General features: G+C 49.7%; 8 protein-coding genes and 1 long non-coding RNA gene across 31 annotated transcripts; 6 read left to right on the plus strand and 3 right to left on the minus strand.

The window, feature by feature from the left end:
- The first annotated feature begins 933 nt into the window (after positions 1-933).
- Positions 934-23,423, plus strand: esyt2a (extended synaptotagmin-like protein 2a). Of its 6 annotated transcripts, none has more exons than XM_057057369.1 (25): positions 934-1,266; positions 1,886-2,335; positions 7,271-7,312; positions 8,161-8,295; positions 8,524-8,600; positions 9,966-10,038; positions 11,172-11,261; positions 13,287-13,342; positions 14,989-15,109; positions 15,235-15,411; positions 15,623-15,705; positions 15,796-15,844; positions 15,948-16,037; positions 16,127-16,222; positions 16,621-16,722; positions 18,244-18,306; positions 19,114-19,188; positions 19,387-19,473; positions 19,550-19,699; positions 19,976-20,373; positions 20,453-20,551; positions 20,630-20,761; positions 20,837-20,942; positions 21,015-21,064; positions 22,493-23,423. In XM_057057369.1, the coding sequence occupies exons 2-25, from the start codon at positions 1,976-1,978 to the stop codon at positions 22,530-22,532; spliced, it is 2,751 nt and encodes a 916-aa protein (XP_056913349.1). In that variant the 5' UTR covers positions 934-1,266; positions 1,886-1,975; the 3' UTR covers positions 22,533-23,423. The 6 variants fall into 6 exon arrangements, with proteins under 6 accessions (XP_056913349.1, XP_056913348.1, XP_056913351.1 ...); XM_057057368.1 differs by having other exon boundaries at positions 934-1,204; XM_057057370.1 differs by lacking the exon at positions 934-1,266 and adding an exon at positions 1,333-1,508.
- Positions 23,424-23,846: 423 nt separating this feature from the next.
- On the plus strand, positions 23,847-34,065 carry zmynd11 (zinc finger, MYND-type containing 11). The gene is given in 17 exon segments (XM_057057375.1): positions 23,847-24,037; positions 25,636-25,771; positions 26,119-26,159; positions 26,162-26,277; positions 26,610-26,633; positions 28,143-28,304; positions 28,497-28,574; positions 28,653-28,745; positions 28,820-28,907; positions 29,116-29,171; positions 29,261-29,338; positions 29,446-29,564; positions 29,644-29,932; positions 30,156-30,230; positions 30,309-30,587; positions 30,658-30,843; positions 30,965-34,065. Coding segments are annotated over 16 exon segments (1,938 nt in total). The 5' UTR covers positions 23,847-24,037; positions 25,636-25,640; the 3' UTR covers positions 31,088-34,065.
- Positions 34,066-35,609: 1,544 nt separating this feature from the next.
- LOC130539183 (disco-interacting protein 2 homolog C) lies at positions 35,610-95,083 on the minus strand. Of its 7 annotated transcripts, none has more exons than XM_057057361.1 (39): positions 94,838-95,083; positions 88,441-88,518; positions 64,147-64,218; positions 63,062-63,172; positions 62,854-62,979; positions 61,763-62,098; positions 50,031-50,204; positions 48,995-49,114; positions 48,723-48,920; positions 46,858-46,949; positions 45,362-45,472; positions 45,126-45,249; positions 44,548-44,657; positions 44,353-44,455; positions 44,202-44,266; positions 44,028-44,121; positions 43,779-43,898; positions 43,525-43,639; positions 43,194-43,333; positions 42,985-43,121; positions 42,701-42,909; positions 42,509-42,623; positions 42,239-42,440; positions 42,047-42,147; positions 41,858-41,938; positions 41,468-41,591; positions 41,273-41,394; positions 40,990-41,101; positions 40,756-40,865; positions 40,556-40,686; positions 40,291-40,459; positions 40,050-40,220; positions 39,221-39,250; positions 38,333-38,394; positions 38,198-38,255; positions 38,037-38,111; positions 37,565-37,739; positions 37,326-37,449; positions 35,610-36,578 (listed from the first exon to the last, which is right to left on the minus strand). In XM_057057361.1, exons 1-39 carry the CDS (start codon positions 94,914-94,916, stop codon positions 36,326-36,328), a joined length of 4,929 nt encoding a protein of 1,642 aa, XP_056913341.1. In that variant the 5' UTR covers positions 94,917-95,083; the 3' UTR covers positions 35,610-36,325. The 7 variants fall into 7 exon arrangements, with proteins under 7 accessions (XP_056913341.1, XP_056913340.1, XP_056913345.1 ...); XM_057057360.1 differs by having other exon boundaries at positions 42,038-42,147; XM_057057365.1 differs by having other exon boundaries at positions 42,038-42,147; positions 88,441-88,547; positions 94,838-94,952.
- Positions 95,084-98,978: 3,895 nt separating this feature from the next.
- Positions 98,979-110,077, minus strand: larp4b (La ribonucleoprotein 4B). 3 transcript variants are annotated; one of them, XM_057057868.1, is made up of 17 exons: positions 109,493-110,077; positions 107,973-108,105; positions 106,523-106,673; positions 106,245-106,418; positions 105,952-106,030; positions 105,048-105,184; positions 103,968-104,071; positions 103,239-103,349; positions 103,109-103,162; positions 102,831-103,037; positions 102,633-102,736; positions 102,281-102,535; positions 102,153-102,177; positions 101,888-102,058; positions 100,966-101,144; positions 100,654-100,765; positions 98,979-100,547 (listed from the first exon to the last, which is right to left on the minus strand). In XM_057057868.1, exons 2-17 carry the CDS (start codon positions 108,051-108,053, stop codon positions 100,218-100,220), a joined length of 2,274 nt encoding a protein of 757 aa, XP_056913848.1. In that variant the 5' UTR covers positions 108,054-108,105; positions 109,493-110,077; the 3' UTR covers positions 98,979-100,217. The 3 variants fall into 3 exon arrangements, 1 of the variants encoding a protein (XP_056913848.1); XR_008954153.1 differs by lacking the exons at positions 98,979-100,547; positions 100,654-100,765 and having other exon boundaries at positions 100,966-101,147; positions 101,888-102,060; positions 109,493-110,076; XR_008954154.1 differs by lacking the exons at positions 98,979-100,547; positions 100,654-100,765 and having other exon boundaries at positions 100,983-101,144; positions 101,888-102,060; positions 109,493-110,076.
- A 1,807-nt stretch (positions 110,078-111,884) lies between these two features.
- Positions 111,885-117,308, plus strand: gtpbp4 (GTP binding protein 4). Its single transcript, XM_057057867.1, has 17 exons — positions 111,885-112,042; positions 112,639-112,809; positions 112,902-113,005; positions 113,097-113,233; positions 113,319-113,419; positions 113,562-113,654; positions 113,921-114,112; positions 114,198-114,263; positions 114,583-114,672; positions 114,738-114,848; positions 114,996-115,073; positions 115,682-115,733; positions 115,808-115,908; positions 115,998-116,195; positions 116,300-116,365; positions 116,481-116,624; positions 116,703-117,308. The coding sequence occupies exons 1-17, from the start codon at positions 111,995-111,997 to the stop codon at positions 116,853-116,855; spliced, it is 1,905 nt and encodes a 634-aa protein (XP_056913847.1). The 5' UTR covers positions 111,885-111,994; the 3' UTR covers positions 116,856-117,308.
- Positions 117,309-117,477: 169 nt separating this feature from the next.
- On the plus strand, positions 117,478-124,913 carry LOC130539503 (WD repeat-containing protein 37). 6 transcript variants are annotated; one of them, XR_008954155.1, is made up of 16 exons: positions 117,478-117,632; positions 117,850-117,911; positions 118,415-118,589; positions 119,697-119,793; positions 120,206-120,301; positions 120,527-120,591; positions 122,000-122,135; positions 122,274-122,345; positions 122,415-122,459; positions 122,525-122,601; positions 122,680-122,920; positions 123,058-123,199; positions 123,295-123,429; positions 123,589-123,703; positions 123,787-124,430; positions 124,466-124,913. XR_008954155.1 is itself a non-coding variant. In XM_057057872.1 (15 exons), exons 3-15 carry the CDS (start codon positions 118,452-118,454, stop codon positions 123,916-123,918), a joined length of 1,491 nt encoding a protein of 496 aa, XP_056913852.1. In that variant the 5' UTR covers positions 117,478-117,632; positions 117,850-117,915; positions 118,415-118,451; the 3' UTR covers positions 123,919-124,913. The 6 variants fall into 6 exon arrangements, 5 of the variants coding, with proteins under 5 accessions (XP_056913852.1, XP_056913851.1, XP_056913854.1 ...); XM_057057872.1 differs by having other exon boundaries at positions 117,850-117,915; positions 123,787-124,913; XM_057057871.1 differs by having other exon boundaries at positions 123,787-124,913.
- A 46-nt stretch (positions 124,914-124,959) lies between these two features.
- On the minus strand, positions 124,960-133,275 carry LOC130539499 (double-stranded RNA-specific editase B2-like). Of its 4 annotated transcripts, none has more exons than XM_057057866.1 (12): positions 133,135-133,275; positions 132,320-132,476; positions 131,640-131,868; positions 129,746-129,832; positions 128,851-129,665; positions 128,099-128,216; positions 127,712-127,880; positions 127,486-127,637; positions 126,781-126,934; positions 126,511-126,692; positions 126,132-126,313; positions 124,960-125,873 (listed from the first exon to the last, which is right to left on the minus strand). In XM_057057866.1, exons 3-12 carry the CDS (start codon positions 131,725-131,727, stop codon positions 125,706-125,708), a joined length of 2,115 nt encoding a protein of 704 aa, XP_056913846.1. In that variant the 5' UTR covers positions 131,728-131,868; positions 132,320-132,476; positions 133,135-133,275; the 3' UTR covers positions 124,960-125,705. The 4 variants fall into 4 exon arrangements, with proteins under 4 accessions (XP_056913846.1, XP_056913845.1, XP_056913844.1 ...); XM_057057865.1 differs by having other exon boundaries at positions 133,126-133,263; XM_057057864.1 differs by lacking the exons at positions 132,320-132,476; positions 133,135-133,275 and adding an exon at positions 132,013-132,096 and having other exon boundaries at positions 131,640-131,951.
- Positions 131,921-132,859, plus strand: LOC130539505 (uncharacterized). The gene is made up of 2 exons (XR_008954157.1): positions 131,921-132,035; positions 132,243-132,859. It is a non-coding gene; the product is annotated as an uncharacterized LOC130539505 (long non-coding RNA).
- On the plus strand, positions 133,169-137,502 carry stard3nl (STARD3 N-terminal like). Of its 2 annotated transcripts, XR_008954156.1 has the most exons (9): positions 133,169-133,335; positions 133,939-134,233; positions 135,381-135,458; positions 135,556-135,633; positions 135,753-135,806; positions 135,945-136,062; positions 136,326-136,424; positions 136,492-136,639; positions 136,672-137,502. XR_008954156.1 is itself a non-coding variant. In XM_057057876.1 (8 exons), the coding sequence occupies exons 2-8, from the start codon at positions 134,036-134,038 to the stop codon at positions 136,554-136,556; spliced, it is 690 nt and encodes a 229-aa protein (XP_056913856.1). In that variant the 5' UTR covers positions 133,169-133,335; positions 133,939-134,035; the 3' UTR covers positions 136,557-137,502. The 2 variants fall into 2 exon arrangements, 1 of the variants encoding a protein (XP_056913856.1); XM_057057876.1 differs by having other exon boundaries at positions 136,492-137,502.
- Positions 137,503-137,664: the final 162 nt, after the last annotated feature.

Here is a 137,664-nt window from a genome sequence, read left to right on the forward strand (position 1 = left end):
GACGTGAAAGCAAATGTTTGAGGGAGCAGTAAAGGTCAATAATCTGTTGAATGAAAAATGTATCCTGCTCTTTTAAAGCCTTCGATTGGGATTGTGTGTGGATCAGCCACTCAGAAACAACCACCCCACATCACAAGTGTCCACACTCTCAGACGTGCACATGGTTTCTGTCTCATCCTGTAAACTCCCAGAGGTTGGGATAAAGTGGCACATTTACAGAAACTGAGCATTAGTCGCCCTGCTGTGTCAACACGTGCAGATAGAAAATGTAAAGCTCCCTCCGGCTCCTTCGAGTGCTTTATGACTTGTTTATAGAGCAGAAATTAAACACTGAAAAGGTCTGAGACAAAACACCGTGAGCCCCCACATGACAGAATAACTTCTCAGGGAATGACTAACAAATTTAGGATGGATGCGATTCTTGAAAGGAATGAACCATTAACGGTGGACGTGACTGAAACAGACACAATGAGTTTGAGTAAGAAAGTTGGCTACCAACAATGTTCACCTCTGATGTACCTGAGCTGAGAAAGACAAAGACTATTCTGAATGGAAAAGGTCCGTTATTGATGAAACACTTTATTGCAGCCGGATAAGAAATGTTAAAAAGCAGCTGAAACATCCAACTGAGTCTAGAGCGCCACCTAGTGGAGCCAAAACCCAAACATTGAACAGAATAACGAAAAATAAACAGAAACGTTTTCAGGGGTCCGACATAATTCCGAATATATTCTCCGGGATATGCACCAAGACAACAATATAATATTTGTAAAACCCCAGAAAAATTAGACTGTCGATTCTGTGGTTGTAGCCAAATAAATTTATGACTGTCATATTTTATAAAGTAAGAATTTATTGCAAATATGCTCAAAATCTTCCAATAAATAAAAGCGTGTGTACCACGTGATCTTGGCGTTTTTGAGACGAGCTCAACGAACATGTTCGTTCTCCCCATAAGATGGCGCCTGGTCCCGCTGGCGTGGCCGGGTTTTGAAGCTCCCTCCCCGTCAGAGGCTGACCTTCTTCCCCCGATGACGGTTTCCTGGAGGCTGGCAGAGCCGGAGCGGACGCGTCTCTGCAGCGGGATGAGCTGAGAGGCAGTCGGGTGGTGAGACTCGTTCCGGTCGTCATGCTGTGGTCCGGGCTGGTCCACTGAGTTCTCGTCTGATTTCCGCGGAAGACCGGGCGGCGCCGGCGGAGACTGGTGAGCGTGTGCGCGGGCAGCTGGGCTCTGGGCCGGGAGGAAGAAGTTGTGCTTTGCTGCTGGTGGGTGACGCAGTACTGCTGCTCAAGTCCTGCCTCATACGTGTCACTCCGCGGGGGGAAACGTCACGGCGGAGTCCGCAGCGAAAACAGGAAAGTTCAGAGTCTCCGCGCTCGCTGCTTCTGTGCGTCACAACGATTCACCGACTAAACCCAAATTTACACCATGTTGTCAGTGTTTTGCACGTCGGCGTGTCCATATTTCCATCAACGAGCGAGTTTTCTACAGAAAACTTGTCTTTCAGGTGCTCCTCACGTCAGGCTGCGTTTATGTGCTGTGGGAATTTGGACGACTTAAAAATACACAGTAGATGTTTTGATGTCGAATTAAATACTGCGTCATTCCGTAGTTTAAGTCCCGGGCTCTTTATGCTACCGATACCTGTAGATTAAACACAAACAGAAAGAAAAAACATTTTTTCCACGGGAGGTTTTTTGGGTTGGGATTTAGACTGTTGCTCTGACTCACCAGTATCACAGTCACCTACCAGTTTGGGACTTTATGCTTCCTGTATTTATTCTTTTATGAGTAAATATAAAGCAAAACATAACAGAAATCTGTGATCTAAGAGAAATCAAAATATATATAGACACATATATAGAGTTATAATTGTTGTTGCAGGTCCGTGGCACCACTGTTTGATGTTTGACCCATGAAGGAAATCCTCCGTTGCTGAATCGGTGGCAGGATTGTGACAGGACAAGTCAGAAGATGGAGGGTCCAGGTGTCGGCACCAACGGACCCCTGCCTGCACCCAGGAAATCCGTGAGCTCCACCACTGGACCACCTCTGCCTCCAGATCAGCTGCATGAAGAGCCGCAGTCCTCGCTGACAGATCTCATCCACATGTGGATTAAATTCGGAAAGACTTTTGCCATCATTTTTCCGATATATGTGTTGGGCTACCTTGAGTTCAGCTTCAGTTGGGTTCTGGTCGGACTTGCCATGTTGTTCTATTGGAGAAAAAACCATGGCAACAAGGACTACAGGATCAACCGTGCCTTAGCATTCCTGGAACACGAGGAGAAAGCCGTGAAGCAAAGCGTGCCCACCACGGATCTTCCACCATGGGTAAGTTATGTTGCTGATGACCTTGTCACGACTGTGTGACACATTTGTTTCAAACGCCTTTTTTCCTGTGCCTTCACTTCCTGTCAAATAGTCAACATTTGAGGGGTGCCCTTCTTATCTATAAAGACAAACACTGAGACATATCTAATGAAAATAAACACTCCAAAAAGACCTTCATCAAACGGCACAGTGGTAAAATGGAGCTAATGTTGTTTGATTTTATGCTAAAAAGACGCAACCTGTTCTTTTTGCCTGTGAGGCAGGAGGCCACACACCTTCCTCATAGCTGCCATTCCCTCTCGGCCGACTTGCTCTCTGCTCTTGGATAGTTTATCCAGCCTAAACTGCTTGTCGCCAGATATTTATGGAATTCTGGGCACAATTGGGTGTGTGCACATGAGCTGGATTTGTGTCTGTGAGCCACTTGTAGAGGGAAAGTTTACTTTAGCTACGATCAACAGCAAAAGATTTAACGAGAAAGAAAATGAGAATAATCATTTGTGATTAGTGACGATTCTGCTCAGGATTTTCCATAATCATGGCATGGTGGTGGATCGTTTGTTTGGCCGCTGGTATTGTTGCTAGGTTGACTTTTAGAGGCTCTGAATGCAAACCTGAGGCACTTTAACGCCCAGCGTGACGGTGCGTACGTCCTGTTCATGTGGAAGGGTAAGGTTCTGTCTGGAGGGTAATGTCAGCAGAAACTGCCCCTCCTGCCTTGATGGCGAGTGTCACATCAACATGTCTGTTATCACAGACCTCGAGAAGCCCAGCGCTCAGCAACAATGACGAGAAGCTGCAGCCCATAAAACAGACACAGCTTGTCGGGGTTTCAGTCGGCGAGCTTTAATGCTACCCAAGTCCCAACACTGTGACGGTTCCACCTCGATGGGACAAACCTTACGGTGCTGATGGATTTTTCATCGTGTCCTCTGGTAGTCCACGTTTACAGCTGATAGTCTGTCCTCGTCCTTCGTGGAAGACGTTATCTGCTTCACCTTTGTCACGCTAACCTCAAAACGGCGTGATTAGTTGCCGGTATAGTCCAGGAGATGTAAGCAGTTTTGCAGATGAATTAATTAATTGGTAGCTTTCTCTTGTTCCCTTTGACAGAGTTGAAGTTGTTGCTTAAGCCTAACTTTTGTCAAATATCCATTTTTTGGGAGACACTTTATTTTGCTCCAGTACACTAATACGAGTGCGTTAACATAAAGACTACTTATTTATACGCTTCTGCCATCATTTAAAGTGGTAGCAGCTCTTGATGGTGACAGCTGGTCGAGCATCCTTTGAAACATGAACATAAAAACCCCCCTGAAGGAAAACATTAAAATATTTAGCGCATGTTTTAAGTAGGCAGAAGGTGAGCGAGCCAGTGTCAAAAATTGTTCTTTGACAAAATTTGAGAAAATATTTTATATGAAATCTAAAGTGAGGAACATTTGGAAGGAATGGTGCGTGGATTTCATTTTTCTGGACCAGTTTTTGTAAGGAACCCAATGACTCAACTTACTCTACCAGAAAATATGCATTGAATGAGGCCAAGAACGCCTCAGGTAACACTGCTTCAGCTCAATGAAATGGCTGTACAGAGAAATGCTACGGTCCCTTTAAATTCATTGAAATCAAATTCTAATTTTTATGCATATCCTGCTAAATATGGTCAGACTGGGGTTTGCCAAAAGTGTCTGCAGTTTTACGTGACAGAAAAGGACTGAGGGGTATCCGTGTAGCTTTGGTTATTGAGTGATTCACTCAGGTAATATGTGTGTCTGTGTTGCACAGCTCATGATGAAGGTATCAAGGTGAATATGAAACTGGGTGTTCCCAACTTAAGCTAAACCTTTTCTCCAGACAAGGGCATGCAAATACGATTGTGTCATACGCCTTTCAGCCAACTGGTGTCCTTTATACTCTGGGTGCTCCTGTAACACGGGGAGGTTGGCCTCACTGATGGTCCAAAGGGTGAATAAAAGGGGAAGGGGCATATAAAGGTTTTCGGGCTTTTGTCTGTGAAACCAGTTCCCATATTTATCCCCTTAAGTCTTGGCTTTGATGGATACTGTGTAAGGCACTGAATGGCTTTCAAGTGTACAAAGCTTTGAAGAATACCAGAAAGAGTTGGTGCTTGGATAAATCAGCCGAAAACCCAAATAATAACATAAAGCAAACCAATATTACAACACATTTGAAACACAACTGAGGACTTATTGTTAGCCAACTAAACAAGCACTCCAACAAATATGAGCAAAATGCCACACGTAAGGGAATTTGTCCTGGACAACATTTATCCACTCATTCAGTCATTCCTGGAAAGAACAACCGTAGAACAGTGGGAGTCCTTTGTTCTTGGTCGTCCTGACGATGCCACAACAATCTTAGTGGCAGAGTTGGTTCTAGAAATCATCGCAGCTCTGTCCACCTCCGTTTTAACAACTTTGAGGTCGAGGACACATACGTCTGAGGAGCGCGTCCTGTCTAAGCTGAAAAAGACTCTTCCTGGGGTATTATCAGAAGCTTTGGGAATTCAAGAGGAAGAAGACAATGATGGATTAAAGATCTTGACGGACACAATTCAGAAGGAGGTCAGAGAAAACTTGAGCTCTTCACGCGCCAGCAGTGAAAAAGGTACCCCCAACCAGAGAATCACCCCGACCTCCAGAATCAATGTCATGATTGTCCAATTTGTGGAGCTTTTCAAACGTTTTTCAGAAAAGATCACGACTTTTATTGGCCCTCGTCCACATAAAACCAATATTGAGCGTATTCCAAGTTCAGGAGAAGGCTTCCTTCTCAAGAACATAAAATCACCCATTGCAGCGGGGATCAAGGAGGAAATGGACTATGAGTTTAAGGACATCTTCAGGCCTCTGATGGCAGATCTTCCAGAAGCTGAATGTAAGGAGTTACATCATGAAATATCGGGGGAGATTGAGATCGTGGCCGTAGAAATAAGCACCTTGTCTAAGAAGAGCCCAGAAACATTAGCCGTCAAACCAGCTGGGAAAAAAATCAAATCGTTTTTCGCCAAGTGTTTTGCCAAAGTTTGCTTAATGCGAATATTTGACAAGCTAGAGAAGAAACATCCCACGCAGACTGAAGACAAGAGTGAGTCAGTGGAGACGATACTGGAGAAACTTTCAACCCAGTTTCTGGATAAGGAAGATGACAAGGCTCAACGTGAGGATGCCTTAGTCCAGGTGTTCACGGACTTGTCTGGGAACAAGGTCTTGGAATTCAACCAAGAACTGAGTAATGAAATTTACCGCCACTCGGTACCAGAAGCTGCTCCTCCCTCAGTTGAGAGGGAGGTTCAGAGTGAAGTCCATGCAGACATTAGGAGCAAAGCTTGGGTCTTTATGTCTTTAATGAACTGGTACCTGAAGACTCAGGTAAACTGGGTCATTGACAGGGTGACGGTGCCTTATGTGGACCAATCTGGGATGAACATGTTGCCAGCACCAGTCAGAAGCGATGAAGACATACCTCGCCAGGAGGCACAGCGAGCTAAAAACAGATCGTACGTAAAGTTTCTCATTGAGAAGGTCGTTTACACGGTGTGCTCGGATGTGAAGATGCTGCCAGCAACAATCTCTGATTTAATCAGCAACCTGGTAGAAATCATCTGGGATAAAGTCAAAGATAAGCAGTTTTACACAGACTCTGACGTCTTTAAGAATCTGGAGAGGAGCATTAAGAAGCTGCTCTACAAAGTGTTGGGCTGCCCTGAAAAGGTTGTGTTTTTAATCATATGTGAAGATCCAGTTATTGTTGAACAAATCATGTTGATCATCAACAAACGGTTGTTAATGCCAAAGAAAAGGAAAAATGTGATCGTTCAGTTCTTCCTCTCACTGGGCAATGCCCTTTCCAAAGGATTCAGGACCGCTAACGACACCTTCGTGTTATATGCAAAGCATCACTGACAAAAGGACGTGGCTCCCTTTAAATCAGCAGCTGGAGAAACCATCAGAAGCCATATGGACACAAAAAAGTCATGAATATCAGTCTACTGCAGTTTTCCAGGTTGGAACACTGGTTGGCTGTTTACTAAGAGTCTACAAAAGCATCACAATACCTCGTTCATCATGAAGCTGATGTTATTTTCTAAAAAAGAAATAAAATGACACCAAAAAGATCCAGTTTTATTTCAAGGATTCTTCTTTTCGCTGCAGTTTTGTATCAGGTTTGACCTGAAATATAAGAATATATGTCTTCTGATGCCTTTACTTATTAAATACAAAGCATTTTGAATTGAACTTGCAGCATTTTATTTGTTGTCATCTTGCTTCATTCATGACCAAAACTTGTGGAGGGATTTGCCTATTTAGAGATGTTTAAATATAGAATGTTAAATGTTTGGATGCATAAATTTGCATTCATGCGGATTTTAGGAGAGTCAATTAGCCAAATCACGGAAATATAAAGATCATATAAAAAACAACACTTATAGATTAACATTTTCCTTTATAATGCTTAAAAACAGGAAGTAGAAAAATCCCTAAAATCCCACATCTTCAGTCTTTAGGTAGTTTTTCAAAAGAAAATCCATGGGGGGAAATGGACTACAGGCTGATGCAGCCTAATCAAATTTCATAGCACATAACGCAGTTCAGTAGCGTCACATTCATCCATCTTCCTAAACACATTCCCCTTCTGGACAGTGGGGTTACTCCCTGGATGAGTGGTCAGATCATCATAGGGCCGATGACTGGTCAGATCATCATAGGGCCAACCATTCACAGCCAGTTAAACTGTGGGAAGGACATGCAAACCCCACACAGAACCCCCCCCCCCCCCCCCCCCCCCTCCCCTTCAGGGTCCGGAAGACAACCTTTTGCTTGCTTTCTGATTTAATGGTTCATCCATAAAAATGGTAAACGGATCTCGGAATGGTGCTGTCTAATTGTTGTCTTCTTGTCTCCTGGACCCCAGGTCCATTATCCAGATGTGGAGAGGACGGAGTGGCTCAACAAGGTACACACACTCATTCTTTCCATCTCTCTCTCTCCTGCACACACAAACAAGCCCATCTCGCACTCATTTGTTCTACATTAGCTGTTACCTTGTTAACTAGCAGAGCCAAGCAGTGTAAAAATAGCATAAATCTGGAGCTCTGCTAGACTGTGACCCAGTGGTTCCACCTCCTCAGAGACTGAGGAAGAGTGGAAAGGAGCTATATAGAAATATAAGGACATGGAGGGAGGGAGAGAGGATGTTTACGAGGATCGCCGTTTGGAAAAGTTGACAGGACATAGTGAGAAAGCTCTACACAGATAGTGAAATGGTACTGGTGCCGAAGCTTACTGAGCAGTTTAGGGAATCACGTTCATCCACTTGTTCTGGCTAAAGAAGAATGATATCACTGCTTTTATCACAAAAAAGACACGGCACAATTTGCACAATGCCAGCAATATCATTCACTATACATCATTTTGCCTGTATTTCTGGAAGAAGCCATTTTAAAATGTTTTTTTTATAGGCCTAATAGAGGCAAATGCTGCTACATTTTTATATCGTAATATATATCGGTAGGAATGATACAAGGTTACATAACGTAGTAGGTGGTTTTGCATTATGACGAAAGCTCCATAGGTTTGATCTTTGGAAGATCAGTGTCCCTCCAGCATCTGTAACATCACCAAATCAGAATGAGCTCTTGCTTGACCTGTCACCATTTTCTGACTATGACATCGAAATCTGTTCAAAAATGTTTTTTTCTCCTTACAATCGCTGGTTGTCGCCTGGCCTCCTTGGCTGGGGTAAAAAGGCTTCTCTTGAGCTGTGTAATTGCTACTGAAGTGAATGTTTCTGTCCGCCCCCAGACGGTGAAACAGATGTGGCCTTTTATCTGTCAGTTCGTGGACAAACTGTTCAGAGAGACGATCGAGCCGGCGGTGAAAGGCGCCAACCCTCACCTCAGCTCCTTCTGCTTCACCAAGATCGACATGGGTCAAAAGGTAATGACACCGAGGCAGCAAAAGATTCATGTAACGACTACGTTCTCCCAACTACCTTCTTTACCAAGTTGTCTCCTTGGTAACAAGTTACTGTGCATATGTTACACTAAAGTTGTTTATTTCTACATGATCAAAAATGCCCAAGCTCCATGAAAAGCTGTAAATATTACAGATGTGAAAGCGTGTTGATGTGAACTGCCAGGCTGGTGCTGTTCTGTGTGTCTGCAGCCGCTGAGAGTGAACGGGGTGAAGGTTTACACAGAGAATGTGGACAAGAGGCAGATCATCATGGACCTGCAGATCAGGTAGGCTTTAGCCCAGAGCATAGGTGTCAAACTTTGGCCCGCAATGTATTTATATTTGGCCCGCTAAGCCATATTAATTGACTATTAGAGCGGGCATGCCAGTATTATTAAAGCGCATGTGCTAATACTACAAGTACCAGAATGCTCTACTGGTGTTTTGGTGTGAAAATCAACACTCCACATCAGTTGGTGGTGGTAATGCACCAATTTGTGGCTTGCCAACCACCACGAAAGAGGAAGTAGTCATAGCGACCTTATATGCTAATGCTAATTCTGGCACTACCCCTCTGAAAAATGATTTAAGGAAAGGCAGAAAATAGGACCTTTCTGAACAGGTAGGAGGCAGAATATCTGTTTAGATATGTAAAAGACAGACCTGCCTGTCTTGTATGTGGAGCCAATGTGCATTACAAGGAGAACAACAGATGACGCTATAAAACACAACACCAAGACAAGCACAAACACCTGGAAATGACTCAAAGGTGCCAGAAAGTAGAAGAGATGAAAAGGCATGACATTTACATTACATGAACTTACAATGGGAAAAGATTACTGTTGAAATTCAAAAGAGAAGAACTGAATGCCAGTGATGTGTTTTTTTTCATTTGAATTTCGATTTTGCATGTGTGCAATAATAAATTATATATTGTATTGTATTAAGCTTTGCTTGTTCCATGTTCAGTTGTTGAGCAAAACTAGTTTGGGTCCATATCAAAAGGTTCCCTGTTGTAGCTGGAGGAAGATTTCTTTCAATAAATATCAATGTTGGCCCGTGACTTTGTCCCAGTTTTGAATTTTGGCCCCCTGGGTATATTGAGTTTGACACCTCTGGCCCAGAGCATTCCCAATTTCAAGTTCTGCTGAAGCCAGTCTAGCGAGGAACCGACAGCCTTTGTCAAACAGATCACCACTGCGTTGTACCTCACTACAGTTCAATCAGTATAAATCATTTTTCAATCATGACGGTTGGAGCCGTGGGAGCTCAGTGTGTTGAGGACTGTTCTGAAAGGTGGAGAAGGTGTTCTGGTAGTATGGGAGGTTCCGGAACACTTTTAGAGTAATGCCGAGGTACCCTTGAGCAAGGTAACGAACCCACAGATGCTCACATAGGGTCCTGCGATGATATCCAGGGGTGGACCTGCCTTCGCCCATATGTGTACCCATGACCCCAAAAGTGGTCGAGCAGTCAAGAAACGAAACGAAACACCCACAAAGAACCATGTGGGTCAGAATGTTGTCGTTTCTGCACTCCTCCTCGATTAACCCTGATTGCTGCTCTGCTATTTGGATTATTTTATGCCTTTTCAAATACATTATATGGCTAAACTAGGAAGTACTGACACGTATTCTTGATGGCCGTTTCAGTTTTGTCGGTAATACGGAGATTGATGTGGACATCAAAAAATACTACTGCAGAGCTGGGATCAAAAGCATCCAGGTAAGTTTTCTAACGTTTCAATGGCTCTCTGAGTTCTCAGGAGGTAACATCTGTGGTGAGACCCTGAGTTCTCCACCAAGCGTCACGTTGAGCAGTTTAACAACAGTTAAGGATCTGAGTCGGAACGAGCAACGTTTCTTTCATCAGTTATAAAAATGTCTCATCTTTAGGTCCTAAACTGGCTGAGAAGAGAAATGTAACAACCAGCCTGTGGAAAATTTCCCCATCTGATAAAAACCGTTGTGTGACGTGTAAATTTGATTTAGTTTCCCTTTTTGTGGATGTTGGTGGTTTGAATAAAGATCAAAAGAAGCTGCCAGTTGCAGCACGACGTGAGTCTTTAGCTCAGAGTAGTCCTCGCCACTCTGACCATGACCACTGCGTTGCCACGTGACCGCTGCTATGACAGATTTACATAAAATGTTGACCCAGGCCTGATAAAGGAGGCGCTGTCCACTCAAAGGGGGGGAGAGGATCGGCCCATATCTGCTGATTGGTGAACAAAGAAAGTGAGTGGAGGGTTTGAAAGGCTGTGTGGACGCGCTGTTTGCTTTACCTGTTCGAAATCACTGTTGCTGAGTAAAGTTTGATGATCCTCAAAAGAACCTGAGAGAAACATCGTGCAGACGTATCAACAGTAGATCTGTTTCCTCGTCCCGCAGCCTTTCTAGAGGGTTTGTGACTGATGCAAATCTTAGTTCAGATTCCACAAATAGTTGCTGTTTGTGGAGGTTTCCTTTGGCTTCTTAAATTCCTAAAACTTCCAAAGGTCCGGGACAGCATGTTTTCTTCTGCAGCCTGACCTGAGCAGCATGTTGCTTCCATCCATTTCTCGTTTCTTCAGGTGTTTCTGGACTTGAGTTCTTAAACTGGTCTAATTGCTCGGTTTTATCAAAAGAAACTTCTCTACTTCTTTTCACGTTTCAGTGGTCGTTTATATTTCCAGTGCAAACTTTTGTCTTCGACATTAAGATAGAAGGTTCAGCAGCCGTTTGGATGTGTTGCCCTGTTTCCTGTCTTGTGCTGGGATGTAACTCGGCGCCCACAGTGGCAGAGGGGTCGCTGAAGGTCAAACAAATCTCAGGACAGGAAGGAACATTGAGAGTTTGTGATGCTTTGTCTCCTGTGTCCAGCTTCATGGGACGTTGAGAGTGGTGATGGAGCCTCTGCTGGGTGACATGCCACTGGTCGGCGCTCTGTCCGTCTTCTTCCTCAAGAAACCAGTGAGTACTCTGACCTTTGACCCTGCCCCCCTTCATCCTGATCAGAACGACTGGTTCCTGATCATCCAGCCAGCAGCAGTTTTATGGAGCCTCAAACTAGATTCATTACTAGAATTGACCAAGATTTCTGATATTAATAAATAGAAGAAGTAATAAAAAAAGTAGTAATAAAAGTAATAAAATGCTGCTAAATCATACTAAGTCAAGTCCTGTGGATATTTGTCGACTAACTGTTAACTCACCTCTAATCTGTGCTCAGCTGAGAGAGTAACTGGTACTTTGGGTTAACCTGGGGGCTTTTTTACAGATGTGAGTACAATGGTGTCAAACACATATTTCTTGTCCTGTCCAACGCCGTCTGGCTGCAGATTCCTCTTTGATGTCAGAAACAGCTTTCAAAGTACAACTAGCCTACAGGAAGTGTACTGTAAAAGTACCAGTTCCATCCACATTGGCAGCGGAAACATCCGCCCCCTCTTTAACATACTGTATCTTACTCCAGTCTGTGTTTATCACCACATTCCTTCTGTCTTCCTTCCTCTGTAACAGATCACGTTATCTTCGATTCAGGCTTCAATGATGGCGTCCACATTAAAAACCTGTCCAATCTTTCCTTCTGTTTGAAATGTACATTCTTCAATATTTGAACCATATTGGATCTCTTCGAGACCTTGCTTCCTCCTGGCTCTCTTTGCTTGTGAAGCTCTCCAGATATCTGTAGCATCTGGGTGGGGTTCCCTGCTGAGCCGCTGTTTTGGTTTTGTTGTTGGTGTGTTGACGCTGCAGTCGTGAGGTGTTTAAATAACCCCTGCAGCTCTTCGCCTCTTCCTCTCCTTGATTCTTGTGTGTTTCTTTTAACCTCTGACTGGTTCTGGCCCTCCTTTTACAGTGTAGGGTCCAGAAGACGGAGGGTAAATCTGAAGATAATTATTGATTAATCATTTATCAGAGTTATCAGTGCCAGGAACCACACGCACGCACTTTTCTTTGTTTTCTGACTCAAACATACGTATATAGTGGATCCAAAAGCCAGGTGCCCTGTGGTGACGTATTCCAACAGAGGGGAGATTTTCTGGGTTCTGAGACTCATGGAAAGTTTTTTCAGCGGCTTTTGTTTGGTGCGTACTTTCCTTTAATGGTCAGGCTCTCCGGAGGGTGGACGACTGAATGTGACTAACACTAACCACAGCCACGGTTGTGTGGTAGCAGCAATGCCTTCGCAAGCTGTTCCAGGCTATTTTGAGTTCCTATTTATCCAGTGAAATAGGAACAAATGACAAATATTCTGGAATATTTCACCACTCTCATTAACCAGATTCTATTGACCTGTTTTATTTGTGTGAACTGTTTTCAACATTTCCAGCCTCTTTCATATCCTTCGCCGTCATTCTTAATCCCTCTCAGTCACACACACACGTAGTAACACACATGTTAACACACAGACAGACTTCAACACACTCTGCTCCTCAATGATTCTTTGTTTTCCCTCCTCGAGGGAACGTGTCCAGTCGACCTCAGACACGGTGAAGACAGATGACGTTCACGCATGCACACACACACACACACACACACAGGCACACAATGCAGCTTGCACATGGGTTGGTGCATGTGTCCAGCATGAAGCACACACGTGTCAGACTGATTGGTTTATTCTGTGAACGTAGCTGGAGCCATGCTGAGCCGGCTGCCTCGGTGCTGAGACCTGTCATGGCCACGGTTTCATGTTTTAGCTCCATCCAGGCTCAAGTGCTGCAGTCGCTGATGTTAAAGGAGGAAGTTACAGAACACGCCAGAGTGGGTCCGTTACATGGGAATAATATTACAAAGACTCATAACATGTTGGAAAATGTTGTTTTTGGTATTCCAGCCCTGCTTTTATCGCCTGGTTGTTTCACCAGCTTTAACAAACATCATCAGAGGTGTTTAAACACCGGCTGAGGGGAGATTCAAGGGCCGATCTGGTGATGTCCTCTGTGGAGCTGTACTTGATTATCTTCATCGTATTGAAGTTGTATTCTCTTTCAGCTGCTGGATATCAACTGGACAGGACTCACAAACGTGTTGGACATTCCTGGCGTCAAGTAAGCAACTTCTGCCGAAGCTCTCAGACTAAACTTTTATCAACGGTTGTTGCACTGTGATGCGTGATGAAGGATTTATAGTGATTTTGATATGAGGGAACAACTTTGGAATGTAAACCTTTGGCCGTCTGATGAGTTCCTGTTAATGAGACGGTGCAAAGTGCAGGTGAGACTTGGTGTGGACAAGACGTGCGGTGTGTTAGCAAGAATCGTACGTTGGTGCTGCACCACTGTAGTAGCTCTCGCGGTGCTAAACTGGTAAGAAGAAACAGTGTTTAGTGAGAAACCATCTCATTTGTTTATGCTGGAATCTTATCAGCAGGAAATCTAAAACCATCCAGCCTTTTGGAGCGTGCAGAAGCGCATCCTTCCTCTTCTGTGTAATTAACTTTCCACTGGGACATCTTGTCCTGAAATCCGTCGTCTTCATCTCCAAATAACACAGTTAATCACGACCATTATTTATGAGACTGACGCAAGCGCACTAAAACTTGGCTTGATTCCTCTTGATTGTGGAGCTGATCGATATGAGTCCAGACGCATATGATCAGGTTCACAACACTTTCATTGTTTTACCTTCTGCTGTTGTGTCAACTTGTTGCTGCTTTAGTCTCTGAGGGCACCGACACACATGCCGGCGGTGTTCCGGAGGCTCCGCCCTGTGAAATGTGGCCTTCCTTGTTGGACAGGTTTACTCTGGTTCACTCTGTCAGTGTGAGCGTCTGGCCCAGAGCGCCAGAGATCACTTTTAGCTCTGTTCTCTTTTTCATCTGACATTATTTATGGGGAGAGAACAACAAGACTGCAGCAAGCAAGTGGGGAAACAGTGACTGGTGAGACTGGTGAGCGAGCCCATCAAGAAACATGTCTTTAAAAGCCACTTTGCACTGCACAATATTGGCTTCGGCTCCCACTCATCCATGCAAGCCTTCACCTGTTCTTGCTATGCAAAATTTTCCAAGACCTGGACCAGGATCATCTGTGTGGGCAGATGGAATGTCATGCACGTTTCTACCGCCCCCTATAGGACGGTCTCCGTCATGACCAGACTGCTAAAACAAAAAGCCGAAACACAATCACGAAAATAACTCAGTTTAACCCAGGACCAGCGTGTACCGTTTGAATAATTTGTTATCAGAAATTAAATTTGAACTTACAGGTATAATATGCTTTGAATGCTAATATCAGACCCGACTGGCTTTGTAATTACACCCACATTTGCACACTACTTAAGTGGAGGATTGTTGAAGAATGCAGCTGTTCCCGAACAGCCAGTGCTACATTCAAGCAACGTTAAAGATTATTAAAAAAACTTAAAGTTTATCCCAGTTATAAAGAGCTCAATCTGGTTCATCTGACTTGTTCTGTCCACCCTTGTGGACAGTTTCCATGTTACTGTAACAGGGCGCCAACACCTTCCTGTCTGTGGAGCTGCTGTCTGCTAAATACAAAATAATAATATTCCTGTTATAATGTTGATTACACAAAAAGCATTTTTTTTGTTCCCTGATGAAATTCAAAACCTGACAGAGCAGGTAAAACTGCTGTGGTTAAAATGTTACACAGGGATTTTGATTTAACACATTTAGAGACCTACTGTGCATGTCTGAATGCATTTAACCACTCTCCCTCCTCTCCTCCTCTAGTGGTTTATGTGACAACATCATTCAAGACATCATCTGCACCTACCTGGTTCTGCCCAACCGCATCTCCATCCCTCTGGTTGGAGAGTCCCAGCTGGCCCAGCTGCGTTTCCCCGTTCCCAAGGTAACGCTGGACATGTTGTTTTTGACCTTTAACTCCTGTGATGGTTGGGAGTGTGTGGATCTGGACCCCTCGAGGCCTCTGTTTGTCCTCAGGTTTAGTCATTGTGTTTGTGTGGTATCTCTTAGGGAGTCCTGAGGATCCACTTCTTAGAAGCCCAGGACCTGTTGGGCAAAGACAAGTTCCTCGGGGGGTTGATCAAAGGCAAGTCAGACCCTTACGGCGTCCTCAGATTCGGGACGGAACTCTTCCAGAGCAAGGTCATCCACGAGACTGTCAACCCAAAGTGGAACGAGGTTTATGAGGTGGGTCTTCAGGAAGTGTGAGAATTAACGGGAGGAACAGCTTGTTCGTGTTTTACTATAATTATGTTTGAAAGGCATACATAAATACAGTTTTATTTTGGACTCCTTTATTTCAACAATCAGTCAATAATATAATGTACCAGCCTAGGGATTCATTATTGGTTACACTTTTTTTTTAGTGATTAAAAGTACTTTTATTTTTGTTTTTCAGGCCTTGATATACGAGAACACGGGAAAGAATCTGGAGATTGAGCTGTTCGACGAAGACACCGATAAAGACGACTTCCTGGGCTGGTACCATTTCTATAAAAGCTGCAAATACTGTTCAGATCTTTGCTAAACACAATAAAGCTCCAGCATAAAGGTTCTGCTGTCGCCTTTTAGTCTGATGATCGACCTGGCTCAGATTCAGCAGCAGCAGAAGATCGATGAGGTAATCTGAATCTCTTTGGCTCCTTTTAGCTGCAACGATTCTGTTAAACCTGATCCAAGTGGTCCTGTGATGGTGGTGACCTCCTGATATCCTTTTGTTTTAGTGGTTCTCATTGGAAGATGTTCCACAAGGGAAGCTCCACCTCAGACTGGACTGGTTGACGCCTCTGGCCACGCCTGACAAGCTGGATCAGGCAAGAATTCTCACGTCCGAACCCGTTGGTGTCGCCGCGCCTCAGCTCAGGTCCTTGAACCATCGGCTGTGTTCTGTTTCCAATCACAGGCATTGATCAGTATCAAAGCCGACCGCACCAAGGCCAACGACGGCCTGTCGGCCGCGCTGCTGGTCGTCTTCTTGGATTCAGCCAGAAACCTGCCTGTAAGTCGAGTTCCAACTTCCCAGCATGCACCTGGGCTGTAGTTTTACTTTACTGCGTGAGGATTGTTCATCATTCTGTTTTTCTAATAAAGAGAGGCAGCAGTTTTGTCACAGAACTCCCTTTTTAAATGCACTGGGAGGCTTTATTCACAAACTCTGATGCTGTTTGATCTGCACTTTCAAACTTTGGCCCGTTTTCTCCACTTTCATGGAAACATCTGAAGAGAGCGTCCAGTTAAATGTGCTAACTTTAGCTTCAGTGACTAATCTGTTTGTCCTGAGAGTCTGGTAGTGAAGTAAACAGTGGCTAACATTGGAATAGAACTCTTTAAAGCTTCACCTTCCTCTTCTCAGCCTCCTCTTCTTCTTGTCTGCTTCTTCTTCTCCCTCCTCTGAAGAGCGTCTTCGAGGGGAACTTGGGCTTTTGCTACTTAAAAGAGAGGCGGACGGCGGGCCTCGTGTTCTGTGAGAACACCGCCTCGCTCTATCCGACCTTCTTTGTGAGTCCGCCGGCTGTTGTGTGCATCCTAGTGTAGTTTGGCCGATGGAAAGCTGTGATGCTGAAGGCTGCCGCCCTTTTTTTTTCCCCCTAAATTACATTTTTGCATGAGATGATTCTCTAACGTGTGTGAACTTTGACAGGAGACAAAGATCAGGAACAGACAGAAAAGCTCTCTGAGATCAGAAGGATCTCTTTTTCAGTCTGGAAACACTGATTTATCTCCTGAAAACAGGTTGACACTTGTTTTGTTCCCTTTAATGTCACTGTAACAGCCTCTTACAGAAAATTCAGATAACTTAGGGATCTTTAGTATTAGAGTTAAACTGTCCTTTATGATATCGGAGCCATAAAATCAGAAATGGAGAATAAGATGATATTTTATGTGGGGAAAAAAATCAACAGTTTATCATTAGGACATTAAACTCAGTGAACGTGTCGTCATCACCATCATCATCAGCTGTGTTATAATGGCCTTTAAAAACAGCCACAGCTGGAACAAACTGCTGTATTTAAATAAGGATAGAAGCTACGACACAGGGCTCCGTGAACCCTTCACACGTGCGCTGTCGTCAGACAGCCATGGAGTTGAAATTTCTAGTGCCAAATTATTGTAATTTTGGGAGGCAGCAGGGTTTTAATCAGTAAGGGTGAATTCTGTGGCTTGTTCCCGTCATTGTTCCCGTCTAAAAAAAGAAAGTCCATCGTGTAAAACACAGGTTTTGTCTTTCTGGGTGGTTTATCGCTGCCAGGAGGCAACCTGTGTGCTGCTTCCTAGAAACCTCAAGTGTCTGTTTGTTTTTAAGGAATACGCTGCTTTTAGCAAGAATGAACTTGCATATTTGGTAAATGTTGGCTGGTTGAAATATTCGTGCTGTTGTAGTACCCCCCAGTCACCACCAGGGCACTGACGGCGCACTTGTTAACAAGTGGGTGTTTTCAGCTTCCCTGGTGGTCTCGATGACCTTTTGACCTCCGATAGATCAATTCCTCTCTTCATATCATTGAATCCTGCAGAATTCTGACTGGAGTCCAACCTGATTATTTTGGCTGATGTTGATTTATAGCAGATATTGATATTAAATATCAATAATTGGACTTGTGAAAAAAGATGGGAATGTTGCATTTCGAATTGTTTATTCAACGTCTTGATGGGCTTTTTGTAAAGTTCACTCGTTGCTGAATATTTTGGTCAGACTTGTTATTTAAAATGATTCAGCGTGTCACCGATTCTTCAGGAAATGTAACGTTAGTAAATGTAATATTAGTTGTTAGAGAATTTGATGCGTTAAATATCAATATCGGCCTTATAAATGCAGCATTGGTCAGCCTTTGACCTCATGTCCACGTTTAAATGACATTAACCATGTGATCATCTCTCTGTCTGTCTCATTGTGACTCGATGTCTGATCATGGTGGTGGCCCTCTCCCTTTTCCCTGCATGCTCCCTTTCCCTAAATAACTTGCTGGTGTGTGTGTGTTGTTTGGGTTCTCCTGCCTTGTCCTTGGGGGAAAATCAAAGCACAATCCATTAGAGTTCAACCAAACGGGGCTGAGGAAGGCCTCGATCAATAAGGCTATCAAGGTAACGACACAGTAACGTGACGCATCCATATTTCTCAGACGCTGATGAAGAACACAGACGAGCTCAGTGAACGTGTCGTCATCACCATCATCATCAGCTGTGTTATAATGGCCTTTAAAAACAGCCACAGCTGGAACAAACTGCTGTATTTAAATAAGGATAGAAGCTACGACACAGGACTCCATGAACCCTTCACACGTGCGCTGTCGTCAGACAGCCACGTAGTTTGAGCTGAAACGGCTACGAGACACCAGTCCAAAGGTCAACAGCACCGTCACGATTTAAGCAGAATAGCCAGTGTTTAAGGCTCTAAGCCAGTAACATTCCATGCAAATCGCTGATAATGTGGAGGTTTAGGAAACAGTCAATCTCCTGAAAAGTCTAAGGTGATTTCATGTTTCGACACTAGGGGGCGCTGCTGCCGCACTAACCGAAATCAGTAACTTCACTAATCTGGAAGACAATGTCTTGTGTGTTGTAAATAACAACATTGTAATCGTCCAGTTCCTTCTATTAATCAATCCTCGATTGAATCTTTTCATAGTTTAATCTTCAACTTTAATGCGTTGGTTTGCTGACGTTCCTGATGTTCCAATAAAATGTGTAACATATAATAGCACAAGAGAACTAAAATGGTTCTGCGCTATCGCCCTCTCAGAAATGGTCTGGACACATCAGACCTGGCACATTTCCTTTTATCTTAAATAAACGGTTAGACACATTTTAGAAGATCGTTAATTGCTAATGTTTCATTTGCTACACCTTTTCGTTCTAAGCACACTTGCTTTTGGTTTTTTTGCTCTACAGTCGTGTAAAAAGGTGACCAGTGATCCCAATCCATTTGTCCAGTTCAGAGTTGGACACAAATCCTTCGAGAGCAAGGTGAGACGATGCTGTGACAGTGAAGGTATCGTAGCTCCAGGCTGCCAGCAGCGTAAAAGCTGTGGTGCTTTTTGCTAGAACAAGTTACTTCTACAGTTTAACTTGGTGACCAACAGTTGTGACGGCTTTTATTAGCAGTTAGATGTGGCCTGTGGGAGATTCTTACCTTGTTTCATTAGTTCCCTCTCACTCTTCCAGACCAGATATAAGACCAATGAACCAGTGTGGGAAGAGACTCATACGTTTTTAATTCACAACCCCAAAACCCAAGAGCTGGAGGTCGAGGTACTGGGACGTTCTGTCTATTCTGAAGAAGGTTGCCTCAGGTTATTCTTGACAAAGGTTTTTCTACGGATTTCAGGTGAAGGACGAGAAGCACGATTGCTCGTTGGGGACGCTGACGCTGCCTCTGACCCGCCTGCTGGAGGCCGAGGACATGACTCTGAACCAGCGTTTCCCGCTGAAGAACTCTGGACCGAGCTGCACCCTCAAGATGAAGATTGCCCTGCGGGTAGGACAAACGCGCATTGACGTGTAATTGGCGTCATTTCCTGTAAAGTGGCTTTTGTATCACCACTAATTTGCAGACAAGATCTAATGAGATTGTGTGAAGTGTGGAGATATGGACCAATATTCTCCCTCATTAAATCTAGTGGGGGCCCCAACGTTGACCCCTGTGGGACACCTCTGGTGACTTCCAGCGCTGGTCGTCTGTCTACCTTTGTGAAAATGTTGTTTGTTGAACTGGCTTCTTCCTTCTGTCATTCTTCGCTCTGTATGATTTCAGGTGTTGTACTTTGATACCGACTCATCTCCATCATCAGAGGTTCCTTCGTCTCCGCTGAAGAATCAGAATTCCTCCAACCCAACCCCGAGACCCTCCGTCTCCTCTGACCCCCACAGGCTTCCAGAGGTCTCTGGTGCTCCCTCAGTGTCTCCCCAGGACCTGCAGGTCCGCCAGAGAGACACCGAGGACCCCTTTATGTCTTCTGGAAGTGCAGAAAGAAATGTGGGGAATCTGGGTGACAACCTGGCAGACATTGGGAGGAGTACTGGCAATCTGGCCAGTTCTGGGTCGCAGCAGTATCAGCCTGGGGGGAAAGAACCAACTCCCAGCATCGCCTCGGACATCTCCAACCCGTACGCAGCTCAGGAGCTGCAGCAGAGGCTTCAGCAGCTGCAGAAGTAATCAAGAGAGATAACTGAGCGGAAGAGCGTTCCCTCTCTGGTTCTGATGGACTCGATGTCTTCTGTGTCTCTGCAGCGGCTCCGGTCCTGGTTACTTCCCGCTGGGTCAGATCCAGCTGACGGTCCGGCACAGTTCCCAGAGGAACAAACTTATCGTGGTTGTTCACTCCTGCAGGTGCGTATCGGCATCACGTATTATTAATCTACACTATTTATTAATATTATTGACGTTAAAGAGTTTCTCCCTCTTCAGGAACCTGATCGCCTTCACCGACCATGGATCGGACCCCTACGTCCGCCTCTATCTCCTCCCTGACAAACGGAGGTCAGGCAGGAGGAAAACTCACACGCTGAAGAGAAACCTGAACCCGGTTTACGACCAGACGTGAGCGCCGTCACTCCCACCCGTATTTTCCGGGTGTTTGCTGGCGTGTAAATGTTCTTCTCTCTGCTCACTCAGCTTTGAGTTCACGGTCTCCCTCGTGGAGCTCCACAGGAGGACGCTCGATGTCGCCGTAAAGAACGGCGGGAGTCTGCTCTCCAAACACAAAGGCCTTCTGGGAAAGGTACGGCTGAGTTTAGGATACCAGGTAACGTCTTCAAGCTGAAACACATTAAGGTATTTTCTCTTCTATCAGGTTCTGGTAGATTTGACCCACGAGGACATCAGCAAAGGCTTCACACAATGGTTGGTCTTCCTCACCAGCACCAGCACGCCGCTCACACACTCTGAACAGCACTCCACATTCTTTACCCTGTTTTCATGACCATGAGGTGCCCTGTCCAGTTTGGAGAAAATCTAAGACTTTAAAAAAAGTCTTATGGTCACAAAAATACGGTACATAAAATTCAATTGATTGGAGCAAGACGGAGAAGAGAGAGAGAGGGAGGAGAGAGAGGGGGGGAGGGAGAGAGGGATGGAGAGAAGAGTAATGGACACAGGAGAGAGAGGAGAGATAGAGGGAGGGGGAGTGAGAGAGTAATGGACACAGAGAGAGAGGGAGGAGAGAGGGATGGAGAGAGGGAATCCGTAATGGACACAGGAGAGAGAGGGATGGAGAGAGAGGGATGGAGGAGGGAGGAGCGGATGGACCAGGGAGAGAGGGATGGAGAAGGGGAGGAGATAGAGTAATGACACAGGAGAGGTAGAGGGAGAGAGTAGATTGATGGAGAACGAGAGAGAGGGGGGAGAGAGAGAGTAATGGACACGAGAGAGAGGATGAGACAGGAGAGAGAGGGATGAGAGAGAGGGATGAGACAGGAAGAGGGAGGAGAGAGAGGGATTTACAGGAGAGAGGGATGGAGACACAGAGAGGGAGGATAGAGAGAGGGATGGAGACAGTAGGATATAGAAATAGAGACACTAGAGATGGTGAAGAGGTATGACACGAGAAGAGGGAGGAAGAGAGAGGGATGGAGACAGGAAAGAGAGATGGAGACAGGAGAAGGGAGGAAGAGGGATGGACACAGGAGAGAGGGAGGAGAGTATGGAACACAGGAGAGAGGGTGACACAGGAGAGAGAGGGAGGAGAGAGAGATGGAGACAGGAAGAGGGATGAGAGAGATGGGACACTTAGAGAGAGATTGGACAGAGAAGAGAGAGGATGGACACAGGAGAGAGGGATGGAGACAGGAGAGAGAGGGATGGAGACAGGAGAGAGGGAGACAGGAAAGAGCCAAGAAAGAGGTGGAGACAGGAGAGAGAGAGAGGGATGGAGAGATGGAGAGACAGGGAGAGAGAGATGGAGAGATGGAGACAGGAGAGAGAGGGAGGAGAGAGGGATGGACACAGGAGAGAGGGAGACAGGAAAGAGCCAAGAAAGAGGTGGAGACAGAAAGACACGGGACTGATAGAAGAGGCACAGGAAGGGAAGGAGGGCAGCGTAGAGAGGAACAGAAACAAAATCCATCCCAGTTCAGCCAGTACACACTGGATGGTCAGACAGGAGAAATGGAATCTGACCTTTGTTTACTGGCGGTTAAGATTGTCCCTCACAAAGACTCCGCCCCCCCCCCCCCATTGTCTCCATGGCAACCCCAGATGTAGATCTCCAGCTGAGCCTTTGATGTGATGTGATTTGAGGAGACTAAATGCAGAACCTTTCTCACCCTGCAGGTATGATCTGAGTGAGGACGGCCTGAGGAAGCCCCACTAACCGCCACCTTCACCACCACCACCACCATCATCATCATATTCACATCACACTCGACCTTAAAACACTTCAGTCTGCAGTTTGGATTTGCTTAAGTTTGGTTTTTCTATATTTGCCTCCCCTTTAAGAGGCCGAGGGGGGGTCGGCTGGTTTGTATCCTCAGCTTCTGCCGTAGTCGTAGATCCACCGTGAGCCCGTTGTAGAGGACAGTCGTGGGTGTCTGCCTCCCTGTACAGCTTTGTAAATACAACAAAATAAGTCCGGCCTCTCACCGGCCAAGATAGTGTCATTTTATTTTTCTTCTGTTTTTCTTTTTTTTAATGAAGAAAAAACCCCTTTAGAACAAGTGTGTAAAGCAGGTGGACGAAAGGAGCCACGGAAGAGACGAGCTGTGTGGGTTTACGTCCCGAGCTGGGGGGGGTGGGGGGGGTCAAGCCGACTCTGACACCTTCCACTTTTAGTTTCCAGCTCTTAAAGGTTCCACTTTACTTACTTTTGCTCCCAGGAGACGATTAGAGCCACAGAAATGAGTCTTCTGGTCTGAAAAATGTCTGTAGAACTTTTCGATATTTTCTGTCTAAAGATTCTGTTAAACTAATGTTTACAGAAAACCTTTTAAGTTAGTTTTCAGTTGTAAAGAAAAAAATATTTTTGTCAGACTTATTTCTATATTTTTTTTTCAAAAAGGGACAAAACCAGACCTCGGCTGCTGTTGGCTCTACTCGCCTTCTGTTGGGAACGAGGCCTTTACGTTTTTAAACACCTTTGCACCTTGTTTTTTCTGTCTTCTGGGGATCATATTTGCTCTTTACTGCTACATGAATTCATTTACTGTAGCTGAATTTTTATTTCAAATGTATTAAAAACAATTAAAGGTGTGATGGCAGAGTTTGATCCGTCGTTTATGGACATTTGTGGTAGAACTGACAGTTTTGAATGCGTGAGATCACATTTCGGTTCCTCTGAAAAGCCGTTTGGGAGAAAGTCGCCTGTGCTGACGCGAGTGCCTCCCATGTTAGAAGACTGAGCGCTGGTTTGGACCTCGGACCCCCCCGGTTCCACTTGAAGATTTAGATTGTCTTCTTCTGTGTCCTGGTTGGCGTCCCAGTTTTATATATTATCAACATATACACTGCACTGAAACTTCAAATTAAAAAAAAGAAGGGGCCCTCTGACCTGAATGGCCGTTTATAATAGCGCAAGTTAGAATTCTGAAGGACAATTTCGAGACTATTCACGAGAACACCGCCTAATCCGAATACATTGTCGGCAGTCGTGTAATCGGAGCGGCTGGGTGCAGTGACCGGCTGTGGCCACTAGAGGCCTCCCTTCGGCCCGCCGGTCCGTCTGTGTTTACCTCTCAGCCCAGCACCGCTGAACCGTGGCCAGCTGGACACGAACCACCATCCAGAGCCTCAACCAGCCCGAATAATACTAATGTAAACCAGCTGGCGTCCAGCCTTTGTGGATGTCCCGCAGAACTGTGCGTTAGCGACAGCGTAGCAAAGGTGAGGCTATTTTGTTATTTCCAGGAAAAACTACAAACGCTCAATGACAACACGGCGCTTAGCTAGCTGTTAGCTTGCTTTCCTATCCCGTGATGGAGGATTATGAACATGGCGCCCTCCAAAACAAACGAGTGGGCAGCGAGACACATCAATGTGCTTCTGTCTGCGGTGAATCGCGGGGCTCCGTTCGCCTCAAAAGAACCGGTTTGCTGCGTCCGTGCTGAATATTGGTTCGACTCCATGACAACTCGGCTAACTTTGGTTAACACACCTGCAGCCGTTAGCTACGTTGTTTCTTTTTTTAACGAACATTGCTACATAGATTTTAGGACGTCGTCCTGTTCCGACAGCCAAGAGTTAATGGTGAGGTTCATTTGAATGCTTTTTATGTTTAATGGCTTATGTTTGAATCGCCCAGATAACCTGGGCTGGGACTTTTCCGACGCTAGCTCGCTCGCTAGCAGCGTTAGCTGACAGTTTGGTGAATTGCCGTGGCCTTCTGACGGCAGTTCTTTGTTACCGGTCTAAAAGTGATGTTTAGTCTTTTATTTGATTTCAACATTTGTTGAGGCTTCTTGTCCCCCTTGTCTGAATTCTGAACCGTTTCATTTCCTCGAACTGGAGCGGTTCTGGGAGCTGTCTCACGATATGAAGACCAGCGAAGCTTTTTTGGAACCACCAATATTTCCTGTCGCCATCAAAACGCGGTGGATGAATTAGGTTTGATTAGATGGGTCCTCGCCGACCCTCTGATTGGCCTGCGGCGTTGCACACCTTGCATGATTGCCTGCAGCTGTGCAGAGGCGCCCTGTCCCCAGAGGCGTCCTGTCCACACGTGGACGGAGACGCGTTCACGCCACCATGCTGTCCCCGCAGATGCATGAGGAGGACGCGGATCTGCAGCCGGAGGATGAGATCACGGAAACCCTGGTGGAGATGAAAGTTCTGCTGCCACCAACTTGAGCGGGAAGCTAAATTTAGAGGTGGAATTTGGGGCCCATGTGGCAAAGATTTCTGACTGTGAAAATTCGATAATGTTTGTGGTCTGCCAACGTGCAAAAGTTGAGTTCACATCCCTAAAGTGGAATATAAAGCTCTGCTTTCGGTCACAAGTGGCCCAAAAGCCACTACTAATCTTCCGTGTCGCTGCTTTAATTTTGACTCCAACGTGACACCTCAGGTTTCATGGATGTCCGGAGGAGGACCGAGCAAAATCGGATTTAAATTCTTCTCTATTTGAGGAGCGCCGGGCCAAGCCGAACGATATTGTTCCGAACCTTTTCGGAGCTCTCTAACAGCTTTGCTTTTGTCTTCCTTTGACACTTGATGCGCGTGGACGCAGGACGAGTCTGGGAACGAGATGCAGTGCAGCCGTTTTACTGTCTGCTGCAGAATTCAGCCAGGAACAGCGACCATAAAGACCCTTAAAATGGAGATGATGCTTTTTAATGTAGTAAATAACAAACTCCCGGTGGATGCTGAAGGTGTGCGGCTCAGCAGGAGCGTTTCCTCCGCTGCTCTGCTCTCAACTGCCCTGCTCTTATTTTGAAAGGGCGTGTTTACGTTTAACTCCCAACTGGTCTGTGTGTTTCTCCCAGTTGTGATGAATAAGGAAATCATGTCACGTGTGATGAAGAAGAGGCAGGCCGACCCCAAGGTGGTCCAGTACGTGTGGGCGGCCATCGAGGTCATCCGGAACCAGAAACAAATCGCCAACATGGACCGAATCTCCAAGTGAGTCTGACCGCGTCCGACTCCTTGATTTGACCCTCGCTCGCTCCGACGTTCCTGACGAGGAATACTGGCTGTTGTCATGGCAACCCCCAGCAAGGGCATAGCAGCCCTCCTGCTGTTGGCCAACACCTTTGCTGATCAGTCGAAGCGGAGGATGAATAAATCTCTCGTCTCTCAGAGGGAATTTCATCTCCTCAAAGAATTCAATAATTACCATGACCACAATTTAGCTTAATGGTTATTTTAAATCGGACTAATTGGGCTCCGTCTTTATCCAGTTTTTAAAATTTACAATGGGCTTGCAGTACCACTTTGTTCACGCTGCCTCCCTCCCTCCACCTGCGCAGGTACCTGAGCCGGGTGTTTGGCATGCACCCCAAGGAGACGGCCCGCAGCTGAGCCTGGCCGTCAAGGACGGCCTCGTGGTGGAGACGCTGACCGTCGGCTGCAAGGGCTCCAAGGCCGGCATCGAGCAGGAAGGATACTGGCTGCCCGGCGATGAGATGGTACGTTCCCGTCACACCAGAACCACACCAGAACCGCCCGACTGAGCAAGTGTGATAGAGTAAATCTGAATTCCGTCTGTTTAGAACTCCTAGTTCAGCTTTGACTCGATCTAGACATCAGCAATAGTGCGGTTAGTCAGGTCCCTTCATGCTGGCCTGGTTTAAGACTGGTCACCTGAAAGGGGTTCTGAGAAGATCCCTGAAGTTTGTCGTCATCACACAATGCTCAGTCCCGGCCCGTGGGCCCATTAGGCCGCCACGGTGCGGGAGCTGAGCTGGTTTTAGCCGCCGCTTTTTTTAAACACTGCTCTCTGAATCACTTGTAATCACAGGAGCCGAAAGCCGAGGGAAGCAAGGTAAGAGCTGCATCGTTATTTTCGGGGTCCCCCCCCCCCCACACACTAACATCCTGTGAGCCATCGGTCCCGCCACACGCAGCACGCTCGCCGGTCCGACTGAACCCTCCCTGTTAGCATCAGAGCTAACGTCGCTGTCGCGCTGCGCCTGCGTGTGGCTGAACTGGTGGCGGTGCTCGGTGCTCGCTACTCATCTGCAGACGTGCACTAGCGTGCTCACACGCCCTCCTGGGCGACGCCCCCCCCCCCCCCCCCCCCCCCCCCCACTACCACTACAATCCCATCGATCAACCATCACACTGGTGACAGCCGTGCTGCTGCGGCTGCAGGTTGGTAGCGAGCCTGTGTAGTATCTTGGTAGTTGTAGTTCTTTCCAGAAGATGAGGCATGCGTAGCTCCGCCTGTCCTCGTGTCGCCGATGAGTCGGGCGGAGGCGAGGAAACGGTCCCGCTCCTCGTGTGTGTGTGTGTGTGTGTGTGTGTGTGTGTGTGTGTGTGTGTGTGTGTGTTCCTGCTGGTTACTCGGCTGACTGACTCTTCCAGGTTCTCGGCCACTCGGGGGGGCAGTTTGGCTGGGGGGGTTTGGATCAAGTCCAGCCGACCAATGCAGCTTTTTCCGCCTAAATTCTCCAGATCCGATTGGTTAAAGTTCCAAAGTTTGCAACGTGCTGCCAGGAGTCGGGCGGGATTAAATCCAGATTCGCCCACAGATTCCTTGGGAATTTCCAGCTGAATCCAAGCAGCAGGTTCTCGTGACGTTGATGCATGATAGCAGACGTGATGTGTTGGTTTGGCCTCGTGTGTGTGACTGTTCCTGGTTCGGGTTTGTTCGCGTTTCTCAGCGTTCCTGAGTAAGAAGTCCAAACGCTGTTTGGACCTTCGGTCCTGTTGAGCTGCAGGTCGGAGCTGGGTGGGCGGATCCACAGGAGGAAGAGACTTAAAGTTGATGCTTTGGGTTCTTTTCTAATAAAATGATGTTTCTGTTGAGCTTTACTCATTCAGACCGTCTGTGGGACGGTTCTGGTCCAGCTCCAGACAGGGTCGGGCCATCACGGAACCTCAGCTTCTGAAATTTATCTTCATTTATTATTCGTTTATTCCCTTTGCTTTAATTGTCATTTTAAACATGAATCAGTATGTTAATATTGGCCAGTTTGGGCTGATGGAGCAGCCTGGCGGTTCTTCGGTACCAGATGATCTCAGATGAGCTGGTCGGGCCCAGTGGGTTCTGTTGCTGCTCAGCTTTATTTTCTTGAGCTTGTTCTGATGCTCCGACACTGATGGAGTCGTTTGTGACACCAGGTCCATTTCCTCCAGTTTTGCTTTTAACTTGGAGACACTCGGACTTTGATGTTGCTGGTGAAAGATTCCCGGGAACCAAAGTGTCGCTCCTTTGATGTTCAGTCAGCCACAAAACCGTCGGAGCGCCATCGCTCTGGTCCCCCCCCCCGCTGTGGTCGGCGGGTCGAGGGGGGGTCACCCAGACTTGTTCTGTGCTGTGTCTCGGCAGGAGTGGGAGGCCGAGAGTCACGACTGGTACTGCTTCGAGTGTCACCTGCCGGGCGACGTCCTCCCGTGTGACAACTGCTTCCGGGTTTATCACCTCAAGTGTCTGTCGGAGGAGTTCAAGCCCAGAGACGGAGGGTCCCCCTGGCAGTGTGTGGTCTGCAGGGTAGGTGCTCGGGAACTTCTCGTCTTCCTGCTGTTTCCCTTTACCTCAGACCCACATTCTTAAAGCTGTGAGGACAGAAACAGCTGTCGCCACGGGCAACAGGCGCCAGTGGCTGCAACTGAAGGGTGCTAATGTTCTTATTCAGAGCCTGAGCTGCTCTGATTCTCAATGTTGTGTTTTCTCCGTGTGCAGGGAAGTAAAAAGAAGAACCTGAACAAACAGGAGATGGCTAAATATCTGCGCTTCATAGTCCAGCGTATGAAGGAGCGGGTGAGATGCTTGTGTCATGTTTGAGCTTCACGTAGGCAAAGGAGACAAAACTCAGAAGCGGGTTGGACCTGTTTGCAGGCCGTGGACCTGAACAAGAAAGGCAAAGACACTAAACACCCCATGTACAAACGGCTGATCCACACGGCGCTGGACGTCTCGAACATCCACGAGGTATCCGTCACTCCAGGAACCCCAACGGCTGCGCTCGAAACGCACCGCTGACCTCACCTGTGCTTCTCCCTCAGAACCTTTCTGAAGGAAACTACAAGAACTTTGACGAGTTCAAAGCCGACGCTCAGCTGATCCTTCACAACACGGCCATCTTGTATGGAGGTGGGTACACACGCATGTATGGTTGTGGAGTGTTGGTGGGTAACCTGGACGTGAAGGTTCTGTTCTAGTTCACATTAGGTCAACGGCTGGAGCTGGTCCACCCAGTCAGCTGGGGTCCAGTAGTCTCACTTTCCTGGTGGTCTGAGTGTGTTTCTGCTGTCGGACGTTTCAAATCGGCCCGTTTTGTGACCGTTTGTGTGTGTTTCAGTCCACAGTGACCAGGCGGAGATCGCACGGCTGCTCTTCAGCGACACGTGTCACGAGGTAACGCTGGAACCGTCTCCTCACGCGCCGATCTGCAGACCTGACGCTCACCTTCTTTTCTTGTCTTCCCCCGTCGCCGTCCTCTTCAGCTGAACGAGTTGCTGTTGTGCAAGAACTGCTTCTACCTGTCGAACGCTCGGCCGGACAACTGGTTCTGTTTCCCCTGCGTGAGTGCAGCCAATCAGAAACACTCGTTCAGTCTGAATGACATTTGTCTCAGTTGAAGGAAACAATGAGTTCCATTATCTGTGTGTTTATTTTATCACCTGGGCAGGTGCCGACCCACGACCTGGTGTGGGCCAAGATGAAAGGGTTCGGTTACTGGCCGGCCAAAGTCCTACAGCGGGAGGACAACCAGGTGGACGTTCGCTTCTTTGGACATCAGCACCAACGGTCAGCAGAGCTGACGGCTCCAGCACTGTCTAGAGACCTGCTGGTTTTATTTCTAATCGCCCCCCCCCCCCTTCTACAGAGCCTGGATCCCTGCAGACAACATCCAGGACATCAAGGTCAGCGTCCAGCAGCTGCAGGTGAAGCGGAGCAACGGCTGGAAGAAGGCCTGCGAGGAGCTGGAGGTGTACCAGCGCTTCCTGCGAGAGGGACGCTTCTGGAAAACAAAGATGGACGACGGCAGCACGCCACACCAACACAGTCAAAGCCAGCGGCCGCCGCAGGAGGGCGGCGGGAGGACGGACAGACTGGAGCGGACCGACGAAGCCGAGTCCAGCATCTCGTCCACCAGCAACGAACAGGTGCGGCATGTAAGTCTGTCAGCATCAGGGGGGTTCTGAGCTTTGTGGAGCAGTTTCTACTGATCGGAGGGAAGTTAGTGGCGCCCCCTGGTGGCCTGGCGCATAATTGCATAAAAACGCGTTATAGTTCCTATTTCATAGAAACAGCAGAAAATAACATGTTTATGTTCATGCTGAAACATTCAACTCTGAGCTATCTCACCGTTCTGATCTCTGCACTGGTTGTTTCCAGCTCAAGGGCAACCAGGAGCCAAAGGCGAAGAAGAGCCGCCGCTCTCAGATGGTCGAACCCAAAGAAGAAGCCAGCGTGAGTTCAACTTTTCGTGTCTCGCGTCTTGATTCCAGTTGAAAGGAAATTCACTTCCATCTTGTTGCCCTTCGTCAGGACCCGGAGCCCGAGATGGAGGCGGTGAGCTCCAGCCAGGAGATCCCCGTTTCATTGGCGCCGCAGCAGCCGGAGAAGCTGTCGGTGTCAACGCAGACCAAGAAGGCCAACGGAAGCTCGCCGCGCACGCTGCACCGCAGCACGCAGACCAGCAGCGACGGCGCCTGCCAAAACATGTGTCACGAGAAGTACACCAAGGTCTTCAACGACGTCAAGGAGATGATGAAGGCCGACAACAAGCGGGAGACGGAGCGGGTGGTCCGGGAGGCCCTGGAGAAGGTCCCCGATTATCATCATCTCATCACTCGGTTAACTATGGTCGGCTAAAACACCTCCGCTCTTCCCTCAGCTCCGAGCAGAGATGGAGGAGGAGAAACGTCAGGCGGTCAGTAAGGCGGTGGCGGGCGCTCAGGCCGAGATGGAGCGGAAGTGCAAACAGGTGAAGGAGAAGTGTAAAGAAGAGCTGGTGGAGGAGGTGAAGAAGCTGGTGGCCCAACACAAACAGCTCACCTCCCAAACCAAGAAGAAGCAGTGGGTGAGTTCAGGCTGCAGAGCTTTGATCTTCCACATCTTTGGTGTTTCTGATTGACACCTTCCGCGGGGGTAACCACGAGGTGGAAGCGTCCTGATGTCGGGTTGGTGCCGCTGTGTTGCAGTGTTATAACTGTGAGGAGGAGGCCATGTACCACTGCTGCTGGAACACCTCCTACTGCTCCATCAAGTGTCAGCAGGAACACTGGCACGCCGACCACAAACGCACCTGCCGCAGGAAGAGATGAGCCGGCCCCGCCCCCCTCAGCCACAGCTCGCCCTTGGCTCCGCCCTCAGTCAGTGTCAACATCAACACACACTTCCTGCTTCTTAATACACCTACTTAAAATTTTGGACCCATTTTTTTAATTTCTTTTCGTAACGTAGGCGAGGTTTTGATTCTGCGTTCATCTCTGACGATGATTTGTGGTCTTTGTTTTCTTCGTTGAGAAAATGTTTTAATCGCGGACGAATGTCCAGACTCGTTCGATAACCCGGAAATTTGCTTAGAAACCTGGAAGCACCTTTGAAACTTCTACCTGAAAGGGTCACAGGGTCACGAGGTCGGCCTTAAGAGACGCCGGCAAACGAAACCTTCCCCAACGTGAACATCGTTGTGGCTGTAGTGGACGCTACTCTGCACACGCGTGGGGGCTTTTTTAAACGACTGTAAACTTTGGTGGGAAGTTCATGTTCTCCACCCCTGAGGGTCATCATCCATTCACCCCAAAAATGAAAATTCAGTCACTTTAATCTAGTTTTAGGAATCGATGAACCCTTTGAAGGGTCAGAATGGACCATCTTTGAGGACTTCAGTGCAATATTAGGACAGCTGAGGTGCACCCCCCCCACCCCCCCACCGGTGAAACGTCCCTCTCACCTTTTAAACTGAAGGTTTCAGCGTCTCCTGACTTCCTGTCTGAGATTACAACATCCACTCGGAACCATTTTGGGTGGCGGATGAATCCCCATTTGTTCAGCAGAACATGAACTAAGTGACTGTTCTGAACAGTGATTTTTATTTTGGTTTGGTCAGTCCTGTTGCCTAGCAACCTGTAACTTTTAAAAGTTCACCTATCTTAGCTTCCTCAATTTGAGGATTGAAATTTTTAAATTGATACACATGTGCAGTTAGGTCTGTACATCTCTCGTTTGGGTCATGTGACCCCTCCAGGCTTCCGTAGGTGGTCCACCTGCTGCAGCTCTTTGGTTCTGAATCTGACGAGAAGCTAATGACTGAATTTACATTTCTGGATCTTTATAAAGTGTCTTATGAATCGTACATGTACAGCAGTGTTTCGGTTGCATCTCCAAAGTTCTGTGATCTGACTTTGGTTTTTGCTGACTTCATTTTCCGCCGCTTGTATTATTGCTAAAACCGTCCCGAAGCTCCTGGAGGCGGCGCCCTCGCTTCCCTCGCTCCTCTTTACTCTCCACGGTTTTTTCCAGACTTTGTTGTCATTGTGACGTTTGGAGACTTTTTTCAGCCTCCAGCTGTGCGACGTTGATGAATCTCTGCTCTGTTGGTGGTCGGTGCCCTTTTTCTTTCTCACCTTCGCGAAGCTTCGTGCATGCTGGGAGTTTCTTCATCTTCATCCGGAGCCTGGCTGGTGGGGACGGATGGACCAACTGTGTCGGGGCTTCGCCTCTCAGCTTCTTAAACAGTCTTTTACACTAAATTAATCATCTCTGTGGATTTTATCCTAAAATACTGAGACTTCATGGTATTGACCAAATGGGATGGATTTAGGAAACAGTTTGTTTTTATTATTGACGTGTGTTTAGCTCCTGGATTAATCTGAGACATCTCAGAACAAGAAGTGGTTACACGAAGAGCGCTTCCTTCCTGACCCTCTAGTCACACCAGGGCCCCTCCCGTTGCCCAGCAACCGCGGCAGCCACAGACAGCAGGTGTAGATGTTGTTTTTTGATATTATTTTTAAGATCTGGCTTTCTAAAGTTGTGAATGTCATTGGGCGATGTTGACCATGCATGTTTCAGTCCAGTGTTTTCATTTGTACCGGGACTCGTGCAGCCGTCCGCTTTCATTATCGTTGAGCGTGCAGTGAATTCTGGGTAATGACCGCTTCGCCGAAGTGGCAGCGGTGTGTTCAGGTGTCGTCACTTTTGTTTTCACGCCTCTGTAGGTAAATGCAGCGCTGCATCTGTGTTAGACTTCTCATGTTTTTAGATCCGATGTGTGAAAGCAGAAGTTTGGTCCCAGCTCTCCAGTTAAACCGCGCCCCCCCTCCTTTTACTCATCATTGCACTACGTGTAAATAACCCCCCCTCCCTCCGTGGACTCTGTAAATAAACTCTGCTTTTATATCATCAGCCTCTGTTGCCACGGCGATCAGTTTGTGTTTTGAAGTCATCGTTGGGAAGCTGGTTTCTGCCAAAGTGATGAAAGAGAAAATAGTGCGTGATGAGCAGAGATTGTGAGCAGTTCTGGAGCCAGAAACCCTGGGGGGTCACCTGTGGACCCGCGGAGCCAGAGACGTTTCGCTGTTGTGCCTTTAATGATCGACACGTGACTAAAACCCGACAGACCTAATCGCAGGATGTGGGACGGGTTTTGTAGCAGAAGGGTGGCCCAGACTTCTGACCAGCAGGTCACTGTGGAGCTCAATGATCTGATCTGATCCGATTTGGAAGTTTTTATTCCAAACTTCAGAGTTTTAAGTGGCTGAGACTCAGTTTCGCGTCACCTTGGTAGAAACGAGCTTCTGCCGATGGAAACCAACAGCGATCTCATCGCAGAACCATTTTTATATTCGTCCATCCAGCCGTGATGATTTTGGTGTGAAAGTTTCTGGAAATGTTTCCATCATTCCAGTTTGTGTCCTCGGATTTTTAGCTGCATGAGTAAAAGGTGTGTTTATCCACGGCTGTTCTTAGATCTTTCTCTCCAGTTGCACTTCAGAGTAACGCAACAGGACGACTTTCCTGATCTTCTGCTGACTCTTTTCCAAGTTTGAGGAAAGTTCTCTGCATTAATGGAACTCTTCGGTCCTCCACACAGCACTACATCACGTCCTGCGCGTGCTTACAGAGTATTTCTGTGTGAAACTCTTCACCTCCTCTCATCTTCTGTCCATATGTAAACTATTAATTGTGGTTTAACATTTTTATATGCTCTTGTCATTTTTGATGCTTTAGCTAGCAATATGTATATAAATATATTCTATGTGCTAACATGGAGGAAATAAATGTATCAATAAGCTCACCTGTTTGTGTCTCTTGAATTCAAATTCAGAATAGTTAAGAAATGTAATAAGCTGTTCTGGTTTCCAACGTTAAGTTGAAGTTCTCTTTTTTTTAATTCATCAAGATGAGATTTTTGGTGTGCCCAGAATTCTTTTAAACATTAAATGGACACGAATCGACAAAAATATGGGACATCTGAGGAATGTCTCAGTTTCCAGTTGTGAGGAATGTGACGCAACTTTTTCACCTGCTCCACTCGGATGCGGCAAGTGTTTTTCCCTGAAGCAGTAATCTGATTACTCTGGATGATGACAGAATAGAACTGTTACAGTTCTAGAGACTGACAGCTGTAATCAGGACGCTGGTTCTGGAAAATCCCAGATGGCAATCCTTAAACTGAGGTAAGGCTATTTATACTTCCGTAGTTTTGTGAAGGGGCACCGTTTGCTCGATCCTGTTCAGTGTTGTCCAGATTAAAAAGTTGATATTTATTTGATCGCCTATAAATGGGAAGAGTGGGGGAAATGTCCAGCAGGGGGAGACACGTCGTTTTATCTGGCATGTAAAATGTTACTCAACAAAAATAAAGGAAAAATATCTTTTCGTCCAATTTTAAAAGACGTCTGATTCACTTGAATGTTTTTTTTTTTTTACATTTAAATCAAGTCGACTTTTGCACGTAACCTTTCGTTGGGTTTGTTGACGTTTTTCAGGTGTTTGAGAGTTTTAGACTACCGGTAATTTCCAAATTAACGCCGGCTTATGTGCAGGAATATCGCGGTAGTTGATTTTATTTCCATCACATCCGATTTCTGGTTAACTGATGCAATTAAACCGACATCCGTCTCGTCCCGAGTTTTTAAAAATTTCTGCTGAACGTGTTGACAAATAGTTTTGGCAGGGTTGTTAAAATATCTGTTTATTGATAGACAGTATAAAATCAAGGATTTTCAAACTAGGAGAAACATTTTTCTGATAAATGCTGAAGTGTCGATCTTTTTTTCAGGCGGGCCTTAATGGTACTTCCTGTTTCCTGTTGTAACGTCACGGTCCGAGGCCCGATTGTCCGTGTGGAAACTTCGGAGCTTTTCTGACGTTCCGGATAAAGATTCTCGGGTGACGCTTCTGAGATGGAGACTTTCAGGTACAAATTCAATCTTTATTCCTTTGTTCTGAAAATGATTTCTGATCCAACTGGTGGTGGTTGTAATTTGCTCTCAAACCACCAGAGATCAGCAAATTGTAGCTGGGACACCCCGTAATTTTAAATTTAGTTAAGGTAAACTGTTGGCAACAAACGACAAAATTAGCAATTAATTTAAATCCTATTTTCAGTTTTATACATCAGAACTGAACCCTTTTTAAATAAGTACTGGCTGCATTAACCATGTAATTTGTGTATTTTAGTGTTAAACTGAAACTAGTGGTTTCCACTCGAGAAACACGCTCTGTACGAGATAAAAGGTACTTTTGATAAAACATGTTTTTCATTACACTAGTTTAGCTGTTATGGTTCAGAACTTGTGCAGTAAAAAAAAAAGTTTTTGACCATCACGCAGGACATCATCTGTTCTAAATCCTTTAATCGTCTCATATATTCCATCATCAAACATTTCTATTTTCAGAAAACACTTGAGCGTGTTCTCCTCCAGATATACTTTTGTAAAGTTTTTATATCAACAAATATTCAAGAGCACACATTCCTGAACATCTTGTAATATACTTTTAAAGGAGAAACAAAATAAATTAAGTCAGTTTATTTTTGTACATACTTACATGATATGAATTTGTCACTGTGCTTCATTGAAGCATGTTTGTACGTAAAAATAAAAGGCTGCAGATGTTAGTTTAGCACACGGATTTCCTGCTGAGATGGACGCGTCCCGAGTTAAAAATGTTAAATGTGTCGTACCTCAAAGAAAATCTGAAGGGTCGCTGTGATCACAACCGCACCGTTCTGACATCATACAATTTCTTTCTAAGAAAAGAGCCTAAAATACAAATCGAAGCCAAAACAAGATACTTCACTGGAGAATACAAAATGAGCCACACCGCTGACGCTTCCACCATGCTAAGCTAACGATTGTCCTCTGTTGCTGCACAAGTGCCACTTTAGGTAAACATTCAATAGAAATATTGGTGAAGCTTTCGTCTCAGGCTACGTGTCAACTGCTGCCACCAGGAAATGACCTCACAGGGAGAAAAAGCTCTGCACTTCCTGTCCCACTGATCCACCTCTTTTTATTTCTTTTCCAGCCCCAGGAGCGCCGTCCTTCAGGTCACATGTTGTAGGCCACATAGATGGGATCCAGCTGGTCAGCTAGGAATCCGTCCCTCAAATGCATGCGCTGCTTCTCACCACGGGAGTTGATGGGGATGACGCCGATGTCGACCACAACCACCACACCTACGATCAGGTAGTGTTCCTCCAGAACCACGTTAGTGACCAGGGGGACCAGGTCCAGGGCCTCCTGTTCTGAGCCGTCCAGCTCCACCACCACCACCAGCAGGTTGGTCCAGGTGAACACAGCACTAGAGGAAAGAGAAGAAACATTACTTCCTGTCAGCACCTCACAGGTTTGTGGGAGAAGAGGAATGGATGACAGGAAGAGAGAGGAGAAAGGAGAGTAGACAGGGACAGGACAGAGGAGAGGAAGAGAGACGATCGGAGATAAGAGGGGAGCAACAGAATGAGGGGATGGACAGACATTGGACAATGAAGATGTAAGATAAGGGGAGGGAGGGAGCGGAACAGGCCACTAGAGGGAGAGTTGAGTTGAGTGGAATGAGTTAAGGATGGTGGTGGTTAGCACTGTTGCCTCACAGCAAGAAGGCCCTGGGTTCGATCCCCGGTTGGGACTGGGAGAGGGGAGAGGGATAGAGAATGGAGCAGCACAGAGGAGGGGAAAGGAAAGAGATGTGAACACAGTGATGAAAGAGGAGTAGATAGATGGGGAGAGGAAGAGAGATAAAGGGAGGAGAGAGACAGACATTGGACAATGAAGACATAAGAGGAGGGAGACAGAGGAAAGGGACACTAGAGGTTGAGTGGAATGAGTTAAGGATGGTGGTGGCACGGTGGTGTGGTGGTTAGCACTGTTGCCTCGCAGCAAGAAGCCCCCAGGTGGGACTGTGAGAGGGATAGAGGAGGGGACAGAAAGAGGAGATGAAAGGAAAGAGATGTGTGGAGGGACAGAGAGGAGTGAAGACAGTGATGAAAGAGGAGTAGATGGAGGGGAGGAGACGGACAGTGTGTCAGCAGGTGTCCAAGTGTCTCACCACTCCGTGATGCTTTTGTGCGTCCTGATGACGGAGGTCTCGATGTCGATGGGATGGTATCGCATCCCTCTCAGCTCCATGGCTTCCTCCAGGGCCCCGACCACGTACAGAGCGTCATGTCGTTCTGCACACAGTCAACAGACGTCTGAGGCACTGCTGCAGCCAGCCACCAGGGGGACATCCTGGACTCAACGCTAAGATGCAGCAGGTCGCTGTGTTACGCCTTCCTCTGTCCTCACCTCCACTGGCGTCCGTCAGCTCGGTCCTGCGGAGGAAGCCCAGGTATCCGGTCCGAGCCCAGACAGTCTGCGTGTCTCCGAAGCTGAGCCTGGAGCAGAAGTGGTCCGACTGTAGCGCCTCATCGCCGTAAACGGTGAAGTAGCCGCTGGCGTTGTGGCCACTGTGGACCCAGATCTACAAACACATGCGCGCACGTACTTAAGGCTGTTTGCTTCTGAATAAACTTCAACAGGATAAACATGGAGATTTCGTGTCAGTTCTTTTCCTGAAAATGTAGCTCCAGCAACAACAGGAAGCTATTTTTGCTGCTTGGTGTCAACATTTACTGTCAGCAGCAGTTTAATAACCAGGTGCGTGTTTGTCTCCCCCTGGTGGTGAGAACTGGTAACACCAACAGGTGAGTTTAACCTACGGAGCAACAATTCCCCACCAGTTCAGCCAATCAGATTCGAGTAGAAAAGTGACGCCTACCTCCCCCAGATGTGACTCTCCCATCGGTCCTTTGGTCTCTGGGTTGGCGATAATGATTCGAACACCCGGCAGGATCTGAGCAAAAACCCAAGACAAAAACAACATTGCTTTTCCTTCCGTACTTTAGCTGTAGGGAAACAGAACACTTTGAGGGGTGTCACCTTCCCCGACTCCATCAGCGGCAGACTGTGTGGCGACCCCCGCTCCACCAGTCTGACCCTGCGCAACAAAAACACGATCGATCATCAGCAGGTCGGCGCCACGTTGCCAGGTGAACACGTGGGTTGTTGACTCACCTGTCATGTCGCAGCGCTCTCATGTCCACGTACACGGTGGTGGGGTCGGGTCCCGAGGTGCCCTGAGAAACACGCCAACGTTTACTGGCAGTGTAACGAGAGCTGCTGTGTGTGTGTGTGTGTGTGTAAGCAGGTTCTCCACACAACGAATCCCACAAGATTTTTTAGTGAGCAGCAGGTAGAAGAGGCGGAGTCACAGTAAACCCGACACACCTGAGTGTTGTAACGTATCAGACTGATGTGATTAACATGCAAAACAGAGGAAAGAGGAGGGGAAGGAGCGCTGATCCCGAAGGAAAAAGGAGGACGTTGCAGTAAAAGAGAAACGCTTAAACATTCGAGTGGGAAACCAGAAAACTTCAGGTTCTTCTGCATGTGTGTATCCATGGAAACCTCAAAGCCAATCAGAAGACAGGTCAAGCACCCCGTTGTCTTCCTCCACCATCCCAAACCAGCCCACCACCGCACACACAGCGGCATGCTGGGAGTCAGACCAGATCCTCACGGATCCGCTACGGCGCCGCCAGCGTTGCCTGGTCACACCAGAAGCAGCAAAAACCAGAGATTTCATTCACGTGAACTTTAGCGAGACACAAAAAAGCCCTTCACATCCTGAAGGTGCTGGTGGCCTCCTGTGGATTGTGTCTTGATGGTTCACATTAAATCAATGAAGCCTTTTGACCACGATTTTCTGTGAGTTGATTTTAAAGACCGTCAGCAGAGTCGCTGGTGTGACCAAACAGAATTGCTTCGTCCGTCATGAAAACCTCAAACAGCACAGGAGATTAACGAGACGCGGAAAAATCCTAAAGTTCTGTCTACATCTGAAGAGTGACGTGCTGAAAGCGGGGTGGAGGTGGCGGTTGTTGGTGGGTGTCGGTTCCCTACCTGGTCAGCAAGCTTTCCCAGCCTGTGAGGCTGCCGCAGCAGTCAGAGACGGGGGGGCGGAGACAAAACCAAGTATGAGAAATGTGGGCGGAGTTATGATTCAAACAAGGAAGGACAGAAGGAAAACGTCAAAAATAGGAAAACTCAACAAAACAAGCAACCGAGACTCGAGGAGTTCAGGCAGCGTTGGTTCATCAGCGGTTAGTTTAGTCTGTGGTTAGTTTAGTCTGTGGTTACACAAACCCGAGGCTGAAGAACTGAATCAAGTTAACGAGGCTGATAGTTTATGTGGGAACATTTATCATCTAAAATCTGGAGCCAGAAGAGAAAGGATCTGACACTAAATTAGAAATTCCACAATCGCCATGAATATGAATGGAAACTGAGGTTGAGAATGACACCTGAACTCTTAAAAATATAACCAGAAATGACAAGATGAAGCTGAAAGATCTGAAGGTTTGGGATGAGGAGGGTGAGGAGGAGAACGCTGATCTAAGATTCTGGAGTTTACCAGCCGACGGTTCCGTAAACTCGACAATCTTTAAAAACGAGCCGACCAACAAAAACCCGGTTTCCTGCTTCTCTGACAAACTTCAGCTGTTGCTCCTCATGTGGAGCTTCATCCAAAAACAACCCTCACAAACCTTCGCAGGTCCGTTTCGTGGAGGTCAGAAAACTACAGTAAAAACCCCAAATCTGCATTAATGAACGAGGAGGTCAAGTTCAACACGAAACGTCCAAACGTCTAGTTCGCCGTTCCTAAAATCCACAACTTCCAGGCCGACCTGGACCAGACCGAGCGGGACGGAGCAGAAAGGCGTCCACCCACCTGCAGACAGATCGCCAGGTTGACCCGGCAGCCGAAGGAGGTGCTGACAGCTCTGGGGTGGAGGCCCAGGTCCTTAAAGAGTTTGGAGAAGGACTGCGTCAGCGCCGTCCTGGGACGCTCCTCCGCTACCACCACACACGTCCGGACCCGGGACAAGTCCAACCCTCGAGACTGAAGATCAGAAAAATTCAGCACCAAACCTTCTGTGAGCGGTTGCGTCAGAGCTTCTCAGGAGGGCGACCTTCAGAGCGTCCGTCTGCAGGCCCAGACTTTTAGTGCACAGCTCCATGACGCTGTAGGAGCAGAAGGTGTCCCGGACCTTGTACTGACTGACGGCCGACAGCCAGAGAGACGGGTTCACCTCCAGCTCGGACGGAGGGATGAGGATGGACTGGTGACCCGAGTAGACGCTGCGGAGAGGAACCAGAGAGTTCGAACCAGCAACCAAAAAGCTTCGAAAGGAGGATTCTGCTGAACGTTTGTGCTTCCGTTGGTGATTATCTGACCTGCAAAGGCACCAGAGGACGAAGCCCAGGCCGCAGTACGGGTCCAGGCAGATGGCCACCTCCCTGGACGGATACAGCTCGCACTGCAGCTTGATGGAGCGGCAGAAGGCACTGGTGGAGGTGTGAGACAGCTGAGCAGGAGAAGGGGGTTCAGTTCAGCAACAAACAGCGGTGAGTGTGTGTGTGGGGGGGGGGTGCACCTTGACTCCAGCGAGCATGCCCGTGGTGGAGACGCTGAAGTCCAGGTACGCCAGCGTGTCAGAGATGGACGGTTTATGCAGCACAGGAGGTTTTTTCTTTGGCAAATCATCTGAAAGGAAGCAACAACCTGCTGCAATAACGTGGCTCACAGCAGGATTCAAACGTCCCAGCAGCTGCTTCTCGGACTCTGGAGGTTCGGGTGTGTGTGTGTGTGTGTGTGTGTGTGTGTGTACCTGTGTCCAGGACTGGAGGCCACGTGCGGACGTCGACGGCGGCGGACGCCTCCTTGGACCGGAGCAGTTTGCAGACGGTCTGTGAGGTCATCACGCAGACGGAGCGGCTGACCTGCAGACACACAGCGGAACAACCTGACGACCACCAACAACCGAGCCACAGCTCCGCCCCCAACGGCGGCGGAGGGACGAGGCCCCTCCCATTCCTTCGCTTCAACTGGCTGATGTCATCACGATGCTGTTGACAGGATCGTTAGCGTAGCGTGAAATGAAGATGATTCACCTCCACGATCATCTTGACCGTCGGCAGCGTGGTGGCGATGTTCTGAGGGTGGGGCGGGCGCACGGTGATCGGCACGCAGCCGGCGTAAAGGCAGCCATAATAGGCCGCGATGAGGTCGACGCCTGAAGGACGGGAGAGACGTCAGGACCAAACACCAGTCACACAGACAGGAGACTGGTCTGAACTGGTGTTTACCTGGAGGGTACACCAGCGCCACGTGGTCGCCGTCCTGGAGATGAGCTCGCTCCCCCAGCATGGCGGCGATCTTCTCTGCTCTCTTATGAAGCTGAAGACAGGTCAGAGAGCCGGCGATCGTACCCTGGAGGAGGCAACACACACACACACACACACACACACACACACACACGCGCGCACACACACACACACACCACACACACACACACACACACACACACACACACACCATCTTTAAAAGGATGACGAAGATGGCGATAGTTGGCTTTGGTGATGATCACGTGATCCTCTGAGATGCAGGAACAGAAATTGTGACATGACAATGGCGTGTGTGTTTGTGCGTGTGTGTGTGTTGTGTGTGTGTGCGTGTGTGTGTGCAGGGTGCCTCACCCTTGCGTTGAGCAGAGTGTACAGGACGTGGTCTGGTGTGGTCTGTGCTCTCCACTGTAAGACCTCTGACAGGAAGAGGAACTGAAAAGATAAAAGTACACGTGAGCCTGTGGTGATCACTCACTCACACACACACCGTCACACACACACACCATCACACACACACCGTCACACACACACCTTCCTTGCCTGGTCATTGTCTTCCATCTGGCCCAGATCCCTGCCGCTGGCCTGAGCAATCCTCTTCCCAGACACCAGATTCCCAACCATCACAGAGGCTGGACCAATTTCTGAGGAAGAGGAGGTGAGGAGAGGAGGTGAGGAGGTGAGGAGAGGAGACGAAGGGGCCACAGCCGTCTCGCTGCGGCAGCCTCGCCGTACCTGGTTGTTTCTGCCGCGGTTTTGGCAGGTTGGTGACGCAGGTGTGCGGACACATGAGCACGTTACAGGGGTGCAGCGCCCCCTCCAGGAAGAGCTGCTTGGTCTCTGACAGGTGGATGCCACCCAGAGGAGTCTTGGGCAGAGTGTTGGAGGGCACCAGAGCCAGGCAGTACACCCCCACCTGGTGAATACCGTCGATGGCCTGCAGGGAGGAAGATGGAGGGTGACTCAGGTGAACGCGCCCCCTCAGGCGACCTGATCCGTGAGTACCTGCAGTACTCGGCTCATCCACTGGAAACTGTCCTCCTCCGTGGAGTCGGGCCGCTGCTCGGCCACCACCACGATGCGTTCATCGTGGAGCACCGTGATGGAGAACACGGCTATCCTGAAAGGCAGCAGCCACAGGTGACGCTCTTGTTCTGTCGGCTTCCTGTGCTACACCAGGACCCGGCGTTCCCGTACCTGCCCCTGTAGACGAACTTCATGGGCTCCACGGCGAGCGCCGTGGCCACGATGTCGTCGGCGCTGTGCCGTCGTCCTCCAACCGCCATCAACCCGTCCATTTTCCCCGCCACGAAGATGAGCCCCGCAGGTCCGATGAAGCCCAGCAGGCCCGTCCTGGTGAAGGGGAACTCGCTGATCGGAGCGCCACCGTTCGAAACCGGAAACACCTGCGGGAAGTTAAAACATCCCATTAAGAGGCTCAAAAGAGATTAAAAACACAAAAACAATTGTCTCACACTCACCTCAAACATGGTCTTGGTCATACCAGGCAGCCCATAGTAGCACGTCCCCGTGGCAACCGTGCAGACCACCAGCTCTCCGATCTCGTCAGCTCTGCAGAGGTGTGGAACTCCTTCTGCTTTCACCGCGCACATCAGAGCTGCGGGCGAGACGCCAAAGGGTTCAAGCATCTTTCTGCCTCCGCCCCGGGGACCCGTATCCCCGCTCTCACCTCCGGGCATCACCGAGCCCACGTCCTGCAGCGTGAGCACCGACAGCTTTTCCTCCGAGTCGATCCGGATCACGCCGTGGCTCAGATCCTGCATGGACAAAACGCCACGTCCGGGAGGAGCCACGCCCTCGTCCAGGGGCCTGGAGGAGCAGAAACAGCCAATCAGGTCAGAGCACAGCTGGTGGAGGGAGGTCCTGCATCCCTGTATCGACCCGGGATTCGGGTTGGTGGGAATAACAAATGTAGCTAAAATATTTGTTAAATAAGGGGTTTATTATTTTGTGTATTTGTGTGCATGTGTTTCTGTCAGTGCGTGTGTGTGTGTGTGGACCTTCTTATAGCTACAGTCAGAGCCTCGGGGGAGCTTGCACAGGGACATATGACCTCTGACTTGAGCCCTTTAGACTGGAAGACGTTGAGGAAGGCGTCGCAGGACGAGATGGACCCTGAAGGTGACGCAGGCAGAAGCAAACAGGGACGATCGTTAGGAGTTCCTCTCAGGCTGCTTATTTGAGCCCTGAGTTTTGTCTGGCAGGGTACATTTGGAGCGTAACAGGCGACAGTGTTGGGATTGACAGTCCTTACAGGGATTGGAACCATCAGCCACCACCAGCATGCGCAGCGAGCTGAGGTTGACGTCCCGCTGGTCCCGGTGAGCGACCAGGGCCCAGTGCATGTCCCGGGACTTCACACAGGCCACCTTAGCTGCACGTGGAACGTCACACATCCAATAACATTAAAATCAAAGAGTGATTGTAAGAATTAAAAGTGTCACAACTCAGCAGGATTGTCTCCTGTTCATTGATCATAGGGGGGTGGGGGGGTCTCTACTACCTTTGTACTGGCAGACCTTCTGGATCCAGGACAGAGGGTTGACCTTCATGAGGGCATAAGGGATGCTGATGACGTGCATCATGTTCATCACGCTCTGACACACGTGAGGAGAGACGAGATTAGTGCCGCTACCACTTCCACTCCTTCATCCTCAAGATTTGAGCCGTGTCTTACTGTTTGGACAGCGTGCCAGAGCCCCACGTCCTTCTTGAAGTCCAAAACATTCACGATTGTCTCAGCTGCAGGACGACAGGCAGGAGCATCACATCAGCTAAGCCAAGTGTGTGTGTGTGTGTGTGTGTGTGTGTGTGTGTGCGTGCGTTACCTTCGGTGTAGGAGCAGGACTGTGTGAGGGCCTGGCAGTGTGTGAGCATGGCTGTCCTGGTCACCGTCACACCCAGGACGCTGCCGTCCTTGCAGGTTTTATACTGGACCCATGATGAAAAGTAACATTTAAAACAACATGAAACGAAGGAGGAGGAAAGTCTGTGAATCGTGTTCAGTCTTCAGGTCGATGTACCTCGATGTAGGCTGTGTCCTGGGTGGCGTCCTTGATATGTGGGAACCAGTCGCGCGGTGGTTTGCAGAGGTGTTTGGACTCTGTGACGAACCACAGCACCTTGGGCCAGCCTGGACGGACAGACAGACAGGAATCGGATCCAGTGTGTAATGCCCCTCCCCAAACAGCAGATGGAGCCATTGAGGCACCTTCAGGCTGCTCAGATGAATGCAGACGAACTTATTGATCTTTTTACTGACTTCATACGACTGAATTCTGAGTATGCAGCGCTGTCATGGATGCTTTCCAATCAACCACGTGACTGAGAGCAGTTAATATCCTGCTGGTCAATAAAAAGAGCACTCTGCCTTAATACCACCGTCTGTGGTGAGGGGAGTTATTTATAGCTCCATTAGTAAAATCAGACCGAGGTGATTCATCAGTGGGAGATTCTGGACTGTCGGGTGCTCGTGTGTCTTCTTCCTTCCTGTCAGCTTCCTTCCTGTCAGACCGTCACCTGCTCATTCATTCATTGATCTGAGAGACCCTGACAGGTGTGTGTGTGTGTGTGTGTGTATGTGCGCGTGTGTGTGTGTGACCTTTGAACTGTGGGATCTCCCCAGTGGGACTCTTGGGTAAGCCTTTATGACAGGCGTCGCTGGTCAGAGCCACCGTTACTTCACAGCTGCCCAGCAGGAAGCCGATCTGCTGACTGCCGGCGTCCTGCAGACACACACACACACACACACACACGCCACCACAGAACCTCCGTGAGTCAAGGTTAAAAAGGTCGGAGTAGCAGAACTCACACAGGTCAGCATCAGGTGGTGCTCACCTTCCTGGACAGCGGTACTTCTATTGGCACCGGGACGACTTCAGCCAGCAAGCAGCCGTAAAAGGCCGTCATGAAGGCGGCAGGGTCGTTGTTGGGGTAGACTAGCGCCACCTGCAGACAGCAGCAGGCAGGAGACCGGAAGGTCAAATGGGAAACAGAGGAAAAACCGGAGCTAAAACGCGTTCGAAGATCCTTTTTTCCTGACAGAAGCCGAAGGTGAAGTTGTAAATGAAGATGATGTGTTTACTGAGGTAAAAAAGCTGTGAGCACCATCACAAACCCAAAAGAAAGAAAACTGTTGTTTCCCTTCTGACTGGAGCCTGACCGACTGTTGCTGGACACAACCTGCTCAACAAGCGATGGACGCGTGGATCAAAGATCAGATTTAAAGGTTCATACGTTGTCTCACCTCCTGCACGCTCAGCCATGCTGGCTCAGTCCGATAACAGTCAAACCCAAGGTAAGTGCTGCGTAACAGCTCCAACACAAATGTATCGGAATAAGTGTGTGTGTGTGTGTGTGTGTGTGTGTGTCTGGAATGAGGTTGAAACTGTAACCCTTAAGTGCAGGAGTGAGTCGTGTGATGAGGCTTTTACGGGCCGCCACCACGTGAGCAGCTGGAGGAGCAAAGACTCACATCAGGATATTAAACTACTTCAGAGGAGCAGAAAATGCCCAAACGTTCCATCTGGGAACACACACGTAAACAATCTGGATTCCAATCGGGATCCATTTAGGATCTGTGCTACTCTGATGTAACCTTAATGGAAGCACATTCAGCACAAAACACGAGAGCCGCTAGAACAGGAGCAGCTAGAACAGGAGCAACTAGAACAGGAGCTGCTAGAACAGGAGCAGCTAGAACAGGAGCTGCTAGAACAGGAGCCGCTAGAACGGGAGCAACTAGAACAGGAGCTGCTAGAACAGGAGCCGCTAGAACGGGAGCAACTAGAACAGGAGCCGCTAGAACGAGAGCCGCTAGAACAGGAGATGCTAGAACAGGAGCTGCTAGAACAGGAGCCGCTGGAACAGGAGCCGCTAGAACAGGAGCAGCTAGAACGAGCCCAGCATGGAGGCCCAGTTTATGAGGCCAGCTGACGTCAGGTGCTGGGTGTCTGGTTCCCCGTCAGTCGACCACAGAACCCGTTCGGTTCTACTGTGATGTGATTCTCCGCCTGACTGAAGCTCTGAAGTGCTACTAAAACCTGACATCAGTCCAGATATTAACAGCTGTGCTCTGAAAAACCCGTTTCTTCACCCTGGGCGACACTATAAAACCCCTCCGTGGTGGAACACGCCCATCCGGCCGAGACGCCGGCGGCGGAGCCTGAACGACTGCGGCCGAGCAGGAAATGAAGCCTGAAACAAGGATGAGAAGTTGAAGACTTCTGGACTCAAACAGGGAAGCGGGCTCCCAAACTTCAGCGCCACCTTTAGGTCACGTGTGGAGCGGAACGAAGGCTGAGGAGGTGGTGGTTGCTACATTTGGGACTTACCCTGTCTCCAGGCCTGACCAGTGGTTCCTGCTTGTTTCCCAGTTTGTGCAGCAGGTTGTAGGCCACCTTCACACTTCTGGACCACAGTTTTCCTGAAGATAAACACAGGAGCTTTTCACTTTCCCTTAAATGCAGAGAGATATTTAAGTCGGACAGAAAATGTGACTCCAAGACATGTTTGTAAGTCATATCTCCAGCGGGAAGATCTGTGATGTCAGTGAAGAGCACGTTAGTGAGGAGAAGATGATATCAGGAGTCTACAAGACATCAGTCCAGAAAACCTGAAGGTTCCTGAGGGACATGATGCATTTAACACATGACAGATGCAATCATCAAATCTTCCCATCAGCACCCATCCGGCTCATCCTTCTCCTGAAGCCATCTGGCAGCTGCTGACGTTCTGCATGAAGAATTCAGGGTGAATTCTTCAGATTAAATGAGGTTTTTCACCTGTTCATCAGAATTCCCACCGGGATACCGAGCAGGAGGAACAGCATCGGCCAAAATGAGACAATCCCCACAGAGCTCTGAGAGAAACTACAGCAGATACACGATGAGCCAAACCCTGAAGGAACATCCAACGGTGGCGGCTGTGCCCAGAGATCCGTCTCTCTGCCCTCTCAACTCGTCCTCTACGTCATTAATCAGAAGGAAGAGGTTGAATATTTGACCAGCTGCGGTTCTCAGAAAACGACTGAGAATCAGAGCGAAGCAAAGATCTCCAGAGGGGACAAACAGGCCTCTCGCATCTTTAGAACCAAACACTTGGAAAGGTGAGGAGATGAAAGGGTTCATATGAGCAGCGGCACATTTGCTAGCTGCTTATATGTGACCATTAAAGCAACGATGTCAATAAGACTCTGATTGTAGCTGCTGGTGTAACGACACCGTCCACATGAGTCGGTATGTGAGGAGCTAATTAATGCTGCTGGCTAATTTAGTCAAGCTCCGCCTCTTCAGGCGTGAACGCTTGTCAGAAGCTGTAAAGATGGAGATGAAGCTGTAGTCATACAACAAAACCACTCCAAATAACGAAAAAGCTCAAAACAGATCACACACAACCATCGTCATCTCCAATGTGATGAACGATGATCAGATGAGCCCTGAGAAGCTCTCACACCCAACCAAGAGCAGGAAAATGTTTCTGTCCGTGATGAGTGTTGAGTTTAAGGACCGCAGGAAAATTTACGATCAAATTCTCTCAGTTCTGGGGGGGGGGGGGGCAACTGGACAGGAAGAGACAAGACAAGGTTGTCCTTGTCAGCTAACATCAAAACAGTGCAGAGCTGAAAGAGAGGAACACACACACACACACACACACACACACACACACACAGGCTCACCGTGTCGGCGTCTCTGGCGGAGGATTCCAGCACGCTGGCTGGAGACATTTCACAATCTTGGGAACGTTCACACTATCTGCTACAATCTCACTCCTCAGAAATCAGCACGGTTACACACACACCTATTATCTCTCACACACACACACACACACACTTTGATACCATCTTGGGTTTTGAGTGGACGAAACGTACAAAGCTGCTGTTACTACTAGGCTAACTACTACTAGGCTAACTACTGCTAGGCTAACTACTACTAGGCTAACTACTACTAGGCTAACTACTACTAGGCTAACTACTACTAGACTAACTACTACTAGGCTAACTACTACTAGGCTAACTACTACTAGGCTAGCTACTGCTAGAATAATGACGATGCATCACCATCGTGGATCAGATCAACCAAGCAGAACGTTGGATCCATCTTTTACAGATGATGTCACTCACTATTAATAATTAACGCACTGAGCTTTTTTAACCAAAAACTACAGATTGACGGTGTTTCCAGAAGTGCCCTGAACTCACCGTATGTCAGCATGTGCAGAGGTTTGCCGTTGGTGTCCATTGTTGTTAAACACGGAGCTTTTGGAGAGATGGTCCCCCACCTCTGCAGCGCCGCCTCCAGAGACGGAGGCCAGTTGGTGACCACGCCCAGCTGCTCGCCCTGCATGGCCACCATCTGGGCCCCCTCGGCCTTGGGCTGATTGGGGTCAGGCTGCTGGACTGGAAGGCAAGAAAAAGAGCGCATTAAGAACCTACTAAAACCTCAAACCACGATTAAACCGATTGATTTTTACCCTCAAGGAGCTCCTCGAAGTCATCCACAAAAAACTCCCTGAGCGGCGGCCGCTTGGGTCTCTTCAGAGTGTTGACGAGCTGCTGGATCTTGGCCGAAACTCTGCTGCTGACAGGAACGCCTGAAGACGAGCAAACATTGAAGCCAACCCTCCCTTCAAGAGGAACTACAAGGTTCTAAAGGAGGACAGTCAGTGATGGAGGAGGTCCATCCTGGAGGGGGAGGCGAAGGAACAGACCTTCAGCTGGTGTCAGGGTCCGACTCGGTTCACAGCCACATTTTATCTTTGGATTTACTGGAAAGATCAAGTGTCATTGGGGAATATGGTGGATTAGCAGCTGCTCGTGATTAGGAAGGACCTGACGTCAGAGCGGTTGATATGAAACACCCCCGTCTTTATTTTATACTGTGACATTCTGCCGAGTTTGCAGAAAAATTCAAAATTCATTCGATTTTTTAAAATCTTGGTTGTCCAAACAAAACTAATTCAAATTGTCCAATTTATTTTATTGATTAAAAGGGGCGTGTTTAAAATGGGAGGGACTGAAATGTTCACCAATCAATCAGAAATTACCTTAATTACCTTTGAGCTTTAAAGTGTTCAGTTAGTTGTGTTGTTCTTTCAAGTAAAAAGGTCCGACCCAAACTCTGAATTTCAGTCACGCCTAACGTAGAATCCTCTTTTCCACACGCAGTAGATCACTGAATGGATTTGGACTCTTTCAGAACTTGCAACACAACAGTGATTGATTGTTTTAATTGCCCGATTCCGCTGTGATTGGTAGAAAAATGTCAGACTTTTGTTAGTTTCTTCTTTCATTTAGACTCCAGAGTAGCTCCAAACATCTTTAAAGTCTGAGAGTTTAGCTGCCGAGCTTGTTTGAAATGGAAAAGTAGTGCAACAACCAGCCGTATCCAGAGATTTGTTGGGATTCCAATAATTATCGAGATCGAGATAAAACAAGCCGCTTTAAAAATAACGGCATCATTTAATGAAGCGCTTGAAAGACTCGTGGAACCTGCCGGCCTAAACTCACCGTCTCCGGTCTCCATCAGCTCGGCGTTGCCGTACTTGGGGGCCTGCTTGTGGGCAGCGGTTCCCGGAGTTCCCGGAGTTCCCGGAGTTCTCTCAACATGAATTCCATCAGATGTGGTGGAACTGGAGGTGTTGTTGGTGTAACTGGTGACATCTGGAGGGGCAGAATAGTTCTCTGTGTGGTAGAAAACGGGTGACATTAGCAATAGTTTGTGTTGCTCGATTCAAAATATGCACGTCATAAACTACAAATACATAAGTGTTCCTACATAGAAAGAATTATACATTGTCCAATTATACATCCAGAACCCTCCAGCCTTTTTCCTCCATCAGCCTTGAACGGACCTCAACAATCATTTCTTTTCCCATTTCGTGCTGCATTGAGATTCTATTTCAAGGTCTCGGCCCACCTGATGTTTTTAAAGTTTCCTACATTTTTTCTTCATATAGCCTCTTTTAGGAGGCTCAGCTGCTTCTCAACATCAAATAATGATAAAATGGTTCCCAAGGGGTGTTTTCCTCTGCTTGAAGCATGAAATAATGCAGGGTGTGTGTGTGTGTGTGTGTGTGTGTGTGCGTGTGTTGTTTACAGTGCTGAATGCTGAACATGTTTTAAAGAAACGTTTTGTGTCACTTGATTTTATTATTTTATATTATATAACTTGATTTTGTCAGCTTATTTAAGCTTAAAAACGTTCCCTTAACACTGAACACAACATCACATCCTCAGGTGTTTTGTCTCTGTTGTTGCAGATACATTTAGAAATTAGCACTCAAATTTTCCACTTTCTAAAGCAAAAGTATTGAAATGCTGACAGTCGTGTTAGAGGCTGGTGCAGAAACATTCTAGTTAGACAAACATTAGCAAAATAAAATCTCCAACTCCAATTAAAACAAAGACGAAGGAAGCTGCACATCAGAAACAGCCAGACGACAACAAAGAGCACACAATCATTTCTAAAAAGCACATAATAGTTTTTAGCTCAACTTCCAAGACACAAAGAAACTAAGCAGAGGGAGGAAGACGACCCCAGCACAGCCGATCCAGACACGCATGCTAATGACAGCAGCATAGCGCTTCTATTCTCCCTTCTACGTGTGTGAGCTTCATCTGTGCGTCCATTGATGGTGGGTAGATGAGACTCTCTGCACCTGCATCCAGCTTGTTGGGATATCTGCAGGAATTCAGCTGTAGCCAAGACAGCCCCTTAGCTGCTGCATAAGCTAACAGGGAGAATCGTCTTTATGGCTGGAACTACGAGTTCATGGTTGCGTAGAAGCAACTCCGCTGTCATTGGTCCGATGCAAAACTTTGTTGTTTGTTTACAGCAGTGTGGTGCTCGCCGTGCACCTGCATCTTTTTTTCATAGTTTGTCAGGGGGTGCGACTTGTACTCCAGAGGGACATATGTAAATAAATACATTACAGTGATCCCTCGTTTATCGCGGGAGTTCCAAAAATAACACACGAAAAGTGAAATCCGTGAAGTAGTCAGCTTTATTTTTTTTTATTATTTTACAATGCAATACTGAACTATAGAATGAAACCAAAAATCAAAACCTGTTTTAAAGCCCAAAATTTGTTTAAAACAATAATTTTAATATAGTAATACAAGGTTGGAAACATTGTCACTCGCGTATTTCAGTCCCAGCTGTGCCTCTTCGTCCTGACTCCGCTCCGCTGGAGCGTCTGTTTCTACTGAAGGCGCAGGAGTCTTTCTCCCAGAGAAGAACATTGTTATGGGTAGTTGTTGGCGCTCTTTCTTTTTCTGAGCAAGAAGATTTTTATAAACGGATATGCCACCTTCGATTATATTTGAGAACTGCAATGAACGACTCGCAAAAAAAATCCGTGAAGCAGCGAAGCCGTGAAAGATGAAATGCGATATAGCGAGGGATCACTGTATTACAGAATTTCACAGGTTCGTTTTTTTCACACTGACAACCACAAGAGGGCGCTCTAGGTATGTGTACCTGAGGAACAAGTTCCTTTAGCGACGCAGAAGAAGAAGCGGTGCTTCGTCTATGGAGTTAGACTTGATTGTTTGGTAAACTTGCCCGGATGTTCTTTATTCTATAGTTATCTGAATAACTGTTAATATGTTAACAGTTAACAATATGCTATTGCTAATCCATGCTAATCCAATCTCGGATTTTATCAAATCAATTTTACCCCAAAATGCGACTTATTGTCCAGTGCGACTTATATTTCTATTTTCTTCTTTATTGTGCATTTTTTGGCTAGTGCAACTTAAACTCCGGAGCGACATATAGTCCAGGAAATACAGTACACACATATAGAAATTATTACTTGTAATTTGAGTAACATTGTGCACTCATTATGTCTGACACATCCACTAACACAGAAGAATATACCAGAGCTGATTCATTTATTTTACAAAGAATTTTGTAATTTATTTCATTACAATCTGTTGTTTTGATGATAGGCTGAAGGCTGAATAGGCTAAAGACGACTTCAAACTTTCAGAGCAGAATTGTTGGAAAGCAAAATCCATACCGGATGGTTTTAACTGCTACTTTGTTCATTTGAGTAGTTACCGTGCTGCTCAGAAAAAGGGAAATGGGCTGACCTCTGATTGCTCCAGCCTTCAATATAGTAAATAGGTATTCAATGTAGTATACAAGTTTTCAATGTCACATGCTGACTTGAACATTCAGCCTCACGTAAAAAATCCTGAATTGACATTTTAATGATTTTGTTAAACAAGCTACTGAAATAACAAATACTCATATAGGGACCCTGCAATGAATTGGCTACTCATGCAGTAGTGGACCCTGCCGTAGCCCATTGTGTACCTTCCCTGTGACCCTGAAATGGATAAACTGGTTAAGAAGACGAGATGAGGCTGTCAATTTTAATTATACGATAATCCAACGGTTCCTCCAGCTGTTCATTCTCAATAAGCTATTAAGTCTTCTGGGAAAAAGGAGTCCTGATGTTGAAGCTCAGGTTTACTTAATGCGTACCAAAATACAAAGTTCTTCTTGGATTTGAAAGCCTTGTAAAGGGCATTGCCCAGCGAGGAAAAGAACTTTCCAATCATATTTATATTTTTTCTCGGCATTAGGAGCCATTTGTTGATGATCAATATAAATTGCTCAACGACGGCCGGATCTTCGCATATTATGAGAAAAACAACCTGTTGCGGGGATCCCAACACTTTGTAGAGCAGTTTCTTAATGCTCCTCTTCAGATTATTAAAGACTTCAGAGTCCGTGTAAAACTGCTTATCTTTGACTTTGTCCCACACTTTTTCTGTCAGGTTCCCGATTAAATCATAAATTGTTGCTGGCAGCGTCTTTGCATCCGAGCACACCGTGAAAACGACCTTCTCAATGAGAAACTTTACATACGATTTGTTTTTAGCCTCATGGCGAGCTATTTGTGCCTCCTGGCGAGGTACGTCTTCATCGCTTCTGACTGGTGCTGGCAACATGTTCATCCCAGATTGGTCCACATAAGGCACCGTCACCCTGTCAATGACCCAGTTTACCTGAGTCTTCAGGTACCAGTTCATTAAAGCCATAAAGACCCAAGCTTTGCTCCTAATGTCTGCATGGACTTCACTCTGAACCTCCCTCTCAACTGAGGGAGGAGCAGCTTCTGGTACCGAGTGGCGGTAAATTTCATTACTCAGTTCTTGGTTGAATTCCAAGACCTTGTTCCCAGACAAGTCTGTGAACACCTGGACTAAGGCATCCTCACGTTGAGCCTCGTCATCTTCCTGATCCAGAAACTGGGTTGAAAGTTTCTCCAGTATCGTCTCCACTGACTCACTCTTGGCTTCATGCTTTGGAAGTTTTTTCTTCAGCTTAGCAAATATTCGCATTAAGCAAACTTTGGCAAAACACTTGGTGAAAAACGATTTGATTTTTTTCCCAGCTGGTTTGACGGCTAATGTTTCTGGGCTCTTCTCAGACACAGTGCTTATTTCTACGGCCACAATCTCAATCTCCTCCGATATTTCATGATGTAACTCCTTACATTCAGCTTCTGGAAGATCTGCCATCAGAGGACTGAAGACGTCCTTAAACTCATAGTCGATTTCCTCCTTGATCCCCGCTGCAATGGGTGATATATTGTTCTCGAGAAGTAAGCCTTCTGACCTTGGGATACGGTCAACATTGGTTTTATGTGGACGAGGGCCAATAAAAGTCCTAATCTTTTCTGAAAAACTTTTGAAAAGCTCCACAAATTGGACAATCATGACATTGATTCTGGAGGTCGGGGTGATTCGCTGGTTGGGGGTACCTTTTTCACTGCTGGCACGTGAAGAGCTCAAGTTTTCTCTGACCTCCTTCTGAATTGTGTCCGTCAAGGTCTTTAATTCATCATTGTCTTCTTCCTCTTGAATCCCTAAAGCTTCTGATAATACCCCAGGAAGAGTCTTTTTCAGCTTAGTCAGGACGCGCTCCTCAGACGTATGTGTCTCAGACCTCAAAGTTGTTAAAACGGAGGTGGACAGAGCTGCGATGATTTCTAGAACCAACTCTGCCACTAAAATTGTTGTGGCATCGTCAGGACGACCAAGAACAAAGGACTCCCACTGTTCTACCGTTGTTCTTTCCAGGAATGACTGAACGAGTGCGTGAATATTGTTCAGGACAAATTCCCTTACGTGTGGTGTTTTGCTCATTTTGTTAATGGTTGTTAATTATTTAAAAAAATAATTGTCTGTAACTAATATAGTAACTGTACCATTGCACTGTTTTATTAAATGGTTTTATTTTGACGAATCAAAGCAATAAGGTTTAGCATCTCAAAGCAAGTTTAAGCACTTGCATTCATCAAAGCCTTTTAACCAAAGAGTTCAATTTTGGTTTCATTAAACCAGATAATTTGCTTTCTCATGCCTTTTCCTCAGGTGTGGCTTTTGTCTGGCTACTCTAACATACAAGCCTGATTGAGGGAGCGCGGCAGAAATGGTTGTCCTTCTGGAAGGTTCTGTCTCCCCACCACAATGCTGGAGTTCTGTTTCAGCAACCGTCAGGTGGTTAGTCTCCTCCCTGACCAAGGTCCTTCTACTGCGAATGCTCAGATTGTCTGGCGGCCAGTTCTTGAAAGTGCCTCAACGGTTCCACTTTCCTCTTACCCTCTGACATAATCTGTACCTAGGGACACTCAGACAATTCCTTGGAGTCCACGACTGGGATTGCACTCTGCCAGCCATAGATGGGTGTATTGTTTCCATATCATGTCCAATCAACTGAATGCATAAATATAACATCACCGAGTGATTCCCTGCGGTCCAGGAGGACTGCCAGTTAAATTTGCTCTTGAATAAAGACTTGTTTTTGAAGTTTTACACTGCGTTTTGCCTGCTTTTGGGTCCTGTAAAAACCCAAAACCTTAACAGTATAGTTTTGAACAGGACGTAACATGTTTTCAGTGTCCCGCTAATTTAAATGTCTTTTAACTACATTGACATCAGTCATATTCAGTAATATTATGTGAACTCGGAAGACAATTACGACTAAAAAGCCTCAATATAAAAAAAAATTTTATTAAGATTTATTCATTTTCACAATGGCTGCTTTTAATTAAACTCCACTTTGTGCCAATTCTCCCAAGTCATCATAATCATTAATTTGTAGCTTTAACTAGATCCTGTGAATTATTTTTAAAGAACACAATTATATCTCTGAGGTTATAACAGAAACTCTTAATTTCTTATTTTGGCGTTGTTTTCACTTGTTAAACAGTTTTAATTTTTACAGCCAAATATCATTTTAAAGATTTCAGAACTTATCTCAATGGACAAAGTCATTGAAGATAGTGTATGAACAAAGATGGGTTCATTTACTTTTGGATAGTTCCTCCAGATATTCATTGTCATTGATATCCAAAGAATTCCATGAAAATTGCGTCTTGATCATGAGGATGAGGTTTAGTTAGTGCGTGACGCACTATAAAGTTGTTCTTCGCTTTGAAAGCCCTGGAAATTGCACTGCACAGCGAGGAGAAAAGCTTACAGATCACACTTTTCTTTTTACGCGGTGATAGCATGCGCTTGTTGATGATCAACATGATTTGTTCAACAACGACTGGATCGCCACACTTGATTAAAAAGATAACCTTTTCGGGGGAGCCCAACACTTTGTAGAGCAGCTTCTTAATGTTCTTCTCCAGATTCTTAAAGACTTCAGAGTCTGTGTAAAACTGCTTATCTTTGACTTTTTCCCAGATGATTTCTACCAGGTTGCTGATTAAATCAGAGATTGTTGCTGGCAGCATCTTTGCATCCGAGCACACCGTGTAAACGACCTTCTGGATGACAAACTTTAAATACGATTTGTTTTTAGCTCGCTGTGCCTCCTGGTGAGCAATGTCTTCATCACTATTGACTGGTGTTGGCAACTTGTTCCTCTCAGATTGGTCCACATAAGGCACCATCACCCTGTCAATGACCCAGTTTACCTGAGTCTTCAGGTACCAGTTCATTAAAGACATAAAGACCCAAGCTTTGCTCCTAATGTCTGCATGGACTTCACTCTGAACCTCCCTCTCAACTGAGGGAGGAGCAGCTTCTGGTACCGAGTGGCGGTAAATTTCATTACTCAGTTCTTGGTTGAATTCCAAGACCTTGTTCCCAGACAAGTCTGTGAACACCTGGACTAAGGCATCCTCACGTTGAGCCTCGTCATCTTCCTTATCTATTAACCGAGCTGAAAGTTTCTCCAGTATCGTCTCTACTGACTCACTCTTGGCTTCAGCCTGCAGCATGGGATGTTTTATCTTCAACTTGGCAAATATCCGCATTAGGCTAACTTTGGCAAAACACTTGGCGAAAAACGATTCGATTTTTCTTCCTACAGGTTTGACATCAATTGTTTCTGGGCTCTTCTTAGACAAGGTGCTTATTTCTTTAGCCGCAATCTTAATCTCCTCCGATATTTCATGATGTAACTCCTTACATTTAGCTCCTGGAAGACCTGCCATCAGAGGCCTGAAGATGTCCTGAAACTCATAGTTCATTTCCCTCCTGATCCCCTCCGCAATGGGCGATTTGATGTCCTCATCAAGTAAAAGATCTCTCGAACTTGGAAAACGTTCATTACTAATTTTATGTGGACGAGGGCCAATAAAAGTCCTGATCTTATTTGAAAACTTTTTGAAAAGCTCCACAAATTGGACAATCATGACATTGATTCTGGAGGTCGGGGTGATTCGCCGGATGGAGGTACCTTTTTTACAGATGGCGCGTGAAGAGCTCAAGTTTTCTTTGACCTCCTTCTGAATTGTGTCCGTCAAGGTCTTTAATTCATCATTGTCTTCTTCCTCTTGAATTCCCAAAGCTTTTGATAATACCCGAGGAAGAGTCTTTTTCAGCTTAGTCAGGACGCGCTCCTCAGACGTATGTGTCTTCGACCTCAAAGTTGTTAAAACGGAGGTGGACAGAGCTGCGATGATTTCTAGAACCAACTCTGCCACTAAAATTGTTGTGGCATCGTCAGGACGACCAAGAACAAAGGACTCCCACTGTTCTACCGTTGTTCTTTCCAGGAATGACTGAACGAGTGGGTGAATATTGTTCAGAACAAATTCCCTTACGTGTGGTGTTTTGCTCATTTTGTTAATGGTTGTTAATTATTTTAAACAATAATTTGTCTGTAACTAATATAATAACTGTACCATTGCATTGTTTTATTAAATGGTTTTATTTTGACGAATCAAAGCAATAAGGTTTAGCATCTCAAAGCAAGTTGAAGCAATTGCATTCATCAAAGCCTTTTAACCAAAGAGTTCAATTTTGGTTTCATTAAACCAGATAATTTGCTTTCTCATGCCTTTTCCTCAGGTGTGGCTTTTGTCTGGCTACTCTAACATACAAGCCTGATTGAGGGAGAGCGGCAGAAATGGTTGTCCTTCTGGAAGGTTCTGTCTCCCCACCACAATGCTGGAGTTCTGTTTCAGCAACCGTCAGGTGGTTAGTCTCCTCCCTGACCAAGGTCCTTCTACTGCGAATGCTCAGATTGTCTGGCGGCCAGTTCTTGAAAGTGCCTCAACGGTTCCACTTTCCTCTTACCCTCTGACATAATCTGTACCTAGGGACACTCAGACAATTCCTTGGAGTCCACGACTGGGATTGCACTCTGCCAGCCATAGATGGGTGTATTGTTTCCATATCATGTCCAATCAACTGAATGCATAAATATAACATCACCGAGTGATTCCCTGCGGTCCAGGAGGACTGCCAGTTAAATTTGCTCTTGAATAAAGACTTGTTTTTGAAGTTTTACACTGCGTTTTGCCTGCTTTTGGGTCCTGTAAAAACCCAAAACCTTAACAGTATAGTTTTGAACAGGACGTAACATGTTTTCAGTGTCCCGTTAATTTAAATGTCTTTTAACTACATTGACATCAGTCATATTCAGTAATATTATGTGAACTCGGAAGACAATTACAACTAAAAAGCCTCAATATAAAAACAAATTTTATTAAGATTTATTCATTTTCACAATGGCTGCTTTTAATTAAACTCCACTTTGTGCCAATTCTCATAGTCATCAAAATCATTAATTTGTAGCTTTAACTGTTCTACCGTTGTTCTTTCCAGGAATGACTGAACGAGTGGGTGAATATTGTTCAGGACAAATTCCCTTACTTGTGGTGTTTTGCTCATTTTGTTAATGGTTGTTAATTATTTTAAACAATAATTTGTCTGTAACTAATATAATAACTGTACCATTGCACTGTTTTATTAAATGGTTTTATTTTGACGAATCAAAGCAATAAGGTTTAGCATCTCAATAAAAGGTTTAGCATCTCAAAGCAAGTTTAAGCAATTGCATTCATCAAAGCCTTTTAACCAAAGAGTTCAATTTTGGTTTCATTAAACCAGATAATTTGCTTTCTCATGCCTTTTCCTCAGGTGTGGCTTTTGTCTGGCTACTCTAACATACAAGCCTGATTGAGGGAGCGCGGCAGAAATGGTTGTCCTTCTGGAAGGTTCTGTCTCCCCACCACATGCTGGAAGGTTCTTCTGGCTGCTTTTAATAAAACTCCACTTTGTGTCAATTCTCATAGTCAGCATAATCATTAATCTGTAGCTTTAACTCGATCCTGAGAATTATTTTTAAAGAACACAATTATATCTCTGAGGTTATAACAGAAACTCTTAATTTCTTATTTTGGCATTGTTTTCACTTGTTAAACAGTTTTAATTTTTACAGCCAAATATCATTTTAAAGATTTCAGAACTTATCTCAATGGACAAAGTCATTGAAGATAGTGTATGAACATAATTCCCTATTTTGGCAATGTTTTATTAATTGATTTTTTGATGATGAGCAGTGCGTGATTTCCACACGCGAGTTCACTCGCTTTGTCGGCTCTCTGACACACCATCCTGAAATAGTCATTTATTACTGCTGGTGTCAAAACTCCACTTAGAGAAGTGTCAGAGAAGAATAATTATCAAAAGCAATTCCATCTCACTCATTTTCTGTTACTTTTTACTCTTCTAAGACTGTACTATTTTCCTTTATGCTAGGTGCACTCACACGTATACACACACTTTATAAATAAAAACCATAAATCTCACATATATACAGTCTGAAGCTGGGATAGGCTCCCGCACCCTCCCCGTAACCCTGAAAGGTAAATTTTTGCCCATTTTTGCTGGTGATTTTCAAGGTTGTTCTTGAGAGATCAGACCATCAATATGAGGTCATTGCCCCGCACAGAAACAATATCTTGTGCACTGCTGAAAACTTTAAGGCAGTCCAGTTGTGTATTTGTGCTGGCTGGGCTTAACGCCGATAAACGAAACCCCTAATTGTCCTTGCTGAAACAAGGACATCAGTTTGACACCAGCCCTCCAGACCTCAGAGAGGTGAACAACCCTTTTTGAACTGCAGGCAAATCCGATTTGTTGCTCAAATCTCATCTTGAAGCTCGAGTAACCGCACTACTATTTGCAAGTGATCAAATCAGATTCTATCCAGATTGGTTGTCATGGTAACAATGTCAGCTTCAGTACGTGCATTGGTGACATGGTGACAGAAGTATGAGCAGTGAGACAACAGGTCACTTTCCTGTTTCTACTTGTGGTTTTAAGACACCGCTAAACTGTCTTCAGTGCGATAATCTGCTTGGTGTCCTGTTGTACTGTTATTAGTGTTTCCATTTGATGATGTCGGGGGTTGACTGTGTGCCCTATGTGGTCCACAGAGTGCCTACCAGAATGCTCTGGATGTTCTAAAACTTCAGTGGAAAAACTGTGTGAAAAGCAGATCATTCCCAAATCTTGGCAACAAGCAGGGGAGTGTTGATCCCAAATTAAACCATCCCCCATTGAGTAGTTCTGACAAATATACTTTCAGAATGTAGAGGGCAAGATTTTCTTCAGTGTTTTTGGCACAACACTCAGAGGGTACCTCAAGCAGAATCACTTCTTTCCCACATCAATCCATCATTCCTGCCACCCTTCCATCCTGTCATGGAGGAATGCCCCTCACACACAAGCCATGATCATGAGATTTGTGAACATAAGATATAACATTGCGCTTTTGAATCAGGGAAAGAGACGGAAAGAAACAAATGTATTTGTCAGTGAGCGTCTCACTAAATGAAACTCCAACATAACAAGAAAAGCAAACAGCCTGAAAAAAAACACTGGAAAACTCAAAGCAAATGGATCAATAATTGTAAAATCCCAATTAAACTTGTCAAAAGTTTAATTGTTGTCAAAAGTTGCGGCAAACTGAACTGCATGTTATGATTCCATCAACACTCATGACTTGGAATAGGAAAAAGACCCAGACAAAAACTTCAGTGATACGACAGAAGTTGTCGATGTGATGGGAAATCATATGAAATCACTTAGGACCCTCTACCCACACCCCAAAATTTGAAGTAGTTCAGCAAAGATCCCATTTGATCTGCTTGTCAGGCACCTGCCTCATTAAAACATAACGGGACGCACAAGTCTCACCCAAGGGGCAACACCTGAAGGTGGAAGCATTCAGCTGAAAGCTCACGACTGGTCAACAAAAGTGGACTAAAGTTGCCCAAAATGGCTGCAAGCTCAGGATTTTCCCTGTAGAAGGGCAGTACAGGGGATTCGAACAATCGGGGTGGGACGTCGCCCCCTCCAACGTGCAGTCAAGAAATTGTCAATCGCAATGGAAAAAAGCAGCAATTGGCTCTGGAATAAAAGCAAAGACGGGGGACACCAGATAACATCGGCGAGCACTGGCCTTGATAATTGTAAGCACGTACCGTTGGTCCACATGTTAACGTGGCCAAAATGCTTGACTTCAATTGTAAATGACCACTGACCAATTAAAAACAAAGCAGCTTATTTTTCCACATATTGCGACTTCCATCTGTAATATCTTAGATACACACACATTCTGCCTCACCGTACTTCTCCCCTTGTATTTTAAATGGGGAAATGCGAAAAAATTGTTTAAGTTCATTTGACAGTTAATCTATCCATTTCAATTATTTGTATATTTTATTCTTCCCACGATGATCTCTGGTGTCCACGCTATTGTCCCCTACTGAATTTGCCAGGAATTGTCCTTTAGGCTTGGTGACACATTGTAAACAGTAAACTTTTCCTCCCTTCAGCAACACGTCTCAGGAGTTTTATGGGGGAGGGGCAAGAGTCAGACGGGCAGACGCGGCTTTCAGCAGCCACCTCACTGATAACAAAGCGATTTGTGGCGCTGCACACTTCCACACCGCAGAACTGTGATCTCTGACCTGTTTTATGCCGATGGTGATGGTGGTGATGGCGGGGGAAACGCTGAGAGGTGATCTGGACGTGTTGAGCGAGGACATCTGCCATCTTGCTGCCAGCTGGCCCACTGCCACCACTGTGTGTAGAGGAGGAGGACGAGGATGCTGTGGAGGACGTGGTGGTGGTGGTGGTGGAGGAAGTTCCATGAATGGCCCTGCTTATCCAGTGTCCCATGCTAATGCTACCCTCCTGGCTAGATATGGTGCCGCCGTCTCCTCCTCCATCCTCCTCTTCACCATGTCCACCCTCCTCTTCACCACCTTCACCCTGTCCCTCCCCCTCTGAGCATGAGGAGGTATCTGGATAGGAGCATTAAAAACAACTATAAACTGAGGATCAGGACCATAACAGTAGACAAAGAAACACAAATCAGGAAATGCACAAAAACATTTGAGCCAAAGAATAAGTACCAACTACCAACTTCCGCAGAAATTCTGAGGGTGTGCCTCCCCCTATGCCCGGTCCCTTCCCTCCCCCATGTCTGCCTATTACCAACCCACCAAGGTAATTGAGCGGCATGTTGTTGCGCGGCGCCCCATGTCGTTGCGCGGCCCCTCCCATACCCACTGGCTGTGAGCTGCTCCACCCCTCCCCCCACACGCAGATTCGCGATCAAAACCACCCATTTTCAGACGCCGATATTTACTGCTTAACGCCGTCAAATTGGGGCATTTCTTGACACAGAAACTTTTATATTTTACTTACATACTGACTCAGGACCTTTGTGGCTACGTTTTAAAGTTTTCTTTTTAGGCGAATTTATGCTGGAGCTACGGGCCACCAAACCTGGGGTTAAATTCCAGGATTTTCCAGGCCTCCCCTATTAGTTACAATTGAATTTCAAGGCCTTGAAAACAAATATATCTTTGCCCACCCCCGGGCTAATTACAAGAAAATTACAATTCCCCTAATTTAGCCAGGTTCTGAGAAAGTTTGGTGTCTCTACACCAACGCGCCAAGGAGGAGGCAGACCCAAACATGCCAAAGTCGCATTTTGAGCAGCGCTGGACTCAACTGGATGTAAAGGTGCTGACGGCCTCATCTGCTCGTGTACCTGGTGGTGTGTAGGCATCCATGGAGGTCTGGACCACCAGCGACCGCCGTTTGGAAGGCATCGGCACGGCCATCTTCCTCTCTTTGTGCTTGGCCAGGGCTGCTTGCACCGCCTCAGTGTGCACATCTGGAGGAACGTGACAGCAGATGTGACAAACAGTTTACCAGGCTGATGGGTGCTGGCTCGTGATTTCATTAGTGTCCCCTACCTGATCGGTAACGCTCGTCTCTGGCGCCAGAGGAGCGTCGGCGGTGGTAACGGGATGACGAGGACGGGGTGACCGGGGCTCTCCTCTCCTGGCCAATGGACAGATCCATTCCTGGAGAAGAACAGACTCAGGATGGGTCACCTTAACCAGCCGAGGTTGGGGGGGAGGAACTAATCTAACAGGAGCCAAAACTGAAAAACATCATGCACTTATTTTGAAACTCGTCAGCTGAGCCTCAGAGGGTGGTACAGAACCCCACCAGTACAGAACCCCACCAGTACAGAACCCCACCAGTACAGAACCCCACCAGCACAGAACCCCACCAGTACAGAACCCCACCAGCACAGAACCCCACCAGTACAGAACCCCACCAGTACAGAAACCCACCAGTACAGAACCCCGCCAGTACAGAACCCCGCCAGTACAGAACCCCACCAGTACAGAGCTCCACCAGTACAGAGCTCCACCAGTACAGAACCCCACCAGTACAGAACCCCACCAGTACAGAACCCCACCAGTACATTCACTAGATGGTGGCAAAGGTGGTGACTTGCATTAATCTTATTGACATTATTAGATTTTGGTCTAATTTTGGTTCAGTTCTATTAGAAAAGGAAGTGTTGGAAGCAGCAGTTCTGGAGAGGGTTCCGCTCCCAGCGCCTCATCCTGAAGCAACATAATCCATCTGAATCCGATGGAGCGAATGGGGAGAAATGGGATCAATTCTCCAACATTTTTAAACAAATCATGATATAAATAAATGACTAATAAACATCCTCAGTTCTGTTGAACCAAGGACGAAACATTGTTGGCCCTGAGACGCTGAAGATAATGAGTTTGAGATGTTCAGCCTAATCTAATCCGGATTACAGCAGGACAGATTCATTATAACAAGTCCTGGGTGCCTGTGCAACACCCAGGGATGATCACACACACACACACACACACACACCACACACACACACACACACACACACAACACACACACACACAACACACACACACACAAATCAACAATATCAATGTTCTGCATGGTCCAGCTGGTTCTGAAAAGGCGCCAGCACGTGCACGGGTGTGTGTGTTACCTTGGATCTGGGGGAAGAAGGCACCAATCAGCTTGGATCGCTTCTTCTCGTAGCCCTTCTGTGTGATGTCACCTGTCAAAGAAAGACAAAGGATGTTAAACCGGATGTTTCTCCGGGAGATGAAAGCACACACAGGAACCACCGATCGCGTTTGGTTGATGTCGGACCAGATGGGACGGGCCGTGGAGTTCAGATTCAGAGCCGTGCACGTGCTTTTCATGAGCGAAGCAATAAGTGGCGCTACAATCAGCAGAAGAGCGATCGGGTCCTCCAAAACCATCCTGAGCACCTGGACAACAAACCAGCCGAAAGCTGGAAAGAAAAGCTTTGGAATTTCCAGGAGAACGTTGGAAAAACAGCTGGAATATTAAATAAACTCGGCTGAGTCTTGCGTATCAACACTGCTGCTACTTCATTCATTCATTCATTCATTCATTCATTGATTCCACGGGCAGTTTATGAAAACACGACAAGTCTTTGATAACACGATATTTGGATTCCTCTGATTCAGGAGGATGAAAACAAATCTGGGAAAATGGAACGCTCAAACGGCAGCAGATTTGTCAAACAAGGAAAAAAGATGTTCGTGTGTCAAGCTTGACAAATCCGTCTCACATATACATCCATGTGATTAGCTGAGCCGGATCAGCGTGTGAGGGGAAGAGCTACAGCACATGGCGCTAATTAGCATCGCTGTCGGGAGCCCACTAGCCCGCAGAGAGAAAGAGAAGCTGGAAAATGCTTCAATTTAAAAAGAAAAAGGGGGTTTCCAGAGGGAGGTCTGACCTTGACTCCACAATAAAACAGAAAGAAACAGGTTTCAAGTAATCACCAAGTGCCTCCGTCCAGCCCTGCGATGGGAGTGGTGGACGAGCAGGAGGTCAAAGGTCAAGAAAGGACAGAGAAAGCAGGTTTATCTCAGAGGATGACTCGTCCGTCGACATGAAGTTTACACACTCACACACACACACACACACACACACACACACACACACACACACACACACCAAACTTATCCACGCTTAACTTCAGGTTCAACTGCTGGCGTGATCAAAATCTAAATCTTTCATTCAGACACGACAGAATCTGTGGACGTCACCATAGCAACTGAATGCAATGATACACTGGAGTCTTGGCCTTGAAGGGATGTTTGTGTAAGCAGAGTTTGACATAAATGTCCTTTCATCGTTTGTTCTCTGCACCTTTGAGGACGATAACGTGGGAAGTCTTGTCTACCTGGGGCCACTAGGGGGCGACATTTCTAATCTCACACGCACAATTGTGACCGCCAAAAACATTCTAGCTTCATGCATCAGGCCACATCTGTCTGCCTGCGGGAGGACGTCTGGGTGGGCGTCCACACTTTCTACCACATTTAACATCTGACTTTAAATAAAATTTAAATGTGAAATCAGTGAAGCACCAGACTGAATCCCAGCTGGCACCTCTCTACACCTGCACGTTCACCTTTGACCTTCTGCACACAAGGACGGCAATTGTTGGAGGCTTCTTAGAAATGCCCACAGGTGAATAAATCATCAACTCTGTGCAGACAGACACAGGTAAACCAACATGATCACATGATGCAGAAAAAAGAGGAGGATGTGGAGAGACTGTACCACTGAGAGTCTATTACCATATACAGTGGGGGGGGGGAGAGGAGGAGGGGAGGGGGAGAGAGAGGGAGAGAGGGGGAGAGAGGGGGAGGGGGGGGAGAAAGAGGGGGGGGGGAGAGAGAGGGAGGGAGGGGAAGAGAAGAGAGGGGATAGATATAAACTGTATATATACATATATATATATATGGGGGGGGAGACAGAAGAATCAGGCCCAGACGAGAGACACTGACCCAGTGTGTCATCAACCAGCTCCTAAACTGGAAACAGACGGAAGGAATAAAAGAAAGTGAGATTGAAGAAAGGAACGTCTGTTCTGTCAGACTGAGCAGAAATACCAAAACACCAGAACACAGATTATAATTTTTTTTTAAAAACATTTAAGAAAACAAAGAGTGAGATGGCTACAAAAATAAATTAATATTAAATATTATGAGTGACAGCAGCACCACCATGGAGGGACACACACACACACACACACACATCCTGACAAACACACAAAGAGGAAACGCCCGACAAGTCCCTCAAGAATGAGGTCATCACACACACACACACACACACACACACACCTGAGTGCAGGTGCTGCAGCAGGTGTTTACAGTAACAACGTGCTGACTCAGGACTGAAACTCACAGGGGCAAACACACGAAAAAAGGTGTGTGTGTGTGTGTGTTTTGGATTATAGTTTAGTTTTACTGATTCCAGGGATAAAGTGAAGACTTCTTTTGGTCAAATACAAGCAACAGGTTTGATTCGTCAGTCTGCTCAGAACAGTCAGAAAGTGAGAACAGGCGAAGCCGAGCAGCCGAGTGTGAACCGCCTTTGGCAAACAGGCAGAGTTTCACCTGTGCTGGATGTTACCTGCGTCACCGCCGGGGTCGGAAAGGCTGTGAAGGGAGTTTCAAACCTGACCGACTCCGTTCAATCAAACTGAGCCTGAACGTTTGGTACAAACCACACCACACACACACACACACACACACACACACACACACACACACACCTCTAGACTACTTAGGCTTTGACCCTGGGGAGCACCAGCGGTTGCTATGACGACTACCCTGCATGGAATCAACCTCATGACATTGGCCAATAGTGATCTCTAAGTATTGTTATCTGTCAAATAATATTAGTTTAATAATTCTGATAAAGGAGACGATGACATCACATCCATGACGTTACTCTGCAAACGTTCCCACGTTCCTCCCCGACCTGCCAATATTTGCTCTACAACAGGTTACCCACATGGATGGAACAAACGGGCTAATAACACAATCAGAATCTGCCACAGAGGAAGGTCGGAAGCTCCGAGGCGCCGCTAAAACCTCTCAGTGTGGGAACGTGAACACATATACGACACACAACATGTCCTGGGGGAGTGTGTGAGACCTGACCGAGGTCCGATCAAACTCGGCCAGCAAACGCAGGAACGACCACGCGTGCTCGACGTCCACGCAAAACTCCCAGAATGCACTGTGATCTACAGGACCATGGCGCCTCGCTTCAGACTTTTCTACTGAAGCAGCTCAAACATTGCGGTGGACCTCAGACCAGCTTTGTAAAAGGGGGTAGAAGCAAATCCAGCCTGGATCTACGTCTACGCGTTGGCGCTGTGTCCCAGATGGTCGACCCGGCTGCACATCGAGGTGCCACCCGACTGGATCGGAGCTTCTACCACCCAAGAACGTGTGAATGTCCGTCTGGGAGTGCTGCTATGTGACGTTCTTATGCTTCTACCGACACCAGCAGACCGATGATTGTGGAGGAACTGGAGTAATTTGGCTCCAGGAGTTGAGGGCAGGGAATGTGGGTGTGGGCCCGTGGCCCCGGAGCGGCCCTCCTCTCTTCATGGACCAGTTTTAACAACAAACACCAGCTCCTCCGCTGCAGCTCCGAGGCCTCCGTCAGACGAGGGTGAAGGAACACGTGTGCTGGGTTAGCGTTCGCTGGATAAACAAAGATCCGGTTGGTGCAGGTTAGACTAACCTGGGCCTCCGGGCGGCGCCGGTGCGAGTGGGCCCTAAAGCTTGATTACTGAGATCCTCTCTGTGTTGTTTGATGTCCAGTTCTCGGGGGCATCCACCAACTTTCGCCCATTAATCCCACTAGATTATCCATTAATGACATTAATCCAGTGGCCACACCTCAATGCTGCCCGCTGTCCTGTGGCATTCTGGGTAATCTCCTCTCAGCTTTGATGTCAGGTTGTATTCTCCGTGTGGTGGCTGGTTGTTGGTTGTGTTGTGGTGTGTTTTGTTGGGCCAGATTAGGTCCATTTGATCACTCATCTAACTGATCATGCAAATATTAGCGGATCACTCAGATGTCCGACCACAGACGGGTTCTACGCTAGGTTTAAGTCCACACCTCACACTGGCAATACTGGTACTCACTTCCAGACGTTCCGGCAGCCTCGGACCCTCCAGGACCAAATGACTAAGGTTAGAATCCCGTCTGGTGCAGAGACAGCAGAGGTGACCCTCCGAGCTGCTGCTGTCCCTCCGGCCAGCGGCGGCCTGAACCCGACCCAGAGGAAACACCAGCAGGAGCTGCTGGAACACTGATCTGAGGAGCGCGGCTCCGGCTCCCTCCGTCTGTCAGGAGCTCTTTTTTATTCTTGCTGCGTGCTGCATCAAAGAAAACACATTTTCCCCGGAGGATCAGCCTGCAGAAGGTTGCTCAGAAGCTCGTTTTGCATGTCTGTCTTCCTCTGTTTGCTTTTCTGGTTTTATCATCTCTGGCTCCAGCCTCCTGACAGCTGTCACACGGCTTCGCTAATGGGCTCCTGCACAAGTGAACCTGGAGTTCACAAGTGAACCTGGAGTCAGATCACAACAGACCACCACAGCAGAAGAGCTCCACACCTCAGGGGTTACAGGGGAGCCACCTTAGGGACGCAGTGATGTCATTTCCTGTCAGGTTTGGATGATTTATGTTGAACTGAGCCACCATGAGGAGATCCTCCTGAAGAAGGATGTCAACCTCCCTCCAGCTGTCACGGCGAGACTACCATTATTCTGCAGTGGCAGGAGAAGCCTTCCAGAAGCATCAGGGTCCAAACCCAAAAACCATCTCCATTCCAGATGTTACAGGAGCAGAACTCAGCTGAAACACTCCAGAAGGTTCAGCTGGACTCCTGAAGGCTGAGCTCACGGACACACAGGACAAACTAGCTACTGAAGAGTAATCACCCACAGCTAAAGTCTGTCCAGCAGAACTTAGCTACACAGAAGCACTGGAGACCTGAGTGACTGAGACGGACCGAGACAGAGACAGAGGACAGAGACAGAGACACAGAGAGACAGAGAGACAGAGACACAGAGACACAGAGAGACAGAGACACAGAGGACAGAGACACAGAGGACAGAGACACAGAGGACAGAGGGACAGAGACAGAGACACAGAGAGACAGAGACACAGAGAGACAGAGACACAGAGGACAGAGACACAGAGAGACAGAGACACAGAGAGACAGAGACAGAGACACAGAGAGACAGAGACAGAGACACAGAGACACAGAGACACAGAGGACAGAGACAGAGAGACAGAGACACAGAGACACAGAGAGACAGAGACACAGAGAGACAGAGAGACAGAGAGACAGAGACACAGGACAGAGACACAGACAGACAGAGAGACAGAGAGACAGAGACACAGAGAGACAGAGGACAGAGACACAGAGACACAGAGAGACAGAGGACAGAGACACAGAGAGACAGAGACACAGAGGACAGAGACACAGACACAGAGAGACAGAGACACAGAGGACAGAGACAAAGAGGACAGAGACACAGAGAGACAGAGACAGAGACACAGAGACACAGAGAGACAGAGAGACAGAGTGAGGGTTTAACAACCCTGGTGACCCAGTCGTTCTAACTGTGCAGATTGAGTTTCCACAGCACCTGCAGCCACATGTGTGTATCTGACAGGGCTAATATGGCTAATCCCCAGCTCTAACACACCACACACACACACACGCACGCACGCACACACACACACACACACACAGGTTGGTGAAACAAACCAAATCCCAGTTTGACCTGTAAACAGTGGGAGCAGCTGGTGGCTGCAGAGTCTCATCAGTCTGTAAAATCACATCTAAAATTAGATTAATCATCACTTTCCTCACTCTTAAAAACAGTTTACACACTGATGATGACCTCATCACCTTCTGAAAAATAAGGATTTCACTACCTAAGCAGGGGATTAAAAACTGCAAACAAATATCAATACAAATATAACAAGATATACAGTATGAGACAGGCAGACAGGCAGGCAGAAAGACAGGCAGACAGACAGGCAGGCAGACAGGCAGACAGGCAGGCAGGCAGACAGACAGACAGGCAGGCAGACAGGCAGACAGGCAGGCAGACAGGCAGGCAGACAGGCAGACAGGCAGACAGGCAGGCAGACAGGCAGGCAGACAGGCAGGCAGACAGGCAGACAGGCAGGCAGACAGGCAGGCAGACAGGCAGGCAGACAGACAGACAGGCAGGCAGACAGGCAGGCAGACAGGCAGACAGGCAGGCAGGAGGCAGGCAGACAGGCAGACAGGCAGGCAGACAGGCAGGCAGACAGGCAGGCAGACAGGCAGGCAGACAGGCAGGCAGACAGGCAGACAGGCAGGCAGGCAGGCAAACAGGCAGACAGGCAGGCAAGCAGGCAGACAGGCAGACAGGCAGGCAGACAGGCAAGCAGGCAGACAGGCAGACAGGCAGGCAAGCAGGCAGACAGGCAGACAGGCAGGCAAGCAGGCAGACAGGCAGGCAAGCAGGCAGACAGGCAGACAGGCAGGCAGACAGGCAAACAGGCAGGCAGGCAGACAGACAGGCAGACAGGCAGGCAGACAGGCAGACAGACAGGCAAGCAGGCAGACAGGCAGACAGGCAGGCAGACAGGCAGACAGGCAGGCAGACAGACAGGCAGGCAGGCAGACAGACAGGCAGGCAGACAGGCAGGCAGACAGACAGGCAGGCAGGCAGGCAGACAGACAGGCAGGCAGGCAGACAGACAGGCAGACAGGCAGACAGACAGGCAGACAGGCAAACACAGGCAGGCAGGCAGGCAGGCAGACAGACAGGCAGACAGACAGGCAGGCAGGCAGACAGGCAGACAGGCAAACAGGCAGGCAGGCAGGCAGACAGGCAGACAGACAGACAGGCAGACAGACAGGCTGCTCATTTACATTTAGATGAGCCCATTAAAGTCGGTAAAGACCTGCTTCCCTTTCCAACCTGCACATGGGTGAAAATGATTTAACGGTCTGTTGATGCGACAGGAAATGAGACACGGCGGCGGAAAACAAGGAAACTGTCCTGAGCTGCAGATCTGAAACCCCAGAACAATAACAAACCCAGCATTGGACACATTTGACTGGGATAAAAGACCAAATCTGTGCTGGTTTTACCACCAGACTGACAGATCGCCCCCTTGTGCACATGCAGTTCACAGCGTCACAACCTGCAAATCCAGGATATGACAATTATCTTACTTGTCACCATGGCAACCTTTATATTGGAAACGTCTGACTGGTGCAGTGAGGAAACTCCCTCAACATTTCACCAGGTGAGCAGCATCTAAACAACCACCTGACCACCAGAGGAGACGGTACTCTGCTGCAGGTGGGAAGAGCAGGAAGTCACAAACGCTGGTTTAATGGGAAGCAACAGGCTGGGATCATCAATTAACCCCAAATTAATTTATTATAGGGTGAGGAGAAAGAGAGAGGCTCCGATTCCATCACATTCTCCACGACTCAACTCCCTGAAAGGCTCTGAGTGTGTGTGTGTGTGTGTGGTGTGTGTGTGTGTGTGTGTGTGTGTGTGTGTGTGTGTGTGTGAGCAATAAAAAAAAAAGAACCTTCTATCTGTCAAAATTTTAGTTCTCTCGGATGAATTCTCAGGGCTTCCGTGAGTCACTGGCTGCTGCACCAAGAGATGGAGAAATGAGGATGAAGAAGAGGGAGGAAGAGAAAAAGAGAGAGAGACAGAGAGAGGGAGAGAGAGAGAGAGAGAGAGACAGAGAGGGAGAGAGAGAGAGAGAGAGAGAGAGAGGGGGAGTGAGAGAGAGAGACAGACTGATGCATTTTTCATGTGTTCGGCTGTGTGGTTTTTTACACTATATTTCAGTGTCTCTGGCAGCTCATCTTATGTTATATTCATGTCAATAAACAGTAATGAATCGAATTCAGCTGCACACACACTCACACACACACACTCACAACACACACTCACACACACACACTCACGCACACACACTCACACACACACACTCACACACACACACTCACACACACAGCACGCTGTAGCCTGGCAGCTGAAGTGTTGAAGCTGTGCAGTGCTGTTTGCAGACATTCGACCTTTTAAAAACCGACCTCGCTTCTCCTCTCGATGCTGCAGGAAAACCTGCGAGTCGGCCGGCAGGTGAGAAAAGACCCAAATGTTTCCATGGGAATAAAAGTGTTTTAAAGGTGAGCACAGGTTGCAGGTGGAGACGACAGGAGCCATTAATCAGACCCTCCTGAGGCCCCTGGACAACCCGACAACATCTCGTCCCCTAAAACCCACATTAGACCGAGAGCGTAAAGATGAACTAGTGTGTGGGTTCGGCTCGCAGGTGGGGACAAACCGGAAGGTACAGGAGGACTTAAAAGTTAGTCAAATGTCCCATTTCCCCACAGGTAAACCGTCTCCAGTGAGACCTCATCCCAGTTCAGGCTGTGAAGTGGCCTTTAAAATGGACCAAAGGTGGACAAAAACCACTGCTCAGGTGTTTGCTGAAGGACTTTACCCCTGCGTGAAAACAGGATGTTGAAGAGAGGCAGAAAGGAAACGGAGAAGCCGACCGAGTCAGGACGCAGACATCCTGCAGAGCTGCAAACTCACCTCGGGCTAAAACCAACACGCGCACATGGACATGACGGCGGTGACAGCTTCACACACACGGACGCACACGGACCCACATCCAGCAGCAAAACCGCACCGCCGCTCAGAAGAGACTACAATACCCACAATCCCCCGGGGCAAACAAAACCCATCTCGTTTTAGACACCCTGATTGTCAACTTTATCCAGTGAAATCGCTTTTGTTTTCTCCAGAGGAGGGAATTTAATATCCTTTAAAACCAAACGAGCTCGGCGCTCCATCAAACAGCAACAGATACAGGAAATGAGCTGCTTGGCTTCATTTGATCCTTGGAAGATCAAGGGTCAACGTCCCTCTGATCCTTTGATCATCATAAGATGACCCTGGAAATTCCTGGATCAGGATGGTAATCTGGGACGTCACCCAAATTAATCACCTCTCCCAACGCTTCCTGAAGACTTCATTTAAATGCACGAGCATGGATGGGATGATGTCACAGATTCTCCCGATTCCACGAGGTTCGGAGTAAAGGATCCAAACTGTGATCCTGTGGCTCAACAAGCAGCATCAGCAGATTTCTGAATATTCTGTTGCTCATTTCCTTCATAACAGACCAAAACGTCGTCTTCAGACGTGACGATAAACTGTCGTCATGGTGAACTAATAACACACAGAATTCCAGAGAAAGACAGGCGGACGAGGCGGAGGGCGGCCGCTGGCCCCCCTCAGCAGGGGGTCCCTCTGAGGGGGGCCAGCGATGACAGGCGGAAGCAGGAACTTCTGGTATGTCGGTAACGCTGCTGCAGAGAAGACGGGAAGAGCAGATCCCGCAGGAAGAGTCGTGACGCTCCGGTGAGCCGAAGCTCGTTTCACACGTCGGTTCAGGATCGTTTGGTTGTTGATGCAACAGGTGGGTGCAGAACAGCTGCCAAAAACCAGCAGAGAGGCCGTTTCTCTCGTGACCAGGTCTGGAACGTCCACCCAGAAGCTTCCAAAACTGGAAAACATGCATCTTCATCATCATCATCACCACCACCTTCATCACACTGCAGATGTCACACTCCCAATGTGGGGTTCTAATTCCACATAATTACAAAAGCACTGACAGTGAAGAATGATAACAAACCAACTAACATCTCTGGTCCGTGTGTGTGTGTGTGTGTGTGTGTGTGTGTGTGTGTGTGTGTGTGTGTGTGTGCATTATTTAAATGTGACACAGTTTCAGTGGCCACTGCTCCAAATCTGTCACTTCACCTCTAAATGCACTCAGTGTGACACGGACACTCTGCTGCACTCACACACCTGTACACACACACACACCCCACACACACACACACACACCCACACACACACCCACACACACACACAGTCAGAATCAGAGCGACAGGCGTGGTTGTCTGTAGACGCTGCGTTTCAACTGTAAACACAGGTTATTTACACCAAATGACTCGTGCACCATATAAATAATCGTCCCAGGATGTGCTCAGGAGACCTTTGTCACTCTGTGGGATTTGAACCCACACACCTTCTGGTGGTGGACAGTCTGGAGCGTCCGGGACAAAGGTAACGTTAGCTCAGGCTGCCACTGTCTTCTCTCCATCTGCTACAGGACATTTTGTTCTGTTTCAGAAGGCTACTTGATCCCTTTCCTCCCTTCTGCTCTGCACTCTTTCCTTCCATCCCTCCACCTCCCATTGTTGCTCTTGTCCCTGGAACCTCGCTCTGCTCCTCCCCTTCATACACCTCTTTTGGTCTTTTCCCACCATCCTTCACTCTTGTTGTCACTCTGAGCTCCGTGTCCATTTATGGTCACTTTGCTCAGACTAAACCTCCTTAAATCAAAACTACAGTTGCAGGATTTAAGGTGGAATGGAGCTGAGAGAGCGGACCGACGTGTTTTAGACAGAATGAGTCTTTCTGCTGCACGACACCTTCGTGCGCGAGCAGTCTCCGAGACTCTGCTTCCAACAGGTGTCGGTTTTGGCCCGTCGATGGTCTCTGTCCCCCCTGGTAGTGTCGAAACCTCCGTGACCCGGGGGTGGGACACGTCTGGCCCGTCCTCTTTAACATTCCTCTCACAGGCGGATGAGCAGCCGCCTCACCACCTTTCATAAACACTCCGTGCAACATCTGAGGGAGTCTCCTGGACACCAAACTCTAACATTTCCATATTTTACAACCCAAAATTTGGCTCCTCGCTGAAAGTTGACAGCTGACAAATCCTCCGTCATCACAGAGACCCAGATTCTGAAAATCCACCCGTGTCCACAATAAATAATGCAGGATTCTGCCCACAAGCATGTTTCCTGTGTGTGCACGAGGCGGAGGGACTAGTTTTGATCTGCACTGTGACAGACCTTCAGAAACACCAGGTTGCTTCCCAGAACCAGCAGGTCCGATGGTTCAGAGCTCCAACAACTGTTGCGAATATTCTGGTCAACGTCTGCGCGTTCTCAAACACACAATCAGCACACGTGGCGAAGCTCAACGAGAGGCGGAGAAGCCTGGGAGCATCTCCTCACCTGCTGCTGGGTGGCCAACACTGACGTGAGACGGATCAATAGCAGCCGCGTCTGTACGGCCTCCGTCTGGCTTCCCTGTCAGGCATCCGTCACGGCCCAGAGACGCGCTGCAAACTGCTGATAGCCGCCGCGTGTGGCTGGCAGATTTTATGATGACATTAAAAAAAAAGAGAGCAGCTTTGGTGCAACATGAGATATGAAAAGTGTTGCCTGGATGCTCAGTGTGACAGAGATAAACCTCCTAAATCTCCATCTGACACCGAAATATCAGCACGTCTGACGCAGGAAAAATGATTTAATGTGGCACAAAGTCTGCAAACTCCCCTTAAGAAGAGAAATAAAACCACGAGCTGTGTCTAAATACTGAAAAACACTTTGGTTCCACGTCCCTGCTTCAAAGCCAGCAGATGTTTCTCTCCAAGCACTTTAATTCACACTTGTAAAAGCAAAGAAAATGGGTTTTTCTTCCACAGCGGAGCAAAAGCACCAAGAGCTGCAGTCGTGTGGTCAGTTAATGCTTCACATCAACATTCCTGGCACTTTGGTAGAGTTTCAGCTCCAGCGTCCCGTTTTAGAAACGAAACTGAGCCGCTTTAAAGGTCCAACTAGTGGGAAAAGCTCGCAAGCTGAAAACCAACCAGCTCCAAAAATGGCTTTCCCGTCCCGGAGCGCAGCAGCATTCCATAAAGAGTGAGGAACATTCGGAATAACAGTGCGCGTGTCTAAAGATAGCCCAGCAGCTCCGCTTCGGATTCTGCTGGAATTCACTGGAAAGAAGCCGGAATTTCTCAGGCCGTTGTTGCTACTGAGAAGCAGAACTTGCTGTAAAATCAGAATTCATTGGTGTTAAAAGCACGCGGTCATGTGACTGCGGTCCCACGCTAATCCAATAATCATCGATCGAGCACCCAGTAAGTGAAGGCGGCTCGCTCGCAGTCTTCCCATGTAGAGCCCACTTGAGAGGGAATTAGCTCAGCTAATGATGAAACGCCCGTTTCCCGCGGCGGCGAGCGGCAGAAGCAACAACAACGTGCTGCAGGACTGTGGCCAAATCCCTCCGGACCGGCTCGACCCTCCAAACAGCCGAGACGGTGGATCAGCAGCAGAAGAGCGCCTCAACACATCAACTTCCTGTCACACAGGAAGGAGAACAGGAGAGGGCGTTGCTGTGAACCGTGGGCTGTGATGGATGATGACGGAGCGGACGCCGCCTCCCCTGGGGAGAACACGTCTGGATCGGAGCCTCCGAACCGTTTCAGCATTCTGCACCTTGAGGTCAGGAGTTTATTCCCGACTGCAGTCACACTTTTCCGGGTCTGGCTGCTGATCCACAGACCGTCAGTACTGGTTCTGGGCCCGCCCGCACCACCAGAGCGTCCTACAGACCAGCTGTGATGATCCACTCTGAACTGGACGACCAGTGACACTGACCTGGCTGATAATTGCTTGGTCTGTAAGCATGACTTCCTGTCAGAACAGGAAGTGCTCAAACACATTTTCTAAAGTTTGATGTGACAAACTGACATCATTTCCTGCTTCACTTAAAAGGTTGATGATAAGAGAAAATGAGAGAACAACCTGTCAAACCACCTACAGCCGTAAAGTTCAACCTCAACACACTGCTGGAACAGTTTAAGATGGAAAAACGCCGTCATTTTCATCCTTTTAACGGTTATAATTACAGAGTACAGACAATAACCTCAGTGTCTGCCTCTGAAGGCCTCCTTCTCTTAAACAGGTCATGAGATCTTGAGGTTAGCGGCGAGATGTGGCTCCCTGAGGGCTGCTGGGAAGAAAGCGCGAGCTCTGGCCAGTCATATGTTTATGTTCATGAGGATCTCCAGAACCCTGCGGCTACATTCAGCACCAGACAGACAAGAGTCTCACATCAGATCGCCTGAAAACAAAGCAGAAAGAAGTCAAATCCACGCTTGAATCGTTTATCAACGTCTGATCGACCCAGGTCAAAGTCGGGGCTGAAGCCTTTAGTCACATGATCACACACACGTCTCCCTAGAGTGTGTGTGCCATCAGAGGAGGAATGCTGCGGCCATGTGGGATCACCGTGTCTCCCTGCGTCTATTAATACACTCGTGTCGTGTGTGTGTGTGTGGTGTGTGTGTGTGTGTGTGTGTGTGTGTGTTCTCGTTCCATATACTAAAATACTCATTCTCAGAAGTGTTTCACCTCTGTTCAAGTCCGACTGCATCATTTGAATAATCCAAGTCAAATAAGAAGTGAAGCAGCCGAACAGGAGGTCTGGAGTTCAACTCGTTAACTGATGGCAGGATAATTAGTGAGGTGATGACGAATGTTTGACCCTCCAGTCCTGCGCCTGGGTCCTCCTGGATTCACAAGGTCACTGATGGTGCTGACCTACAGGTGTGCAGAGCCCTCCACCTCCCTCCACCCCTGAGAAAATGTTATTAGCGTCATTTCATCTCGCAATATTCGGTTCTGAAGCTTTTGTCAGCTGCCATTAGCTCATTTTACCAAAAACCACTCGGAGGGAGAAAGTGTGGAATCTACTCGAGTACTGGAGCAACAGTTGAGTGTGTGAGAGGTCAGAGGTCATCCACAGGGTCAGTGGCAGGAGCCAGCGTCTGTGTGTCCCACCTAAAAAAAGACCAAAAAGCTCCAGTCCATCACAGGAGGGGAAGAAGCTCAGGTCACACACACACACACACACACACACACACACACACACACACACACACACACACACACACACACACACATAGGTGTAACAGGTCACCTAGATAATGAGAAGTGCCCAGTGGCAGCTAAATAAACCCCAGACAGCTGCTGGTGCACATCCTTGTGGTTCTGGTTCCTCTGAGGATCAGGATCATGTTGCAAACAACTTCCAGAAATTCCAAATGCCTAAAGAACCTTTTGACACCTGAACCTGTTGAAATTCCTCTGCTGCAGATCTTTAATCCAGCCTCTTTAAGAACATTATACACTCACTAAATAATCAGAGATCAGTGGAGACCTTAGCCATAGTTCACTGGCCAGATTTTGCAGTACCGGAGAATAACATAGGGGGCAGTGTTGGCAACCTGGACCACCCCAAAAGAGAGTAACACAACAAAAGGAAGAGTTGATCCTTCAAATGACTCAAATACAACAGTGAGGTTGGTCAGGCACAATACATGTCCCCATAAATGCTGGGATAGATTCCAGCACCCCCAGGAACAACAGATGGTTGATGGATGGATGAGTGGATGGATGAGTGGATGGATGGATGAGTGGATGGGTGGATGGATGGATGGATGATGGATGGATGGATGAGTGGATGGATGGATGGCTGGCTGGCTGGCTGGCTGGCTGGCTGGCTGGCTGGCTGGCTGGCTGGCTGGCTGGCTGGCTGGCTGGCTGGCTGGCTGGCTGGCTGGCTGGCTGGCTGGCTGGCTGGCTGGCTGGCTGGCTGGCTGGCTGGCTGGCTGGCTGGCTGGCTGGCTGGCTGGCTGGCTGGCTGGCTGGCTGGCTGGCTGGCTGGCTGGCTGGCTGGCTGCGTGGCTGGCTGCGTGGCTGGCTGCGTGGCTGGCTGCGTGGCTGGCTGCGTGGCTGGCTGCGTGGCTGGCTGCGTGGCTGGCTGCGTGGCTGGCTGCGTGGCTGGCTGCGTGGCTGGCTGCGTGGCTGGCTGCGTGGCTGGCTGCGTGGCTGGCTGCGTGGCTGGCTGCGTGGCTGGCTGCGTGGATGGATGAGTGGATGAGTGGATGAGTGGATGGGTAGAATACGTTTTCTGTTGCAAACAGCTTCTCCTCTCAGATGCTGGTTCTGGTTCTGAGAATCAGCCAGTCGGGTCGACGGATGTCAAATATCAGAGACGTTTTAGTCAATACAGAACTGTTGCTGCGGTATTACAGACCATGACACCACACACACACACACACACACACACACACACACACACACACACACACACACGTTCGTTTCACATGGTTTCATCCAGACGGCCCTGAACAAACACATTAAATATGAATCAATAAACAAAAGAATACTGTCCCAGTTACATTAATAAACCAACTGTGAGAGTGTGTGTGTGTGTTTGTGGTGACCTTCAGGCACAGCTGAGGATTTTACTGCCAGCACCGTTGTTCATATGATGGGAATGAGAGTGTGTGTGTGTGTGTGTGTGTGTGTGTGTGTACTGTGCACCCAATAATACTGTGTGTGTGACATGTATGCTATGACAGACAATGCTTAATTTCCCGCAGTTGTAGATTTCTGTGTTAACAGTGGGCGCACACACACACACACCACACACACACACACACACAACACACACACACACACACACACAACACACACACACACACAGACACACACACACACACACTCTTACTTCACTGCTGTCCTTGTGATCTCATCTCACGCTGCAGCTTATCAGACAGAAAAGAACCAACATGGCCGCCTGAAACAGCTGCCATGCTCAGGCCTCCTTCACTGACAATCCCCAATCTGAGCTTCACGCAAACAGTTTTTCTTACAAGTTCAAACAAATTGCTGCTTTTTTTAGTTTATTTTAAAGTTGATTTGATTGATGGAACCAGATCATTAACTTAACGGTCATAAATAAGCGCAGGGACAGAGAGACTGCAGCAGAGTTAAAGGCATTTACGTGTGTTTGGGATTTCCACGCAGCCCTGAATGCAGCATGTAAAAGCACAATAAACCCTATTGACAGAGGAGCAAGATACTCAGTCCGGTTTGACTGGAAAATGTCATTTTATTTGATGAAAGTTGAAGTAAACTAAACATTTGTGACCCAGTACTGACACAGTTTGAAAGAGACACATCTCACTCGAAATGTGAAAACAAAAAAAAAAGACCTGGCGCAAAATCCGAAAGCACTTCAATGTTTTTGCAACTTTTGGTGCATTAAAATGTTTCTTGGCAAGTTAGGAAAGTCTCCCAGCAGAAATACAAAGTAATTAAGACAAATCTGCTGCCTGGATCGGGAATAACTGTTCCCTGAAACGTTCCCGGCTTTAATGAAAGCTTGAAACCGACTCATTTAATTTTACCTCTGCTGATCACTCCATTCCATTGAGAACAAAAGAGGCTGAGTTTTCCTTTTCATCCCAGGAACTGCAGAACATTCTTATTCAGAAGAGCTCATGCATTCATGCTGAATAGAGAGAGATAGAATTACAGCACTCAGATGAAGACAATTATTCCATGTCAATAAGGGCGAGTGCTGCCGCCATTCGGAGCGTTTCTCCCAACCACAGAAAAGGTCGCCCATCTCCGCACCTGAAATCAGACTCTCAGGGGCCAAACCATGATGATGTGTGATAATTCACAAATGGAAGATGACAGCTGGAAATAGCCTGAGCAAGGACACAAAGAGAGGAAGACGGGAACAGCGCAGGCCTGAGAGGGCGTGGTGGAACCCAAATATGAGAAATACAGGAGCCGAAAGCAGCTTAGAGGCACCGTCGGATCACGAACAGCCCACAATGACTCAAACAGCCAAGACGCTTAAATAACAAAGGAGCCACCAATTGCTTTAAAGTGTTTTCGTATCTTGAAACTTGACCTGGGTGAACGCACAACGTCCTGACCTGGATGTTGACACCACGGAAGACAGAAAAGTCTAAATGTGAAAGCTTGTGCTGAAGAAATGAATAAAAAACGCACGTTAAAAAGGGAAAACTAAGAGATAATGTGGCGTGCGCGCGCGTGCGTGCGCTCCCTCTGGAAATGATTCCTCACTTTCTTTGTCCTGATGCAACAAAAGAGGCTCTGTGAGTCTTCAGACGACCACAGAGTTTCTTTTATTGCAGCGGAGACGCAGCGAATCAGAGCAGAGAACACGAGATCCTGGAAACGCCGCGGCCGGATTCCTGAGGATGAACTCCAGTCAGATCATCACACGTCCACGTGCGTGCGTGCGTGCGTGACCGTGCTTTTAATGTGAAACACACACTGCATTCTTGATAAAGGGACAGAAGGAATGAGACCAAAAGAAAAGCAGAGCAGCATGAAGACAACCTTGGACGGCCTTTCTGGAAACGTTTAACCTGGAAAACAAAGCAGGAAATCTCTGTCCGAGCCCGAGGAACAGCTGGGACGTTTCCATAGCAACCAAAGCAATCAGACCATTAAGCGGTGAAGTTGCGTAAAGCAAATGATCAACAACAGTCGGTTCAGTGGTGAACCGACTGTTGTTGAGCGAATGAGACGAAGACCACGGATCTTCATCAAGGTCAGCTGACAAATAATCTAAACAGGTCTGTGTGTGTGTGTGTGTGTGTGTGTGTGTGTGTGTGTGTGTGTGTGTGTGTGTGTGTGTGTGTGCGTGCGTGCGTGTGTGTGCGTGTGTGTGTGTCAGAGCCGGACAGATATGAAGTGATGTCATCGGCTAGGTTAGGGGAGAAACGTTTTTACCCAGAATGCATTGCTGTGTTTACTACTTATTTCAGGATTCTAACTTAACTGGCTGACGGGTTTATTTTTTCAGTCCCCCGAACTGTCGCATAAACCACAGCAGACGGAGGAGATCGACCTGGGAGGCGCGTCGGTCACACGTCCACACGGTAACACGTGACCAGGCGGCGGGAGCACGTGTCCATGCAACACATCTCCTCTTTCTCTGGATCATGACGGTCACAAGATCGAGTGTGACTGCAGCTAATTCAGCGTCGAAGGAGGAGTTTTAACTCTTAAATCGGCCTGTTTTTGATCAGGCTTCTTTTCTTCTGTTTTTATATCACAAACCCGACTTTTAAAGGCTGAAACTCCCACAGAGGAAGATTATGAAAGATTAAACAGGGACTTTTCTGTGAAGCAGTTTTACATTTTCTGAAAAAAAGATGTGAATAATTTAATATTTACAGTTGTTTACTGACGACGCAGCCGAGACGGCGAGAAAATGACGCCTTTTCCCCCTTTAGTTGTTGGATTTCTGCAGCTTCTCACCAAATCCAGCGGTTTTTCCACCCTAAATCTCTCTAAAATACATAATTATAAGTTAGGGAAGAAACAAAAGCATCATAAAGTTGATTTGACCCTCAGCCTGAAGACACTTTTGACCCCGGAGACACTTTTGATGCACAACGACTCAACTCAAACATCTCAGTACAAGTAAAACCAGCATCCTCCACCAGCTCAGGCTCCCAAAGAGCATTCAGCCAAACCAGCGTTCCCAGTGTTCCCAGTGACGGGAAGGACATTTATGAAGGTGGGACCATCGAGAGTCTTTAAAAGTGTCCAAATTAATCAATGATCATTAATTGCATCACTCGTCCAACAAGACGACCCAGGCTTGTGGACCAGGTCTGAGGCAGCCTGGTGCTACAGTCCTTCAGAGACTCCCGTAGCTCCCACGCTGGGACACACTCGTGTCCACGTCCCATTTTATGCATCAATGGAGTGTCCAGGATGGCGCGGAGCCCGGGAAGCACGAGCTGGGACAGAAGGAGGGAACATACGGGGCTCAGCAGACAGAAAAGGGCCTCCAGAGAAGATTGTGTCTGAGCCAGAACACGAAGCAAAATCAGAACAAACAGCTTTTAGGATCAAAAGCTGGTTTCAAACATTCCAATAATCACGTCCCCGTTTTTATCAAAAAAGCATCAAAAGTCTGGAAACTCGAGAGCATTTGGAACAATCATGAAGCTTTGCTGTGATGTGGAGACGCTCAGTGTTGCTGCTGAGACACGATTCAATGTTTCTGCCTCAAACACGAACTGGGACCAAGACCACCTGATGGTCCAATCACCCGCCTCAGAACCACCTGATGTTCCAATCACCTGCCTCAGAACCACCTGATGTTCCAATCACCCGCCTCAGAACCACCTGATGGTCTAATCACCCGTTTTAGGCCTCAGAACAGCCGCCATGTTTGATGGTCCAGCAGCATCAAATACACGGTCCAGTCTGACCAGTGAGGTTCTCATGGATCAACCAGTCTGACCAGAGAGGTTCTCATGGATCAACCAGTCTGACCAGTGAGGTTCTCATGGACCATCCAGTCTGACCAGAGAGGTTCTCATGGATCAACCAGTCTGACCAGTGAGGTTCTCGTGGAACATCCAGTCTGACCAGTGAGGTTCTCATGGACCATCCATCGTCTCCTCCTTTAGACCACAGAGCAATAAAAGTGGAGCGCTGTGCACAAACCTGTAGGTTGGGGCCTCCAGCAAGCCTCGGGGCTCGCATGGACCCAATTAAGACCAGGATGACAAGGATCAGGAGGAGCAGAGGTAGCCGACGCTAAAGGGGACACAAACTGTTCATTCACATCAGCAGCAAAGGAGCAGAACGATGGTATTTCCTGGCGAAGGCGCCGGTGAGCGCAGCCCTCTGCTGCGTGCGTGAGCAGCATATGGTGCACGGGCAACAGGAAGTGACAGAGCAAAGGGGCCAGTGTGTGATGTAGAACCATCTGCTCGGGAGTCCATCACACACTGTAGAGTGTGTAGAAAGACCTGCTGCTTCAGGAATAACTCACACTCGCCCAAATCTGCCCGCAAAATGAGAGCAGAAATGAGACGTGAGGGAGAACAAGCATAAAGGAGTGTTTGACTTCTAAATAATTACAGCTCAGAGTTGAATCCTCCCGACATTACAGGAAAAAAGGGGATTTCTGAGAAAACAAAGAAACGGAAAAATCCTCCCGCCGCTGGAAGACAGAAGAGTCCTGTGGGCTTTTAGAGCGAGGGAGCCAGAAATGGAGGGAAGGACGGAGGTACAGGACCACCAACCACCAGCATCACTCCATCACAGCTCAAACCAAATGTAAATTAAAGCTTCTGCCAATCAGCAAAACTCCTAATAACATTCCCAAAGTTTGGAATCCTTCCAATTCCAGCCGCACCGAGAAGGAAGCAGTAGCGTTTCTCATGGCGTGACGAGGAGCCGTAAACACGGGTCACACGAGACCATCCAGCTGGACCAAAGAAATCAGAGTTCCGGGATTTCAACCAATTTACGACCTGGTTAGTGGCTTCTCTTGGTCACTAGTTCACCACTAGTTCACCACACACGTCCTCCCCAGAGCGAGCGACCCGCTAGCAGGTTAATCCTCCAGGTGTGCCTGGCGCTCCAGCGGCGCCTCGCTCTGCACAGAACCAACACACAACCTGCAACTTTGGGTCCGTGAGAGTGTGTTTACGGGGGAAGGGGGACCAGGACCGGATCCAGGACTGGTTCCTGGACCCGTTCAGCAGTAATTAAACAGCTCACCTCTTTCATTCGTGATCGCGGCCTGGATCCGGACCGAGCTGGATGAATGAGGGGTCATGGAAACCAAATGTGGCGTCCTCAGACACTCGCCAGGGCGGGGGTCACTTCAGCTGAAACACGTGAATTCAGGAGAAACTAAAGAGTCCGACTGAAGGTTTACCCACAGTTTGGGTTAAACAGCTGTGGTTAACCAGAACTGACACCAAGGGGACTCAAGTCACAAACAGCAACTACACAACAGTAAATGAGTAAGAAGATAATAAATAACACACACAATCAGCCAAGAACAGACTCATGCTGGAGCGACGCCACAATGATCAGCGCAACACAACCTTCAGCTTTGATCCAAAGCCGTTCTTAACTCCAGCACAGCCAGTTGCCTTTAGCAGCTTAGCATTTGCTTAGCTGAACGTCACACGGTCGCTAATTCTCCTCATAGTCTAAATTATTTAATAATCATCTTGTTTCTATCGTGTCTTCGGCACTAAAGGCAGAAATAATGAGGTCAGGGGTCGGACGAGGAGCTGCTTCCCTGCCCCTCAGCGGGTCGGACCCGTGCACGCCCAGGAACCCAAATAACCAAACCCAAGTGTTGAGGACTGAGGCTCTTCCTGAACTACAGGGGCTCATTTACAGCAGCTGTACAGAACACTACAGGAGGAGGGAGGAAGACTCCATTTGATGCCATTGATGAGCAAATCCAGGCGCAGGCGACTTCCTGTTGGGAGCAGAGAAGGAAAGTCTTTTTGTCTCTTCGCCTGAAAGGAGCAAATGATGAAATCCTCCTCCTTCCTTCCTGTGGAGCCTAAATGAGCTCAGACGTGAGGCGGAACATCTTATGTGAGCTGGAAGGCTCTGAGCGTTGGCGAGTGGGCGGTGTGTGTGTGTGTGTGTGTGTGTGTGTGTGTGTGTGTGTGTTGGGGGGGGGGGGTCAAAAAATCATCCATCTTCATCAAAAACCAGACTCTGGACCCCCGACTCCTGCGTGCACGTCAACAGATCAGGCGCATGAAAAAGGTTCCTGGGCCTTTTTAAGGGTCAAGTGGTGCAGAAGGACCATCAGTCAAACCCCTGAAGGGGATTCCCTTGGGTTCAGAGCTCTGATCCAGTGGATCACACCATGGGATCACTCCTCCTTCAACCTCATCAACCTCCAAAAACAGGCTGATCCAACAGGTGAGTCAGCAAATTCTCCAGCTTGAAGAGTTCCTACCAAGTAGGACGCCAGTAACCACCGGTGGAGCTGCTCCCGTCTCTGGTCAACTCTCTAGATCAACGTCTGCTCGTTTCAACTGCACAATAAAGGAGCAACGATGTCAGAGGGATGGCGGGGGGGCGGGTCACTTGTCAAACAATGAGGCAAACGCATTTCCATATGTAAATAAAACCCCATCTGGGACGTTGGAAACCTCCAACGTCCCAAAGTCAGACTTGGCTGCCGTCCAGCCCACAAACATGAGGAGGAGGAGCAACTGGAGGGGGCGGAGCCTGGCAGCCACCAGTCTGTCCAATCACATCAAGCCTGGAGACAAAGCTGTCCCGAGTCGTCCTCCAAAGATGGCTGCTAACCTCCTACAGGTCACAGTTGGCCCCTCCCGGTCGGTGATTGGCCCCTCCCACTGGCAGCCGTTGGCCCCTCCCACTGGCAGCCATTGGCCCCTCCCACAGGCAGCCATTTACGTTGCCTTTAGTCAAACTGATTTTTGTTCTGGGTTAATTTTTGTGAGCAGATGTGTTTTAATGATTAACGTTTAATTATTTGAGAGCATAAAGCAGGAAGCAACATCATGATTGACAGATGGACTTTGCTCCGTTGTTGCTGGATATTGTAGCATTTGTCATCCCGCAGGGCGAAGTGGCGTCACACACAGTTCAGGGACTGTTGTGACTGGTTGTGACTGGTTGTGACTGGTTGTGACTGGTTGTGACTGGTTGACTGACGTCCAGGTCAGGCTGTTGAAGTCGTGTTGTTGCCGTCTCCAACGTTCCATCACACTTGGAGATGAGAGCAGCCATCTCCAGCTTGACATGTTTGGATCTTCTGATCTTGTTTGATTGGAATCCTGAACATTCCGTCATGGAATACCGCCTGGAATGTGTTTTCCTACAGTTTATCTCCACACCATTTCGGCTCCAGAAAGCTGCGGCGCTGTGAAGGTCACGGCGTCGTGCTCCTCTGATCCCATCTCCTTTTTCTTCTTTGATAACAGCTACTTTGTAATCTCTGAAGGATGAGGGCAGATTCCAGAGGAGAGGGCTTCTTTTTTATTCAGCGACACACGTGGAATTCATCAGCTCCTGCTCGGACCCACAGAGACGGTTCGGAAACGGCTTCACCTCAGCTCAGGCCTTCTGGAGACTCGTTGCTGAATTCAAGAATCAAAACTGGGATGGACACCAGAGATGTTCTCTACGATGGATTCTGGTTGGTGGCTGGTTGTTTGGACCTTCAGTCTCTAGAAAGCTGAACTTGACGAGTCCTAAATGTTCAGAACCAGCTTATTCCGTCGGGTATCAGGCCGACTCCCACGTGAGCAGAGCAGCTGTAACAGTTTCAAGCGTTTCTTCAGAGCCGCTGTCGGTGGAGTGTTTACACAGAGCGAGCAGAAAGTGTGTCAGTAAGTTGCTCAAGGGCACGTGAGCAGCTCCTCTCTTTTATCTATGTAACGTGCCAAAAGAAGAAAGCGCTCTTTGCACGGATCAAACAAACATATTTTCCCGCCGCGCTCGTGTCCGACGCTCCGACGGCGTCTTCAGCAGGTGAGACAGAGCGTTAGCGGCGTTAGCAGGTGAGAGGCAACGAGCTAACAAAGAGCCAGCGTTGCTGCAACATCCCAGCATAAAGCAACTGAAAGGTTGTTCTAAAAACAGCAAAGATCGCCGTATCGCTACGACACCAACGGGTCGTCTCACCCCCGCCAGCGCTCGCGCTCCGCCTTCCATGGACAATCTCTAAAATACAACAATCAAAGATGGGAAAAGGTGACGAATGAAACACGATGGAGCCCAAATCACTTCCTGGTTCGTGACCCCAGAAAAGCATCAACGAATATCAACAGCTGCAGAACTTTCAGGCACTTTTGGCCACGACCAGCAGAGAGGTTCTGATTTATGGGTCATTAAGGCTGGAAAAAGAAGACAAACGACTTTGAAACGCCCCAAGAAGGAAACTAATGAAGACACAACAAGCCGTGGGAGCCAACGCCGATGGTGCCGTCGCCAGGGCTGGAGCACAGACCCGGAATCTGGCCTCCTCAGCCAAAGGCATCAATCAAGCCTTTCGCTCCGTATCTCGTTCCTGGAATCTAATAAAGCCGCGCTGCTCAGCGGATTAAGTGGCTCATCCTGGGACTCCCGTCTGCACCGACTCCACGGAGCTCCGAGCAGCAGGAGGAACCGCCTCAGCCTGGATTAGGGACATTCTATTGTTGTGGGGACTCCAGATGCAACAGTTGGATTAAAAATGAGTAACTGTTTCAGTTTTAGCCCCTAGTTAAATAGATCCAACAACAAATACAAAACACCATCTGGTGTGTGAGCTGGCAGTGACGGAGCGTCATCAGCAACATGGGAGGAAGTCGGGCAGTTCCCTGGGGCTCAGGGGTCAGAGGGGCCAGAGGGGTCAGAGGGGTCAGGGGTCAGAGGGGCCACAGGGGTCAGAGGTCAGAGGGGTCAAAGCTGAAACTGTAACCTGACAGGAGAGGAAACAGCAAATATTTACAGCATGTGTTTGAAGAGGAATCCAGGACCTGTATAGTCCTAGTGCACACACACACACACACACACACACACACACACACACACACAACACACACACACACACACACACACACACACACACACACACACACACCCAGCAGGTCTCCATGTGCAACAGGCTGTTGGTAGTAAAAACAGAAGGAAAGAGGGCTGAAAGTGTGTCTGAGCAGCTTAGTGACACCCCCCCCCCCCCCCCCCCCCCCCCCCCGCGATGACATCATGGCAGCCAACAGTTGCAGGCCTCCATGTGGCTCTGGAAATTCTTTCCAACAGCAGTTACAGTATTTCAGGGACCAGCAGAAGATTCAGGAATCCTGAGCTGAAAATAAGACGAACCAAGTCTGCAGGAATCAGGCGACATTGGAGAACTGTGGAACGTCAGGACTGGGGAGGAAGAACCGTGGAACGTCAGGACTGGGGAGAAGAACCGTAGAACGTCAGGACTGGGGAGGAAGAACGGTGGAACGTCAGGACTGGGGAGGAAGAACGGTGGAACGTCAGGACTGGGGAGGAAGAACCGTGGCGGGCCAAGATCTGCCCGTCAGGGTTTAAAGGTTCTCCTCATCACACTGATGGGATTAACCGGATCAGCCTGCAGCCAGACCCTGCTCATCTTTCAACAAACTGAACTGGATCTTTACATGTGATTAAACAGCCCACTGGCCCGGTTCTACCATGTGATCAAAGAGCCCACTGGCCCGGTTCTACCATGTGATCAAAGAGCCCACTGGCCCGGTTCTACCATGTGATCAAAGAGCCCACTGGCCCGGTTCTACCATGTGATTAAAGAACCCACTGGCCCGGTTCTACCATGTGATCAAAGAGCCCACTGGCCCGGTTCTACCATGTGATCAAAGAGCCCACTGGCCCGGTTCTACCATGTGATCAAACAGCCACTGGCCCGGTTCTACCATGTGATCAAAGAGCCCACTGGCCCGGTTCTACCATGTAATTAAAGAGCCCACTGGCCCGGTTCTACCATGTGATTAAAGAGCCCACTGGCCCGGTTCTACCATGTGATTAAAGAGCCCACTGGCCCGGTTCTACCATGTGATTAAAAACCCTACCGGCCCGGTTCTACCATGTGATCAAAGAGCCCACTGGCCCGGTTCTACCATGTGATCAAAGAGCCCACTGGCCCGGTTCTACCATGTGATTAAGAGCCCACTGGCCCGGTTCTACCATGTGATCAAAGAGCCCACTGGCCCGGTTCTACCATGTGATCAAAGAGGCCACTGGCCCGGTTCTACCATGTGATCAAAGAGCCCACTGGCCCGGTTCTACCATGTGATCAAAGAGCCCACTGGCCCGGTTCTGCGGCCAAGAGTGAAGTCATGATGGCGGCTCATCGACTGGTGATTGTGCTGATGTCAGAGCCCGTGGGCCGGAGGCCTGATCAGCGTTTGCATCAGAACCGGGCCTGGTGTCAGCAGTGGGGGGGTGAACAGCAGATGGAGCATTAGGCTGAAGATTTGGATGTTTCTCTGAAACGCCTGAGCCAGCAGAAATGTCGTCTCTGCTCGGATCAGGGGGAGGAAGGGGGGGGGGGGGCAGAGGAGGGGGGAGGAAGAGGAGGAGGGGAGGAGGGGTGGAGGAAGGAGGGGGGAGGAAGAGGAGGGGGGGAGGAGGGGGGAGGGGGAGGAAGATGAGGGGGAGGAGGGGGGGAGGAAGGAGGGGGGAGGAAGAGGAGGGGGGGAGGAGGGGGGGGGACGAGGCGGAGAGAGGGGGAGGAGGGGGGGAGGAGGGGGGGAGATGAGGGGGGGAGGGGGAGGAGGAGGGGGAGAAGGAGGAAGATGAGGAGGGGAGGGGGGGGTGAGGAAGATGAGGAGGGGAGGGGAGGGGGAGGAGGGGGGGGTGAGGAAGATGATGACAAAGGAGAGGAGGGGGAGGGGGAGGAAGATGAGGGGGAGGATGGGGGGAGGAAGATGAGGAGGGGGGGAGGAGGAAGATGAGGGGGAGGAGGGGGGAGGAAGAGGAGGAGGGGGGAGGGGGAGGAGGGGGGAGGAAGATGAGGGGGAGGAGGGGGGAGGAAGGGGAGGAAGATGAGGGGGAGGATGGGGGGAGAAGGGGAGAAGGAGGGGGAGGAAGGAGGAGGAGAGGGGGGAGGAGGGGGAGGAAGATGAGGGGGAGGAGGGGGGAGGAGGGGAGGAGATGAGGGGGAGGAGGGGGGAGGAGGGGGAGGAAGATGAGGAGGGGAGGGGGGGTGGTGAGGAAGTGGGTGAGGGAAGATGATGACAAAGGAGAGGAGGAGGGAGGAGGGGAGGAGGAAGATGAAGGGGGGAGGAGGGGGGAGGAAGATGAGGGGGAGGAGGGGGAGGGGGAGGAAGATGAGGGGGAGGAGGGGGGGAGGAAGATGGGGGGAGGAGGGGGGAGGGGGAGGAAGATGAGGGGGAGGAGGGGGGGAGGAAGATGAGGGGGAGGAGGGGGAGGAAGAGGAGGAGGGGAGGGGGTGAGGAAGATGATGACAAAGGAGAGGAGGGGGGAGGAAGATGAGGGGGAGGAGGGGGAGGAAGATGAGGGGGAGGAGGGGGAGGAAGATGAGGGGGAGGAGGGGGGGAAGATGAGGGGGAGGAGGGTTCATGTGAGGCCTCTGCTGAATTCTGCTGCTTCACATTCTCCCTCACACTGGATTTACCAACCAACCAGGTTTCAGGTTCTGGGACCTCAACGTATCCGACCCGGTTCTGAACCATCATGTGACACCGTCACTGGTCCGGTTGGATAAAACCACCTAAATACTGGCAGCTCTCGCTGGCGTTTCCTGGACTGAAGGTCCAACCGCGCACGCCGCCCCGCTCCCCGTGTGCTGCTGGGTTTCGTCTCCAGCTGCTGAAACATCTGGTGCTAATCTGAACCCCGATAATCAATAACCGTCGGTACCGAGCAGCCTCGTTAACGCTCCGATTTCACGGCTGTTTCGAAAAATCAAAACTTTTTACGAGTCGTCTTGAAGGAAGCAGAAAAACAAAGTTGTTGCCGCGGGCGCCGCACATCTGGAGCGCCTCACCGTCGCGGACTGATGTCACCGCGCGCGGTTGCTCGGCAACCGTTGTTTCCAGCGACTGCAGCAAAAATGACAGTAAAATCCCGGTTCTGACTCCTCCGGGGAACCGATGACGGCCCAATAAGAATTTATGACCCGGAACTGAGAGACGCTGCAGAACAAGTGTCTCCTCATCACCACAGACCATAATCGAGCAGAGCAAACCATCTCTATGGCAACTGGTCGATAAAGGTGAGACGAGTTAAAAGATGGCAACAGGTTGGAAAACAGCAGAACTGGAGGCGACACAGAAACTTCAAAGGATCAAAGCTCATCGACCTGACTAATGAGGTCAGGTGATCCAAACACCTGTGGGAGGAGCTAAACAGTGGGAGGGGCTAAAATGAGCACGGCACAGTTACACAGACACACACACACACACACACACACACACACACACACACACACACACACACACACACACGACCGGCGCTGACAGACGAGCGCAGCGTGCTACAAACGTGATCTGGACCGTTGACGCGGTCGCTGCTACAATTATGGTCTGGATGCGACGCTGAGGCCACACCCACCACCTTTGATTGACAGGCTGACGGGAAGAAACGTGACTGGAAGGAAACTAAAAGAGTGGCACTTTAATATTCAGCCAGCAGACAGATTAGTGTGGGACGTCCTGTCCAACTAGACACACTGACTTTACACTGTACGTGCGTGCGTGCACGTGCGTGCGTGCGTGCACGTGCGCGCGCATGTGTGGGTACCTGAAAACACGTGTCTATTCTTGGGTGCTCTGGCGCCCCCTGTGGAATGTGGAGCCGTCTTCTGCCCCAGTTTCCGTTTCCTGTCTCCGTCAGACCGAACTGGCGAGTGAGTCACACCTTCCAGGCGCCCTCGAGCAAGGCAGTTCTGAGTTGCGTCACTTCCCTCAGCAGTAACAAGACCATATATCGGAGTGCCTTGCTCAAAGGTTCAGACCCAACGAGCAGTCAAACCCCCCCCCCCCCCCCCGGGACGAGGGGCTCCGCTGGCAGGAAGAGACGATCCGTGGAAACCAAAATGGGTCAAAGTCTGCAGGACGTGAAGACGCTTCAGGCTCAGCCTGTAAATAATGCAGGCGGCGTCTGACCCCGACCATCAGAGGAATGAGTGTCACCTTCACTCTCTTCCTCCCTCGATCGTCCCTTTACTCTCTCTCTCCTCCTCGATCGTCCACTTTACTCTCTCTCTCCTCCCTCGATCGTCCCTTCACTCTCTCTCTCCGCCCTCGATCGTCCCTTTACTCTCTCTCTCCGCCCTCGATCGTCCCTTTACTCTCTCTCTCCTCCCTCGATCGTCCCTTTCTGTCCAGCTCCCAGTTCGTTTGAAGCAATGGAAACATGAAAGTCCTGAGGGGGGGGGCTCAGCTGTTCAGATGCCTCCTCTCGGAATCCTCCATCTCTAAGTCTAGCCTAATCTCTAGACTCCACGAAGAGAAGAGTCTTCTAAGAGAAAAAAAGAGAGGGAAGAAAAAAGAGAAGAGAGGAGAAAGAAGAGAAGAGAAGAGAAGAGAAACTGAGAGAGGGAAGAAGAAGAGAAGAGAGGAGAAGAAGAAGAGAAGAGAAGAGAAAAGAAGAGCAGAGAGGAGAAGAAAAGAAGAGAGGAGAAGAAAAAAGAGGAAGCGAGGAAAGAGAAGAGCAAGAGGAGGCTGAAGCAGCCCCGAGAAGATTTAGAATCACAACGCGAATCGAAGAGAGGATAATCATAAGAAATAGAGGAGCAGACCAAGAATGAAGAGCTTCTCCAAACCCATCATCTAGATCCGCCCCCACATCCTCTCTTCTCCCTCCCTCTCCTCTTTCTCCTCCCACTCTCCTCTCTTCTCCTCCCCCTCTCCTCTCTTCTCCTCCCCCTCTCCTCTCTTCTCCTCCCCCCTCTCCTCTCTTTCTCCATACATGGATGAACCCAGCAGGACAAACGATGGAAAAACGGAGCAGCTGAAACACGACACTATGATCCTCTCAGGCTGAGAGCGTCTGAGGCAATGTGACATATCAATCTGAGAGGAAGAGGAGGAAGAGGGGGGAGAGGGGGGAGAGGGGAAGAGGGGGGAGAGAGGAGGAAGAGGGGGGAGGGAGAGGGGGAGAAGGAGGAAGAGGAGGGGGGAGGGGGGGGGAGGAGGAAGAGGGGGGAGAGGAGGAAAGAGGGGGGAGGGAGAGAGAGGAAGAGGGGGGAGAGGAGGAAGAGGGGCGGGAGAGGAGGAAGAGGGGGAGGGAGAGGGAGAGAGGGGGGGAGAGGAAGGGGGGAGAGGGGGGAGAGGAGGAAGAGGGGGAGGGAGAGGGGGAGCGGGGGAGAGGAGGGGGGAGAGGGGGGAGAGGGGGGAGAGGAGGGGAAGAGGGGGAGGGACGAGGGCGGGAGAAGGGAAGAGAAGGAGGAGGGAAGGAGGAGGAGGAAGAGGGGGAGAGGAGGAAGAGGAGGGGGGAGGAGGGGGGAGGGAGGGAGAAGAGGAAGAGGAGGGAAAGGGAGGAAGAGGAGGGAGAGGAGGAGAGGAGGGAGAGGAAGGAGAGGGGGGAGAGGAGGAAGAGGGGGGAGAGGAGGAAGAGGAGGGGGGAGGAGGGGGGAGGGAGAAGGAGAAGAGGAGAAGAGGAGGAAGAGAGGAAGAGGGGGGAGGAGAGGGGGGAGAGGAGGAAGAGGGGGGAGGGAGGAGAGGGGGGAGGAGAGGGGGAGAGGAGGAGAGGAAGGAAGAGGAGGGGAGAGGAGGGAAGGGGGAGGAAGAGGGGGGAGAGGGGGGAGAGGAGGAAGAGGGGGGAGAGGAGGAAGAGGGGGGAGGGAGAGGAGGGAGAGGAGGAAGGAAGAGGAGGGGGGAGGGGGGAGAGGAGGAAGAGGAGGAAGAGGGGGGAGGGAGAGGGGGGAGAGGAGGAAGAGGCTTGATGGGAAAATCAATGGCAAGGCTGCATTAAAGCCAGAGAAGAAGAAGAGCTGCTGTTCCAAGTTGGGATATAATGGATCATTCTTCTCCTCCATCTGTGTGTCATGTGAAAAGTGTGTCTGGCAACAGCTGCGCGTAACCGGGGCAACGAGGAGGACACTTCAACAGCATTTTCCAAAATACAAGAACAAAAACTTTATTGACAAGTCAAAGATCAACAGAGAGACGAATCAGGTGGATTCAGCCTCCATTGATCAACTACAAAAACTCCTTTTCTCTGCAACAAACCTGATTTATTTGTATCTTTTTATCTTTAAAATCCTTGTAAATTGAACCTCTTGAGCTTAATTAGGGAGTTGAGGTTGGCGAGCTGGAATCTTTATTGGCATAATTAAATTAGAATAAAGTCGTGCATTGAAAATTCATTCAAATGTTTCCGGTGGGGATTTTTGAAGGAGTTTGTCTCTTTTTAATCAATAGTTTATTAAAGGAGTGTTTTTTCACGCCCTCGCTTCAGTTTTCCTCCAAGTTTCAGGGGGAACGAGCAGAACCTGCAGCCCCCTCCGTGACCTGCATCCACGCCTCGGCCGAAGCCTTCGCACGTGCGCGTGCGCGTTTCACCTGGACGCGTTTCAACTTAAAGATTCTCCCCAAACTCTGCAGCGACGCCCCCGCTCCGCGGGGCCCGAGCAGGGCGTCCCCCGTCCCGGCAGGGGCAGCGGCAGAGCCGGGGCAGAGCCGGGGCAGAGCCGGGGCAGAGCCGGGGCAGAGCCGGGGCAGAGCCGGGGCAGAGCCAGCGAGCTCGGCGGTGAAACCCGAGTACTCACCCTCGGATAACTCCAGCTCCAGCTCGGCCAGTTTGGCTCGCACCTCCGCAGGAAGCGACGCCGGGTCCCGGTCGGCCATTCCGCCGCTAGAAAAGCACTTAAATCTCTGTTTCCCGACTGTTTGTCCGTCTTTTTCCTGTCCAGGCGTTTCCCCGAATCCCCAAAAATCCAAAGTCGGTCCAACTGTCCGTGTGTGTCGCACCGTGTGCGGCAGCGGCGCTGTGAGACCGCCGCAAAACAACCAGCAAGCTGGCGCAGACAGAGCAGGAGCACTTCCGGTGGTGGACCCGGAAAATAAGAGCTCCAAATCTTTTGTTTGCTTCGCAGTTATGTAGATGCGTCTTTTTGTTGTTGTTTTGTTTTATTTTGTTGGTGTGCGGGATTTCCCCATCATTGAAATAATCTTACTTTCATAAAATATTCTCCTGTGAACATTTTTATCAAATCCACAGTGATGTTGGTCATTATATATATTTTTTTTTTTTTACAAAAGATTTGACTTTTGTTACTAACACAAAACTTCGACTAAAAAGAAATAAAAAGATGTATTTGTGTAGTTCGTCACATAACTGCAAAAAAGAGAGGATTTTAATTTGAGAGACGTGTTCCATTAATATTACAGATCAGTTTATGAGGCACTGAGGTCAAATTTCCTCTGATGTAAATGATCTCTGCTTCACCATTTTATTGTAACCTGCTGTATAATTTAATCCAGACCTGACTATTGTCAGTTTTAATGTAGCAGACATTTTCGTTCTAAAACGCTTCACAGTATATTCTGTGTTTCCCAAAACTGGTGGGGAAACAAATTTATTCTGATATTTCAAATGATCTAAATTTAGAATAGGTCTGAAGTTAATTTCCCTATTGATTAGCTCATTTCAAGGAAACATTGAACATGTCAACAGGTCAGAGCTGTAAACTTCTGCAGAAACCGCGACTGTGCTTTTATTTTGAAGGCATTCACCGGTATTGCGCCTGTTAAGGATATTTGACTTCGTGCACAGGGAATTATTCACCAACATGTTTCCGCTAGATCGAATTAGAGTTGTTTTATTTCGGTCTTTATCCAGCAGGAATAAAGGACATGATTAGTTCCAGAATGGCAACAACTTTTCCCCCGCCGGTGCTGGGCCGCCAGGGGGCGCTGCAACACGCCGACGTGTGGCCTGTTCGGGTCCTGCGTCAGAATAGTTGTTGCACATTTTAGTTCAGGTTGATCATCACAGATCAACGTCAGCGTCGGCACCAACTCTGATGGGTTTAATCAGAACCATGTTGGTTTGTTGGGTTATTTTGGGGTCTTATTTGTTATAACGCCCTCCTCTGCGGTAACACCGCCACCTTGTGGCGTGTTGCCGTCACTACAACAGGCTGAACATTTGTTTCATTAATTGGGGCCGTTTTAACATAACAAAAATTGACTAAATCTATAAAGAAATCTACCAAAGTGTGTGATTTTTTTATTTTTACTTCATTAGTTTTGTATCACACATTCGACAGAAGGCAGGTTTAAAATTCTTTACAGTTGTGGAAAACGTGTCCTTTGGATTTAAACCTTTTTAAATCTTCACGGAAAAACACAAGCAGAACATCGGCTTTGATTTGTAAATCATGTAAATATGACAGATCTTACACACTGAAAACATCTCGGCTGCCATCTTGTCTGCAAAAGCCAGAAACACTGAATGAGACCAAAGTCTGTCGATGCAGAACCGCTCCAGAACCGCTCCAGAACCGCTCGTCATCGCTCTCCTCCAGCGAGGGGATCCGAAGCTCCTCCGGCTGAGCGAAGATCTTCTCGCCCTCCTCTTCCTCTTCCTCCATCTCACATCTGCACCTTGTGCCGCCGCCCTGCCGTCAGGACAGGACACCGTCGTCCCCTCGTCCCCACCACAGCAGGGGCAGGATGGACCTCAGCCCTTTAACCTTTGACCTTTAACCTGAAGTCTAAGGAAATGATGAAGAACCTCAGGTTGTTAAATTAGTTTTACTTTATTCTTCAGTGCTGAGACGTCTCAGGATGAATCTGTGCTAATTAGACTGATGGAGGCCGTTAAGTCATCAACAGTGCCTAAATCTTTATTTTTTCAGTTAGCTACATTTCTTCTCCAAATTAGACAGTTTTACATCATGACACAGTAACTCAACTATCGCCCACGTGTACGCTTGATTCCAGTCTTGCAGGAAGAACAGCCCCCCCGAAAAAACACAACCAAAAAAAGCAAACAATAGAAATGAGCCCTATTCCACAACGTCCGTCTGGCATCGTTAAAGGTGTCGTTAGGCAAAGTTATGGGTCCAAACCCCAGAAGCTCGGAGTCATCGATTGTCCACAGCGTTAGAGGAGCGCGGGGAGTCGAAGAAACCACAGTGAGTTGATATCGTTCCCATCGGTCGGTGTGCATTCGTTGGTAGAATCTTTGAGGGGGGGTGGGGGGGGGGGGGGGGGGGGGGGGGGGTCCCACGTCAGGTCGAGATGCAACAATGAGAAAGAAAAAGGAAACAGAATGGCACCGTCAGAATGGTTGAACAGGAAGTGCGAGGCTGATATGAACCGTGACGCTTCATGCAAAGTTCCTCAAAAACGGCCCCGCGTGCACGTGCCCGTGCACGGTGAGACAGGAGGGGGACCGAGGACCCTCCGCCCCCTACCCAACACATGCAGATAGTCGGGGGGGGGGGCTGCCGGTCCAGTCAGCGGCGCCCAGCTCTCCACCATCTCAGCTATGTACAAGTGGACCGAGCCCAGTTCAGCACCGGTGGAGCGGCACCGGGGCAGAGCTCCATCCCGTCGGAAAACTGTCTGCAAAGTTCTGGACAGGCTCCTCAAGCAGCCCGAGAAGGTCGGGAACACCACAGATCGTCTGTGTTCCAGGCCCCAAAAACAGTCCCGGGAAAATCAGTTTGTACATTTAGTTCTCTGGACAGGAAGTGATGAAAGGAGCGGACAGGAAGTGATGAAAGGAGCGGACAGGAAGTGATGAAAGGAGCGGACAGGAAGTGATGAAAGGAGCGGACAGGAAGAGAAACGAACTGAAAAACGAGTCCAGACATTCACCCGTCAGCTCATCCGGATGGTTCCGCACGTGAAGGAGGGAAGATGGTGGCTGCAGAACCACCAGGAGCTCCTGCTGCCACAGGTCCAGTCCAGATCCTCACACACACATCAGGGGGGCGTGTGTGTGTGTGTGTGGGGGGGGGGGGGGGCGTCGCAGCCGTCGGCGCCACAGGCTCGTTCAACGAGTGCAGACGGATGTGAACACACACACACACACACACACACACACACACACACACACAGCCTGAAGAGCCCGTCAGCAGGTTCCCAAAGGAAGAAAGTAAAAAGCGCTCGTGTTCCTCCGTCCAGCTCAGCAACATGGACGGTCCCACATGATGGACACGTCGTCAGTACCTCCGATAGATTCTGAGTATTTACAACTGTACAGGCGCCACAGATTTATACACTTTAGCCACTTTAGCATTTACAGGCTGTTTGGCCCCACAACAGCAAACACACAACAGGGACGAGTCAACCAAGAGCAGGAGAGGGGACAGACTCGTAGGACTGGGGACGCCCGGGGACACCCGGGACGAGGGGACACCGGGACACTGGGGACACCCGGGACAAGGTGACACCCGGGCTGAGGGGACACTGGGGACACCGGGGACGAGGGGACACCCGGGACACTGGGGACGCCCGGGCTGAGGGGACACCCGGGCTGAGGGGACACCGGGCTGAGGGGACACTGGGGACACCCGGGCTGAGGGGACGAGGGGACACCCGGGACGAGGGGACACTGGGGACGAGGGGACATTCCCACCCGTCACCAACATCGGGAGTTTCCCTCTGGAAACAAACACTCGACGCTCGTCTGGTAGAAAAGTTAAGGCAAAGTCATTGTTCAAGTTTAAATAAAATTCAAGTTTTTCAAACACTGGATGGACGTCGTGAAACCTTCTCATCTATGGAGACGTGGCGTCTTCCTTCTGCCTGAATAGAAAACGTAACTCTGTCTCAGGGAATAAACGGCCATAAATACGTGGATACGGAGCTCCTCTGGTCCCATGTCCACCCAAAAATAGACTCAACCAAGTGCATCTCAGTCCTTCAACAAAGAGAAATCCAAAATATATATTCATCTGTATTTATATATATGTATGTATATATATATATATATGTGTGTGTGTGTGTGTGCGTGTCTCCACACACACACGTATTTATGAAGCCAACCTAAAATGTTGGGGCCCGACAGTGAAGCAGCTACGAGCAGAGGAACCGTCTCCTGGACTCTGATGGTGGGATTACCCACAATGCTTTGTGTTGAAGGAAGACTTTAGCCAAAGGTGGGGGTGGGGCAGCGGTTCCGGTGCAGGGCGGCGCTCTCCTGTCCTCGGGAATGTTCCGTCCAACGTGGCTGCTACAGTAGACAGAGTCCAGTTCAGGCCAACCACATCCTGGGAACCCCCCCGGTCAGGACCCGACTCAGAACCCCTCAGAGGGCCGTGGTCCGCCTCAGACAGAACTCGAGCGCCACTGTCAGCACCCTCAACACCAGCACGCCCACAGCCAGACTGGGACAACAGCGCCCCCTTCGGTCGGGTCAGGGGGGCCAACCAGTGGAAAAGGTCAGGATGGGGGTTCTGGAGAACCTCTTCCTGCTGGCTCATTTCCTGCTCCTTCATGTGGACTCCCAGACGTAGTGACGGATTCTAGGCTTCATGTTTAGCACCGTAACAGAGGAGAGAACCAGAACCGGGCCTGAGGCACAGAACCTCATCTCAAACCTCCCGTTTCCAGTCCACGGCGTAGTTGCCCAGGGAGCTAGCATTAGCATTAGCATTAGCCTTAGCGTTAGAGAACAGCGGCGCTTCTTCAGGGGCCCAGTTTTAGCCCAGATGTGAAGAGGACGAGAGAGTTCAGACCCAAACTAAAGGATGGCAGAAGCAGCCCCCCCCACACCCAGCAGAGCTCAACATCCAGATGAGTCTGCTGTGCACGCACACACACACAGGTTTCCCATCATCCACTGCACAACAATGCCCTGCTGCTTCACACACACACACACACACACACACACACACAACACACACACACACACACACACACACACGTGTCCCTGTGTCAGTGATGGGATGTACAGGCCGACACTCTAAACAAAAGAGGAAATGAGAAAACTGCAACGTAAAAGAAAATAAATAGATAAGACGAAAGGCTCTACGTGCACGAGAAGGTGCTCGACGTGCACGAGAAGGTGCGCGTGGTCCTCAAGCCCTGATCCTAAAGGAAGCTCCTCTCCGTCTGCTGGGAGCTGCTCGCCGCCCCCCTGAGCGCCCCTGACGTTGTCCTTGTTGGGACACCCAGAGGAGCGCGGGCCTCCTACTGGGGAGACTTGGGGGGGGTGTGCGGGTCCTTGCTGGAGCTTTTCCCTGGGTGGGGGGGGGGCGGAGAGGCCCACCGCCCAGCTGGCCTCCGGGCGTCCCGCGGAGGTCTACCCAAGGGGGCCAGGCTGGGTTTGGATGAAGAGGGGTGTGTCTCTCTGGTCTTGGCCTCCCCGGCTGGGTTGGAGGCTTCGGGGGGGCACTTCCTCTCCTCTCCTGCGGGGGCAGTGCAGGCCGCTCTGGCTTCCTTGGTGGGGGCCGGGGGCTGTGATGTTTGCGCCTCCTTCACCCGCTGGCAGATCTCAGCGTAGGAGGGTTTCCTCAGCTCCTGCCAAAGGAAAAGCCAACAGCATGTTAAAGCCCGCCCCACCCTCGCGGCCCCCCAGGGGGCGCCGCCAACGGACCGAGGCGGAGCAGCAAAGGTCTCGACTGACCGTAGCAGCACCGTTGACCTGCACCGACTTGCTTGCGATGGACAGAGTCCCAGGAACCCTCTCCACCGACAGGGGCACCTCCTTCTGCTTGGGCTCCGTTACCGTGGCGTCCCTGAGATGAGAGAAGCTGCCCATCACAAAAGCTGCAACATTTAGAGCTTTAGAGAGGTCAAAGGTCAAAGGTCGAATGGGAGGGAGGGAGGGAGGGAGCAGGGAGACATCACACTGCTGCCTGACGCTCTCGTTACAGCGCGTTTACACCAGCCGAACCACAACGGCACCAACTGGACTCAAGTTCTGTCGGACTCTTACGCTGCTGGCAGGGAGGGGGCGGGGCTGAGCGTTGGGCCGCCGCCTGACGGGGACGAGGACGAGGACGGGCTGGTGGGCGAGGACTGGAAGCTCAGAGGCTGAGAAGATGCAGAGGACCGAAGAGGCTCTTTGGGGATCAGAGAGGGAGTTCCTCCAGGCACCACGTCTGGACTGACATTCTGCTGAGAGAGGACAGGAGGACATGATGGGGACGAGAGGACAGGAGGACAGGATGGGGACGAGAGAGAGGACAGGACATGATGGGGACGAGAGGACAGGAGGACATGATGGGGACGAGAGGGGACAGGAGGACAGGATGGGAACAAGAGAGGACAGGATGGGAACAAGAGAGGACAGGAGGACAGGATGGGGACGAGAGAGGACAGGAGGACAGGATGGGGACGAGAGGGGACAGGAGGACAGGATGGGGACGAGAGAGGACAGGATGGGGACGAGAGGGGACAGGAGGACAGGATGGGGACGAGAGGGGACAGGAGGACAGGATGGGGACGAGAGAGGACAGGATGGGGACGAGAGGGGACAGGAGGACAGGATGGGGACGAGAGGGGACAGGAGGACAGGATGGGGACGAGAGAGGACAGGAGGACACGATAGTGGCGAGAGAGGACAGGAGGACAGGATGGGGACGAGAGAGGACAGGAGGACACGATAGTGGTGAGAGAGGACAGGAGGACACGATGGGGACGAGAGAGGACAGGAGGACACGATGGGAACTAGAGAGGACAGGAGGACACGATGGGAACTAGAGAGGACAGGAGGACACGATGGGAACTAGAGAGGACAGGAGGACAGGATGGGGACGAGAGAGGACAGGAGGACACGATGGGAACTAGAGAGGACAGAGGACAGGATGGGGACGAGAGAGGACAGGACACGATGGTGCTGTGGAATCTGGCCATACCCGTTCCTTCAAGGTTCCTACGGCAACGGCGCCGCCCAGCCGGTTATCAAAGGCCTCGTCGGGCTTCAGCTGGCCAGCTGCTCCTGGCAGGGGGGGGAAGCTGGACAGACCCAGCTCGAAGCTGGGAGACGGGGGTTTGGGAGGGGGGGGGGCGGCGACAGGGGGGTCGGCCTCTGCTCCACATGGAGACACAGAAGAAAACAAACAGCGCCCTGAAGACTCCTCCAGGTTCCCTCAGCTCATTCTGAAACACTCCGGTACTCACAGTGAACTTCTCCTCCCTCTTTTTCCTGTAGGAACAAACATTCCTGCTTTAGGACACTCGATTCAGAAACCACCAACGTGGACTTGTTCTGGTTCTGGTTCCAATCAGAACCGGTCCCGACGCCCTACCTTCCTCGCCCGGCGCCCAGAGAGTAGTCGCCGGCCGTGGGCTCCGCCACCCGCCCCGTGCCGACCGTGTCCCTGCGTGGGAAGGCGGTGCCGGGGGGCATCCTGGTTCTGGGCTGGCTGCCGGGGAGCCGTGTGGGGGGGCTGCCTCGGACGCCGTTGAGCCGCTCGCTGGGGAAGCTCGGAAAGAGGGCGGGACTGTCCAGGAGGGCGGCGCTGCGGTCGGCCGTGGGGAGGGACGGCCTCAGGTGGGGTTTCCTGGGGGGAGAAGGGGGGCACAGAAGATCACTGAACGTTAAAGTTCCCCGGGGGGCTGGAGAGACCACGGGGGGGGGGGGGGGGGGGGGGGCGCTACCTGTTCCTGGGGGAGTAGTGCCGCACCGCCAGGGGGGACGTGGCTGGTTTGAAGCTGTGTGACGTGAACCCGTTGATGAACTGGTTGTTGTGGAAGGGCGCCACCTGGGGGGAGGACAAGGCTTTTAGAGGGCAGAAGGCAACCAGAACCCCAAGATCTACAGAACCCAGACGGTTCCGCCGTCCAGGACTCTCGCACCAGCGTGGGGTCGATGAAGCTGTGTGTGGCCGACCAGGCCTGCGGCGTGATGAGGCTGTACAGGGGGAACTGCTGCTGCGGGCTGTACACGGGCGGGATGTAGTAGGACGTGTAGCGCTGCTGGGCGTACGGGTTCACCTCCACCGGGCGGTACCCGTTCTTTGGCATGAAGGTGTTGATGGCGATGGCCTTGGCCTTGATCCTGGCCTGGGGTAGAAGGACACCCAGTGAGCTGAAGCTCCTCAGGTAACCATGCTGCAGCCAGGAACCGGGCCTACCTTGATGGGCTTCCCTTGGAAGGTCTTGAGCTCCTCGCGCAGGTACTGATAAGCCTTTGAGCAACCCAGAAACCAGCGGAGTGAAGACCACAGGGGACCAGAAGGAGGTGCTAAAGTGTCGGGTTCTTACCTGCTGCGCGTCTGCTTCTGATTCAAAGGTGATGAACCAGTTGTCATTGTAGGCAAATTCACAGTTGATAAATTTAGGTAAGTTGTTCCCTTTAAAAAGTGCCTCCACTTCCTGCAAAGGAAACCAAAAACCAGAGCAAACCAGTTAGCAGGTCAGCAGAAAGTCAGAGCAGTTGATCCGTTTGGACCCTCAGACCCCCTCAGACCCCCTCAGACCCTCGGACCATCGGACCCTTAGACCCCCTCAGACCATCGGACCCTCAGACCATCGGACCCTCAGACCATCGGACCCTCAGACCCCCTCAGACCCTCGGACCATCGGACCCTCAGACCCCCTCAGACCTCGGACCCTCAGACCATCGGACCCTCGGACCCTTAGACCCCCTCAGACCATCGGACCCTCAGACCCCCTCAGACCCTCGGACCATCGGACCCTTAGACCCCCTCAGACCATCGGACCCTCAGACCATCGGACCCTCAGACCCCCTCAGACCCTCGGACCATCGGACCCTCAGACCCCCTCAGACCTCGGACCCTCAGACCATCGGACCCTTAGACCCCCTCAGACCCTCAGACCATCGGACCCTCAGACCCCCTCAGACCCTCAGACCCTCAGACCCTCGGACCCTTAGACCCCCTCAGACCCCCTCAGACCCTCAGACCATCGGACCCTCAGACCACCGGACCAGGTTGAACCAACTCTTGGAGCAAACACTCTCCAGTTGCTCACCTCCACGGGCGTGCTCTCAGGAACCTCTCTGAGGATCACGATGCAGCGGTTCTGATTGGGTCGCACCTTCTCCCCCTTCTCATCCACCTGCACCAGCGGCAGAGCTGGAGAAAAGAAGGAGAGCGTTAGTGAATAAAGGCCGGTGCTCCTGAGCAACATCTGGCCTGCTGCAAGAGAGACTAAAGAAACCTTAAGGGAAAGGTGGTCACAGAGGGACAGAGGGACGGAGGGACAGAGGGAGGGAAGGACGGAGGGAGGGAAGGACGGAGGGAGGGAAGGACGGAGGGAGGGACAGAGGGAGGGAAGGACGGAGGGAGGGAAGGACGGAGGGAGGGACAGAGGGAGGGAAGGACGGAGGGAGGGAGGGACGGTTGGACGGAGGGAGGGAGGGACAGAGGGACGGTTGGATAGAGGGACGGTTGGATAGAGGGAGGGAGGGACAGAGGGACGGTTGGACGGTTGGATAGAGGGAGGGAGGGACAGAGGGACGGTTGGACGGTTGGATAGAGGGAGGGAGGGACAGAGGGACAGTTGGATAGAGGGACGGTTGGATAGAGAGAGGGAGGGAGGGAGGGACAGAGGGACAGAGGGACGGTTGGATAGAGGGAGGGAGGGACAGAGGGACGGTTGGATAGAGGGACGGTTGGATAGAGGGAGGGAGGGAGGGACAGAGGGACGGTTGGATAGAGGGACGGTTGGATAGAGGGAGGGAGGGAGGGACAGAGGGACGGTTGGATAGAGGGACGGTTGGATAGAGGGAGGGAGGGACAGAGGGACGGTTGGATAGAGGGAGGGAGGGACAGAGGGACGGTTGGATAGAGGGAGGGAGGGACAGAGGGAGGGAGGGACAGAGGGACGGTTGGATAGAGGGAGGGAGGGACAGAGGGACGGTTGGATAGAGGGAGGGAGGGACAGAGGGACGGTTGGACGGAGGTCCTACAAAGATGTAGCTTGGTTCCTTCCTTCTCTCACTGAACCCGAGCACCAGTTGGATTCAAGCGAATGAGAGGATGCAGCGTGGAGAGCACGTGCACGTGCGTGCACACAGCCCCGTAGATGTGAGAGGACGTCCTCACTCACAGCGTAAAATGTCCACGATCAGGTCCACGTCTGTGCTGAGCTTCTTGACGTGATCCAGGTTGGCCACAGTCACGATTGGCACATACTGGTCGCTGTCCATCTGGGAGATGAGGTACATGTCACTGGCCAGGTTCTCCCTGGGGACACGGGAGACACACGGGGTCAGACAGGGTCAGACAGGGTCAGACAGGAAGTGACCTCGTCTGATGTTCTCATCCTTCACTGATCAGCGTCACTTTATCCATAAATCTCTTTTTCAAATCCACATTGAGACACAAAGCAGGTTTTTAATGAACGTTCTTCTTCCAGTTCCTGAGGATTCACCTGATTCAAGCCCTGATTCATCTGATTCAAGCCCTGATTCACCTGATTTAAGCCCTGATTCAAGCCCTGATTCATCTGATTCAAGCCCTGATTCAAGCCCTGATTCACCTGATTAAGCCCTGATTCAAGCCCTGAGTCATCTGATTCAAGCCCTGATTCAAGCCCTGATTCACCTGATTCAAGCCCTGATTCATCTGATTCAAGCCCTGATTCAAGCCCTGAGTCATCTGATTCAAGCCCTGATTCATCTGATTCAAGCCCTGATTCAAGCCCTGATTCACCTGATTCAAGCCCTGATTCACCTGATTCAAGCCCTGATTCATCTGATTCAAGCCGATTCAAGCCCTGATTCACCTGATTCAAGCCCTGATTCATCTGATTCAAGCCGATTCATCTGATTCAAGCCGATTCAAGCCCTGATTCAAGCCCTGATTCATCTGATTCAAGCCCTGATTCACCTGATTTAAGCCCTGATTCTCCTGATTTAAGCCCTGATTTGCCTGATTTAAGCCCTGATTCACATGATTTAAGCCAGTGCACCAGCGTGACCAGAACTGCCAATATTGGAGGCACGACTGACCTGGACAGACAGAACTCCAGAGTCTTCTTCAGGTGCTCCCTCAAGTCCTCCTGAGGGTTCTCCTGCTGCGGATCAGAGCCTGTCCACACAACAGCAGACGTTTAGGACCATGAATGAGCAGAAAACATCATGTTCTTTATTCAGATGGAGGCGAGCTGGAGCGGATGGAGCCACGTGGGGGCAAGATCAGCCTCTCTGTGGCTGATCCTGCCTCCACCAGGAAGTTCCTGGATAAATAACCAGTGACTGACATGATAACGGCTCCAGAAGTAAACGGCTCCAGAACAGCCCACCTGCACACGCTGGTGGACCCGACTCGGGGTATTCTGGGTAGGCTGGGTCGGAGCACTCCAGGGTGATGGAGGCCATGGGGGCCGGCTCAGCCAGTGTCACTGGTGCTGGGGGGGGCTCATCTAAGTCAGTTAGCAGAGGCTCCTTGGAGACCTTCTCCTCACTCGTCTCATAACCTGACCATGAAAAGGAGAAGTTTCAGCGTCCTGGGGGATTTGATGTCACCATGGCAACCAAGTGGCCCTCAAGGTAGAGGCTGCCGTTCCAGCCCTGCACGTACCTTCTGGGCCGGGTTCTGCCAGACGGTCACAGCCTTCCTTCCATGGCTGCAGGGCAGAGGGGGTGACGGCGCTCCCGCTGGGGTCCAGGCTAAACATGTGATTGGCCCATGCTTTCGCATTGGGGTTCAACTCTGAAACCTTGACGGATTCCTGCCGAGAAACAAGCAGGAGGTCGTTTGTGGACCTGTCCCGAGAACACGTCACGTGCACGTGGACCTGTCCCGAGAACACGTCACGTGCACGTGGACCTGTCCCGAGAAGGTTCAATACTGAGCACTGATCAAGCATCAACACACTCCTCCGGTCCCTGAGAGGAACCCCTCCAAACATGAGCAGCACACACACACACACACACACACACACACACACAACACACAGAGGTGGGAGGGACGGCGGTCAGGGTGGGAGGGGGGGCGGCGGTCAGAGGTGGGAGGGGCTGTTGGAGAAGCAGCCGATTAGCTTAAATACACGGTTGGGTTCATCAGGCGAAGAGCTCCAGAGAAGATGCTGGAGCATCAGTGGGGTGGAGTCTGCCCCCCCCCACACACACACACACACACCCCCGTGAATAATTCAGCTCAGCGCTAATGTAAAACACACTCCTGACCAGGCTGGTTGCCATAGAAACGGCTGCTGACATCAGCGGATGTGTCAAGCAGCACTTGACATTTGCAGGCTTTAACCAGGTGATCTGTCCTCACCGTCACCTCCAGCCTTGATGACCGCTCAAGGCCGGGGGGGGTCCTGAGGGGAGCACCAGCGCTCCTCTCAGGACCCCCCCGTCCCTGACCCGAGCCATGGCTAGCTCCGCCTCTAACAGCGTGAAGCTTCCTGTTGTCTGGAACAACAAGACAGAGCTGATGTCTGGGAGGCTCAATGTTGCTGGGAGAGGAACTGGGATGGATTCGATGGGACTGGGATGGATTCGATGGGACTGGGTCACCCTGCTGCTGACGGGAACTGCAGCCTGGGCGTCGACCCGCCAGCTCCGCCCACTTCCTCATTTCCTGGCATGTCCATTGGTTCCCATGAAGAAGTGAGTGAAAGCCTTCAGGACACGTGGACCCACGGGCGTGCACGTGGGTGTGCTGCTCCGCACCAACACCAAAGGTAAGAAGGTTCTTTCCTGTGTGGAGCCACCTTCCAGGCCAGACCGGGTCGGAACCGTCTGAAGCAGCCCAGAGTGTCGTCTCACACACCCCCCCCCCCCGAGACGCTCGCAGGTGCGACGCTCACCTGGCTGAACGTGTGCACGTGTGGACAGCCGTGCCAGTGCTCCAGGGTCCCGCCAGTGTCCACCACCGCCTCCCTCCTACCTGCTGCCGCCCAGAACCTCGTGCACGTGGCCGGTGTCACCAGCAACACATCTCCACACCCCCTTTTAATACAGCTGCACATCAAAGAGCAGGTAACGGAGCGGCTTCTTTGATGGCACGTGCGCGGACTCACCAAGCGAGCGCTCTCTTTGGCCTCTGGCACCTGCTGCACCTGTGGTTCAGCGACGACTTTCGTGTCCTGGTCAGAAGTCATGAGCCGTCTGCTTCTAGGCTCCTCAGGGAGAAGTGGCTGCGTGGCCGCGGACCTGTGGGGGGGGGCAGAGGCGTGAGCGTGAGCGTGCACGTTTGGCACACAGCTGTTGCACGTGCGAGATGAAACGGGCCGACCCGGAGCGGCCGTGATCAGGCTGCTGGAGCCAAACACAGCTGAGGCAGCAGAACCAGCGTCTGAGCGCTGCGACGCGCGGGACCGGGTTTTGGTTCTGGAGCAGCTGCGCTCCAGAACCTCTGGCTTCAGGACGTGCACGCGTCTGTGCACGCCAGCATCTGACAGCCTGTGGGATCCACCTGAGCAGGCGTCCTGGTGACGGGCCTCCGGACCGTCCGGACCCCCCCACCGGTAATCCGCCTCAACAATCGGGCGCGTTGTCGGATCCGGGCCGGCGCTGCGTTTGCACACCAAGCAGAAAAAGAATGGACGGGCTGTCCGGCTGCCGACCTTTGACCTACATACTGGCCATCGCTCATGCTGCCGCGGCAACCGTCGCCGCCTGTGCACCAGAACCGGCGCTGGACGACCCGTTTGAAGCCAAATGAGGGTCCCTGTAGCGTAAACACGGGCTGCCTGATTACCAGGTGGGAGACGTCTATGAAGGAGGCGCCAGGTGGGTTCCTGGGGATCCATGGGCGCCGGTTCTGTCCGGTTAGGAGACGACAGGTCGGTGCCACTGGTTCACACAAGCAGCCCAACTTTTAAAGGAAGAATTCACCTGAAACGAGTGTGGAGAGGAGCCGGACCGGACCGGAGGCTGGGACAGGTCTCCGGTCCGGGTCACCCCAGGACACAGGTCATTCCCCCCCATCTATGCGGTCCCGACGGCCCAACACAGACTCTGCTGGAGTCTGACCCACACTTCTGGGGGTTCTGGGGTGGGGGCAGATCCTCCCACGGGTGACCGGGTTCAGCATCACACACAACGTGCGACGTTAAACCCGACCGACACCCGGTGACAGACTCGTATGGGGCCACAGACGCAATGCGGGGGTATTTAGCAACTGACACAGCCGGGGAAGGCTGCAGCTCACATGTCAACCCACCGTTGGCAACACGCACACTTAAACACGCACGAATAGGTCCGATTCCGCAGCTATGTTCCTGCACACGGAGGCGCTGCAGATGGCAACAGGCCAACAGTGGTGGTTTAAAGTTCAACGCTTCAGGTGGCAAACCAGCAGTTAGCTGGTCGTGGTTAGCTGCCTGGTAGCAGCATCCAATGAAAGATGGCGACCTCCGGCGTGATTTCACGGATCCCCCCACTCCCAATCATTTTGAATCAAGCTAATAGTTAGCAAGCGAGCTAAATAAACCGGACTGCGCGCAGCAACCGCAGCGATGTGACAGCAGTTACCTACGCGTTTTTAGACCAACTGTTCCAGAGGGCAGCCGTCGTTTAAGACCAGTTCCGTACTCACCTGTAAACTTTCACCACACGACAATCCCGGTAGTCTGGCAGTGCTATCAGATGATGGTGGTGGTGCTGGACGAGGCCTTGAGGCGGCTTCCAGGTTAAATACGCAGGGTATTAGCTAGCAGGTTGTATCGAGCACGCTAGCTTGAAACGAACGGCGCACAGTTCTGAACCTTAACGTAGATATCCGGCAGATTACAGAGTAAACAAAATCACGACCTAGTGTCGCTAAAAGCCAAAAAATGCCCCAAAAACACTCCGCAAAATGAGCTCCACTGACCACCACTGCAAGCTAGTTAGCAAGTAAGCTAGCTAATAGTTAGCTAGGTAGCTAGCTAGCTTGCCTATCAACTTTGTGGATAAATCTGGCGCCTGGAATTCTACACGAAGTGAATTCCTTTCGTTTGACAGTGGGCTCTGTGTGACGGAAAGTCAGAAAACAACAAGGTTATTCCAAACCCGAGGATCAGACGTGAATAATCTGAACGCTTCCGAGCGACCAAACACTCAATCGCTGCTGAAGATGAGAGATGATTTGGAATGAAGAAGTCAGCGGCCGTTTCCTTTCCCTTTCGAGTGCAGCACAAAGATCGTCTATGGTACAGACCGGGGCGACAAGCTTGTTCTCCAGACGTTGGACTTTGAGCATTCTTCACATTCAAAAACAAGCGGGGAATTTTCCCACATATTGGAAAATATATGACCTAAGACAACCTAATGGCTGTCACATGACCTCCTTGGCCGAGGTCACGTCCAACTACTACTTATATTACGTTTCTTATCTTAATACCTGCTCAAATCGTGGCATGTTTTCATCCTTCATGTAATATAGCAAATCAAAAGTTTCTGTCAAACTGCCAGAAAAAGAAAGAAAGATGGTTGAACAGTTCTACTACCTGGAGGCCAATGGGAATGACTTCCTTGATTCTTATGTATGCTGGTTTATTTATTTATGGTCCACCCCTGGATGTGTCACCAGGTCATTACAGAGTCCTCTGTGAGCATTTGTGAGTTCGACACCTTGCTCAAAAGCACCTGGGCGGTATTCTGGTACCTTCCCCTACGACCACCTTCCATGTTTCTTCTGCTCTGGAACTCCAACCATGAACCTTCAGCTTCTCAGCCTAGTTCCCAAAAGACTGAGCTACCACTGCCCAATATATTTGCTCTTTATGTAATTTGCCCAGTAATGTTTATGTAGTTTTGTGTGATATGTTGGGTTAGATTGTGTAAGTCGCCCATGCCAGACCAGAACTTCTTTAAAAGTGACCAAATCCATGTATGAGCAATTCCCCATATTTAATATTTCTATTATTTTGTTGTGTTGTTGAATCTCAATAGTAAAGAAGCAGGTTATTTTATATCATTGAAGATTATGGGGTTATGACATATGTTTAAGGTTACCCAAACCCTAACTTTGTTTATAAGTCTATATGGAGTGATCGCAAAAGGTTCCGGAGTGAGAGCTCTTCTCGTTTTTCCTCTCTATGGTGTAGTACTGATTCCAGAGGCTGAGACCCCGCCCCTCCTCCTCGAGCTCCCACACTGCTCTCATAGCGCGTCCTGATTGGTCATGAGTGCCTGTGAGCGCACGCGGCCCCATCGTGATCGGCTGTTGTGGGCGTGGTCCAGGCACAGAGGCCGCCATTGATTGGTCAGTTTGTGATCACAACAAAAAGATATTGGCGCCTCCGAACGTCTTTCAGAACCCTCGATCAGAAAGAATGTAAACAACAACCAAGAAACGGGATCTTAATGTGATAAAGAATGTGAGCGACGATCAAACTGCTGCTGCGGATCAATTAAACCTCGATTACATCCATTTTATTATCACTTTCAGCGATGTATGTGGTTATATTGTGTCTCATTTGTCGACGTCTGATTTTGATGTTCTCTGTAAGAAGCCACAAATGGTTAATAGTGAATTCTCATCCTTGGAGTTGACTTTTTCTTCTTGTGGAATTTGCTTAGCTGTTATAGAAGATTATGTTGTCATCATGTGACCAAAAGCCGATAGGTCAATAGTGTCGTTCTTATATAATCAGGTGGAAGCACACAAAGGTGCAACTGTCACGAATATGACACCCTCACTAGCAGGAAGACAAATGTACTGTATTAAAGTGTATAGACATTGCAACAGTCTACAGGTGTAACTTTGTGTGTGTGTGTGTGTGTTACTTGAGATTAGATCGGATATCTGCCTCCTGCCCATTGACTGCTTGGGTAGACTAATGAAATGGTCAAAATCTACAAATACATAAATATCAGTAAGCACAACCACGAAGCATTATGAAATAATAATATTTAAAACATCATTGAACTTGCTGTGTTCTCCTTTGGCTTCCTAAAAACCTCAGAAATTGTTTGGTGTTCTTTGTTGTGTCGCCGTCCGGCCGGTAGAGGCGCTGCTCGGGGAAAACGCGGGTTTCCGAGTTGTTTCCGGTTTGGCCGGAAGGAGAAACTTTCCTTTTGGCCGTGCCGTCAGCGAACCGAACCGTGTGACAAAATGGCACTTTATAATTTTAAGAAGATTATGGTGGTTCCCACCGCAAAGGTGAGATTTATCAGACGTGTTGATTTTTTTGACTGGTAGCTATTTTATCCGGTTTATCTGTCAAGTTTGGGGGGAGAAGATATTTAAGAAAGGCGAAGGAACCATCGGAGGAAGGAAACACGTGTCGAGCAGCAGGCTTCAACTTTAGAATATGGGATAGAAAAATGAGACTAGGAATTCTAACTAGTTAAAGACTTTAATGTTGTGGGCGTCCCTGTTTCATGGTTTTATTCACACGTGGTTGTAGTTCAAAATTATTAATTTGTTCAGTAAAAACAGGAGAAAGGGTTCCCAGAAGCTAAATATTGTTAAGGTGACCATCTTGTATATAACATGTAATAGCCACATAACTGTCATCAAGCTGTTGATGGCCTTTGTGTTTTGTTCACCATGTGCGTGTTTTTGTGGACTTATACAAAGACCAATAGTAATCATAATCTCAGTATCATTTGGATATGTTTATTTTAAGTTGTAGCTATTTTTAGTATAAATGTAAAGGGTCTGTTTCAGGACATTAAACAAGACCTATTCGTTTGGAGGGGGTAAATTATTGACATTGAATTTAATGTTTATGTATTTGACTGTGTGCCTTGCAGGATTTCATCGACATCACTTTATCCAAAACCCAAAGGAAAACGCCCACAGTGGTGCATAAGCATTACCAGATCCACCGTATTCGGCATTTTTACATGCGGAAGGTGAAGTTCACTCAGCAAAACTACCACGACCGACTGACGCAGATCCTCACTGACTTCCCAAAGCTGGATGTAAGCGATTTCTCCCAAAGTCTATTTTTAAGTGTGATTGTTTACTTGACACCGCTCGAAGGCCTTATCCCTCATTTCTATGTCTATTTCAGGACATCCATCCCTTCTATGCAGATCTGATGAATGTGTTGTACGACAAAGACCATTATAAGTTGGCACTGGGACAAATCAACATCGCCAAGAACTTGATTGATAAGTAAGATGATGAGAAATGGTTGTGTTTAATGAAAGCAGTCAAAGCTGTCAGTGTTGGACGTCGCTGAAATCCGCTGGTCTCCCCTCAACAGTGTTGCTAAAGACTACGTGCGTTTGATGAAGTATGGAGATTCCCTGTATCGCTGTAAACAGCTGAAGAGAGCGGCTCTAGGGCGCATGTGCACCATCCTGAAACGACAGAAGTCAAGTCTGGAGTATCTGGAACAAGGTTTCTGAGCTTTACGTATTGATGTGGGTCCAGATGAGCAGGTTCTGATGCTTGTTGGACTCAGCATGCTTCCTGTCTCCATCAGTGCGTCAGCATCTGTCCCGTTTACCCACCATTGACCCCAACACAAGGACCCTGCTTCTCTGCGGTTACCCAAATGTGGGCAAGTCCAGTTTCATCAACAAGGTACTTCTATGATCTTCAGAATATATTTAAAGATAATCAGGTATTTCCTGGACTCTTGGCCTTGTTAAGATGGATCAGCTGAGTATTTCTGAGGAGACAGAAACTTAATCGATGTGACGGAACCTGTTTTTTTCTTCCCCAGGTGACGAGAGCAGATGTGGACGTCCAGCCATACGCTTTCACCACTAAGTCTCTGTTTGTGGGTCACATGGACTACAGATACCTCCGCTGGCAGGTACGGATCTGAGCTCAGTGTCTCCTACATAAGCTCCAGTCAACCAGGAACACTGTGACATGCTTCTGTCAGCTTGTAGCTCTGTATAACAGCAGCTGTTCCTGGAGCTCTTCCTGCCCTGTAGCTGCTGTGTCCTCGACACCCACATGGATGCACCTTTAAAGAGCGAATCAGCTTTTTCCATTATAGTTGTTTGATACGAGACTCGTGGACACTTTAAGTCACACAAGGGAAATTTCTGGATTGTCTGTATTTATGGACCACAGGTGGTGGACACCCCTGGAATACTGGACCACCCCCTGGAGGAGAGGAACACCATTGAGATGCAGGCCATCACAGCTCTGGCTCATCTGCGAGCAGCCGTTCTTTATGTGATGGACGTCTCAGAGCAGTGTGGTCACACTCTGCAGGAGCAGCTGGAGCTCTTCAACAGCATCCGACCCCTCTTCACCAACAAGGTCGGACAACATGACCCACCACCTCATTCAGAGAGTTTGGATTATTGGCTAAAGTGACTAAAATGCTAATCACTCCTTCCTGCAGCCTCTCATCATTGTTGCTAACAAATGTGATGTGAAGAAGATCACAGAGCTGTCTGAGGAAAACCAGGTGGGCGGAGCTTCTTTCTAAATCACTGAGGAAATCAGGTGACTGCAGAAGTTTTGAAGCAAAAGTTTGGCCTGTGTTCGGGATTAAGTTTAGAGTTTTGTTGAAACTCGGCTCAGAATCCTGAAAACCCAAAGACCTCTGACCATGGAGGCAAATATTGGTCATAGTTCTCATGGTGCCTTTCTCCTGAACCTACAGAGAGGTCCTCCTCCCTTGGTTTGCTCTTAGCTTAAATGTTTCGGTAAAGTTTGTTGGGAGAGGACACAACATTGTAAAGGTCATCAGGTTCATTTTCACAGCTTCTCACGTCCGTCCCCAGAAAATCTTTGCTGATTTCACCGCTGAAGGGATCCTTGTGATTGAGACGAGTACTCTGACGGAGGAGGGAGTCATGCAGGTCAAAACTGAGGTGAGGCAGAGAAGGATCCACAGGCGGTGCTGGCGTGCATGTGCTGACCGTGCCGTGTTTGTCAGGCCTGCGATCGCCTCCTCGCCACTCGCGTCGAGACAAAGATGAAAGGCAAGAAGGTCCACGATGTTCTCAACAGACTCCACCTGGCCATGCCCACCAAGCGGGATGAGAAGGTAAGCTGCTGCTCACATGGGGCTTAAAGCCATAATTATACAGCCTAATTAGTTCTTAAATCAACACGCGTGGAGAGAAGGGTCTGGGTCTGGGTCTGGGTTGGTTTAAGCAGAAGGAGTTACAAGTATTTGGTCCTCATGTTCCAGGAGAGGCCGGCGTTCATCCCAGAAGGAGCTCTGATGCGTAGAAAAGCAATGGAGGTGGATGCACCCAAACGCAAACTGGTACGTCTGGTGGTGATGTGGAGCTGGGGCAGGAGATGATGGGGCAGGAGATGAGGAGATAATGGGGCAGGAGGGTGGGGCAGGAGATGATGGGGCAGGAGATGGTGGGGCAGGAGATGATGGGGCAGGAGATGATGGGGCAGGAGATGAGGAGATGATGGGGCAGGAGATGGGGAGATGATGGGGCAGGAGATGAGGAGATGATGGGGCAGGAGATGAAGAGATGATGGGGCAGGAGATGAGATGATGGGGCAGGAGATGAGGAGATGGTGGGGCAGGAGATGAGGAGATGATGGGGCAGGAGATGAGGAGATGATGGGGCAGGAGATGAGATGATGGGGCAGGAGATGAGGAGATGATGGGGCAGGAGATGAGATGATGGGGCAGGAGATGAAGAGATGATGGGGCAGGAGATGAGATGATGGGGCAGGAGATGAGGAGATGGTGGGGCAGGAGATGAGGAGATGGTGGGGCAGGAGATGAGGAGATGATGGGGCAGGAGATGAGATGATGGGGCAGGAGATGAGGAGATGATGGGGCAGGAGATGATGGGGCAGGAGATGATGCAGCAGGTGTCACAGGTTGTTTCCTCGTTTGTTTTGGTAAAGGAGAGAGATCTGGAGGTGGAGCTTGGCGACGACTACATCCTGGATCTGCAGAGTAAGACGCGTTTGATTGGCCAGGGTGGTGTAGCGGTGGAGGCCGATGTCTGACCTCCTTCGGTTTGTTTTTAGAATACTGGGATCTGATGAACGACGAGGAGAAGCACGATAAGATCCCTGAGGTGTGGGAGGGCCACAACATCGCTGATTACATTGATCCTGACATCATGAAGGTGGGTTTACTTTTCTTTAAATAGGAAACTTCTGGATCAGAATTGATGTTCCCTCCAAGAGCCTCTGAAAACTTTGCCATCTTTTGTAGAAACTGGAATACCTGGAGAAGGAGGAGGAGCTGAAGGAGCAAGCTGGGGAGTACGACTCTGATGAAGACAGCGAGGACGAAGAGATGCAGGAGATCCGCGTTTTGGCCAAACAGATCCGTGAGAAGAAGCAGCTCCTCGTGATGGAATCCAGAGAGAAGAACGTGCACGGGCCACGCATGCCCAGGACCGCCACCAAGGTGGGAGGAGCTAAACACGCATGGAGCCAGACCTTCAATATTTAAAATTGAGATTTAAATAACGACACGTTTGTCTGACATTCTTGTGTGTTTGACGTGTCCAGGTTGAAAAGAAGAAGCTGGAGAAGCAGATGGGCGACCTCGGCTTGGAGATGCAGGGCAACGATAACGTAGGTCCACCTTCTGCCGTTGGAGTTGCCTGTCATGGAAGAGGAGCTGCGGAGTGTTGTGTTCCTGTTCAGGTGTGTGTGAGACCCTCACAGCTTCGCCTTTGTCTCTCTCCAGAGCCACTACGCCCAGCAGGCCCGACAGTCCCGCAGTGTTGCCAGGAAACGTAAGCGTGAACCTTCAGCCCCGCCCACGTCTAAAGTCCGCAGCCAGAGTGCCTCCCGACCTCCGCGAGACAAGTCCGGTTTACGCGATGCCAAGGTAGGAGACAATCGCATCCTTCGGCTTTTAATATTTACTCCTTCCCCACAAGTCTGAAAGGATTTGTTTCTCCTTCAGATGGCAAGGAAGGCCAAGAAGATCATGAAAAACTCTCAGAAAGGTATAAACCGTCAAGGAAAGAAGGGAGAAGCCGATCGACACGTGTTTGACCTCAAACCCAAACATCTCCTGACCGGGAAGAGGAAGTCGGGCACCAACAGCCGCAGATGAATCCTGCCTTTTCTGATCGATTGAGCTGGACATTTAGAAATAAAAGCTGTGTCGTTTACCACAGCAGCCAAAGCCGAGAACATGCATGAAATGGAATTCTCCTCTGGTGATCTGCGTTTCACGATTGTCATCATGGAGTTCACCTCTTTGTCTTGGCAGTTATTGAAATTCATTGTGAATCCTATTTGGATAAAGTGATGCAGAGAAATAGTCACAATAAAAAAAAAAGCTGCATTCTGTTACTTTCTTTTCTTCCATTTATGTCTGCTGATACTTTATGAGGCCCAGCGTCAACCTTTAATTCTTTCATGTACTCAGTGTTAAATTGGGAACAAAACAGTTCTAATAAAGAACCAGCCTTCCATATTCAGCGATCAAATGTCAGGTTAACTGAAGTCAGAGGCTCCTCAGAAAAAGGAAGTTGCACAAATAAAAGCTTCACAGGAAAAACAAGTTCATTTTCATCTTTTAAAACCATTTTAAATTAGTGTTTTCTGTAAGTCGGTAGACTACACCCCGGGCATGATATTGTTCGTGGCTCCCACCAAAGAAACGTGTGACAACGACTTTCTGTTTAAAAGAATTGCACAATAAACAGCTGGAGGTGGCGTAAACAGAGCTTTTATTGTGAAATTACCCGGAGCGGAAGTGGCTGTGATCGCTGGAGGCTGTTCAACTGTCAACGCTGACGAACCCTGCGCCGCTGTCTCGCTCGTCGAAGAAAATGACATTTCTCACGATACGCGGAAATAGGACACCGTTCTGGTAAACTGGATGGTGAGCGAAGTTCCTTGTGTGGGGCCGTTGTCTTAGCATTAGCCTATTAGCATGTGTGTGATCAGCTAATGTGGATAACGGTAGCTGCTAAGCTGCTGCTCAAAGCTAACATTGCGAGGACGCGCTCGTTTTAATGTCCTGCAGCCAGATGCTCCTGTCACTTCATCTTCGACCTGCTCGGGATAATTCAGCCCATTCTGTGTCCCCCTCCTCCCAGTCTTAGGGGCCGGTGTCAGCCAGCGGAACCGACGGGCAGCCGGGGTGTGACAGCGGCACAAGGCAGGTCTGTGAGCCCCACGGGAGGCGCTAATGGAGGGCAGAGCGTGGTGGCAGATGGGTTGGCCGTCTGTGCTGGCCGTCTGTGCTGGCCGTCTGTAGTGGCCGTCTGTGCTGTTGTTACTGTGTTGTTACTGTTTGTTACTGTCGTGTTATTACTGTTGTGTTATTGTTGTGTTGTTACTGTGAAGCCCACATACACAACATTTATACTTGTGATATTACCTATTGCACGTAACCATGACGACACTAATGGAGGAGAGGTGAGCATCAGCAGTGCCTTGAGTCCTCGTTAGAGATCCAATAACTGTTCCTGGTTCTTGGGTGATCTTAATTAGAGCTTTAATCTTTGCTAACTGCGCGATTGAAGCCTTAATAAAGAGGTTTTAAACCAGAGGCGTTAAACAGTTTACGAGAGTGCTGCAGCCGTTCGTATTTACAGGCGCAGTAAAGCTCATCCGGACGAGCGTGCACGTGAGCCTAAAATTCCGCCGTGCCCTTTGCAGCTTTCAGGTTGGGGTGAACCCGGCGTGACCAGGCGTGATGCCCGTGGAGACGGCGAGCAGTGCCGCTGCTCGCCAAGCCAAGCAGAAGAGGAAGTCCCACAGCTTGTCCATCCGCAGGACCAACAGCACGGAGCAGGAGCGCTCCGGGCCGCAGAGGGAGCTGCTGGAGTCACAGGTGAGCACGCCCCCGGGAACGCCACAGCCAAGGAAGAGCCCCCCCAAACACAAGGAGAGCGAGGGCAGGCTGGGAAAAGGGAAGTTAGGAGTCATTAATTGCTCTTCGAGGCCTCTGAAAACGCGTGCGAGTCTTTAACCGCTCCGCTCTGGACGTGCGCGGCCCTCATCTGTAACGCGCTGCGCTCCAGCGATGAGCCTAAACCAATTAGGAGTTAATGCCTCGTTTAGAGAGCGCACGCTTGGCTCCATCTATCGAAGCGCCGCTTTGAATCTGGGCGAAGCAGATACGAGAGCGCACGTTTCCCTGAAGGGGATCAGCTAAACGGGGTGGTCCCAGAGAGGGGGCGAGTTCTGTGGGGTTTAGAACCATCTTGTATTCAGCTGTGGTGCCGGCAGGCTAACGGGAACCTGCTGACCTTGTGTTCTGTCTGGTCCCAGTCCTCTGATAACCTGGAGTCCCTGGGGAGGCCGGAGGTAAGTGTGAGGCGTCTCCGTGTCCCAGAGAGTAGCGTGACCTGGTGTAGCTGTTAGCGCTGGTGTTTCTGAGTAGCCTTTAGCCCTGCTCATCCATCAGAGGGGTGCTGAGTCCCCACTGAGTCTTTGCTTCCCCACTTTTCAAAAGTGACTTTTTGACCCACTCAGCACCATTTCTGGTTCTGTCACAGAACCACTGACCCACCCCCGCTCGACCTACGGTCGCGCCGTGCACGATTGTGCAGGTTTTTCATGCTCTTTAGAGCCGGTCGGTCACAGGACGCTCGAGTCTTTGATGGTGAGACGAAGGCTGAGCAGGAAATAATTCTGCCGATCTAAAAATAAAGAGAGGAAGGGCTGGATGGAGCGTTGAAGCCAGCGTCTGTCATCGTGCTGCTGCTCCTCGCTGCACGTTTGCTGATGTGCACGTGAATGACAGCAACACGCTCCACTGACTTCCTGAGGAAACACGGCTGCGAGCGACGGCGCAGAGCCGTCAGAGAGCATCCCAAAGGAGGCTTTTAAAGTCTGCCAGAACCAAAACGCACTAGGAGAGAGGGCGGAGCCACAAACAGGAAGTGATCAGGAATGTTATGGATGGAGGGTGAGCCTCGTGTTTGCTTCCCTGCAGGACTCCAAGCTTCCTCTGTCGCTGCGGAGCAACCTGATGGACCTGTTCAGCCAGATCGAGCGGGAATTTGAAAACCTCTACATAGAGAACCTGGAATGTAAGTTCCCACAGCAGCTTTTTCCTCACTGACCTGGCTGGAGAAGCTCGACTCACCTGGTGTGAATATGAGCGGTGTCGTGTCGCCTCTCACAATCTTACCTTCACTATTCTTATTAAACTCATCATTCACAGATGCCGAACGTTCATGTGTGAAATGCATTTTGATGGTTTTGGGATACTGGGAGTGAGTCTTGGATAACTAACGGTGGCTGGAATTCGTTCTTGAAAATGGGTTGAGCAGCGGGAACAGTGACCCCTAGTGGCCAGCCCGCGGTAATTCAGCGTTAATAACAGGAAGAACCCCCCCTCAACAAAGTTAATTTGCATCAAACCCCAGCAGGAAGATGGTAAAGGATGTGTGAACTGCGAAGGTTACTGACTCTCGTCCGTCTGGGCTGTTTGTGCGTCAGTGCGCAGAGAGATCGACTCGCTGAACGATCGCTTGGCCGCAGATGGACAAACCTTGGAAGGTGCAGATTTAGCCAAAGGAGCTCTCAAATCAAAAGGTGGGTTTCTTTTTTTATTAATGAGAAATAACACAAGGAAGAGTTCAGGTTCAACCTTCTACAAACGATCAGCTGGAGGTTTCATGTAGAATTTAAAAGCTCAGTTTGGAGGCTTTTCAGTCGTGTTTCTTATGAATGTGCACGTTTAAATGGGGGGGGGGGGTAAAGCTCCGCTGAATGTGTGTGTGCCCCCCTGGACGTTGTGACTCTCCTGTCCCCTCTCAGCCAGTCACAGCACCAGCCAGCTCTCACAGAAGCTGAAGACCACCTACAAGGCCTCCACCAGCAAGGTGAAGACTTCCACACCATTATGTGTGTCCGTGCACGTGATCTGCTGACAGCGTGCGTGTGTGTGTGTGTGTGTGTGTGTGTGAAGTGATCCGTCTGTTGCTGTGTTTCACCTGTTTAACTTGTAGCCACGTTCAAACTCTTGTCACGCGAGAGTCGGGGGGACCTTCAGTGTAACCGGCTGGGAGTTGTGGGGTGGAGAATCATGGGTAATTTGTTGCTTTGTCCCGTCCCCTTGCCCCGCCCCTTGCCCCGCCCCCTCTCCCGTGTGCCACCACGCATGAACAGCCCGGCCGGGGGGCGCAGGCTCCCTCACCAAGAGACTTGGTGGTCCAAATGTAGGACTTTGAGCTTTTCTCTGGTTTTTGTGTGAGACGGAAGCACAAGTTTGTCGTCTCTAACGATTCGTTCGTTCACTTTCATGCGTTTGCTCTTCATGTAACGGTGCACGTGCACGTGCACGCCTCTAACACGCCAGACGCTTCCTGCAGCTTGGGGACGCCATTTTAACGCGCTGTAGATCTAGTGCGCCTCCTGCTGGAACGCTCGTCACCGATGCGTCACGCCTTTGTCACGCGTGCACGTGCGGCCAAGGCTCCGTGCACCACGCCTCTTCACCTATGTAGGCGGAGCCAGCAGTCCATTATGGGCTGTAGGGGCAGAAGCGGAGGAGTGGCCTCGCTCGTGCACGGTCGCACACGCGTGACGCTGACGTGACCGATGCGCACGGAGGCTGTGGAGCGTTCATGCTGCATGGACCCAGCCGGAGCTCCGGGTTCTGCGGCACCGGAGCAGAAGCAGCCTCCTGCTGGTTCTGCCGGGCTTCCTCGTCATCAGCTTCTCCGGCCACGTTCCGGTTTTGTGTTTTGTGGATGAAAACTGTCCCTTCTGCCTCTGGAAACCAGTGATTCCCTTCATTATTCTCTCCTTGTTTCAGTGGGAACTTGTTTAGTGGTCTGTGCCCCAAACCAGCCAAGAGTCCAGTTTGTATCGTCCCCATCTTTAATGTAAACACCTTCATCATCATGACTGATCAGAACCCCCCCAGCTCTTCCTCATCAATCTGGGCTGATGTTTAACACCTGTGCTGATCAGCTAAAACATCCTTTAAAACCAGGATTGACCCAAAGCTTCCTAGTTCTACTACACGGACCCCCAATGAGCAGCTCCTGCATTCTGCTGCCCTGCCCCCCCCCATCTCTCCTCCAGAACCAGGGTTCCTACATGGATATTTTCACTCTACAAATCATCCTTTCTGGGCCTTAAACATTCGACACCTTCCAAAACTTCCTGGTTTTATATTTCCCTATTTGGAATCGGGCTCACGGGGGCAGGAATGATTTCTGGAGCAGGAAAGTGTGTGGGAACCCCGTCGGGATCCGGTGGTGACATCCGTTCTTCTGCTGGCAGATTGTGTCCAGCTTCAAGGCCACCACGTCCAGAGCCACGTGCCAGCTGGTCAGAGAGTACGTGGGCCACCGGGACGGCATCTGGGACCTGAGCGTCAGCAGGACGCAGCCCGTGGTGCTCGGCACCGCCTCCGCAGGTCTCCCCCTCCTCCTGCTCCTAACGAGTCCCTCATCAGATGCAGCTCTTTAACTGGGCATCCTTTTTTATTCCAGTGCCGCCACGATATTTCATTTCTAATTGAATCTAACTGGCTCTTCTCCTGCTGGTTCTGCAGATCACACCGCGATGCTGTGGAGCATCGAGACGGGAAAGTGCCTCCTCAAATATCTGGGCCATCAGGGATCAGGTCAGCTGACGAGTGCTGCCGCTCGGGCGCCATCGTAGCGCGACACTAAACCTGTGCTTCTCTCTGTAGTCAACTCCATCAAGTTCCACCCCACTGAGCAGATGGCGTTAACAGGTAACCACCGCTCTGCACCGCCGTGTGGCAGCGCCTCCTTGTTGATCTCCGTCCTGTCTGTGCAGCATCTGGAGACCAGACAGCCCACATCTGGAGATACCTGGTGCAGCTGCCGACGCCGCAGCCCGTCACCGACATCAGCGTGAGCGTCAGCGCATTCGCACACTCTAACTTTCTAATGTTGTGGGGACCCGTCTAACCCCTGAACCTGGCCCGACAGCAGCAGCTTCCCTGTGAGGACGATGTGGACTTTTCAGACAAAGACGACGCGGATGGCGAGCTGGAGGGTCCCAGTGAATGTCCCTCAGTGCGCGTGGCGACCACGACGCTGCGCAGCCATCAGGGCGTGGTGATCGCAGCGGACTGGCTGGTGGGGGGCAAACAGGTGGTGACCGCCTCCTGGGACCGCGCCGCCAACCTGTACGACGTGGAGACGTCGGAGCTGGTCCACTCCCTGACCGGTAGGACCAACAGGAACCTCCCCCCGACACAGCGGCCGCCTTCTTCCCAGGACGGAATAAACCTCAAATGATTTGGTAAATGCCAACACCAGTTTCTGATGGCGTGCGTGTGCACGTGCGTGCGTGTGTGTGTTCAGGTCACGACCAGGAGCTGACCCACTGTTGCACAAACCCCACCCAGCGTCTGGTGGTCACCTCCTCCAGAGACACCACCTTCAGGCTGTGGGACTTCAGAGACCCTTCCATCCACTCTGTCAACGTGTTCCAGGGTCACACCGAGTCAGTCTCACACACACACACACACACACACACACACACACTGGTACAACCAAACTCCATAGCAACAGAGGCATGTCCTGCGCATGTTCTGGCAGCACGGTGACGTCGGCCGTGTTCACGGTTGGAGACAACGTGGTGTCCGGGAGTGACGACCGAACCGTCAAAGTGTGGGACTTGAAGAACATGAGGTCGCCCATAGCAACCATCCGCACAGATTCCGCTGTCAACAGGTCTTTATCTTTGTGTTTGCTGTGTGCTTTCATTGTGTGTTTAATATGGGGCAGCGGCGGGTCGACCTCCGGACCCGCTGACTGACCTTTGACCCCCTACGGGGACAGCGAGGTTCTGCCAGTCCTGCTCTTATCATTCTGGTCTGCTGACCCGTCCAGGATCAGCGTGTCGGTGAACCAGAAGATCATCGCCCTTCCTCACGACAATCGGCAGGTCCGGCTGTTCGACACGTCCGGGGTGAGGCTGGCTCGACTCCCTCGGAGCAACAGACAGGTCGGTTGTTCTCCTGTAAATGTCTCGATACTGGGGGGATTTTCAAAGTAAAAGCATCCTGATTGTTGCGTGTGCTGGTCCAGGGCCACCGGCGGATGGTGTGCTGCTCCACCTGGTGCGAGGACAACCCCTCCTGCAACCTGTTCACCTGCGGCTTCGACCGCCAGGCCATCGGCTGGAACATCAACATCCCGGCCCTGCTGCAGGAGAAGTGACGCTCACTTCCTGTCGGCGCTTTAGCTTAGTTTCACGCTTCTTATGGTCTGTTTGTAACGGCTGAAATGACAACGAGGTTTTAATTTCTGTCAGGTTGAGTCTGAGCAGGTCAGGGAGGGACGCTGGAGTCTGGAAGAGACAAAGAGACGGTCCATGTGGCCAGTCTTGGTGTCCTCGTGGGCAGGAAGGTTCTTTCGTCTTGACGAGTAAAAAAACAGCTGATTTTCGTTGATGCTGTTGAAAATGCGGCGCTGAATATTCAACATTTCCTGCTTGGTTACTCACAACAAGAGGCACCTTCAAAAAAAGAAGCACAACTTATTCCTTTTTTTCTGTCTCCTTTGCATTTTCAGACTCTGGGAACGACTTGAAAAAGACGTGCGTGTCGTGTTTCAGCTCAGCGTCCAAAAGTTCCCTGCAGACGCAGCCGATTCGCTCTGTTTAGATTTAATAAGTGTGACCTGTCTTAAAGGGAACAGCCCTTCCTGGTGGCATCTGTGAATACTCATCAGTCAGGACAGGACAGGACAGGACAGGGAAGGGAAGGACAGGACAGGACAGGACAGGGTAGGGAAGGACAGGACAGGGAAGGACAGGACAGGTGGCTGCTCGTTGTGTGTCCGTCCCAAATGTTGTCGTCTGCAGGAACAGTTTTAGTAGAGTCGCTTTTCTCTTGCGTAAAAAAAGCGGGTGAAATATTTCGGTGTTACGTGGACGTTTGTGGACATTCGTGCACATGTCCGTGCAGCTGACGTGTTGTTGGGCGTGAAAACGATGTCAAACTGTGGTTTTATCGTGTGGAGCGGTGAGGTGATGTCAGGGCGACGCCCTTAACGAACCAGCTGGATCATTATTAATGTGGAGCTCCCAGTCGGGCTGAGCTGTGCCATCAGAACCATCAGAACCACGTCTGCTCGTCGTGGAGCCTCGTCCATCACTGACTCTGCCGTTAACGAGGCGCGTCCTAAAACCAATAAATCTGTGTGCTCTTTGACTCTTTGAGTGCTTTTTAGTTTGGAAGAAAAAGTCCTCTGGCAAAATGAAGATAAATAACTTTATTGCCAGTTAAAAAGAGGCCCCAGCAAACATGGTCATAAAAGCATAAGTCAATGAAAAGGAGTCTTCTTTTACATTCTTAGCTTCAAACATTTCTGTCAACACAACAAAACACTGACAACACACGAATAAATGGAATCTAGGGGTTGTGAGGATGCTCTAAACTTTATAGTATAAAGTGACTCGAACGTGTCATCTGTGTGTAATACCACAAACGTCCACCAGGTGGCCCCGCCCCTCACGGTCACATTTAAAACAACAATTCAGATGCGGAAATGACGTAACAACCAAACAACAAACAGAAAACTAGTTTACACGAGTGTGACAGCTTTGACGAGGGTTTCTGGAATTAAAATATCATTTGACTGTTTTTGATGACTAAATTCTACAAAATATGTAGGATAAATGTGAAGCATGAGGCCAAATCTTTGGTTATTTATTGTTATTCTTTGCATGTGGGAGTCTTCTGTGGAGGATTCTGAGTTATGAATGAAGATTTAGGAGAACAAAAAATATAGTTCTGATTCTTTGATTTCAAAAACAGCATTTTCCCTTTGAAAGCAACATTAAGAAACATCTGACTTTTATCAGTCTAATTTTCCCTCCTTTTTGTTATTTTCCCATTTCTCTGCTAAAGTGAGGTCTTCTGAGGGTCACATGTTGTAATGTAAGGTGTTAATCCAGTAAATTATCTGTTAGTTTAGATAAAACCACACCAAAATGCTGCGTTTTAGTCCTGACTGCAGTAAAAGTGGCCCAGCTCTGGAGGTTTCTGGAGCCACGTTCCCAGGCCTCCATCCTGCAGAGCGCTGATGAAGTTCTGCATCATTCTTCGGTACCGTCCAGCAGCCCCCTTCCAGCCAGAATAGGAAGCCTGGGCAGCTCCTGCTCCGTTCAGCTGAGGAGACACGCGGCAAAAGCTGGAATACTGACGAAGACGACAGGAACTGCGCGACACTTCTGTAAATAATTATGACTTTTACGGTCATCAAAGTTTAAAGCGTAGCTGAGCTCAGCATGCATATTTTAATTCACAGTGGAACTGAAACCCTGCTTTTAAACCCTCTTCATTTGAGGTTTTTCCTCATTCAGCCGTTTGTTTTAATTCAATCTGATGGAGGCAAAGTCTCCGTTTGCCTTTCTGGCCCCGACTCACCTGCTGCTGCAGCTGCTGCCAGCGGACGAACAAGGCGAGTCTGCAGAGCCGCGAGGGCTTCCTGGTGTCGGCCCTCCATCCCGTGGAGGTGTTGACCTCCTCCAGACCTCCGTCGCCGTAGCTCCAGTTGGTGCTGATGTTTGGTGACCTTCCTGCTGGCCGAACCTCCCTGCTGCTCAGACCTGAAGTCATTCAAAAAACCCGACCGCTTTCATACTCTCTTTCTCGAGTTTAGGTAAAATACAATGAGAAAATATTGTTGATTGGGGTTAAATCGTCTCTGCCGCCCCCTAGTGGTCACCTGCAGAACAACGCAAATATGCGGTTGTGTGACGTGACACGTGTGTGACAGGAGGCTGAGGCTGCTGCTGTGACTTACAGCCGAGCAGCAGCTGTTGTCGTCGGTATGGAAACAGCTGCTGCCTGACGGGGGCCAGGCGACGGGCCATGGCTCGGCTCAGGTGGCCCGTGTGGCTGAGGGTCCCCACCGTCAGGCTGTGCAGGTACACCGGCTCAATCAGGTGGGACAGGAGCGCCCCCTGCAGGCCGACTACGCTCCACCTGTGAGACAAACGTTTGGATGATAATATGATATCACGCTTTAAGAGGAAATTCTTCCCAGATCTGTCCGATTTTGTCCGGTTCTCACTTTGCCAGTTTGTCCGTGCAGGACATGGAGCCCAGAGGTCTTCCTGGGGCCTCCTCGCTGCCCCTCTGGTCGCCCGTCCGGGCCGTGATCGGCAGCGTGCCCTCGCCGCCGTCCACCTTCACCCTGAGGTGACAGTGGAACTTCCTGCTGGGATCTGAGCCGTCACACAAACAGCAGTTTAAATAAATTCCAGCAGACCTGCGTGGGTCAAAAATATCATCGTTCCTTTGAGAAGCTCTAAAACTTTTTATCTTGTGAGTAATTGTTTTTCTGATGCTGCTACTGAAGTTTTAAAACACCTGCTGACATTCACCATCAGACTCAGCTCATTAAGCTTTCTAATTTGAATAAATTGAGATGTTAGCTTGGCTGTGTTAGCATGTAGGATGAAGGGGAAGGTCGACTTACGCTTTTACCCACAATGCACTGGGATTTCTCTGCTCTTAAACACATTTGACAGATTTTGTTTCACGCGTTTTTCTTCAGAATGCGGCTGCAGTTAAAATATCCGCTCTGATTTTTGCTGCGTTACTTATTCATGTTTTCACAGAGCTCCAGTCTTTTATGGTGGATTTCACCTTTAAAAATAAATGAAAGCGCCTGAGGTGGGATCGAGAAGCGGATAAGAACGGAATTCAAACCTCAAATGACACAAACAGACAATAATTAAATGAGGAGGAGGCAGCGAGAGGGGGAAGGTCTCACGTGCAGCCCGGCTCTCGTACGGACAGTTGAGGCGAGCGTCTCCGCACGGCGACGAGCTGACGAACATGTGGAAGAGGACGCCATCTCGCAGCCTGCAGCCGCCGCCGGTGTTGGGCGTGAAGATGGATTCTTCCTGACAGTCTGCCGGGTCGCTTCAGAGAGGAAAGAGTCCACAGATGGATCAGAACACGAACCGTGGGGTCCCGACAGGGAGCGGCGGTCCTACCGGAGCAGCAGCTCCAGCTGCCAGTAGAGGAAGCGCAGCAGCGCCCTCCGGCTGATGACCTCCGCATGGCAGTCGCTCAGCGTCCCGGCGCGGTCACGGGCGCCGGCCCGGCCCGGACACCTGGTCCCTGTGGCCAGAGAGACCACCCGGGCCGATCGGAGGTCCAACCCTAGAGGAGGATGGACACCATGTCAGGACAGGACCACCCGTCTTCATGGGAGACGGGTGGTCCTGAGAGGAGCTGATGAAAGGTTCATGAGTGAACCATCACACCAGCCCTCAGGACCAGGCTGCTGCCGAGATCCGGCGAGGACGACCGTCCCCTCCCTGGACCCGCGAGTGCTTTGAGGCCTTGGTTCTGGTTCTGGTCATTTCTCCTCCACTCACCTCTGGTCATCACGATCCCAGCCAGGAACCTGTGACGGCCCCGCGAGGCCGAAGCACGACCGTCCGTCAGCTGGCTGTATTTTTCTCTCACCAGATGGAAGATGGATTCTGCAAAGACCTGCAGAAGAACATGTCACATGACCTGAGGTTTGGTGGTGCAGAACCACCGTGGTGTCATTCATCCAAAGTTTGGAGACCAGTTCTGCTCTAGAATCTAAGACCAAAGAGCCCGAAGAGCCCAGACGATAAATGCTGCTGTCAGGAATAAAAGGTGCAGATTTAAGATCTTGGGTGGAGATCAGCAGGCACAAGGTGGCGTGATGAGCGTGTAAACCATTATTCTGCCCTCCACACCACCCCTCCGCTCCTCCCCCAGCTCCTCGGTCTGCTGCCGCTCCTCCTCATCCCTAATGTGCTGTAATAATGTTCATCAGTGCGTTACGCTGTTTGACAGACAGCTCCCACTGGAGAGGAGGCGTCTCCAGATCCACATGTGTGGAAATCCAGGCAACATCAACCCTCATCTCCTGAGACGAGGATTCGACATGAGGGACGATGAATCAGAGTCCAACAGGTCACCAACCAGCTCTCAGGACTCAGGTACAGCTAACACTGATGAAGAGGACATGGAGGAAGACGAGGAGACCCCCATCGTGGCCCAAACATGACGGGTTCCTCAGGAGCCGAGCAGGCGGGAGGGAGTGGATGGTTCAGGTTCAACAACAACATCAACAACAGACAGACCTTCTCACCTGAGGTAGCTGGTTTTTGCTTGTGTTGCCCTGGAGACCCATGATCTTCTTCTGTGGTCCCAGGCCGATGTTGTAAATGGACCCCAGGGCGGCAGCAGCTGCCTGGGCCTTGGCCGCCCTCTTACTGCGCCCACAGCCTTCAAACACCTTCCCCTCCACCCTGACCACCATGATGAACCTCCTCGTGGGCCTCCTGTGAGCTCTGTCCGTCAGGCACGTGTACCTGAGACCAGGCCGCAGCTTGTTGAGCATCACCACAGGACTGCGGGGCCCCAGAAGAGCCCCCGGCTTTTGTCTGGTGGAGGACACCAGCGTGACCCGGACCCGTTGTCCCTGGTTCCAACACTGGTGACTGTCCCCCCACCCTGGGGCCTCGGCCTCTGTGAGGAGCCCTCCTGGATCCTCCTGGTCTGCTGTGAAATCTGTGAAGGTGCTGCTGAGGTTCCCCACGGTGGCGAGAGCCTGCGAGGTGTTTGGGAACTGGATGAAGGACCGCAGGGCCCCTTCTGCCGCCCGCAGCTTCGCCTGCTTCACCGTGGGTCCTCGACCCTCGAAGTGGACGCCGTTGACCTCCACGCCCACGGAGAAGAGCGGGGCGTGCAGCGGGCCGCGGCGCGCCGTGATGTCATATCTCAGCCCGGGTCGGAGCTCGTTCAGGTGCACCAGAGCGTTCTTCTGGGTCACAGCCCAGGCCGAGCTCCTACAGCTGGCCTGGGTCTGGTGGAGCCCCCGATCGGGTCCCTCCTCCTGGTTCCTCTTCACACAGTCTGGACCTTTCTGGAGGAAGACCACCTGGCGGTCCACACTGCTCACACCTGGACAGACCACAAGGATCGGGCTGCTGGAGCTCCTCAGACATTATCGGCGTCAGATTTTCCAAGTGAGAGCGTCTTACTTGAGTCGTCCACGTCCTCGGCCGACGACGCCGGAGCTTCTCGCTCGTTCGCGGGACCGAAGAGGGTTGAAAACAGGTCGTCTTGTCCTGAAAAACAGCAAAACAGTCGGAGGTTCCACCAGCAGGAGGAAGATTCCTGGATCTGAACCGTTTAAAAAACAACTGGAGCCTCGGAAACAACGTTCCTCCATCCAGCCACCATTAATGAGCCTTATTTAATAGAATCATGCAATTAAGCACGGCGCCTGGTGTGTGTGTGTGTGGTGTGTGTGTGTGTGTGTGTGTGTGTGTGTGTGTGTGTGTGTGTGTGACAGCTGTTGGTAATCTCATTAGCCCGGCATAATTAATGAGGAGCGCTTTCATTTGCTCCTGTTGACCGTCGTTCCTCAAGGGCGAAGAAACGTGGCAACATTTGGGAATCTTCTGCTGCTCCGACTGAGGCTGGGACGGAGGGGGGGGGGGGGGGGGGGGTCGAAGCTCTTCGGGAGCAGCTGGTCCCTCACGGTCCTCAGGGTTCTGAAGACAAGGAAAGAACTCTGGGAGAACCGGAAACTCCTGCCTGCATCTTTGGAACAGCTGCTGAAGCTCTGAGCCGGCAGATTTAGAAGCAATCAAGCTAAATGGGCAGAAACCATATTGCTAATGGGGGGGGGGGCATCACTCAGGAGAATTGCCCGGTGACACCGCTCGCTAAGTTTGGCTGCACAATAAAGCCCAATTGAGCCCAAAAGCATCAGATGTAGAAGACAAAGCTCCACAGGAGGCAGCAGCTGTTGGTTGGGGCGTCACAGGACAGACTGTCCACCAGATGGACCCAAATGTCTTTAGTTCCACTGATTTGTTTATTGGTGCAGGACTGGAGGCTTCATGGACAGAAAACCCACCAGTGCTGGGCTCATGCATCCCATAATCCTCCAGGCTTTAGTGGCCTCGTGGCCATGAGAGATGAAGAGAAACTTCAATGTGTCCAGAGGACAGAGACTCGCTCAGGACTGATCCAGGCCGTCCAGGGTGTCTCCACCATGGACGCGGAAGTCCACTCCTCAGATCTTGGATCTCCACGGTTCCTGTGAGAGCAGGAACCACAGGAGGAGGTTCACTCCTCAGATCTTGGATCTCCACGGTTCCTCTGAGAGCAGGAACCACCGGAGGAGGTCCACTCCTCAGATCTTGGATCTCCACGGTTCCTCTGAGAGCAGGAACCACCGGAGGAGGTCCACTCCTCAGATCTTGGATCTCCACGGTTCCTCTGAGAGCAGGAACCACAGGAGGAGGTCCACTCCTCAGATCTTGGATCTCCACGGTTCCTGTGAGAGCAGTCAGGAACCACCGGAGGAGGTCCACTCCTCAGATCTTGGATCTCCACGGTTCCTCTGAGAGCAGGAACCACCGGAGGAGGTCCACTCCTCAGATCTTGGATCTCCACGGTTCCTCTGAGAGCAGTCAGGAACCACCAGAGGAGGTCCACTCCTCAGATCTTGGATCTCCACGGTTCCTCTGAGAGCAGGAACCACCGGAGGAGGTCCACTCCTCAGATCTTGGATCTCCACGGTTCCTCTGAGAGGGTCAGGAACAGCAGGATTTCCAGGGGCCATTAATGGAAGTGGACTAATGCAGCTTGAATAAAAGGCAGTAATCTGCAGCCTTTCGGGATTAGCACGCGCACAATGACCGTTTAATCCCACTGTGATTATGATGACAACAGACTTTTATGGCATCACACGTGTTCAAGCCTCAAATTCCTCAAACTTCAGAAATCGACTTTCTCTCCTTTCTGTTGCGTAACGACAAACTTCGATTCTTTGGTTTCTTCTTTGGATCAGAACTTTGGAACTTTAGGACCGTAAATCTCGTCGGACCGGTACGAATGAGAGAAAGACGGCCGAGCCCTCACCTCCGCCTGTGCACGCCCCCCTCCTCTTCCTCCTCCTCCTCCTCCTCCTCCTGGACCTGCCGTTCTCCTCCCCGTCCACCCGCTCCATTGCTGCAGCTCTCCTCAGGTCCAGAGTCCAGGTTCCCTCCTGGAGGCTGAAGATTCTGAGCGCAGCTCTGATCGACGCACGCTGGCTCCGCCCAGCGGGCAGTGACGTCACGGCGTGGGAGGGGCTTGAGGACGTCTCGAACTGAAGGGATGAAAACCGTCCTTACCTGTGAACCGGTCCGGAACCAGGACCAGGTGAAGTCAGGCATCATTGGAGCACAGAGGCTTCCGGTCACGAGCTGCAGCAGAACTCGCTCGCGCGCAGATCTGGTGGCTGAACCAGGACTTCTGGGTCACGTCTGCTCTTCGGTCCGAACCCCCCACGCACGCACACACACACACACGCGCACACACACACACACACACACACACACACACACTCACAAAATGCCGAAACAACTTTAGAATTCCTGTTGAAGGGGTTTTGCTTTGTGATAATCAAGCCTGACACTGAGTGTGTGTGTGTGTGTGTGTGTGTGTGTGTGTGTGTGTGTGTGTGTGTGTGTGTGTTTTCAGAGTGGAGCTGTGACGTCACCCGGTCACACTCGACTGGAGCGCGTGAGATTCATTATACTGTGAAATCACCATCACACCTTGATGAAGCTGATTAGATTTCATGAATATTTGAAAGTGCTGATGAGATGTTTCCTCCTGGTTCCTGCTGGTTCCTCCTGGTTCCTGCTGGTTCCTGCTGGTTCCTGCTGGTTCCTCCTGGTTCCTGCTGGTTCCTCCTGGTTCCTGCTGGTTCCTCTGAGGCAGAAGGTGAGATCAGATCTCCTCAGTGATTGACTGAGCTGTGCCTTTATCGGCCCTCTCACATCTATAATTACCTGCTCATCAGGCTGATTAGTGATGCGCTGCATTATTATTATTATTATCAATGCAACTGTGAAAATAAGTTAAAACGCAGAAAACTAAAATTAGTTCAATGTTTTCAGGGCGAAACGTTTGTATTGAATTTGTTGTAGAAGCAGAATTGGAGTCAATTTATTTTCATGAGCTACAATAAGATCACACAGTTCTCACAACTCTGGTCATTTAAAGCATTTTTGTTAATAAATGAAAAGATCAGCTAATTTAATATACTTTTATCTCTTTACGATTTTACATAAAGAACCAAATCATAAAAGAAAGTCAGTCATCTCGTGATGTTCGAAACATACGTGTTTAACTTTTATGAGCTTTTCTGAGCTTTTCTGTGCCACAGAATTATTTCTTTATTTTTAATTTAAATTTTCTTTCTTGAAAACGGAGCTGATCTTATTCGGATCAACGGCGCCCTCAAGCGTTCAGGTGGCGCCATTTCAGGGATCATTTTTATTGATTTCAATAATCATTATATTTAAATATCAAACATTTACGTCAAATTTGAATATTATCGGAGAACATCTCAACATACAAAACCCACGATAGCTCCTGGCTGCGCTGTCGCCCGACCCATTCGATACTACATGTCCCAGAATCCTTCACGGCAGTTTTCATTTCCTGTCTGAGGCGATGAGGAAACAGATGATCAGTCGCAGAGGTGCAAACCTGCATGTCTGCATATCGAAACCGTCTTTCGGCTCCTTCTGAACAGCAACAACGCCCCGTTGAGCACCATTCAAAGGTAAAACACACGGAAGAGACTTTAAAACCCTAATTTAAGGGCACAGCTGTAATGGCTGCGTCGCTGCTGTCAAATGAATAAAACGATGCTGTTTATGTCTCCGCGACGCTTTCGGCTTCGGTGTTTCAGCAGCTTTCGTTCAGCAGCTCGTGATTTGCGGGTTGGAAGCAGGACGCTGCTGCTCTGGTGTCGGTGGCTCCGTCCTGCTGCACTTTGCGCTTCCTGCTGCGGCTCCTCATCGCGTCGAGTTCGTGGTGCGTTCAAGCATCATCCAGCAGAAAAGCCTTCCAGCCCCCCCCCGCTGCCATCCTTCAGTCCACCTGGACATTGTTTTGGTGTGATTAGCAGGGAGGCTCCATTTTAGGCAGGGTGGGACATCAGGCGGTTCCGTGTTGCTGTCCGGACCTTTAAAGCCGCTTCCTCCCTCAGCCGTAGTGGGCTCGAGGAGACCGGAAGTGAATCTCCGCCGCAGCGTCTCGTGTTCAGGGCCACAGATTCAACATTGTGACCGTGTGTGTGTGTGTGTGTGTTGCTAATGCTGACCGCGGCGTCCCCCCCCCCCACCGTAGACGTGCACTGAGGACTCTCCGTCTCTTCCTGCAGATGCAGTGATGGCAGAGCGAGTCCTCCCTCCCCCCAGGAGCCAGCTCCCCTGAACCCAGCACCAGCCCCCCTCTGTGGGCCCCCAGGGGCCGGAGCCATGGCCAGCCACGGCGGCAGCAGCCCCGAGCCCAGGCTGGCAGGGGTGGGGTCCTTCAACGCCGCCTCCGTCTACGCCAGGGTGGAGTCGTATGAAGCCGGGCAGAAAAAGTGCATCTCGGACGTGAGGAGGACCTTCTGCCTCTTTGTGACCTTTGACCTCTTGTTCGTCACGATGCTCTGGATCATAGAGCTCAATGTAAGATGTGTGTGTGTGTGTGTGTGTTCGCTTCGCTCCGGTTTGTGCAACAGCTTCCACACTTTCGGGGACCCTGGCGTCCCCGTTGAGGCCTGACCAGAGGTCGTGACCCCGTCCCGTGAAAGAGGAAGTGGTTATTTTTGGCTCTGCAGAACTTTGGGCCTGACCGACCGGTTGGACCTGCACTGCTGCTCTCCTCTCTGAGTCGGAGCAGCTCCGTCTTGGCACGGTTACGGTCACACGTCAGGAACATCGACGGCGCTTTCACCTGCCACCAGACCAGAAACAGGAAGTGACCTCATCTGGGTCTCCTGGAGAGTAAAAGCAGCGCTGGGAACTTTTAATCTTTGCTTTTTTAATGTCCCTCCTCTTTTTAAGCAGGATATTGTAACACGGGTTGAGTGTTGAACCCGTTTGTGTGCCTTCGTATCGACACGTTGCTTCAGTTTGTTCTGGGATTCTGGACCTTGACACCCATAAATTAAACTTTAACTTTTTATAGGAAGTGAATCAGCATTTAACATCCGAACCAGCTTCTCTGTTCCCTTTTTTCTTGTTTTCATCCTCAGTTCCTCGGACAGGCCGTGTCTCAACTGTGGGGTTTTTCTGTGATTCCGTGAAGAATCAAATCCAGATTACAGGAAGAACAAACCGTAAAGTCCAGTTTTGATTCCTCCGGTCAGCAGCCGTGACGGAGAGTTTGGTTTCTGAGGTTGATCACATTATCGAGGGAGGCTGGTGCCTCAGGGGAGGGGCTGAACCCTCAGGGTCATGGGAAAGGTCAAAAGCTCCGGAGCATCAGGAGTATTTGAGGGTTTTAGGCCGCTGGTGCTGCTAAAGCTGAGCGGACCCACGTGTCCCCATCTGTCTCTCACTTCCATGGACCAGCTGGTGCCAGCAGGTTCTGGGATGGCGCTCACGAAGTTTCTTTTGTCCCACCCGGACCCCCACAGGACCCATTTACAGCCGGATTGTGAGAGTTTCTCCACTTTTAGTGTGTTGGAGGGAAACAGTTGCTGGTTGATGTGAGCAGCAGAAGTGTCCTCACAAATATAGACGTAATTAAAGAGAAGCACGCAACCAGGAGGCATTTGGGCACCTGAAGTTTCTTCTTCTGTCACTTCTTCCTGCGTCTGTGGTGTCGCAGGTTAACGGTGGGATTCAGCAGCAGCTGGAGAGGGAAGTTCTGCACTACGACTACCACGCCTCCTTCTTTGACATCTTTGTAAGCGTTTGATGCAGCGAGACCATCTCACCGTCACATTGACCCGGCCGCTGGACCCTTCCAGTCTTATTCTGCTCCTGTTCTTCTCCTCCCACAGCTGCTGGCAGTCTTCAGGTTCGCCGCTCTCATCCTGGCCTACGCCGTCTGTAAGCTGCGCCACTGGTGGGCCATCGCCGTAAGTCTCAGATGCACAGAGCCCCCCTGAGACCAGAATTCCCAACGGAAATCTGGAATTCTTTAATAAACACACTAATCATGAACATGGGTGAAGGGTGCATGTGTCCTCTGTTGCAGATCACCACCGCAGTCTGCTGTGCGTTCCTCATCATCAAAGTCATTTTATCGAAGGTGAGTCACGTGATGCACCGGGGAGTGACGTCACCCCGGGGAAACCTGGGCTCTGTCTCCCCCTGCTGCTCAGTATCGGAACTGCACCCGTGTAGATTTTGAATTAAAGTACGTGCACCCGTATTTGTGTGCGTGTAGCTGCTAACTCAGGGGGCTTTTGGGTACCTGCTGCCCATCATCTCCTTCGTGTTGGCCTGGATCGAAACGTGGCTGCTCGACTTCAAAGTTCTGCCTCAGGAGAACGAGGATGAGTACAGTGAGTCTTTACTGATTAGTGCCGTTATTACTGATCATATTAGGACACTTTGAATGATTTTATCAGCAAATTATTGTTGCATTACTCACATTGTTGACTTATTAAATATTGTAAAGCTATTTCACCAGCGTCGCTCATTTAAAATCTGATATTTGTCTTGTAGGATTTTTGTACTTTTATTTTGAAGGGTCACCGGAGATGAGTGACAGGAAGTGGGTGTCTGGTGGGGGTGTCTAATTTCACCTGCGTGGTTTGTCTTGCAGGGCATTTGTCCATCGCGGAACAGGCGGCGCGAGCTCCTCTGTTGTATCCCGGTCCGGTGTCTGACGGACAGTTCTACTCTCCCCCAGAGTCCGTGGCAGGTCAGTGGCGTGTCGCCATGGCAACGGCAGTGCGCCGAACTCGTCTTAACGCTCTGCCTTTTTTCAGACTCTGATGAGGAGCTGGATGACAAGCACGATCCAGAGAAAGGCTTGATCCAGCGGGTGACCTAGCAGGTGCCAGGACGTGGCTCAGCTCAGACTGGACCGGGTCACACGGCCGTGCTCCTCTTCCTCAGAGCTCCTCTTCCTCAGAGCTCCTCTTCCTCAGAGCTCCTCTCCTGGAGACGAAGGCCCCCCCCCCCCCCCTGCTGGGCCGAGGGAACGTTTCTGCCTTACTCTTTCTGCCGCTGCGACTCGGGGCTCGGCACTTTCGGCCTCCTGCATGTCCACTGAAAGGTTCTGCTCCACTGAGCCCGGTTCTGCTCCCTGATCTCAGAACTTTGGTTGATTTATTTTGAAGGAAATGTTTAAGTCTCATAATCCAGTTTTCAGTTCTCTTTATGGTAAATTTGTGTTTTTTATTTCCACACGGGTTGGTTTAAGAAAATAAGCTGGATTTTAGCTACAACAGCACGTTGGTCCCGATCTGGACTCGCCTCACACGTTACCATGGCAATTCGTGTGGTTGTGAGACATCAGCCTTAAAATCCAGATATCTACTGTTAATTACTGTAGGTGCTAATGCTAATGCTAATGAATGTGCCCTGGTCACAGCAGGGTGACCTGCTGGTGGCTGTTAGCATGCTAATTCCACAGGCTCGTGTCCCGAACAGGAGTGAATCAGCTGTTGACTGGATCCGGTTCAACAAGTCCGGACTCTCCAGCATCCTGACTTTGAATCTCAACCAGTTCAAGCTGCTTCACTTTTAAGGAACCAAGTTTGCTGCGTTATTAATGTTTTAAAGGCGCCTAAAGTCAGCCAATATTTGCTGTCAACCTTAACGAGTTTTAAACACGATTGTAGTTTGGGAAGATCCGGATGGATGAAGTTTAAATTCCCGTTTTCACGCATGTCATGAAAACAGACGTTTGATTTTATGCATTTTGTGTCTGTTCAATAGAATTCACGTCAAATCTGGGCTTTTTGTCTTTTTTCTCTAAAAACCACTTTACCAAATGCTCGTTTTGGTTGTGATGTTTGTACCACGCTCATCCGTGAAGGTTACCATGGTTACACGCGAGGAAGCGACACGCTGACCCCTCTAAAGTGGGCGTCAAGGATCAGGTGTGATCGAGCCACAGCAGAAAGACACGAAGCTGCTCCCGGAATCATTTTATT

Source organism: Takifugu flavidus, chromosome 15 (assembly GCF_003711565.1).
Source record: "Takifugu flavidus isolate HTHZ2018 chromosome 15, ASM371156v2, whole genome shotgun sequence".
Classification (NCBI taxonomy): Eukaryota; Metazoa; Chordata; class Actinopteri; order Tetraodontiformes; family Tetraodontidae; genus Takifugu; species Takifugu flavidus.

Excerpts from the sequence above, each read along its gene's own strand:
- larp4b (XM_057057868.1), bottom strand. The coding sequence starts at position 108,053 with ATGACTTCTGACCAGGACACGAAAGTCGTCGCTGAACCACAGGTGCAG. Across the intron at positions 103,350-103,967 it reads CTGAGAGCACGCCCGTGGAG|GAAGTGGAGGCACTTTTTAA; the intron begins GTGAGCAACTGG and ends TTTCCTTTGCAG. Across the intron at positions 101,145-101,887 it reads TAGGAACCTTGAAGGAACGG|AATGTCAGTCCAGACGTGGT; the intron begins GTATGGCCAGAT and ends CTCTCTCAGCAG.
- gtpbp4 (XM_057057867.1), top strand. The coding sequence starts at position 111,995 with ATGGCACTTTATAATTTTAAGAAGATTATGGTGGTTCCCACCGCAAAG. Across the intron at positions 114,849-114,995 it reads CCACCAAGCGGGATGAGAAG|GAGAGGCCGGCGTTCATCCC; the intron begins GTAAGCTGCTGC and ends CTCATGTTCCAG. Across the intron at positions 115,734-115,807 it reads CTACATCCTGGATCTGCAGA|AATACTGGGATCTGATGAAC; the intron begins GTAAGACGCGTT and ends GTTTGTTTTTAG.
- esyt2a (XM_057057369.1), top strand. The coding sequence starts at position 1,976 with ATGGAGGGTCCAGGTGTCGGCACCAACGGACCCCTGCCTGCACCCAGG. Across the intron at positions 8,601-9,965 it reads ATCATGGACCTGCAGATCAG|TTTTGTCGGTAATACGGAGA; the intron begins GTAGGCTTTAGC and ends TGGCCGTTTCAG. Across the intron at positions 20,552-20,629 it reads GTGGTTGTTCACTCCTGCAG|GAACCTGATCGCCTTCACCG; the intron begins GTGCGTATCGGC and ends CTCCCTCTTCAG.
- stard3nl (XM_057057876.1), top strand. The coding sequence starts at position 134,036 with ATGGCCAGCCACGGCGGCAGCAGCCCCGAGCCCAGGCTGGCAGGGGTG. Across the intron at positions 135,634-135,752 it reads GCCACTGGTGGGCCATCGCC|ATCACCACCGCAGTCTGCTG; the intron begins GTAAGTCTCAGA and ends CCTCTGTTGCAG. Across the intron at positions 135,807-135,944 it reads TCAAAGTCATTTTATCGAAG|CTGCTAACTCAGGGGGCTTT; the intron begins GTGAGTCACGTG and ends GTGTGCGTGTAG.
- LOC130539183 (XM_057057360.1), bottom strand. The coding sequence starts at position 94,916 with ATGGCCGACCGGGACCCGGCGTCGCTTCCTGCGGAGGTGCGAGCCAAA. Across the intron at positions 48,921-48,994 it reads CTTCGAGGAGCTCCTTGAGG|TCCAGCAGCCTGACCCCAAT; the intron begins GTAAAAATCAAT and ends CTTGCCTTCCAG. Across the intron at positions 45,473-46,857 it reads TGGTCAGGCCTGGAGACAGG|GTGGCGCTAGTCTACCCCAA; the intron begins GTAAGTCCCAAA and ends TGCTGTCTGCAG.
- LOC130539499 (XM_057057866.1), bottom strand. The coding sequence starts at position 131,727 with ATGGAGCGGGTGGACGGGGAGGAGAACGGCAGGTCCAGGAGGAGGAGG. Across the intron at positions 129,833-131,639 it reads GGGGGCGTGCACAGGCGGAG|GACAAGACGACCTGTTTTCA; the intron begins GTGAGGGCTCGG and ends GCTGTTTTTCAG. Across the intron at positions 125,874-126,131 it reads GGCAGCAGCTGCAGCAGCAG|CTGAACGGAGCAGGAGCTGC; the intron begins GTGAGTCGGGGC and ends GTGTCTCCTCAG.
- LOC130539503 (XM_057057872.1), top strand. The coding sequence starts at position 118,452 with ATGCCCGTGGAGACGGCGAGCAGTGCCGCTGCTCGCCAAGCCAAGCAG. Across the intron at positions 122,460-122,524 it reads TGAGCAGATGGCGTTAACAG|CATCTGGAGACCAGACAGCC; the intron begins GTAACCACCGCT and ends CTGTCTGTGCAG. Across the intron at positions 123,430-123,588 it reads ACAGATTCCGCTGTCAACAG|GATCAGCGTGTCGGTGAACC; the intron begins GTCTTTATCTTT and ends TGACCCGTCCAG.